General features: G+C 35.9%; 2 protein-coding genes across 8 annotated transcripts; one reads left to right on the top strand and one right to left on the bottom strand.

Moving 5' to 3' along the window:
- Window positions 1-1,088: 1,088 nt before the first annotated feature.
- On the top strand, window positions 1,089-9,048 carry TIFA (TRAF interacting protein with forkhead associated domain). 3 transcript variants are annotated; one of them, XM_079154663.1, is made up of 3 exons: window positions 1,089-1,860; window positions 4,832-4,915; window positions 7,891-9,048. In XM_079154663.1, exon 3 carries the CDS (start codon window positions 7,912-7,914, stop codon window positions 8,464-8,466), a length of 555 nt encoding a protein of 184 aa, XP_079010789.1. In that variant the 5' UTR covers window positions 1,089-1,860; window positions 4,832-4,915; window positions 7,891-7,911; the 3' UTR covers window positions 8,467-9,048. The 3 variants fall into 3 exon arrangements, with proteins under 3 accessions (XP_079010789.1, XP_079010790.1, XP_079010788.1); XM_079154662.1 differs by having other exon boundaries at window positions 1,097-1,860; window positions 4,832-5,030; XM_079154664.1 differs by lacking the exon at window positions 4,832-4,915.
- A 5,449-nt stretch (window positions 9,049-14,497) lies between these two features.
- Window positions 14,498-50,530, bottom strand: AP1AR (adaptor related protein complex 1 associated regulatory protein; the record flags this gene model as incomplete). Of its 5 annotated transcripts, none has more annotated exons than XM_079154659.1 (10): window positions 14,498-16,972; window positions 19,650-19,778; window positions 20,818-20,891; window positions 21,658-21,716; window positions 23,768-23,866; window positions 25,017-25,113; window positions 27,907-27,932; window positions 30,753-30,779; window positions 31,940-32,012; window positions 50,391-50,530. In XM_079154659.1, 10 exons carry the CDS (start codon window positions 50,528-50,530, stop codon window positions 16,707-16,709), a joined length of 990 nt encoding a protein of 329 aa, XP_079010785.1. In that variant the 3' UTR covers window positions 14,498-16,706. The 5 variants fall into 5 exon arrangements, with proteins under 5 accessions (XP_079010785.1, XP_079010782.1, XP_079010786.1 ...); XM_079154656.1 differs by having other exon boundaries at window positions 31,940-31,988; window positions 50,374-50,528; XM_079154660.1 differs by lacking the exon at window positions 23,768-23,866.
- Window positions 50,531-108,889: the final 58,359 nt, after the last annotated feature.

A 108,889-nucleotide genomic window follows, 5' to 3' on the forward strand; every position in this document is an offset into this window, starting at 1 on the left:
TTGAAAGGAGATAAGCATCACAGCGAACTCTGTCATGTCCCCTCCAGTCTTTAAAGAACACAAAGAACAGAAATCTCTCCAATGCACACTTTAACAATTTCTCAATTCCCATAAGCCATTTTCAGGCTTATGATTCATTATTTTTGACCAGTTGCCAGGGGGAAATGACTGTTACTGAAATTAGATTATAACACAGAAATAATAACTTATTTAAAGTCTCATTTTGAGACATTTTGTAAATCAAATAAGTCAGTCATCTCAAGAGAAACAACAATCTCTAGCATCTTGTATTTTAGCAATTGTTGTACTTTCTGTATTAGCGCTATGAATAACACCTACTTATTTGGTTCTTTGAAGTTTATAAAGCATTATCACCTCTTCTTTGATTTACTTTTCAAGATTATAAGGCAGAAAGTCCAATTCTGATAACATTGTTTTATTGTGTTTATTGGTATAATCAAGTTGCACGTCTTATCTACCACCTGCTCCAATGTTCTTCAACGGACAGAAGATACACTGACTGTCTCTAAGAAGAAATAATAAATGTAGATGATTAACAAAATTTCAGTCCGTACAGGAATCTGCCTCACTGTAGATGCACCCTCCCTTGACCATAATTATGCTCCTGACTGTCCCTATCCCAGTCAGAGGAGTTCAAAACTTCACTCCTCCCACACAGCCTCTCTCAATCAGACAGGGAAGCATCAAGCAATTGTTCATGTCATTCTATTGCCAGTGAAAATGACCCACAAATAAGCAGAGAATCTGTGAAGGACTCCAAGGGATTGCTTCTCATTTCACCACGTACCAGCATTTCCCTGAGGAATCCCGGCCCCTGGGTATTGAGGGAAAAATCCCTTCATGTGGGTGTGGCGGGAGAGGAAGGGCCTGGTTGCGGGGGTGGAAGGCAAAGGCACGCAGGAGCAGGTTGGAATCTTGCCTTTTTTTTTTTTAATGTTTTTTATTAGTACATTATGGCTATACATTAATAGTGGGGTTCATTGTGACGTAATCATACATGCATGGAATATATTTTGCTCCATTTTGGTCTCAGTGTTTCCTCTTTCCCTCCCTCTCCCTCCTCCTATTCCCCTTCCTCTACAGATCTTCCCTCTATTAATTAATTAATTAATTTTTATGGTGGTAAGGATCGAACCCAGGGCTTAGTTCTCTCACTGAACTAAATTTTAACTGGGGCTTTATAGATATGCATATAGGTGGAATTCACTGTGGTATATTCGTATACATAGCATAATTTTGTGAATTTCATCCGGCGGTTCCTCACTCGGTTGTGAGGGAGACCTACTCTCCCCTGAGGATTGTGATCGTGCATTCCTAGCTTGTGATCTTGAGTCACAAGATGGGTTCCATGCCCAGCCTGCTGCGACCCCAGGGCAACCCTCCTTTGTGGGGAGAAGTCGCCCTTAACGTTGAAGTGGTCTAGTTCCCTCCTTTTCAAAATCCAGCTCCCAAGTCACGTGCTGTCGGGAGTGGGCTGTGGGGAAGGTGTGGTCCTCTCTGCACCCTGTGCATCAAACCCGGTCACGAGAACCCCTGCGGTTACGGGGCCGGGCTTCTCCTGGGAACGTCAGTGGCGGCGGCGACTTGGGGAAGGAAGGGGCGGGCGAGGGCCGGGCGGAGTCTGGATCCCGCCTTCGCACAGGCTTTATAGGGACTCGCCGGCGGCAAGTTCGGCTGTCCGGAGTCCCTCGCACCCGCAGCCTGGCGCGCATCCTCGGCGTCTCACACCAGGCCCGGGGACAGCGGCCCCGAGCTCCCTCCCTCCGCCGCCTCCATTAGCTTGTTCTCAGTCCGGAAAGCGCAGCTGCTCGGGAAAGTCACGGACCCCTGAGTCCCAAGGTACCTGCTGGTCCGCAGTCCCGGGGTGAGGTGGGGACTCTGCTGTTTTGTTTATCCCTTAAAGAAGTCAGCTTTGTCCAGAAGTTTTCGGGGTGTCGCCGCTCCTGCCGGCCTGATGTGGAGGCGGACCTTCAGGACACAGCAAGGAAAACGGTAGCCCGAGCCCGGCCTTGTGAAACATGGGCACTTAGAAAATGAGGGGCCTCTGGAAAGTCTTGGAGATAGGGGTGTGCCTTCTTTGTACTTTCCTGTGTTTTGTAAGTCTTTTTTTTTTTTTCCCTAACCACAAAGCAAAATAGAGTGCCATTTATGCAGGGTGGCAGGGGCGCGGAGCAGCTTTGCGTGACGCCTTGCCTGCGCCCAGGTTCTCGTCGGCCTAGAGGGACCTTTGACCGGGACCCTAGTCTTCCCCTAGCGCCGAGTTTCCCTGCAGAAGGTTCTTCCAGACCTGTCTACCTGCTTCAGTTCAGTTCATTAGGAAAGTATATCCGTTGCTTTCTGGGACTTTCCTCCCGTTTTTGGAGCTGAGAGCAGAGTTTCCCAAATCCCCTGGAAGCCTGAGTTCACACAGACGTCCACAGCGGATGTCCGCAGCCACGGAGAAGTGGGGTTGCGCACGTTCGATGGGGCAGGCCAATCAGTTGGCGTGAGGGGAAGAAGGCACCGTCTCTGAGAACGCGGAGCTCTCTGGGGTTCTGCTCCCGCTGAGTTTGGTTTTTAGCCCTCCTTTTGGAAGATCTGTCAGCACAGCTCACGTGGATTTTGCTGACCAGCTCTGCTAACCCGTAGGGTCCTCGGTGATGGCTTCAAAGCGGCGCTACAGGGTTGACCGCTGAGAGGGTTAGGCCCCAGGAAAACTTTGTTTAGCTGTGCTTCCAACTTTCTCTTCCCCTCTTATTAGCTCAGAGTGGGGTGTTTGTCAGGGAGAAAGGACTTCAATAAAAATGAGAACTTCCTACTTGCAATCACATACTGTCTCCAGAATATGAGTGGGAAGCTGAGGCAGAGGGAGAAGAAGGCAAAAATGTTAGAGGGGTACCTTCTCTAACACATCATCCATAAGGACCTCCATTATTATAGTCAATGTTTTTTTTTTTTTTTTTTTTTTAAACAAACTCTTAAAACTTGAGAAACTTGTTGGCATGCATGACCACCCAGGGGTGCCAAACTTTCTGTTAAACTGCTTGGACACCTGGCTACTCTCTGTACATCTTTTTATTTATGACTTGTGAAGACCAAACACCCTTCTGCAATGCAAGGGTAGTATGTCACTTCACTGGTTTTGCAGGACCTAGGGTGTGTGTGGGAGGGGTCAGAACTGGGAGATGGCGATGGTATTTTGCACTTGACTCCTGTGCACATGTCCATTCTCCTTTATTTTCCTTTGAAAGGAGTCAAAAACCTTCTCCTGAATCTGAATATAACTCTCTCTTCCCATTCTAAGACCACCAGGTAAGTGCACACTTCGTGGTGTCCAGCTGGGGTCAGCGTCTTTTCTGACGCTCAAGTGTACAATCCACATGCCCTGTTTTATGCGTTCAGTGCCAAAGTTTCAGTATTTCCTTTTTGTTGCAGCTCTTTTATTAACACAGATAATACTGTTTGTCAGACATCATCAGTGTTCTTCAACTTTGTGATGTCAGGTTCCATAGTTTGCCATTTAATGATACTTTACTTATCTCCAACTCTCATTAATTCCATAAAAATCTAAAAGTGCATGATTTTTGTGAAGAAAAAATTTTGTTAATGTTTGAATAGAATTTTTTTTTTTTTGAACTGGGGTGGAACCCAGGGGCACTTAACCTCTGAACCACATCCCCAGCCCTTTTATCTATTGATAAAAGGGCCTCACTAAGTTGCTGAGGCCGACCTTGAACTATCTTCTTGCCTCAGCCTCGATGGCTGCTCCAATTTCAGGCTGGGATACTGGACATGGCTATGTTTGAATAGATCTTAATGCATTTAGTGTAAAATCCCAAAGTTAGAAAGTATACATTGAAAAGTAGGTCTCCTTCCTACCCTTTACCTGTTTCCCTTCACGGAGATACCCTCTCCACTGTTATCACTAAGCTCATTGTCCTTCTGTTCATTTGATAGCCTAATAGATTTCAAAAAACTTTTTTGAGCATCTGCACACCAGAGTACAAATCCACTAATCTAAAATGTATTATTTTGGTTATTTGTGATTTCTGTCTTTTCTGTTTTTCTTTTTGACTACTTTGAAATTCAGGCCACTTTGTAACAAATATATTAGTTTCTGAGTTCCTTGAGATCAGAGACTATGGTCACGGCAGCTTCAATCTGTTTAGATCAGAAATCAGAGCAACTGCGGTGCTCCTCAAATAGCCTGCCACAGTTGCTGGTGTGTACCAGGTCCTTGTTCATATTTTTTACACACAGGCTTAAGGATAACTGATATTGATAGTAACCTGGTGCTTCAGAGCATATTCCTCCAATGAGGCAGCACTGAACATATTTTCCTTACCCAAACTAAAGTCTTGGTTGGTGTCTTGTTGGCTATAGCACACACACTCCAGAGTCCTCCTTCTCAGTAGTTTAACTTTTTGTGAAGAAACTGGCAACCAGGGAGACAGAGCTTCTAGTGGTAAGTGGGGTGCATTAGGGTTCGAATCCTGCCTTCGACACTGCATTTGTGACCTGAGCTAGTATTTGAATACTTTGAGATTCAGGTCCCTCATCTGTGAAATGGTGGATCATAGGGTTCTTTTGCACATTAGGAAAGATGAAGTGGAAAGGATTTAGCACAGTGCCTTGGCACATGAAAGACGTATATGGTAAGTAAGAACCCTTGTTGTCAGTGCTTCCTGTCCTTTCTTACCTTTTTAGATAGGTGAATGCATTTGTCAGCTCAGGCTACTTTATGGTGCAGTAACAAATGACCCCAAAAATCTCAGGAAAGAAGGGTTGATTTTCTTGCTTACGTTATGTTATTTTTTGTATCTGTCTTTAGTCCTTCCCTCCAGGACCCAGGATGAGCAGCAACTTTTGGAAACTGCTGATGTGACAAGGGAAAGAGAGAAGATGCACCTATACGGTACCTTTTAAAGTTTCTGCTTGGAACCTGGCCTGGTGGTGCATACCTGTAATCCCAGTGACTTGGGAGGTTGAGGCGTGAGGACTAAAAGTTAAAGACCAGCTTCAGCAATTTGGTGAGGCCCTAAACAACTTAGCAAGATATTTCACAATAAAAAATAAAAAAGGCTGGGGATGTAGATCAGAGGTTTAGCACTCTTGGGTTCAATCCCCAGTACCCCCCCCCAAAAAAAAATTCTGCTTGAAAAGTTAAGTTTCCACTCATGTTTCCATTCATGTTGACATGGTTGTTAAGGTGAATAGTGAATCAACATTCTGAAAGAGTAGACCAGTCATCTGTCTAATGGATCAGAACTGGGAGGGGTAGGCCTGGGAGGAAGAGGTAGCAAATACCTGACAGTCTCTTTCGGAAGGAGTCACTATTGTGTACTCATAGGTTCAAACCCTATGAGAATTGATTCACACCAAGATGCTTATAGACCTTGATTTAGAGACCACAATGACAGTTTTTTCCCTTGGAGTGGGATAATATATTTACTCAGGGTACAAGGTATAAAACCATATATACAGCAGACTTCTCTTGGTGGTGGATTTGCTCAAAAGACAGAATTATAAGCTAATATCTTATATAGAAATTCAAAGCCAAAAATTGACTGTCCACAAAAAGTCTATTTATATCCAGAATACAGAATATTTAAATCCAATTCTCCTTTTGGAACTGTCCAAAGCCCAGGAATGAATTAGAATAATGGCAGCTTATCCCAGACAGAGCTGAAGACCAGTGACAGATTCGTGCTTTTCTGTGTTAAACTCTTTACTAAATATTAACAGCAAAATCTTAGTTTCAAAAGTATTTCTTTAATTTTGATTTTTAATATTGCAAGTGTTTATTGTGGAAAATTTTAAAACAAACAGGAAAACCTAGGAGGAAAGTGAAAATTACTCAGATATCACAATAGCACATTCTTTTCTTGTCAATTGCTAATTGCATCATCCCATGATTTATTATAATTATTCTCTTTTATGCTCTCTACTTTTTGAATAATGAGACTTTAGCGTCTTTAAATCACAGTGTAGGATGGATTAACCAATTCTATTCATCATGTGTTAATTCTTGCTGGCTTTGGTTTCATAGTTATTTTTATCACTCTTGGCCCAAGATTTTACAAGTTTTTCTCACTTTTCTGCTTAGAACTGGACATCTCTTTTCTCTTTGGGTAGTCCAATATGACATTACAATATTCAAAAAATATATTATGGATGAATATTTAAAATTAAAGATGCATTTCCAAGTAAAAAATAGAAACTTGCTTAGTTAGCTCTTTCATTTGTTGAATGATGAAATGAATTAAGACTTTGATTTTAGCAGCATAATGTTGCAAAACACAAGGAAAGATTGTATTTTAAAAGCAAATAGCAACAAACATAAAAAGGGAATTAAAGTATTGTTTGTTTGTTTTCTTTATTAGGCCTGTATAGTTTTGATACCAACATCTAATGTAGAGGGCAAACAAAAACTAATGAAACTAAAAATCAATCTCACTTAAGATTATTGGTCTTGAAACCCCAAATTAGTGTAAGCAGAGGTCCAGCAACATAAGCAAGAATCACTCAAGCACAACAGGGGACCTTCAACATCTCTCTACCCTTCATCTCAGCACAGATGAAAGGAATTCTATAGAGCTGTTAAGGAGTGAGCTATATTGAGATGTGTAGAGGTGGGAAAAAAAAAAAAAAAACAGCCATGAGCATTATTAAGGAAACAACGCAAGGTCCAGAACTAAATATACTGTGTTTCTATTTGTGAAAGATCTTAGGGAAAAACATGCACAGGTGGCACATGGGTGTGCAGTCTTATGCTGGTGTGTGTGTGCACACTTATGCTGGTGAGAAGCAACTTTTTTAAGGTTAAAAGCAACTTTAATAGACTCTAGGAGAGAAAGACAAAGGATTACACTAGCGGAAGAGACTTCCTTTGAAATTCTTTTTTTGTTGTTTGAATTTTCAAATCCTATGCGTGTAATTTTAAAACTAAACTAGTTTAGTGTCTTGTCTCCATGTGACTGTGTACATCCTGGCCAGTTTCTTTTTAAAATAACTTCATAAAAATTTTAGCAGTTAATTCTCTTCTCTGGTTATACTACTTGAAACACTCCAGTTATCAAAGGGGAAACATAGGGAAGTTTAGTTGGAGGGCACCCAGGGGCCAGGGGCTATAGGGATGTGGTTAACAGCAGTTGGGTTGTTGATTGTGGTTAGTGACCAAAAAGCATCCAGTTGCTAAAAACCATGCACAGAAATAAACAACTCCAGTTCCAGTGCACACCATGATATTCAGAACTACCTTGTGGAGATTTATTTTTTTTAAAGTGTGTAATGTTTAAATTTAAAATTAAAGAATATTATAACCATTTAAAGCATTTACTATTTTCAGACACTTAACTGTTGGAAATCTAAGTGAGGTTATGTGGAAAAATATTTCAATTCTTTGTTTATAACACATTTCTTATTTAACCAGATTCACAGTTTATAATAATATCATAATGCAGTTAATAAACTGTGGGTTTTATGGGTATATCCTCTGAGGGCATTCAAACCAGAGATTTTTTTTTATTTCCCAATTTTCTTTTTAAAGTACAACTATCACATTTTTCTCTGGGCTCAAGTTACTCTGTTTCAATGAAAAAAGATCTGGAGGTTTCTGTCACTATATTGTCAATAATCATGACCTCCCTATTGTCCAGTTTATATGTGTGGTCTTCTGGTCAAACTAAACATGAAAAATAAAGAGATAGCTAAAGGTAAGACACTGATTCAGATAGGGCTGGGTATAAGATTTCACGCTTCCATTAGATAATTGAAAGATCCCTTGTATTATCACCCATCAGACAATTTTCATCAGAATATTAGAATCAAAGTTCTTAGTGATGTGAACCAAGTTATATGTGAATTAACTTGGTGGTTTAACTGTTGCAGGCTGGTCTTCTGGTGCACATCATGTCCAATTTTGAAGATGCCGACACAGAAGAGACACTGACTTGTCTCCACATGACTGTGTATCATCCTGGCCAATTGCAAAGTGGAATATTTCAATCCACAATGTTTTACAATAGAAGGAAATTCACCTCCACTGAAATGATAAAATTTGGCCGGAATTCCAACATCTGTCATTATGTTTTTCAGGACAAACAGGCTTCACGAATTCAGTTTTCTCTACAGCCATTTAAACAGTTCAACAGCTCAGTTCTCTCGTTTGAAATTAAAAATATGAGTAGGAAGACCAGTCTGATTGTGGACAACCAGGTGCTATACTACCTAAATAAAATGGACCTGCCCTACAGGTGCATAGTCAAATTCGGTGAGTATCAGTTCCTGTTGGAGAAGGAAGATGGAGAGTCACTGGAATGGTTTGAGACTCAATTTCTTTTTTCTCCAAGACCGCTCTTACAAGAAAACTGGCCAGCACAGACACCCATACCTGAGAATGGCAGCTATTCATCCTGTTCTACCCAAAGCCCTCTTCCTACAGAAATTGATGAAAATGAATTGTGAACAGAGGATCTAAGAGGAGAAACATGAAGGATGAAGAACACATTTGTAGACATTCTACTTATTAAGAGTTTATTAGTGTAGTACATTATAGTCATTTGTTAGGCTGCCAAGTTTGGGATTTGGAATTATCATCGTGTTGTTAGTCATGGACTTAGTCACCTGTTGCACTTCTGAATCTATGAAGAATTAAGTGAACATTAGCGAAGGGTTAGTGTGTAAGAATATCCTTTGTGATGAAATTGTGTTCTCAAAATAAGGTCATTTATTTTTATTTTTATTCTTGATTTCGGTCCTGTGTTTTGCTTTTGTAAGGAACTATTTCTTGGTTTGGTCATATCATTTCACAGCAGTCATTAGTTTTCAAAGCCAAAGCTTAATAACTGGTGTCTAATAGCTTGTTAGTACTTGTAGAACCAGAGTACTGGAATGAGTTCTAGAGTTCTGTCTGTGTGTCATTGTGGTTTAGATATAAGGAGAAGCAACACCTTGATTTTTCTTTATGGAATTATAGACTGTTCCTAAGATGACAGTTCTCCTCAACCTCCTTGTTTGTATTCATCTAAAACTAATTTTTAAACATTTTTTAAAAATCGTTTGTGCTTAAAATTTTTTCTTACTGAATTTGAAGTTTGATTTTTATGTACTTTACATAACTTTTCAATTTCAATTTTTTTTTTTTTTGGTACCAGGGATTGAACCCAGGAGCACTTTATTACTCAGCAACATCCCCAGCCTTTTTTATCTTTTATTTTGAGACAGGTCTCACTAAGGTGCTTAGGGCGTCCCTAAGTTGCTGAGACTGGTTTTGACCTTGTGATCCTCCTGGCTCAGCCTACTGAGTTGCTGGGATTACAAGTGTGTACCACCATGCCAAGCTTAACTTCAATTTGTAGCAGCATTCATAAATATAATAAAGTCAAAAGTTAATTCCTTAATAATTTCTGTGAAATTTTCTAAAAAAGGGAAATAATTGTTCTTAGGATGTTCTAGTAAACATATGTCAATATTTATAATAAATGCTTAAACATTTCTAAAATTTTAGCTTCAAATAAAGTTGTCTTTACTTAAAACATTCACATTTCACTCATTTTAGCTGAGTTAAAGTGAGTGTTAGTGAATGTTGCATAAATAAGAACCCTTCAGTTATGTCAGATTCTAGCATTAAGAAGTGAGATTTCCAGATAAATTTCATGTTGTAAGAGGCCCAATGTTTGAATAAAATAAGTAACCACATTCCAGTGTTTAATAATATTTTAGACTTTATGGCCTCTTCCCAGGTGATTGTTAGCCCGAGTACACTCCTCTTGTTTCAGATCATCAGTTACTTCTGGCCATAGAAGGTGATGTCCAGCACTTTAGCCCCTCCTCAGTCCTGGGACTGTGGCTGTAGAAGAGAACTACTTTTCCCCACTTAAAGTGGCCCAAATAACTTTTAATTCTGTGTCCAGTTTTTCTGCTTATTCCCTGTGGTAGGCACAGTTATGGCTTGGCCAAAGGCATCCAGATGTCCATGTGCTAACCTCTGGAGCTGTGAATGTGTTATGTAGCAAATGGGAATTAAGGCTGCAAATGGAATTAAGTTTGCTCATCAGTTGATCTTAAAACTGAGAGATCATCTTAGATTATTCTGGACCCAATAATTACAGGGTCTTTTCAAATAGGAGAGGCAGAGCAAGATGTCAGAGTGATGAAGTGTGAGGACTTGATCTGCTGGTGCCGGCTTTGAAGATCCTTGAGTCAGGAATGCAGGCAATCTCTAGAAGCTAGAAAACATGCACTCGATATCTAGAAGCTGAAAAAGGCAGAGAAACCTCTAGAAAGAAATGAAATCCTGTGGACACCTTGATTTTAGTCCAGTGAGATTTGTGTTTCTTACCTACAGAACTTGAAGATGATAAATTTGTTGTGAGCCATTAAACTGCAATAATTTGATTCAGCAGCAGATACTCTGACCTGAGGTTATTCATCTACTATCTATTCTAGTCACTGTCAATAAGTTGCCTTTACTCTATTATCTTTTTCTGGGATTGTAACTTCCTGTCTAATGTGTATTCACAAACTAGGTCACCCAGATTGTTAGAATTGCTCATAGTACCAGTAGTCTTATGGTAAAGACTGCCTCTGAGTGAAGTGTATACACTAATGTGTAGGTTATGTAACATTTTGGTCATTTTGAAGACCTTTCCACTTGTTTCTTGTCTTCGAAGCTGATGGCTAAATTGCTGAATTACAGAGTTTTAATATTAAGAAATTTCTGTATCATTGTTACTGAACCCAAAAATTGTGTTAGGAGATACATCCAGAAAAATCTCATGCTCATATAAAATAGTTAATGATTTTTCCCATTTATCCTGCTAAAGTTTTGTTCGATTTGAGAAATGCAAACTTCAATTTTTTTTCTATTTTTTTCTTAACAGAGTGACAAAAGAGAGAGGGTTGTTAAATATTGAACACCATTGTTCTCCGAATAGAAACATTCCATAGCCCAATTCTTATAGGTAGTAATGGAGTAATAGGTTAGTATTAAAATTGTTTTGGTTACAAAGCATAAAATCTCTGCCAGAGCTACCCCAGCACAGAGGGGTTGTTAGAGGCAAGCTGAAGAACCTCACGGAACACATGGAAGGAATGCAGCAGACTTCAGGCAAGATTCAAATGCCTGCAGCTCTGCCCCACAGTGAATATGGGCTCCATTCTCCAAATACATGGTGGCACAAGACCACACATAACTCCAAGATTTACATGTTATTGATCACTCAAAGAGAAACTGATCACCTATTCCAATTCCAGGGAAGGGTCAACTTGCCACCCTTTCATTAACCAACTCTTCTCAGTCACATATAATAGCTACTCTGGTCAGTGATCATGTGGACAGAAAAAGCGTTTTCTTAAAAAAAAAAAATGGCCACAGTGGGCTGGATGGGGACAAACAAAATATTGGTATTCTGCAGCTAAGCTGTAAAAATTTCCACACATACCTGAAGGACTCCCTTGTCCCTAGGAATTGAATTTTCTTGTGTCAAGTTGAGAGGTGTGTTAACTGGTGCCAGTGTTACAATCACTTTTTTGAATCTGCATCTTCACAACATGGTTGTGCTTTCCACTGGTGAAATCTCATGCCATGTGATTCTATAACCATTTTCTAGAAAATTCTGTGTCTACTATATGATGTAATGACTGACTTGTAGAAGCCTAACTTTTGGGCTCTTCCATGCACGGTGGTATTCATTTCAATGAAGGTAAGATGGGCTGTGCAGTCACTTAAGCTGTACTTTAAATTACATATATCTTGTAGAAAAAATTAGCCATACTCCTACTACCAGGAGATAACTGTTAACATTTTGTGTGTGTGTAAGTGGTGGTTGCTTTCATGTTACTTTAGGGCCCTCTTTACTTTTTCGGTTAACACTTGTTTATTTATTCCTTATATTGTTTTCTGTTAAAATAACAATGTGGTTACTATTTTATTGTGTGGACCATGATTGAAATTATCAGAGAACTTAGATTTCAGGTGGTGCCTAAGGATGAGAGCTATGTGAAGTGTGACTGGAATTTATTTGGCTTCTAGTTGGTTTGAGTTTTCTCAAAACAATAACTCATTATTCAACAATTCATTCTACATGAAAATATTTTGCCTTGCATGTCTTAAGTGAGGAATTTAGGGCCTGGAGCTCTGGTGAAGAAAATTAGAGAACAGTGATTTCAGTTGGTTCTGGCCTCACTACTTTGTTACTGATGGAAGGCTGCAAGGGACTAGAGATGAATCAGTCTGGTACTGTTGACTGGCATTGTTGCTCAAAAGCCAAAGTCATTTTAAAACAAAACTTTGTCACAAGAGGTGCAACAATGGAATGTCACATTAGGTCAGAGTGTCTTTTTATGACAATATCACTTTGGGTATCTTTAAGCAATTTTTCAATATTCAGCTAAGCCAACAAAAACCAAACTTCCCAGACCCCTCCAAAATAATACTGACCTATCTCTACAGAATGAAGTGACAGTATTAAGTGTGGACTCTGAATCATACTGCTTCAGTTCATCTATTTCTCATGTAACCTGACACTAGCTCAGGATCCTTTTCTGAAAAACAAGAATTAAAATAGTGCTTCCCTCACAGTGTCTCTCTTTAGATCAGTTCAATACCCTTATCTATTGGTCCCCTTATCGGTGTTCCACAAAGCATGTCTTTATGACTAGCACTGGGCACAGTTAGGTCCTTACATTTAACAGTCATATTTAAAATAGTTCTGAACCACAGAGGACATTACTAAATCTTTAATCATTTAAATAATTTGTAATAATCAAAATATTCATATTAATCATTTTTCTAATTTAATTTTCTTTTCACCTTTAATATTATCTAAAAATATAAGAATCAGATGCAGGAAATCCATTTCTTAGAGAATTCTTTTGTGATCTCACCAATGAGATAATTAACTGGAGGCATCAAGAAAATGAAGATAGGATAACATTATAAATATATTATTTTATTAAGATGGCTGTGTTAAAAATTTATGATGAGGACATCTTTATATAGAGCAAAATGATAATTTGGGCCTCTACTAACAATATATCTAATTATTGAAAAAAAAGCAGGCGTAATTCTAAGTCATATCATTTTAGAAGTAGCTAAACTATTTCTAGTATCTTAAATAAAAACCCTTCATATTACTCCACAACCCCCTCCAACTATCTCATTTCTCTGCTGAGGGCAAAACTTTTTGAATGATATCTACACTGACTGTTTTATTATTTATCCCCTACCTCCTCAATTTCTATCCCTTCATTTGTGTAACAAACATGCATCAGTCTTCATGTTCCCAAACCCAACCCTAACTCACCCATTCTCTTCTCAAAGCATTTGATGTTGGTGACTCCCATCTCCTCCTGACATGACACCACACCTGCATTCCTCCTGAATCTGCTTTAGGCTGTTTCTCCATCCCTTTGAAGGTCACATTAGAGAAATCGGCCTTCTCTGCTTTTGTGGTTCCCTGGGATGAACTCAGCTAGTGCACTGACTTAAAATACCACTCATCTACTAATGACTCCCCAACTTCACCTAGACCTCCTTCCTGGAGCCATAGACATGCACCCTAGCATCCTTATTCAAATGGCTCACCACAGCTCAAATGGAACTTTCAAACAGAATTCTCCATGTCCCCCACTTTGCCAAACCTGTTCCTTCCATTACATTTATTAAGTCAAGCCAGAGCCAAAAAGATAATGTGAGGCACAGTTGTAGCTGCTAGGTTGGCTGTCACACATCCGTAGATTTTGGCCTTTAGGGGACACTGAGCTCAAATCAATTTAGATAGTTTATTACTTGCACAGATAGCAAAAGCAACAGCAGTACAGTCAGCTCCTGGCATCCCTTGTCCTTACAAATGTCCCTACGATGACACTGATCCAAGGGAACCAGATAACAGACTACGTAAATGTAGCTGAGGTTAATTGTTGGGGAGCACTGTAAACTATGGCCAAGCAGTTTCATAGCCTGTTTCTGTACATGAATGGAGATGAGGTGGAGTCTCATTCCTCATTGGAACCGTGGAGTTGGATGAGGAATTAACTCATGAAAGCCTTCTTCAAGAAAGGGAGGTTGGTGACAAATGGACCTTTGACAACTCCTCTAAGACTACCTATCTTGGCATGTTCCTGGCAGAATCAGAGTTTTTTTTGCCTCTGTGGTCTATGTGTAGTGAATATCCTTATATTCAATTCATCAGAAAACCCTATAGGTTCTACCTTTCAATCTGCTCTGAATTTCTGCATCCATTAAAAAATTCTAAACCACACCATGTCCCTTTGGGTGTTCTATACATACATTCCTGTCCTCTTATAATTCATTCTCTACATAGCCGCTAGTTATCTTTGGAAAATGCAAGTCTAATCACTATACATCCTAAGTTACATAGAACGCCAAGGGTCTTCTTTTATGCATCAAATAAAGTTCACTCTTAACTATGGACTAGCAGGCCTCACAAGATCTGGCCCCTAACTATCCTTCCAACATCAACTCATCCCACTCCTGCCCCTCATTCTTGATGCTTTCAGTTCCATGGTTTTTTATTCTTTCAACATACCAAATTCATTCCTACTGCAGAAACTTTGTATTTGCTGTTCCCTTTGATTGTAACATGCTTTACCAGGCCTCTTTGCTTCCAGCTCAACAATTAAGTCTCAACTTAAATGTCTCCTTGGAGGGGATTACCCTGATCTATTAAAAGTAGACACTTGGCCCTCAGTTACCTCTGTCTTCTTACACCTTGCATATTTCCTAACTGATCTGATTTTCTTGTTTATTTATTATTGTCTATCTGTCTTACCTGGATGATAAGAGCAGGGACCTTCTAAGTTTGTTTACTGTTATGTCTCTAACACTCTTCCAGACCCAGCATATTCTCCAGTGTTTGTTGAATAAATAAGTTATTCTAGGGTATTTTATGAACATAAAGTAAAAAATTAATATTCTTTTTCTTAGTAGTTAAAACACTTTTCAAGTTTAGTTCCATCTTCCTTTCCTAATTTACTCCTTTTTGTTTTCACATCAGATTTAATAATTTTAAGTTGAGTCATAATATTTGTATCTTTATGTATAGATAAAATAAAATCAGTAATAATCAAATAATTATCTTTAAATGTAAAAATGTGTTTATTCACAATCCTTGAGAAGTTACCATTCCTTCAGAAAAATTTTTATGAACAAAAAGCCAAGAAAAATTACAATAGTAGCTTATGCCGAACCAAAAATATACATCTGATGTATATAAACTTTAAAAAGCATTAACACAGGCAATATGAATGTAGAGTACCTTAAAATATTTCCAATGACATAGCTACAACTCATATTGACAGATATAAATAAAAGCATTTACTAATGTATTATATTTACATATTAAAGTATCATATTTATTTCTATGAGATTAAAAAGAACAAAAAACTTCAGATTCATTGCCTAGCAGTTCAAATATTGAAAGGGCCACATGATTTTTTTTTTAAGTACAGCAGGAACTTTAAGTTACTATTTATGTTTGGACCTTCCTATATTTTTGAGAACATGCACTGTCACTGTTGTAAGAAAAAGAAAAGAAAAACACAATAAGGAGAAAAAAAAAAAACCTGGTTTGCTTATTAAATCATACTCAATCCTCAGCAAAATCAAGGAAAGCAATTAGGGAATGTTTTATATCCCAGGCCTTTGATATTGATACATAAATTTCAATGAGAAGGGAAGTTAACTGTCTATTGCAAAATGCAGTTATATATATTTATACTGAAATACTTAGTTCCATCCCATTTAAGTTCCTCGTACTACAAGGCAAAGGAAAGTGTAATAAAATCAATGGAACCTTTCATACCAGAAAGGATTTTATTTACTTTGAAATACCCGTATTACCTTTTTATGTTTTCTTTTCTTAAGTCATTCACAGAACATGTTCTATGTAAAATCTAAGATCATTCATTGGACATACAGAATTTAAAAAAATAATGAAACCTAAAAACTTAATATATCAATTTAAAGCCAATATAGTTGCATGTAAAAGGAAGTGAAAAACCTAAATATATACATATTTCCTTAAATATAATTTTTATTACCAACTTAAATGTCCAAACTCTAAAGTTTATTTTTATCATATTATCTTTTGTTCAGATTGAATCAACATCATCATACTAGGTTATACAATAAACATAGAAAGAAACAGATACTTCAGCATTTTGTAGGGTCATCTATGCAAATTAATTGTGCTTAATACTAGTTAATAAAATCCAAAGAAGCCATAGAAGTAAATAATGCTGGAAAAGGAATACTATTCTAAATCTGACAATCCCTGCTCATGCTCCCTTCACATCTGCTGAGAATTAACAAAAAATACTTTTAATATTTTCACAGTTAGATAATGGAATGGGCTTGGTAAAGCATTTGAAGTAAAAGTAATGAACTTTTTAAAATATGTAAATCTATAAGAGTAAACAGGAATGCTATAGTTAAATTAAATGTAATTGATAACATGACAAAACCATTAAATTGGTCTTGAAAAGCAGAAGGCAGATGATAAAATTGCACTTAATTCTGAAGCAATTCAGATCTATCATTTCTACTCCTTTCTAACAAAATAATCATTTACAACGTGGTTTCTAACCTCCCCCTTATGAAAAAGGCTCAACGTAACCATTTATACATTCTAATTGGTTTTAACATTTGGTCATAACTAATACACAGTTTACACAATTTCACCCTATCGAATCTGTTGACCTGTATCAGACTGCTTCGTGCCAGAATCAGACAGTTCTAATACAGGATTTACAAATCCAGAATACTCGGAATTGCCATTATCATCCATTTCGGCACTGACAAAATCATTCTCCCATTCCAGTCCGTTGGAGTCATCAGAGGCTGACGTGGGGTTACTTCCAGTCTTCTTGCTGCTACACTTAAGTGCTGCCCGGAGAATGTCTTCCTCTGTTTTAGAACGCTCTCTCATTGGAAGCATTCTATTCATGCCTAGGATTTGAGCACAGTTTGAAAAAATCTCAGTTAACATAAAAAGCTATATTAAAAGATTCCCAGTTTTTTACTATTAGACTTGATTTGTGAATTAACTTTTAAGAGATAGTCCAATGGAGGCTTTCTCAAGGGACATTTTTGGGGTCTAATCCTGACATATGCCACAGATATTTAAAGATCCCCAGAGCTTTTCCTCCCCTCTTACTTCCCTCCTCTGCTCTACTGGTCTTCCACCAAAGGACAGTTTTGATGCAACATTGATCATTCGATGACATGAAATTTCTGAAGAGTCAAACAGAACAGACTGAGTTTTTTGATTTCTATTGTCTTTTTCTTTTCTTTTTTCTTTTGGTTCTGGGGATTGAATCCATTGGCACTCTATCACTGAGCTACATCCCCAGCTCTTTTAATTTTTTATTTTGAGATAGGGTCTCACTAAGTTGCTGAGGCTGACTCAGTCTCCAAGTTGCTGGGATTACAGGAGTACATCACTGTGCCTAGCTGCTATTAGTCTTATTTGGTAAATCAGTACATCTGCCAAGGTTCTTTCCTTCTTAGATGATAACTGCATTTCTCAGAGACTAAAAATCACTGCAGTGATAACAACAAAAATGCTTTTCCAGAACTACTAGGTTCCTTTTAATACTGCATACCCTTCAAAATATATTAATTGATTCAATTCTCGACAATTTTATGAAGTTAAGTTACAGGATTATCATTAACTCCACTTTAGAGTTGAGGAAACTGGAAAGGTAAATGATTTGCCCAAATCACACAATTATAAAGTGATATGGTAGGATTTTTTTTTTTTTTTTTCGGTCAGCACTGAGGATGGAACCCAGGACCTTCCATGCTAAGCAAGTACTCTACTGCTGAGCTACATCCCTAGCCCTGAAATAAAAATTTTAATTCACTCAGTCTGGCTCCAAAGTCTGTGCTCTTCATATTATTCTTATTTTCTACCACAGAAGAGTAGCAATGTTTCTAGAGGAAATTGTTCTAGATCTAATTCTGAACAGAAATAAATTGGTAAAATAAAAAGTGTCAAAAATCTTGGAGAAAAAAATGTCATTTTGTTTACAGTAGAAAGGTACAGAAGATAGAAGAGAAATTTGAATTTGTAAGTACAGAATCAATATTGGTAACAACTAAAATCAGGATTAGTAAAGAGATTTTAAAGAGAATACCGAGACACGGGCTGGGGTTTTGGCTCAGAGGTAGAATGCTTGCCTAGCATGTGTGAGGCACTGGGTTTGATTCTCAGCATCACATATAAATAAAAGAATAAAATAAAGGTCTAGCAACAGCTAAAAATTTTTTTTTAAAAGAGAGAATACCTAGATACAATTTCATTTCAGAAAACAAAATTATAAGAAATTATAAGAATCAGATTCCATGGTAATAAAAAGAATATTTAAATTTGAATCACTCCTGAAAACACACACTCAATCCAGTAAAACCAGTTATTTTTATAGATAAGAGCTCATATCAAAGTATGCACTGGATACTAATTTAATTTTGTGGATTTATAGCTGGTAGTTTGTTTCGGGGGAGGTTTAAGTCTAAAGGAAGCTGGATCATACATCTACAAAAAAGTAGGTTTCTAGTAGACTCTTTCCTATACCTGGTATTAACAATTCTCTTAATAACTTGAATAGTAACCTAGAAAGTCGATTACCTATGAATATTATTAGCATAGTATGGATGACAGGACCACAAATCAGCATCACTAGAGGAGAGCTAAGGTCTATTCCATTTCAAAACAAGGAATTATTTAATACTTATTATTTTTCTTGAAGTTCTATGATTGAGTCTTCTTTCTTGGATTGCCTATTTCTGAACATGAAAATGAAAAATTAGGCCTTGTTTAATGAAATAGCTTTAAAAAAAGAAAACAAAAGTAGTTTATCTACTGTTTTGAATGTTTGACTGTGATGAACCCTGTACTATGTGTTTTATATATTCAATCCTCACAATATTCCTTTATTTGTTCAAATAATTGTTTCTTCTTCTTCTTTCTTCTTCGTGCTGAGGATTGAATCTAGTCTCATAAATCCTAGTCAACCTCTCAACCACTGATCACATTTCAAACCTGTTCAAAATTTATAGACTGCCTACTATGTGCCAAACATTTTTATACTCCCAAATAAATTTAACAGTGAAAAATTATCTTTCCTTTTAACAATGGACAAACTGTAGTTTAGAGAGCTTAAGTAATCTACCTAAGTACTACAACTATGAAGACACAGCAGGTAAAATTCAAACTCATATCTGAGTAATGACTTTTGTTCCATACCAAAAGGAATGCAGGAAAAATTAAATTGCTAATTTATAATGAACCCAGAAAGTTCAATAACATTTTACTTTAGACTTCCCACAAGGGGGCAGTAATCCTTTACATTGAGTAATTTCATGGGGTAGATTAGGAAAACCTTCAAGAAATTAACATTTATATTCTGAATCTCAAGAAACATTAAAAATTAAAAACTTTCTAAACCACTTATCAACAAATGATAATTGCTAATATAGCAATAGTAAGGAAATTTTTACATTGATTTTTTCAAGGCTTTGTAGTTATTCAGTTTATTAAAGTAAAACGCCAAGGTGGAAGACCTGTATAAATCAATATAGAACAAATTAAATGTTTAAGGTAAAATTGTGAACTATAAAATACCTTCTTCATCTTCCCACTCTAGATCTAAGGATGTGCTGTCATCATTTCCACTAGTTGATTTAGTTTTGGTCATTAAATCACAACTGCTTTCTGTATTTGGTGTCAATACCGTGGCATCTGATGAGAGTCCTAGAATACATATATACATATATATATATATATATATATAAAATACAATTAAATGTTGCCACCTGTGCTCTTTTCCCACAATAGTTATTTTCTTTTGCAACAAATGTCTTTCTCTAAATAGTACTATTCCATCAAACTCAAAACAGACATTATTGAAAACATTACAATGGTAAGTTTCTGCTAGGAATATTTTTTTTTTTTTTTTTTTTTTTTGCCATTTAAGCACTGCAAACATGCAAATCTATATTAATCATAAACTTTAAATAGGATAAACAAACTGTATGTAATGTTTCTAATAGTCAGTTACAAAGTTGGACAAATGAAACAAAACAAAATGCTAAAACACATGAAAGGCAGCCTATACTTTCCAAAGGAACCACTCCTAAGTTCCTCAAGCTTCCTGGGAGTAGAAGCATAGGAGCTGACTTTAGAACTTTTTTCTTTTTTTGGTATAGGGGACTGAATCCAGGGATGATTTGTCACCGAGTTACAGCCTCAGTTCTTTTTATTTTGAGACAGGGTCTCAATAAGTTGCTTAGGGTCTCACTATGTTGCTGAGGTTGGCCTCAAACTTGCAATCCTCCTGCCTCAGCCTCTCAAGTTGCTGGGATTACAGGTATGCACCACCATGACTAGATGACTTCTGAAGAAACACCAGTTTTAACTTTGAAACTTGAAGAAACATTTTAATCTTACAAATCAATTTGTAATATGTATAATAAGTACACTTTTCTATTATTTCTTCCTACTTTTCCTTTGTTTACTGGGAAAGAGTAGGGGTAGGATCAAAATAGAAATGGAAAAAGCAGTGCTTGACTCCTTGTGAGGTTTACACAAAAGTCGTCTGAGATTTTCCTTTGCTCCAACTCCTTTTTAAAAAGGAAATATAATATTGTATAATTAATAACTATTTAACTGATTTATCTGGAAAATTCAAATTGAAGGGTAGGAAGTTCTACAGAAAAAGAGCCAGGATTTCCAATTATCTGTTTAATGTGCATAAAGTGAAAATGAACAAAGAATATGTGAAAAGACTTACTGCTGCTTCGATAAACTTCATATTGTGACTTTACATTTCTCATACAAGATTCAAAGTCATCTTCTGGTCCTGAACTGTAATAAAATTGATTTTTTTTTTTTTTTTTTTAATAATGCATAGAAGGTACATAGCAGAAGCAACAGAAGAAATGGTTAAATTGATGGCATTTTGGTTTGAGGTCCTATTTTAAAAATGCATAATTTCCATACAATCAGTATAATCTAATGAAAATGCATCTTAATTTTCTTAATGCTAGCATGAAACTGAAAACCTAAGATTCAGATTAATTCTGAAGTCACATCTCCAAAGCTTGGTTATAAGTCCAGCTTTACAAATGATAACAAGGCATGATTGAGGGTCCTTAAATGAGTCGGACTACTTGTGAAAAGGTTAACTTTCTGAGAAAAGAGAGAGGCTAAGGAAAGCACAAAAAAGTAATGTTATAAACAACTCACCCAAAGGCATTCAGCTATTGTTATTGCTTTCAACATGAAAGATGTGATTACTCTTAAAAATGCATAGAAGTCAATTTAAATAAATGGTACTTTCTGACTTAAATAAAACAAATTCTCTCAGTATTCTTCCAAGACAGAGTCTTACAGAAACAATAATACTTTTCTTTCTTTCTTTCTTTCTTTTTTGGTGCTGGGGATTAAACCCAGGGCCTTATGCATGTTACGCATATGTTCTAGCTCTGAGCTACATTCTGAGCCTGGAGAAGTAAAAATTTTTAGGGATCAAATAAATGTGAACACATTTATATACATCTTGGGGTAAACAATGCTCTCTTTGGAATTACCATTATCTACCACAAAGGGAAAAAGAAATGCCAATATTTACCTTTGATAGTCTCCATTGCTGGAAGGATGATATCGCTGCACAACTCTCAGCTTTTCTTGCTTTGGAAACATAATATAATACAAAATCACTCTGTTGGAAAATTATATTTTTTAAAACCATGCATGCAATGCAGAAAAATATTTTTTTTTCTAATTTTTAAAAACAAAAAAGTGATTCTCTTTAAGTCTTTTTCCTTCAATTCACCACTACTCACTTCTACATCCTCTTACTTGCAGGTGGAATTTTTCTGAATTTACCAGTGTGTAATCTCTAAGTGCTTAGAATATTCATGGTGTTGTAAAAAGATAGTTTTTTAAATGGATATGTACTAGTGTCTGTCCTTAATACACCTAAGTACTTCCTATTAACTGGAAAGATGAGGGGCAGGAAAGGAATAGTTTAATCAGTACCTGGAGTTCAATTCTGTCTGAAATAAGTAATAATCCAACAAAGCATTTATAAGGCTTGGCTAAGTTGACTCAAATATTAAAGGTGACTGATTATTTAGGGCTCAGACAGGATTTAGAAGACCTGTCAGAGCGTGGCTCTGATAGTTATTTGCAGTATGTCCCTGGCCTGGCCTTTACCTTCTGCTTCTTCATTTGTGTATTACAGATGGCATGTTACTGTCCTAGCAAACATAGGGTTATTATGAAAATGAAGTGGTGCGTGTCTGTGCATGTTTGTGTGTCAGTGTATGATGCACAGATCTATAGCAAATATTTAGGGAAGGAAAAACTCAGAGCTCAGAAAATCACCCAAATGGATGCTGCATATGGACTGCTTTTAGTCTCTAAAAGGCAAGCAGTAGAGGCTTAATTATTGTAAAGTAAATACCTACATTAACCCAAAGAACACTTATATTTTGCAGAAGGTAAAATTGTTAAACTTTTCCATTATTTAGGATCCACTGAAAAAAGCCCCAAAAAACAAAAAAGACACTTGCTCATATAATTAATCTGCTACAACCCTCTTCTCCCCCAGAAGAGTGGTGGGGGAAGTGGGGAGAAGGAGAAGGAGAGAGAGAAGGAGGGGAGGGGAGAGGAGCGGGAGAGAGGGAGAGAGGGAAAAGGAAAGAAAAAGAGAGACAGAGACAGAGACAGAGAGAGAGAGAGAGAGAGAGAGAGAGAGAGAGAGAGAGAGAGAGTCCACAAATGACATAAAAATATAATAGACATGACTTTCCAGTTCCTCTAAGTTTTAGTATGTGATGTGATCATGGTAGTGCTTCAATTAACACTACAGTAGTGAATACATACAGGCAAAATATGGAGGAAGATACTAAATAATCTGCTGACTAAGCACTGGTATGCTTGAACTCTGGCTCTGCCATGTATTAGCTATAGGATCTCAAGAAAGTTACTTAACCTCTGTCCCTTGGGTTCCTAATGGGGATAACAACACAACTTGTTCTTTAACACTGCTGTGAGGATTAAACACAAATAAACTACTTAGAACAGTTCCTGACATTTAGCCAGGGCTTCATAAATATCTGTATAGCTGTGAGGCATTATGATAATGCCTCATTGCCACATGGCATTTTAAGATATGGTACATTTGCTGCCTTCCTTATAATATGTCAATGATTTTTCAAGACCTAAACTCAATCTTTCAAAAACACAAGAGTATATATAAGGAGTAAACAATACTCTTTGGGGGAAAAATTGGTATGATTTTAAGAAGTTTAAAAAATTCTAGGAGTTCAAGAATTAAAAACAAAACAACAACAACAACAACAAACAACAAAACCCTCACAAAAACACACTGAAATGCTTTGAAAATTCTATTGCAAGACTAGTTTTCCCTCTGAAAGTGTATTTATTTTTCTAAAAGAATTCTGAATTTTAGAGCACTAAAATTCATCTTTAGGATAAACAGGAATTAGCTTCTGCTAATCTAAAGCTAAACAATATTCAGTATCAAGCCTGTTATTTCCAGCTTTTAAAGATTGAACAATTTGCCTTTATAATTCTTAAGAATATGCATAAGTACATCTGTTGTTAAACAAGAAGCCCTTGATTCTAGGGGAAAAAAAAGTCCCAATTAGGATTTGTCAGAGAAAATAAGGAGAAAAGCAACCCTAATATTCGCTGGGGTCTTTTCCCCTCACCTCCAAGAGCTTTCGCTGCTTTGCTGCCCTGGCAGATTCACGCTGTGCAGCGTATAAAGCTTCTTCTTCTAGTCTTAACTTCTCTTCTTGTAAGGCTAACTGTACATGAACAAAACAATAAGGATTAACAAAAATCAGAACCTGTCTGACTGCTCTAAAAATAAAATGTTTCCATTTATAAAATAAAAAATAAATCATTAAAAATAAGTGATATATAAAACATATCAAAATTGATATTTTTGAGATTGCTCATTTAAATTTCTCCTTTTATAAAATAACCCAGATGATATGAAAGACATCATGGAATTCTTTAGCAACTGAATTATGAAGCAGTAGCATCTAATTTATAAAAGTACCAATCTGTCCTTTTCTAGAATATGCAGTGATCTTCATTTTAACAATCATTCCAACACCTATCCCCCTGACTAGTTTAATGGTTCTGACCCTCCGAAGTCAAAGATCTTTAAAACTAAGACTAATCATATCACTATCTATCAAAGTGAATTAAGCTTTCACAAAATCTGTTTTTTCATCTAATCAACATCAATGCACTTGTCTTCTTAATTTTATTACTATTAATCTTACTTTCAAATTTTGGTTCTTGCCTTTCATAATAACAAATGCTTCTTTAATGATAGCTAATGCATGTCAAATCTAAGTTAAAAATCAGATTTTTACACTTAAAAAAAACTAGCATTAGTATCTCCTGGGTTGATTAAGTGAATGAGTTTGAAATCACTAATTGGTACAAAACAGTTAAGAACACTTAATAAATATATAAAGGAGTATGACTAATTCCATTTAGTTTACGGATAGCAAAACTATAATTACAGTCCACTTCAATAAATATATTAAGTAAACATTTATAGTTGTTAGAAGTACTTGGTTGACTGAAAACAAATAAACCCAAGACAAACAAAAACTTAAACACTACTTATTATGAAACAGAATAATTATTTTAAAAGTTTAAAAGGTGGATATTTTTGCTAACATTCTTATTTGTGAACTAATAGATTAGTTAAAAGAACGTACTGTCTTCATTTTTTGGTTCATATAAGCTGAAAAATTGAACCAAACTAAAAAAATTATAACAGTCTGAAATAATGTTTTACTTTTATATAATTTTTATCTGTATATATCTAAATATACGTGCAGTGACTATATGTTATAAATTATTTAATGACAACTATCACCTATAAACAACAAGAGGTTTTATGATAACATACATTTAAGCAAATAAAGATTTTACCTCTTTTTGGATTTTCTTATCAAGATCTTTCTGTTTCTCAGCAATAGAATCATAATGCCGCTCTCGTAGGTCAACAATTTCCTCCTCCGTAAGAGGCCTACAGAAAAAGAGTGTAGGAGGGTGGCAGGGAAAGTGAAAACAAACAAACAAACAAAAAACACAAAAAATCCAAAAGCACACAAAACAATCCCTGTGAAATTCTGACTACTACTCTCAAAAAGTTATGAAGGCAATTTGGTACTATGATTTCAATTGTTAAGAGTAAAAAGTGTACATTCTAACATATTATCTTTTGGTATATAAACTGAGTATGATGATGAAGTATCTGAGTTTGGTTTTGCTGAACCTTTTAAGAAATGTGTGCTTACCTTACACAGGGCCCACTCTAGTCATCTGTCCTGTGGGTATATACCCTGGAGGGTACCCCAAAATGTTCATCATAAAATATAAACATCAGTACATGAATTCTAATCCCAGCCCTCACACATTCTGAACTCTTAATTACCCTATTTATCCTGCTCAATCACTCAGGCCTTCCCAGGCCTTCAATCCTTTCCTTCCCTTCCAGTCTCTCTATTCAGGAAATCTCCTGGCCTCACTTCATTTACAACAAATAGGGGCCTAAGCTGAACTACTTTCCCGCCAAAATACTTCCCTTCTTACACTTCTGTCATTATACCACATTCACTCGGCTTACTCACGTTCCTGTCCTGGATCACTTCCATGACTAGTCCTTTCTGCAGTGTGATGCTACAGAAAATGTAACATCATTGGCCCTCAGTCCAAATTTACTTGTATTTACTCATACAAGGTCAACTCCCTCTCACATCCTAGGCTAACTACTTGAAAATCTTTGTATACTCTGTAAGTTTCTTTTCTTTTAAAAGATAAAGTTCTCTCCACTTCCATCCCTCCCCTTACTTCAGTGTGCCCTTTTTGTTCTTCCTTCCATCCTCTAAAAAGCTAGTGTTCCTTAACATGCTCAAGGTCGACCATCACTTACACTCCTGACTGGTGCCACTTCTCTTCCTGCATTCCAGAGAATTCCATGGGACCTTGGTCCATTAATTAGTACCTCCCTATCTTTAACCTATCCCTTCTGTTTTTATTTCTTCTCCATATGAAGAAAGGGAGAACAGAAAGGGAGATAAAAATCCTTTGTCCTGTATCTACCTCTAGTTACTGCTTCCTTTTTCTTTCCTCCAAAATTCCTTAAATTAAACATGTGTTATAGATCGCATATCCAGCATTTACTAAGTGCCAGAATCTCCTCTAAATATTACACATATTAATTAATTATACATATTAACTAATATTACACATTAACTAATTTTAATCCTTTCAACAATCATATAAGGTATATAGAAAAATTATATATGAGGGAAATGCGATGAAGACAGATTAAGAGCATGTCTAAGAAAGTAATACCATATGGAACAAAGCCAGAATTTAAACCCAGGGGTCTACCTATCAACTTGCTCTCAATTACTATACTTCTCTGGCCTTCTTTTCCTTACCTCCATTTACTCACCAACTAACCATGGTCTACCTCTGTTCCCATCATTCCAATAACTCTAGCAAAGCTAATCTTTGGTTTCTATGTTGCTGAATACAATAGACAAATTGAAGTCCTTGTTTTATTACTGATGTTTCAGGTGACAGTGTTGACCTCCTCCCTTGGCTTCCCTTGCTCTCCTCATTCTTTCTGATGACTACTTGGTTATCAGCAGACTACTCTGTCTTTTCAATCCTCAGACCTCTTCCCTCTAGGCTCTGTAGATTGTACTCTCTCTCTCCCTCAATCCTGAACTTAGGTAAGTGAACTAGATAACTATCATGGCTAACTAGCCATGTATATAAGGCAGCATCTCCCACTTCCGTTAGTGTTCACCTCATAAAATTTTGACAATTGTGGACACTCATGTGGCCTCTACCCAAAGCAAGATTCAGAACATTTCCATCACCCCACATAGTTTCCTTGTGGCCCTTTCCAATCAATTCTCTCAATCTGTATTCAATTTCTCCAGTCAGACACATTCTCTTCTGCCTAGATAGTAACAACTAACCACTCCTTCAGGGATCAATGCAGGTATCATCACCTTAATGAAGTCATCTTGGACACACTTCTCCATATACATTTTGGGCAAGGGCCTCTCTCTAGGGTTTCCTAGTGTGTTCTGTAACTGCTGTTTCCTGGCTTTTCCTATCTCAAGCTGAAATGTCATTTACAAGATCCATTTTCTGGAGTAAAATAGTCTTTTTTCTCATGTAGGGACCATGTGTGGTGTTTAAATCCCAGTATCTAACATAGTGCCTGGCATATGAGGACTGCTTAGTTAAATATTTGCTAAACTAAAAAAGGTAAAGAACATATATTAAAACATGAAATAGCATATGAAAATATTCTCTTGATATTAAGAATAATCTTGACTTGAAGCCAGATGCTTCTTTCTCAAATAGTGCATGCAAATTTAACAGCATATTAAAAGGCTACTTCAGTATAGTACTGAACTTCGGGTTACTGTTGAAAGATGTCAAATCTTTCGAGTAGAACAAGTTTAGAATGTCAGAAGAAGAAAGGGGGATGAAATTGAAAAACTTAGAAATTTATCAATAGTAAATTTTTTTTTTAAAGCCTAAAAAATACATAATGTAGGTTCAATAGGAAAGCATCTGGATTGACAAATGTTAAACCTTAATGTTCAAAATAATCTACTGAGAAATATATTATTTGCCTCAAACTCTTGAAAAGAAAAAAACTAAAGTTCTGAAATGTAAATTGTTCAATGTCTCAAAGCCAGTAAATAATAAAGCCTCAATTCTCAGAAAGCATCTTGTAGTTTACATAGAAGTTCTTATTGTTTTTTTTTTTTTTTTTTAAAAGGCTTACCTATGACTGCTTCCTGGGCTCTCTCCCTGTATAAAAATTAATTAGACAATTAAAGAAATTTCAATAGCTGAATTCTATTTAAGGTAAGCATTTAATTTTCATTTAATTAATATTTTCTACTTATACTTTTCATCACAAATTTCATTTATTTCATTTTTTAAAGCGAAATAAACAAATTTCATTTATTTAAAGTGTTTGAAACAAAGTCTTTAAATGTTACTATTTTTCAAAGGCAAAATTAAATTTTTTATTTAGTTTAATTATATTACAGCCATTTGCTTATTAATTTTTTTTCAACAAACATTTCTAAGATACCAAGTGAACTTCTGCAGTCAGGATATACTAAACAACATGTTCTCTATGTCCTCACCATTTACAGCTGATCCTCATTATTTCAATTCCAAATCTGAAAATTAACCTACTTGCTAAAATGTATTTGTAACTCCAAAATCAATGCTCTATACTTTCTCGGCCATTCAGATATATGTGCAGAGCAGCAAATTTGTGTATTTGTGTGTGTGTGTGTGTGTGTGTGTGTGTGTGTTTAACAATGTGTATTCCTAGCAGAGGTAGAAGAGGACTTTGCACAGTATTCTTGTTGCAACTCTCAGGCTATGTAAAGTAAAGGCTATGTAAAGTACCTTACAGAGAGAAAAAAAAAAAAGTTTGTTAGATAAGGTTCACTTAGGCATAAGTTTTTGCTAGTGGCAGTGAGTTCAAAGTTAATGAGTCAACAGTATATGCTTAATATGATGCTTTAAGAGAAACACATATAACACCGTTATACATTGGTTGATGAAAATGTTGCATGTGACCAGAGTCTCGGAGGACCTACCCATTATTCCTCTAGGAATGATGCTTCAGTATGCACTAATGGAGCATTCATGGACTTTAAGGAACAATGACAATAGATAACAAGCGCTGACTTTTTGTTTTACTTTCCAAGGTTATAAAATCACCTATAGCTTTTTTTTCCAAAGCAAACCATGATTATTTTTAAGACTAAGTTGAGCTTATGAATATATCTTATACTTTTTTTTTTTTTTAGTACTGGGAATTGAACACAGGACAGCTTAACCACTGCGCCACATCCCCAACACTTTTTATTTTTTGTTTTGAGAAAGGGTCTCACTAAGTTGCTTAGGGTTTTGCTAAGTTGCTCAGACTAGCTTTGAACTTGGATCCTCTTGCCTTAGTTTCTCAAGTCACTGAGATTACAAAGCATGCACCACCATGCCTGGCTTATCTTACACTTTTAAACTAGTCATATTTGACAACTGAAACATATGACTAAGTAAAGAGTAGAAATAAAAATTCTAAATAGTTCAAATAAACTTAGAAAATACCAAAACAGGATGATTTTCAACCAAATAGAAAATGTGAAATGAGAGGAAAATTACAATTAGTTTAATGAAGCTGAAAATTAGCACAAAAATTAAAGTTCTTCTAACTATACTTATATATAAGAAATATACAAATTTTGTTGATTCTGAAGTGTACTTTTCATATTTTAACATTTCTGTACTTAACATGCATTGTTACTATTATATTAAACATTTGTGTTTCAAATAAGTAACTTAATAACCATTTGAAAGAAAAATATTTTATTGTTAATACTGTTTAGTTAAAGCAAACAAACGACAACAACAAAAAACCCTTAACCAACCAAATAAAAAGTACCTTAGGAGAACACATGAAACCATAAGTCCTTTTGAAAAGCAATATAATGCTGAGATGAACTACTGTGAAGGCGGAAAGAACTCTTATTTATTAGAAGCTTTAAAAATGTTATATTGTGTTTGCATAAACTTTTTAAAAGGGAAAGACATGGAGGTGAAAGTGACCTTTGAGAAGGTAAGGAAACTAGGTTCTATGAAACTTCAGATGTTATTTTATTGGCAAAACAAATGGAGGACAAATCTGTCCTACCAGATGATAAATATGTATGATTTTAAGAAAGATTTCTATCCAAATTAACTGGGGAAATTCTAAGTTAAACAGGCTTAAATAATTTTGTTTAACAACAGTTTTCAGAATCATTAATATGCCAATTTGTATCTTGAGACTAGTATTTTATACACACTCGAGGAAATGCTGGGCTAAAGATTAATTTAAAAACATAAAGAAAAGGTACAATTCATTTCATTTTCCTTTTCTTTAGAAAGTAAAAAGGACAAAAAGTCAGAGCTTGCTGTGCTCTTGTAGTTTAACCAAATTTAGAGATGTGGGAAGTAGGTTCCAGGGAGGTTAAATAATTTGTAGAAACTCACACAATTAGTTTAGTAAAGCTGGTAATCAGCACACAACTATCTATACCTGGATAAGAAATATATGTCACATTTTGCTGATTATACAGTATACTTTTTCTTCATATTTTAACATTTCTGTACTTATGATACATTTTAAATTGAGTGTAGATAAAACAAAATGCAGAAGATCAATACAAAGAGTAACTGAAAAGGGGTAATGGTTAAAACCAGAAATTGTAGAGTGTTTTGTAGAAATTATAAAATTTTTTCCTCAGAAATTCATGAAAACTATTTTTTAAGAAAGGGTCCATTCTAGATTGCATAAGTGAAGTGGTTAAAATTTTTGCTTTCTGAAGTTCCTTGAGTTCTATAAAATCTTTAAAACCTGTGTATGTGTAGTATTATATGTATCGTTATATAATAGAAAATGCTGAATTCTTTGCTGTCATAAATTAGTGAAAGAAGGAAATGATATAAAAGGGTCAAAAAGTAAAAATAAAAATTCTAAAATAAAATTGAAAAAATAATTATTAGAACTAAAGAGATGATTCATGAGACAAACAAATATGCATTTTATACTATTATGGAAATACTTACTTCATCACTTTCTACTAGATTCTCAAACTGAAAGAACAAGAAAGTAAGTATTAAGAGGGATATTTGCCCAAGGTGCATATCTTACAAGAAATTGTCACTTTTCTCACCTTAAAAATAATATACTTTAATAAGATACTTCAGTCAATTGCCTTTTTTATACATCAGCTCATTTAATATATTAAAAAGTCCTACAAAATGGCCAAGCAAGCATATATTATTTTTATTTATGATTTCATATGAAATAAGAATTATAGCAATATTAAACATAAAGCAGAAACTATACTATATACTATATCTCCACCTGAATTGAATATTTCATAAAGATATTTTATTTTTATTTATTTATTATTATTTTTTGAGGTGGGGTTTTATCTTGTTGCACAGGTTGGCCTTGAACTCATGATCCTCCCCTCTCAGGCGTTCCACCACATTCAGTTTTATGAAGGTATTTTAAATATATACTACCAGAATTTTTCACTCTACTTCAGAACAAATTATTCAATGTCATATAAAGAAAAATTACTCAAAAACCAGGTTTCAGTTTACATGTTTCCTTATTTAACACAGAAGAAAGTAAAGAACAGTTTTCAAGTTTTGGAGCAAGATAGTTTTGGAACGGATTTTGTTCTCTGCAACTTCTAGGTAGTACACTACAGTCCAGTTTTTCCATCTGTCTAAGCCTCTGATTTCTCATCCATAAAACAGGATAACTATCACTTGTTTACAAAAGAGCTGCAGTAAGAATTCTGTGCAGTGGCATTCCTCAACCATATGGTACAGTGATTGGTACGTAGTAGGTGATTGAGGAGCTTCTACTGATATCTTTTATGTGCAAAGAAAAAAATACTCAGTGTTTCTGCTGTGGAGTTGCTTAAAATCAATTCGCTACTTTGATCCTGCCTCATCTCTCTGATACGGTGGGCTAACAGCCATTAATACTGACAGGACAGCACCCTCTCTCTGAAATGTGTAGGGTGAAATGAAAACAAGCTATTAGGAGAATAAACTTCTCCCTATTCACTCTTCTCCCTAGTTGCTCAGTTCTTTCCCTCTTCACTAGAATTGACACTATTGCAACCTAAACAGTCTGTACTAAATTTGGGCCTACATTATTTCCCCTCAGTTGAAAGTTTCTTTTGCTCTTCTGAAGGTATTTTTAATCCAATCAAATTTATGATTCTACTTACCTCTATAGTTAAGTGCTCACCTCTTGAGCATGTTCTAAAATACTTGGATCTGGGAAGGAAAACAGAAAAACAACTTTAAAAATCAAAACTGACCCTAACACTGAATTAATATGATGGCATAAAAATATTTCCTCTAGAGCAACTTTAAATTCTCTAATATATAGTATCTTATATTTATAAAAGAAACAACCAAATTTACCTAACAATATAGTCTAAACTTTATTGAGTTTAAGTGTTTAGTCAACAGATATTTCTTTTTCCTGGTATTAATACTTACTAAACCTATTGTAATGAATTAGTTTACATCATTATTACAGAGAACAGATTACAATTACATTTAAAAAAAGTATTTTTACTGTCTCGAGAAAAATATCTTGTTAAAAATACTGTTAATCAGAATATCAAATAATCTAATAAATAAATGGCAAATGAGCTCAACAGGTATTTCTCAAAAGAGGAAATATATATAGCCATCAATTATATGAAAAAAATTCAACATCCTTAGCAATCAGAGAAATGAAAACTTACATTCTCTTCTGTTTCTATTATAGAAACTTACATATGGTCCAATAAACCTCTTTATTAGTATATTTGCTCCAACAATTTGTCTACACTGTAACTACTATAGTATCAAAGTTGGTTGAGAACAGTCATTCAAATTCTTTTATTACTGGAAGTGTTAGGAAATTAAGACTTTTACTCATAATATGGTTCCTTTTTTTAAAATATTTTTTTCAGTTGTCAATGGACCTTTATTTTATTCATTCATCTGTATGCAGTGCTGAAGATCGAACCCAGGGCCTCACACATGCCAGGCAAGCGCCACAACCCCACTTAAGCCACAACCCCAGCCCATATGGTTCCTTTTACAGCTACCAAAACTGAAGGAGAGAGATGCCCCCTATGGGGATCCACTATACACACAGGGTTGATGATGTGTCAGAAAATTTTGACAGAAAGCACTCCTTCGAGAAATGGGGAGAGCCTGGGTGTGAGGACCACTCTGAATGCTTTGTATTATGTATACATGGATCCATATCCACATAATAGTATTCCTAATTTGTCAGGATTTTTTGGACAGAAAGCTCCCCTTAAAGAAATGTGGAGAAGGATGAGGATGAGGACTGGTCTGAATGCTTTGTATTATGTGTACATGTGGGGGGATAGCAGGTTCATATTATTACGACTAAAGAGTAAAAGTAGGCAGTCTGTAGGCCTGTAATCCCAACAGCTGTAGAGGCTGAGGCAGGAGGTTTGCGAGTTCAAAGCCAGACTCAGCAACAGTGAGGTGCTAAGCAACTCAGTGAGACCCTGTCTCTAAATAAAATACAAAATAGGGCTGGGGATGTAGCTTAGAGGTCGAGTGCCCCTGAGTTCAATCCCTGGCATGCATGCCGCCCACAAAAAAAAAAAAAAGGATAAAAGTAACAATGAAATTATAGTTTCTTATCTTTTTTCTTTTTCTGGCTACAATCTTTATCTGCTGATAGATGAAAACAGTTCTTTTTTGCTCAAAGATCACTGGTAAAAAGTAGAAGATTCTGTACCATTGATCTCCTGGAACATATCAACTACAAACACAGTATCCTTAATTCTCTTACCATTTGTGCTTCCACTCCCCTCTGTTTCATTCTCAAACAAAATCATAAATGAGTTGAAACTCGCAGTAGCCCTGTACGCTGGCACTAGGATTTCTGCTTCTCGTGTGCAATACTAGGTAGCCCAAGCAATATAAACCATCAGTATGAAATAAAGTCGAAAAAAGTTTATGAAGAACACTATCAAAGCCAAGGGAAGTACTTACTCAACTACATTTAGATGGCAGTATGCTATTCTGTTCAAATTTTAGATAGATAAAAGTTAATTTTAGTAGAAACCAAAGGTGGTGTTAAGTACTCAGATGCTTAACCACTGAACCATATTCCCAGTTATTTTTATTTTTTAGTAAGTTGCTGAGGCTGGCCTTAGACATTGTAACGTCTCCTTTATCCATCCCCTGTAGCCACAACCAACACCAGTGAGGACAGTCATGTTACTACATGACTCTGACTCTCTGAATATCTGACCTAGCCAGCTCCCAGTTGTCCCCCAGACCTCATTTGATTGTCTCAGGGTTTATTCAGAAACTGAGCAGAGATAGAGACAATGTGCTCCTAAAAGATCACAAGAGCTGCTGGGGATTATGATCCCTGTCAATCTGCAACATGAAGAATGAAACCAACTGAAAGAGTGCTCTGATAGCACTAAAGTCATCTCTAAGGAGCTGGTGCATACCTGCCCTGCTAGCAGTTTATTACCTGAGAAACAATATTTCTATAATAAACTCCTTTGCTTAAAACAGTTTGATCTGTCCCTACAAAATCCTGACTAATGAATAAACAAACGTGAGTCTAAGAGATATAATGACAAATAAACCAGAAAAAGCAATGTTAAAATGGAAGATAAGCAGAAAAGCAGAGTACATTTGTAAAAAAAAAAAAAAAAACTCAAACTTTCCTTTTAAAGTATTAGATTGAGACCTCATTCACCAAGAGGGATCTATTGACTCCTATTACCATAAATGCTAAGATTATATTGATAGGTTCAAGTATATATTCAATTTGACAACCTGGGCAACATTTTAATGGAGAAACTTTATCTGGGATTTATCGGAAAATAAGTAGGTCAATATTATAATACTGATATGTATATATTTTGTTTCTTTATGAATTATGGATGTCTGTTTTTATTTATTCAAACATTGCTAGCACCTGAATAGAACCCCCAAACGTGCAGTATTAAAATTTACCACTGATAATTGGCCAAATTTCAGCCATATAAAAACCATAGGTTTTTACATATTCTTCTATATTTTCTAATTTTTTACATGATACATATTTTAAGTGATTAGAAAGTCAACTGTTTGAAAGTACCCTTTCGGATTAAGACTAAAATATTACTGGATCCTTAAAAGCCCCCAAAATTTGAAATATAACTTTTTTAGTGTTTCCTGTGATTAATATTCCTGACCTTTTATATTCTTTACCTCACAGTTTTGTTCTAAAGGGAGGAGCAGGTTCTTGGTAATTCTTCACAACTTGCTCCTAGGTAAAGATAAAACTATGCAAAAGGTAAGAACAATAGGTGAGAAAAGGAGAGACAGAATCATTAACTTTTTTGTTTTGTTTTGTACAGGGGATTGAACCCAGGTGCTTAACCTCTGAGCAATATTCCCAGTTCTTTTTATTTTTTAATAAGTTACTGAGGCTGTCCTCAAAGTTGAGGTCCCCCTGCCTCAGCCTCCTGAATCACAGGGATTACAGATATTCACCACTGTGCTCAGCAGGCTTAAATTTATACTTTTATAATAATCAGTACCTACTAAGTGTTGGGCATTCTTCCAAGTGCTGGCAATGTAACTGTGAATAAACAGATACAGATCTTGAGAACACTCTTGGGAATGAACAATAATAAATGCATGGATAATGAATGCATCAGGTGGTGGGACTAGCCCTGAAATAAAAACTCAAGAGTAAGGGAGGTGATATATAAACCAGAAATCGCAGTAAGTTAAAATGGAAGATAAACAGAAAAGCAAAAAAGGTTTGGGAAAAAATAAGGCTCAGTCTGGGGGAGGGAGGTTATATTAGACAGGGTGCCCAGAGAAGGACTTTCTGCTAATATTGGATCAGAGCCCACTAAGGTGGCAACTCTGGATACTGAGGCAGGATCTCAAGTTCAAGGCCAGCCTCAGCAATTTAGTAAGGCCCTAAGCAACTTAGTGAGACCCTGTCTCAAAATAAAAAATAAAAAGGGCTGGGGATGTAGCTCAGTAAAATGTCCCTCAGTTCAGTCCCCAGTATTTAAATAAGTAAATGAAGTAGACCTGGAAGGAGGGACCCAAGGAAATGAGGAAACCAGCCAGGATATTTGGAGGAAACGAATTCTAAACAAATGCAAAGGCACTGAGGCAAAACTGTCCTTGGCACATTCTAAGAAAACAAAGGGGTCAGAATGGCTGGAATGAAAAGGGAGATGAGGTATGAGAAATAAACAGCAAGGATCACACTGCAAACAAGCCTTTGAAGGTGTTTTGGTTTTTATTCTCAATCACATGAAAAGAGATGTATGACTTTGGCATTTATCAGGAATTATTCCAAAAAGCACAAAAGTAGAGAAGAGTATCACAAACCTCTTTGAATCCTTCACCCAGCTTATAAAGTTACCATTTTCCATTTTCTCTTTCACTTACACCCAACTCTCTAGTTTTCTTTCATTTTGGTAGAGTACCTTACAGGAAATTCAGGCAAGTTATCTTATCCTGCCTCAATTTGCATGTCTAATTACTAAAAACCTTAAAAAAATCTAATCACATTTTCACATGTAACAAAATTATTTCCCTGGTATCATCTAAAATCCATTTCAGCTCATATTTCAATTTCTCTGATTATCTTTTTGTACGTTATTTGTTTGAAGCAGAGTTAAACAAGGGACATACACTGCTTGTTAGACGTCTTACCTCTTTTAGTCTTTAACAGCCCTCCACCCTGTACTACTCCCTGCATTTCTTCAAGCAGTTGAAAAATTTCTCATTTTCTGGTTTTGGCTGATATTTTACCTCTTGGTGGTGTTTAATGTTTTTCTCTATCCCCAATATTTCTTGCAAATTGGTCATTTGATTTAAAAGTCTGATTATATTGAGTTCAATTTTTACAGGCAAGAATCTTTCATATGCAGTACTTACTACTGAGTCAGACTGGGAACTTTATTCCACTTCTATTGATACTAAGATTGATGTATAGGTTCGGGTAGTGCCAGCATCCATCATAAAGTTCCATGTCAACTTTGTACAAAATGGTTTTATAGCATCCACTGATTATCACTGCTCAGCCCTGTTGTATCATTAGAGGGAACAAAAATCTTGATTTTGTAATTCTATTATTCTTTGATAATTTATTAGCTCTATTAAGAATTCCACTGGAGGATTCTGAACAGACGATTTGACATATTTTAAGAGGCCAATTAGAAAGCCGTTAGTAGTACAGCAGAGAAATGATGGTGGGTTGGATTACAGTAATAATAGTGCAGTAATAAGTAGTTTTGAAGATAAGGCTGATAGAATCTGCTAATGTATTAGGATAGAAGTGTTTGTAAAAAGGAGAAAACAAGGATGTCTCCTAAGTGTTTGGACTGAATAATTAGAAGAATGAAGCTATCATTTAGAGAGATGAAAGCTAGAAAAGGAGATAATTTTGGATATCTTGAGTCTGACATTGTTACGAAGTTAAAGCTCAAATCTATAAATTAACATAAACATCAGCTCAAAAACTCCTTAAGAATACTTTCAATTCCAGATCAATAAAAGTACTTCTCTTTTCCTCACTGCTTCAAACCGAGGAAATCAGGCTGGGGGGTGAATCTCAGTGGTAGAACACTTGCACAGCATGTGGAAGGTACTGAGTTCAACCCTAGCAATATGCCAATAAATAAATAACTTCAAACCCAGGAAATTCATCTTTTTTTTCTTTCCCTATCCCAAGAAATGTTGACTATAGATAGAGATGGTAATGTCAGCACTTTTTCCCCTTCATACACATACTTCATGTTATCACCAATAAATACATAATGGTTACTATTTTTATAGATTTTACTTCTAATCACTATTGAAAAGTAGAACGATAGTCTATTCCTGGGGGGGGGGGGGGGGGCAGAAGAAGAGCTATTTCTCAGTATATTGGAAACATAAGAAACCAAAATTAAAACTAAACAATACTTAATGGATCAGTAACCTTGGCATGCTAAGTTAGCTTAAGAAAAAGGTTTAAGAGTCCTAAGTTTTAAGACTTACAGAAGTTAATCTTTCTTAAAATTTTTATTAGGAAGAGGAAATAGAAGAACGGCTTAAATAGGACTGCAAACTGGCTATGGGGTGTGTGGGGGCGGGTAGTCACAGGACTTTTCTTAGTTCTCCCAGGTCTTCAATGAAAGCTGAGTTTTGGAAAAATAGGAAACAAAATGAGTAAAGTACAATATCTATTGCAAAAGCTTCACTCTTGATTATTGTTAGTTTAGAGAAATAACAAGAATATTTTGCTTTCTTCAACTTAAAGGAAAAAAATCAGTATTTTAATTGACCTGATGTGTCCAGGTACATACGATGCTATAAAAATCAAATTAACAAGCTATTAATATAATGGAGAGCAAAGACAGAATTACATTACTGAGTACCTACAATGGGCCAGAAACTAAAGTGGTTTACATACATTTCTTTTCCAAAATACGTGTGGAGTATTGTTATCCCATTAGATAGATCTACACTGTCCATTATGATAACCCCCAAGCCATGTAAGGCTTAAAGCACTTACAATGTGGCTAGTTTGAATTTTGAAGGCTATAAAGTTTCAAAAACACACTGGATTTTGAAGACTTAGCAAAAAAAATGTAAAATATCTAACTCCAACAGCTAAGCTCTTTTCAATATATTCCATAGTCAAACAGATAAATAACTTTTATATCTTCTTCAATTCATCCTCCTTCCATGTTTAATTGCCCACACTTTAGCAGCTGAAAACATTGCTGTACATGTTCCAATAAAAAGTGTTCAGTTTGGAATCTAAAAGTATGCTCATTTTATATGTAACATTGGTTACAACACATGCTTTTAGTACACTATTATAAGAAAAAATCATTTTGTATTATCCACAAAACATTTATGATTTCTATTAATCATAAAATTACTATAATTTATAAGGAGTTTTCCACAAAATATTAGCAGTAACTAACTTTGGTAACATTTCAAAAGAAAATGTGGTCTAATATTTTCAATCACAACTCTTTAGGATCTAAAAATAAAGGAGAATAGCCATCCTACTTTTTTAGAACTATTGTTAGCATATAAGTGGGTCATACTGTACAAAGCTCCCAAAATTTACTTTAAAAATTTATCAGCACAGAGCAATTTAAGATTTTTCTATTATGTAAACACTGCTTAAAAATAAAAATGGGAAGCTAAAAACCACCATTTTCTGCATTCATATTTGTAACATTTAACTAAAGTTACTGAATCTCTAATTTCATTTATTATGATAACACAACAATGCCTTTAGCAAACTCCCAAATTCAGTACAACAGACATTCTTGGAGGTGTGAATGTTTTAAGTATTGCAGGAAATAACATAAGAAAACGACAATAGTAAATCTAGGGATGCATCCACCCCCCACTCTTGGGTAAAAATCAATAGTAAGTTATTATTACTGATAACTTTGGCAGGAAAAAAGGGGAAAAAAAGAGTATAAGTCCCTGAACTAGATATAATATATGAAAATATCTCAACTAATAGATTTTTTTAGTCTTAACAACTATCATTCAATAAAGAGTCATTCTCATACTTAGGTAAGAAAGAATCACCTTGTTAAAAATGAGTATTATTGAGCTTCACCCTCAGGTTGACACAGAGTCTGGGGGCAATATTCTATTTTGCTTACCTATATGTTTATATTTGTGCCAATACTATAGGGTTTTAATTATTAGCACTTGTTGTCTGATAGGACAATTTCACCTTCTTCAAAATCTTGTAATCAGTTTGTTGAGTTCCAGGAAAATCCTGTTAAGGACTTCATTGGAATTTCATTGAACTTCTAGTCAATAAAGAATACCTTAAGCACAGGGAGTCTTTCTAACTATGAACACTGTATTCCCCCCATTTATTTAATAGGATTTTAAAAATTGTTCTAGTCTATTATTGATTTATTCCTAGTTTGCTTGTTATCATAGAAGATAATTTTAAAATATGCATTATTTATTTGTTGCCAGTATATAGGAACGCAATAAAGTTTTAATGCAAATATGAACTAGCATTTCACATTGCTATGTTGGAAAAAAAAATCCCTGACAATATCAAATGTTAGGGGAATGACAGAAATTCTGTTGGTAAAAATATAAACTGGTATAATTTGAAAAAGTTTGGCATTTTCTAGTATATCTGAAGATGTGTATAAGCTATGATTTTGCAATTCCACTTGTAGTTACATATACCTAAGAAGTCTAGTACAAATGTATCAGCCACTTTTTTTGTTTGTGTGGTGCTGGGGATTGAACCCAAGGTCTTATGCATGCAAGGCAAGCACTCTACCAACTGAGCTATATCCCCAGCCCTACAAATGTATCAGAATGTTAACTAAAAAAATAAAATAAAATAAAAAACAACCCTGGAAATAACAAAAATGTCCATCAATAGAAGAATAGATAAATTAATTATGGCCTATTCATAATTATGTTATGAAACACTACACAGGAAGAGAAATAAGTGAATGAACCAGAATTACACACATGAAAATGAGAATTATAAATTAACATTTCCAGTTAAGAATCACTATCCTTGATCAAAGACAAATCAATGTTTATTGTATTTGAAGTAAATTATAGAGAAACAGGAATACAATTCTTTTCTTCAATCTAGAAGAATAAACCAGCCTTAGAAGTTAGCTGCTCCTGCAAGTGCCAAGAACCACAAGAGTCCTAGAGAAATGAGTAGGCATAAATGCATAGTGAATGTATGAATAATGTATGCAGCCAAATTTGAGGCTAGGTAAGTAATGATGAAAGATTGGTTAGGGTGGTGTGAGATAAGTGGATGGATTTAAAAAATGAGAAGATAAACATCATGAGGTTTTTGCAGATGGGATGAAAATCAAGAGATGATGGGAAGTGGTGGCAAAATTCCAATAGAAATATAATATGAAAGCAGGAGTCTAGGGTAGAGGTACAAGAGAAAAATAAATGTGGTAAATCCAAGACATACCACTTCCAGAAGTAAAAGAATAGGGTATATAAAGTGATGTGAGATGCTAGAGAGTCCTCCGGAAATAGAGCAGTATCACACAGAGTTGAGTTGTGAGGAAAATAGTTAATGTCATATCACATGCCTTGGTAGGGGGAAGTGAGAAATGATGTGGGCAACAACCGACCAGTCTATTCAAGAGCATATATATTTAGTTGTATCAATTAAGGTGAAAGCTGAGCAATTGAAACAAAAAGGCTTCCAAAAATGATTTAAGAAAAATAAAAGTGCATTTTCCTGCTTTATTAACAAACAGGAACTCTCCAAAATCATCCATTCATTTATACATAATCCTTATGTCCTCAAGAGCTGTCTCTAAATGAAGTGAAACAGGTTTCTCTATATCCATTTTGGTACTACTGAGATGTGAAAATGGACTCAAAACATGTCAAGGATTTTAGAGAGGCTGAAAAGAGGTCATGGTTGGTTCCTGGGACCTATACTCTAATAAGTGGTGGCACATAAAAGAATTTGAAGAGTTTGAAAGCAATATAGTACAGAAGTGGAGATTCTTATAAACATATTTACTTGTCAGTGTTATCAAGGTGTCAAGATAATCTTTTATTAAGATTAAAATCTGTCTTGTTGAAAACAGACTGAAAGTGTAGTTTTTTTATGCTTCTCAAGTTATTTTCCATAGCAGGCAAACTAAAAATTTCTCAAACATTTTACATTGCTATTGCTCTTTCTCTTCATATTCTTCTATATTGCATCTGGGAAAATACAGGAATAAAGTCTTTCCCTATATCTTCTATTTGACAGTATAAATAAATGATGAAGAATCAGGGCAAATGGTTCCAAAGTTTATTAAAAATTAAAAGCTTCCCATGACTCTTCCCCACCCTCCCTACCCCGAACAAAAGACTGGAAAGGTTATAAATCAGTTGCCTGGCAAAAACTATTAGAAAGATGATGATGGACATATTGTTTTCAATTATTATTAAATATTTCAGTGGAGGTTTAAGCATTCAAATTTTAAAAGGATAAAATCAATGGAGTTTTCCAGGTAGGGACAGCACCAACATAGGTGGTATTACGGTTAATTTTGTTAACCCGACTAGGCTACCAGATGCCCAAGTATCTAGTTAAAAATTATTTCTGTGTGCACTTGCAAGGGTGTTCTGGAACAGATTAGCATTTGAATTGGTGGACCCAGTAAAGCAGAAAGTCCTCTCTAATTTGGGTAGGCATTATCCAACCTGCTGAGGGTCTGAATAGAACAAAAAGGGTGGGGAAAGGCTGAATTCTATTTCCTGCACTGCTTGAGCTGAGACCTTCCTTGGTTTTCTCCTGCCCATGGACTGGGACTTAGACCCAGAGGCTTTCCAGAGTCTTTAGCCTGCAAAGGGAAGACAATGGGACTTAGCCTCCACAACAGCATGAATCAATTCCTCATAATAAATCTCATTTTATATCCATGTAAAGGTACAGCTATTGGCAGATATACAGGTATCTTTCTACTGGTTCTGGTTCTCTGGAAAACCCTAACATGAGTGGTAAGAGAAAAGTAACAATATTTACTGTTTAATAAGCTCCTCCTAATGAAGACAAACTTAGGAAGAACAGATATTCAGAAAATTAATTTTATGTCTTGGATGAGAGTAAACAAATCTCTCTGAACATATTAAAGACAGAAAATGAGCTTAAAAATTAGTCACTGCCTTTTAAGAGCCTGATTTATGGGAAACTATTAACTAGAAAGGACCTTAAAGGTCTTTTATTTCTCACTCACCATCTGCAATCTGTGTGTAGCACCTGAAATTATTCATCACCTTCTTCTTTTGGAAACTTGTTATTTATGCATCTATGATACTGAATTTTTTAAAAAAATTTTTTTTAGTTGTAGATGGATACAATACCTTTATTTATTTATTTATCTACCTTTATTTATTTTTATGTGGTGCTGAGGATTGAACCCAGTGCCTCACACATGCGAGGCAAGTGCGCTACCACTGAGCTACAACTCCAGCCCCTATGATACTGAATGTTTAAATCTTATTTCTGTTTTTCTCTGGGTTACTGAATGACAGGTATAACTATGAATTCAAAATATATAAACATGAATAAAAATTGATCCAAGTGCCCAAGATGTTTACAGTCACACAGATACATTGACAACTACTGTGCTTTGAGAGGGAAATGTTTAGATGAAGGATATCAAAAAATCACCCTGAAGAAGAGTTTAGATAGGTCCCCAAGAAAGGGAAAGAGGGGTTTGTGGAGAAAGGACTAAAAGGGGTAATGAAAAGAACATCACTTTTCGAGGAACTGAATTCATTAATTCAGTCAACAAATGTTTATTGAAAATGGACCACCAATATGGACCTACCACTTAAGTAGGAGGTGAGTGTTTAAAGGTAAGCAAAGCACAGCATGAACTCCTTCCTTTACACTGAGAGCAGAAGACAGACATTAACCAAATAATCTTATCATTTGAGGGATAATTATAATCCAAGGAAGTACTCAGAAGAAAACATTCTATGATGATGTGAATTCTTATCACCTAAGGGGCTGGAGATGGAAAGAATTCTGTGGGAAATTATTCTTAAACTGGCATATAAAAGAAGAGTGAGTAAAAGTTACTTAAACGAAAAGAGAAAAAAATGGATTCAAGGCAGAGTGTAACATAGAAAACAACAACAACCAAAAGTAGGCAAGGAATAGATAATGTAGAGTCTTAGAAGTTACATTAAAGATTGTAAAGATTTCAGTCTTTAGACTTTAGATAGCCTTAAAAATAATTTTCTGCTGTGTTTGTCATAGATTTGCATTTAAGATCACATGGGTGCTGGAGTGGCTCAGGGGTAGGGTGCTTGCCTAGCACGTGTGAGGTACTGGGTTGCAACCTCAGTACCATATAAAAAATACATAATAAAATAAAGGTATTGTGTCCATCTACAACTAAAAATATTTTTAAAATAAAAGATTACATGGATTCCAGGATGCAGGATAAATTGAAAAAAGTCAGGAATAGATGTGGATAGACCCACTCAGTAGTTTATTCCCTCAGTTAATAAATATTTATTGAGGACCTATTATATGGCAAGCACTGCTGGAGTACTGCAGATATGGGAATAAACAAAGTCCCTGACCTCATGCAATTTATACTCTATTATAGGGAGCAATGGGCAATAAGCAAATAAGTACTCAGTCTACATAGTCATGGAGTGATAAATGCTATGAAGGAAAATAAAGTAGTGCCAGATAATGCTGAAGGAGGAAGAGTGCTATTTTAACACAGGATTCTGGAAATCTAGGCAACATAAGATGACAGCTTGGATTAAGGTGGCAGCAGAAAGAGAAGTGGGTGGATTAAAAAGCTATTTAGGAAGTATAGAAAAACATCTGGTCCTGAAGATAGAATGCAAGTGTGGGACGATGCAAAGTAGCATCAAGACAACTCCTAGGTTAGCAGCTATGTGCGTGCTATTCCCTGAGGAGTACAGACAGTGAGAAGAATCTAACACTTTTTGAGGGACTTCCAATATATAATGACTGAGAAGAAAATGGACATATATAGGGGACACAGATTTAAGGAAAGAGGTAGCAAGAAAGGGGAACATTAGCTACCTTGAAGATTACGTGAAAAGGAAATGGAAACATGAAGACAAGACTAGACAAATCTTATGTTGTTAAGTGGAAGAATTAGTGGATAAGAAAACAGCTGGCAGGAGACTTGGGATCTAACTAAAGTCTTATGGTTCTTTCTCTTTGGTTTTTAGAGTAGAGAAACACAAGCTCAAAAGGTACCACCAAGAAGGCAGAACTACAATAGAGAAGACAGCAAGGTCTTCCCTGAGGCAGAAAGGATGGAAAGATGTAGGCAACATTCAGAAGGAATTATCTGTAGGACTTGATAACCCAAGTGTGAATGAAAGGGAGGAGTTTAATATGATTGTCAGGTTCACAGAATATTTTACCACTCAGGAGGGGAAACAAAGTCATAGTTAGGGTTTAAAAAGAGGAAACGGTTATGAGAAGGAAATAAAGATCAGTTTGGCTTTATAAAATGAACTTTATAAAAAGTTATATTTGATATCCAAGTGGAAATATGCAGTAGGCAATCAGATATTTCAGAGCTCAGCATGAAAATGATTGAGCTCATTAGTATATGCGTAGTAGGTAAAGTCATATGTTTTCACACCATTACCCAAAAGGCACATTAGGGAGAAAAACACATTAAGGAAGAATATAGTAAGGTTCAGAACAGAGCTGTAGGGAGTCTTTAAGCTATAACACTGAATGTGCAAGATATTCATATCCATTTAAATCCACTACTTCTTTCTTTCCCAACTTCTGAAATTTCAAGAAATTTCTTATATTTTCATATTTTTCAAAGCTAACAAACATGCAAAAAACCGACATGAATCTCTTACAAATAACATTATCAATTACTGTACTTTAGTGACATACATTATGATAAAATATTTTTAAAATTTTCATTGTGATTCTATATGGTCTCTTAAAGAGTCAACATAGTATTGCTGAATGTGTACTGAAGCATGAGTACATGGTGTTTTTGCCAAAGTTAGGGAGTTATCTTGAGACCCATAAAAGAAAATGAAGAACAGAAGAAATCACTATCTTATAGATCCTATAAGTTCATAAATAATACTATTCATTCAACAAACATTTGATATTGAGAATGGAAAGAGATAAAGATACAAATGCAGTATTTGAATTTGAGGACTCTCAGTCAATATCATGCTACATACTAGGAGTTGGCAAACTATGGCACATGACCAAGTTTACTATTTCTGTCAATAAGGTTTTATTGGAATATTGTTACTACGCATTTCTTGACACATTGCCTACAGCTGCTCTTGCACCAAAATAGCAAAGCTGAAAAGTTACAACAGAGACTGTACAGTCTGCCAAGCCTAAAATACATACTATCTGACCATTTACGGAAAAAGTTTGTCAACCCCTGATGTGGAACCTGAAGAAAATATTATTTCCTCAGGGAGAAAATGTCATCTTGGTGGGATGGAGCAAATTTTATAGGAAAAGTAATAGTAAAAAATAAGTAAAAGCTCACCCAAACCAGGAAACAAGGAAGAAATATCACACATAAAGGCACAGGGTGAGAAAACACTGTATTTTAAGAGAACAGGAATAATCACAGTTCATCTGGTACAGAGGAGACTGCAAGATGCGGCAAGTGAGAGAATGGCAATGAATAAGGCCAGCAAAACAGGGTAAGGTTAAGTAACCTTCTCAGAAGTTTAAACTCGATACTACTCAATTCAAGGGTAATAATTAATCAAAAAAGTTAAAGTACTAAGATTCCTGAATGAGCTATATTTTTTGGAATTAGAATAGCTTCAATGTTATTCTTTTAATTTTTTTCCTCACTCTCACTGATTTGTATTGACATGATTTTTTAAAATGAGAGGATGAAGAGTAAGATTATAGATACCAAAACGCACAACTCCCATCATCCTGAGTATACCAACAAAAATTATGTTGCATATTTGAATGCTAGGCAATTCATCATGCTGTCACGGGAGGAAAAAAATTGAGAAATTTACCTGTAGGAAACAGGAAGTTGCAGGCAGTCATAAACAAGGGAATGGCATGATCCAATTATGGGTTTTAGAAAATCTAACTCCAGTGATAGAAGAGCAAGATGGGCAGAGAGACACTATAGGGGAAGCAGTCTGGAAGCTACTAACTAGTCAATAGGAAAGGCAATATTCAAGGCACAAGTGCAGAGGATGGAAACAGGTTTTGAGGTATAAGAGGAGATCGAACAGAGTATCTGCAGGAGTATCTCTTCAGGAGGCAACTGAAAATAGGTGCATGTAGAAGGTAAGATTTGGAAGTGGTAGTTGTTCAAAATTGTAGAAATGGATGAAATTTCTTCTGGGAATGTTAGCACTTGGGTTAAGGGAATTAATAAAAGGAAAAAAGACAGGAAAACTCCATATTATTAATAGGTAGATAGAGTAAGAATAACTAGGAAAGTATCAGAGGGAAAAAAAAGATAAAAGTGATGCTACAGAGGTCAAGAGTACAATTTCAAGAAAACAGCTCATTACACAGAATAAAATAAGGTTGAGATATATTCAGGGATCTTCCAGTGACAAAGTACAAGATAGTGCATGGAGAGATAGCAACCAAATGATTATAGAATAAGAGTCATGAGATGTTTCTTAGAAAGGATAAGGGATCTGAATTCAGAGGGAACTGGGCTACAATTCTAGCTCTGTTATCTTGGAGAAGTTAAACTTTCTAAGCTTCAGTTTTTAACCTGTAGTACTTGTATAGGTTGAAATCATTAACCCAAAAATCCCAAATCAGAAACTTTCTGAGCTCTGACATGATGTCATAAGTGGGAAATTCCACACCTGACTTTATGTGATAGGTAGCAGTCAAAATGCAGATGCACTAAAAATATCATATAAAACTACATTCGGGTTGGGCACGGTGGAGTGCGCCTGCAATTCCAGCAGCTCGCAAGGTTGAGGCAGGAAGATTTCGAGTTCAAAGCCAGTTTCAGCAAAAGAAAAGTGCTAAGCAACTCAGTGAGACCCTGTCTCTAAATAAAATACAAAATAGTGCTGGGGATATGGCTCAGAGGTTGAGTGTCCTTGAGTTCAATCCCCGGTACCAAAAAAAAAAAAAAAAAAAAGATTGAAGTTTAAAAACAAAAATCACCTTCAGGCTATCTGTACAAGGTATAAATGAAATATAAATGAGTTTTGTATTTCCCATTGGGTCCCATCCCTAAATATCTCATTCTAAAATCCTAAAAAATTCAAAATCTGAAGCTCTTCTTGTTTCAAGCATTTTGGCTATGGGATACTCAATATATGATAATACTTATTTCTTCATAGGAGTGTGGTGAGGAATAAATGAGGGAATGTAAAGTACTTAGAACACAGCCTGGCACATACAAAGTAACTGACTAAAATACTATTAACATTATTTTAGTTGGGAAAGGAAAACCATGAAATCATGGAAACTATTTCCTAAGGCAACTCTGCTGCTTGGAGCCAAAAAGGCCAACAACTGTTAAATATTGAGGAGGATAAAAAACATCATCATACACTTACGTTAAACTACAGAACATAAGAACTGGAATTATAAAGCAACATAAAGATGGAATTAAAACACAATACAACAAAACATAACTGGGTCCTCTGTCTGACAAAAAATAATACTAAGAAAGGGACACAATAAAAGTCTCCATGAAAGATTTTTAGTAATGCCCAAAGAAATAGAAGAACTGACCAGCAGGTGGAGCCCTCTAGAACGTGTTGGTAGGCTAAATTTCAGTAAAGGATAACTCATTATATTTTATTTCTTAAATATATTTTTAAGAACCCTGTTTTATCACCAAATAACCTTATTAACAGTAAGATTTCCAATGTATACCTCAACACTGATACTAATATTTTGACTAACAGACTACTATCATTCACTGATAAACTAATATTTTGACTAATGACTCTAGAATATAAAATACTAGAATTCTGTAGTATTTTTGGTTAAATCTGGTTTTGAGATTGGATAACAGTGATCTGATTTTGAGTACTCCTGGGAAATCTGCAAGGGTAAGAAACCAGGCTTTGGATCATAAAGCACTCCTGTGAAGTCCAGCTTAAATCAGCCTACAAAAACCTATCAAGCCCTATTTTTCTACCTGTGGTCACTATCATCACATATAAAACCAAGTCAAGTTTTTGTTAACTATGACTAAAGGAAAATCAAAACTTACTAGATAGTTAAAAATAGCAACAAAACAGAGAGACAAAGTTTGACCTTATTGTGTAAATAATTATATGTATCTAAATGCTTACAAAAAGCTGCTAAAAAAATGTTAAGATTAATATTAAATGTACATAATCAAAGGATTCAAGTAAGGGAACTGTCAAAACCTATGTTTATAGATTAAAAGAAACAGGATCAATATTGATTGTATGATTTCAGATGACAGCACCCACAACCCAGATAAAAACCCATGTTTTAATGACATCTATGGACGTTTAACACACTGACTCACTGATTTCTTCCAGTTACTTCTCCATGCTACCAAGCTCATGTGCTCAGGGAGCAGAAGCTACACTTTTAATGTTATAAGGAAAACATAATTAGTTTGTAAAAAAACTGTGATAAAACAAAATTCCACAGAATCTATATTATGTAGTCCAAAGGCAAACGTAAGTAATTTTTGCCTACCCATTTAGAATTAAGACCCGCTCTTCTTTTTAAAGGTTAGAATTTAACCTCCTCAACACAAAGACAAATAATAAAAAAGGCACATATCCTGCTATTGGGTGCATGTAGTCCTGAGGGAAGTTTATTTAAACAATTTAACTCTATGGGTGCACACACGCACAAAAGTTAGAAGTAAATTTGATTCTGGATGACAAGACAGCTATCATGCCCCCCTGTAACAGTGATAGCACATAAGTCAGGGAAACCAGAAGATCAAATCAGGCAGAAAAATCTGTAAATCCTCATACTTCCATTCCAGGACAGTCACAGTAAATCCTTAACTACTTTGCATCAGAGAGATGACACAATGCCTGATTAATAAGTGAATCATATTTTATTTTATGAGACCTTCATTACCCAGTGATTCAAATTATAAATCATTTAGCTTCTGTCTGTTTATGCCGAACACCTTATTACTTAATACTATTGCCTAAGTGGGGCAGATGTGGAAAACTCAGCAATGTTTAAGAAAGTGCAAACTAGTTTATTCCCTACACAAATTGGCTTGGTTCAGATTTTCCAATTGTAGGTTGGGATTCCTGGAAGATAGTTATTAACAACAAAGTCAACTTTAAAGGGATTTGCCCCGATTTTTTCAATACTCTATTAAATAAAACACAAAAATGGAATGACTATAAAAAATTTTTACTATATGGTGTGGATAGAAAAACCTTAGCATATCCCAGTTTTACTCAAGGAGTGAGGTTCCAAAATACTTTGATTTACCTAGTGTGTGTGGGTAGCAGTCACTGCATGGCATTCCTCTCCAAATTTCAAAATAAAATAATGTGAAAAAAGTGACATACTGCCTCACTTGTCATCAGTACCCAAAATATGAATGCCCAATGGAAACTCAGTTATTTAGCAACTCCTCCTATCAAAAAGTTCATCAGTGCCTGGAACCTTATTTTATTTCAACATCTACTTAAAATCATCTGAGGCATCAACTTTGGAGCCAAATTCTCACCTGCTTTGTCAGGACTAAGGAGGAGATCAAATACAGAGATACCAACTTTGGCATTAAACCCAAACTCAACGTAGGGTGTGTCCAGGTGGCTGTAGAGCTGGTCCTACTGCCCATCAGCGTAAGAGTGCACCAGCTCCCTCGAGATGATGCCTCCGGTGACTGCTTCCCCGCGTGACAAGGGGCCTAGCGGGAGTCTTGCTTGGGGCGGTAGGAACGACACGCCGCCCCCTACTCAACCTCTTTCCCGAGGAGGCCCAGAGACCGCCCCAGACCCAGGGCCTCCACGACCATCACCCCTCTTGACTTCTGTTAGGCTATAAGGGTAGCAAGGCTCTTGGACCCAACAGTTGGGGCACAGTGAGAGGGTTCCCTGCCAGAGGCTGGAGAGGAGTCACCGGGCTGGGCCAGTCCCCTAGCGGGCTTACCCTCCGCCGCCTCCTACACGCTGCAGCCGCCCCGCTTCCTTGCGGAGCAGCCCGAAGCACTGCGTCCAGCAGCAGTTCCCCATCGCATGCCTCCCAGGCGCCGCTGCTGCTCCTCCTCCTCCGGCTCAAAGCCCAAACCCAGGCCCGGCAGCCGCATCCGCGCGGCACGAGCCGAAGGAGGGTTCGGGAACCTAGGGCGGGCTGGCCGGAGCGCGGCAGCGTGAGGGGCTGGGGCAACCGCAGGGACGAGGCGCTCGGAACAAAGGCAGCGGTTAGTCCAGAGACCTCCAGGCCGTGAACGCGCGGGAGAAGAGCGCGGGGCTGCGGGGTTTCGACTCTCTGGCCGGCCGCATGGCCTTGTCGCCTCGGCCGCCGGCCCAGAACGAATGACCGCCTCCCGCCGCCGCAGTAGGCCAGTCCCTGGGAGTCTTTCGCCCAGGCCCCGCCTTCCCGCGAGCCCAGGCCCGAGCCCGGCGGCCGGGGCAGACACACCCCCGGCCTCTCCTGGGCCCCGATTGGGCCACTTCTTCGGAAGCCCCGCCTCCTCCGGCGACCGGTCCTTGCGTCATTTCCGCCAACTACCGGTTCGGCAGCCTCAGCCTCCGACCTGGCTGGATTGCAGGGTGTGGGTGTTGTATTTTTTGGACCTTGATCAAACTAGAAAGTTTCCTTCTTTGCTTGAAGTTTCTGGGCTCATGGCCCCGAGCGCTCCAAGCGTCGTACGGTCAAGGCTCAGCCTTCGAACTTTGTACTAAAGCCGTGTGAGCGGCTTACCTAGAGCCTCAGGCCAGAAGGCAACGAATGTGAAAGGCATTGCTCTGCAGCATATGCTTAGTTTTTTGTTAATATTCAACCATCGTTGGGAATAGAAGCGAATTGAAATTACGTTGAATTAAGAATTTTTTTGATCTCTCAGTATCACAATTTCCATACAATGTACTAGGGAAATCTTATTAATGGTACACTACTGTCCACGTTTTGTTTTGTTTGAAATCATTGAAATCTTCAGGTTATTTTAGGTGGGGAAGTTGGGATCCAGAGAAAATCTGCAAGAGAGCTTTTCAGGGGCACCAGCCTTGTCAATTATCTGTTCAGAATTGTTGCGGGAGGGAGGGCAGAAAAAGCATCCTGACCTGTGGCATCCCTCTTAAAATAGGTGGTTTTATTTTATTTTATTTTGTTTGTTTGTTATTGGTACTGGGGTTTTAACCCAGGGGTGCTCTATCACTGGGCTACATCCCCAGCCTTTTTGATTTAAGACAGAATCTTGCTAATTGCGCAGGCTGGCCTCGAACTGGTGATCCTCCTGCCTCAGCTTCTCCAGGTGTTGAGATTACAGGCGTGAGCCATAGCTCTGTGCTTCAGATGCTATTTTAAAATCAGGTTTTTGTCAGCAGTTTGCCTTAAAATCAGACACAGGACGTGGCTTAGTAAATACGTAGTCCAGTGGGCAAGATGCTTTATTGACTAACCAGATACGTCAATTAATTAATATTTTAATTAATTCTAATGAAATTGTTATATTTTAGAAAATTGTTATTAATGATAAAATGTTATTTGAGCTATTCACTTTCTTCTTTCTTGAAATCTAGACCACCTTGGATTTCAGTATTAGCACCACTTAACTAATTTTATTTAGGACTTACTTGTTTTTTGTAATCAAGTACATGGGATAATATTGGCCCGGTGGTTTGCTTCACTCCTTGAATGTTGGTGAAATGACTGAATGACTTCCTAAATAGTGACTATTCTCTTTGCCTTTTCTGGTCTCTGGAATCAAGCAAATATATTAATGAAATAGTCTTTAAAGTTTATAAATGTTTAAGGAAACGGGTACATCTATGAAATATTACTCGTTAATAAAAAGGAACACATTATTGATGAACATATCTTGAATGAATCTGCAGGAAATTATGCAGAATGAAAATGCCATCTGAAAGCCTGTATTTGGCTATGTCAATATCCTGGCTGTGACACTGCTGTATATTTTTTTAAAGATATTACCTTTGAGGGAAACTAGATTAAGGTGATATCTATTATCTCTTAAAACTGCATGTAACACCACAGTTATTGCAAAATAATAAGTTCAGTAAGCTGGGTGTGGTAGCAGAGCAGGCTAAGGAGAGGATTGCAAGTTCCAGGCTAGCCTTGTCAACTTACTGAAACCTTGTCTAGCATGTACAAGGTCCTGGGTTCAAGGCTCAATAATACACACACATCACATTCAATTAAAAATTCACAACTGTAGACTTAATAGAGCATTCTTCCTATAGGCATTATTATGAAACTTTATTAAAAAGTTAATAAAAAGTTTTTTAAAAAGTGAATCTGCTTTCTCAGTTGAGGATATAATATTCAATATCAATACAAATGACTAAAACCTTTTCAATGGATTCCACTAAGCATAGCAATGTAAATTCAAACAATGAGAAGTCATTATCAAGTTCAAAAATTTTACAAATGAAATGTTAAGTCTTTGCAAGAGTACAGTGAAACTCTGAAAAATCATTTGGAAGTATTTTACAAAAGTCAAACTAAATGCTTAATGATAGAAGGATGGCTAAATTTTCTGGTATGTTCTTTTTATGTAGTCTCATAAATGTTTTTTGAAGAACTGGTAATATGGAAAAAGCTTTCTGACTAATATGTGAGAAAAGTTAGGATAGGAAATCATATGTTACAAGTCATGTTTAAAACAAAGCACATGCTTCTTTCTTACATATATTCCTAAGGAAACAAAGTCTTGATAAACAAGAATGCAAATCAAAACTACACTAAGATTTCATCTCACTCCAGACAGAATAGCAATTTTCAAGAACAGGAATAATAACAAATTCTGGTGAGGATATGGGTAAAAAGAAACCCTTTTATGTTGTTTGTGGGTCTGCAAATTAGTATGACCACTCTGGAAGGCAGTGTGGAGATTCCTCAAAAAACTAGGAATAGAACCACCATGTAATTTAGCTATCCCACTCCCTGGTATTTATCCAAAGCAATACAACCACCTCAATGTTTATAGCAGCACAATTCACAACAGCCAAATTATGGAATCAACCCAAATGCCTGTCAATAGATAAATGGATTAAGAAAATGTGGCATACACACACACACACACACACACACACACACACACACACACACACACAATGGAGTTCTACTCAGCCTTAAAGAAAAATGAAATAATTTTCCCATAATTGCATGGAAATGGAGAATACACTGGCCCATAAATGCATGGAAATGGAGAACATCATGGTAAGTGAAATAAGTCAGTCTCAGAAAATCAGAGTTTGAACATTTTCTTTCATATGTGGAAGCTAGAGCAAAATAAGGGGAAAGAAAGTGGTCGGAGAAGGAATCAGATATCTTAAAGATAGAAGGAAGATCAGTGGAGTAAAAGAATGAATGATGGAGGAAGGAAGAGAACAGGGAAGATAAATGGAATGAATTTAACAAAATTATGTTATATTCATATGTAAAGTTACCAAAGGGAATTTCACCTTTATGTGTATATAGAAGAAAGGAAATTTAGTAGAGAAGAGAGAATAAGAGAGAAGAAAGGAAGAAAAGGAGGAATGGGGATTGAAATAAAATTTCTTACATATATGATTTTGTCACAATGAACCCAAATGTATAATTATAATGCTTTAATAAAAATGAGTTATTTCAAGATTGTGAATTTGGGGAGATTTTTTCTAATTTTGTTTTCTCAGTTTAATGATCAATTACTATTTAATAAACTTTTAATGTGGTTCATCAGAAGAAAAGATTAGTGGATAACCAGTTAAAGTTTGATAACAAATGCAGATGTTTAGAAACTGATGAGATCTTACTTCAATGTGGGTGGATAATAAATTGTGGAGAACTACTTAACATTTCAGTTTTAGAAACGTATTAGATGAATTACCAAACTAATATAAGGAGTTATTGGAATTTATCGTCATGCACTTTTTGACGAAATTTGATATCAAGAATCTTATCTTCATTGTAATGTAGCTTTGAAAATTTGTAAACATTCAGTTAAGTGATGGTCTGCTATTGGTTAAGCAAAGTTGTCAGGAAGAAACCCCACAGTTGGAACAGATGTTTGGGAAGTAGGTGAATTTTGTTTTACAAATGAGAAAGAGTCTCTAGAGGAATGAAATAAGTTGCCCAAGTCATACAATAGATTAAAATTATAACATTAGGAATATCCAGTTCCGCCAATAAGGCTCATATTCCTATAGTACTATTCTCCTAACCCTTAAATTTGGGCAGAGGTATAAAACCAGTAAAGATCATAGTCAAGAGTATTTCAAATTTTATGTTTTTAATTCATCACAACTTGAGAATTCATTTATATCATAACTGGTCAAGGAGAATATTCAGTTTACCAATAAGAGACTATCTTAGCAGTAAGAGATTCTCTGCAGTGATTGCCCCATAAAGTCAGTTTTCTAGAGAGACTGTGTACCCCAGCTTCCTGGTTTCATGACTTCTCTTCTGCAACTCCTTCAAAAATCCCTTTTCTAGTATTTTAGTATTATGATGTCAAGGGAAAGGGTTTTTTGTCCCTTATAGACCCTCAGGAGTCAATCAGGATGCACCTCCACTGTCTTCTGGATTATGTGGTTCCAAATTTGATTCTCTTATTTGCTCAGAACTCTTTTTATTAACTATTAACCACATCTTCAGTTTGAGATCATCTGTTACTATCAGGTCAGTCTGATTTGATAGGTAGTCCCTGTAAGGGGAAGAATTCTGTGCTCTCTCTTCCCACACTAGTAGACTGGAGACACAAACTCATCCTTTTTATTCACTCCATAGTTCAGATTACCAAAATTTACAGAGTGCTAGAATGAACACTGTAAAATAGAATAAGATAATAAAACTTACCTTTGTTTTTAGGATAAATGATTAAGCATATAATGTACTATATATACTTTTACCGTAATTACAATACCACAAATATAAATGTTAGTTATTATTATCCCCACTGAAGGGATTTTCAACAGCAAGTTATACTTTCCTTTATAGCTACATCCCTGGCATCCTGTGGGGGAAAAATGCTAGATTTAAAAAAATTCTGCTGCTCAGGCTTGCCCCCAGGTATACTCCATACCACCACTTGAAGTCAAGCTCTAAGACATGCAGCCTAGAAAGAGGAAAAATTTCCTCAAATCTCAGGTCTTGTTTGTCCCATGATCTTCTTCTTTGCAGAATGGCTGAATGTCAGAATATTCACTGAAAAAAGAGGACACCTTGCCTTTTACCAATTATCAGTGTCTTGTCCTACTCAATGGAACAATCTTTATCTTAACCCAACAATGTGGTATCATTATCCTAAAGACTTGTTTATTTAATCTTAAATAATACCATGTGAAAGACCAATAATCCAGCCCTGGTTTAAAATGACCCAGCATTAGGTAATTCTTTTGTACGTATTTACTTATATTATGAAGTGGAATTTGAGTGCACTAAACTAGTTTCAGCTCCTTAGCAATTAACAATGGCTTGAATAAGAGAGAATTTTATAAATCTAAGTAACAATTTCAGGCACATCACAAATTAAATAAACTGTGTTTACAATAAAACCCCAAACATTACTCACAAAGTGGTCTGAAAGAACCAACTCTGCCTATAATGCAAATAGCTTTTTCATTATCAGTGTTTTGACTTCCTAAAATTATTCCTCTCAAATCCCTTTGTTTTTCATGATGATCTTTTACTTTACATTTGCATAACCTAATAGCTAAATAGACCAAATGGGTGATTTTTTTTTCAAGAAAATAGAAACAAAGCAATGTGCTTAAAGGTACAAAGGGGAAATTACCTAGCTCCTCACTCAATCACCATTCTTCTGGCTTTTGAGTGTGTGATGAGTTTCATTAGCTGGTCAATATTTCTCAATAGAAAAAACGATTTTCTTCCTTCTTTGATCACCCAACAATGACATTTCACAAAGAGAGAGATTAATAGGAACAGTTACACGATTGCTATGGTGTCCCCACTGCGCAGAGCATGTTCCAAATCTCTCATGCCAATTCAAAACCCACTAAATTCAAACAGGGAAAACCTACTTACAGATGAGGTAGGTCAATGGTGAATAATACAAGAAGGAAACTCTTAAGGTCAAACAGATATGGCTACTATAGGGAGCAGGTACCACCCCTGAAATGAGGAAAAGTGAACAATGAAGGAATTTAGAAATTTAGAGGAAGGTTCTTCTTTTCTGAGAAGACACATGGATACCATAAAAACACACTGGCTGCCACTGTGGTAGTGGAGAAGATGTCCTCTTTGAACTCACCTGAGTGAGTTAGGGAGCACTTGCCACTAAAGCAGGAGGGTTTTAGTCACTTCTTCCAAGCCTGTAATTTCTCTGCAGAACCCTTTATTGGCAGATTCTAACATTGTACCAGCCAGCTGAAGGAAGAGAATTCGCTGAGTCCAGTTCTAACATCAAAAATCAGAGCAAAGAAGGGTGGTAATAACTATCACAGGGTTTTAACATCCTCCTGGGGACAAAACCATGGACCCATACAAGGATAGGAGTTGAGGAAGAACTCCGTGTAAAGCTGGAACGCTGGATGATTTCACTCACCTTTGAAGAAGTGATTGGTGGGGTAGGAGTAGAAGAAAGCCCCACACTACACTGGTAGAAAAAAAGGAAGTTTGTAAACAATGATGTGATCTGGGTTAGAAAAAAAAAAACCCTATTTTCTTTCTAGTTATTGAGATAGAAATTGTATCATTTTCAGAGTCTTGCAACTTAAAGCCAAAAAATTGGTTTTGGGGCAGTGACATCATTGAGATTTCTTGGAAAGCAAAACAAATTCATTCTGAGTCGGGTACATACCTTTCACTCAGGTTGTACAGGATTCTCATGGGTATCAAACCACGCTGATAATTAAACTGCAATTACATGTTACAAACAAAATGCCATGATTATTGGAAGACATTAAGAAATAGCAGCAAGAAAAAAAAAACCTTATGAATTTTATAGAATAAATATAGTAAAGCAATCAGATGGACACTATAGTATGTTTATGATAGTGTCATTAAAAAGAAAGTGAGAAAATACAAAAGAAATAGTAATTAAAATATAACTAACAAATTAAAAATAAGAGCATTGAAATTAAATTAGAAATTTCTGCTTCCAGTTAATATGTAGAGGGACATGAAAGACACATGGTAATAATAAGAAAATCCCCAACACAATTAAGGTCATATTTTCTATGAGGTCAACAAGGAGTGATGAACAAAAGTAAACCCAGATGAACTAATTTTCAAAGAGAAATGAGGTATTCATAATTGAATAGAAAGTCCCAGCGGCTTTCTTCTGAGTATTAGGTGCCTGGTCTAAATATGGGCAGATGGAGAGTTTGCCTGTCAAAAAGGAGGACCAACATTGAGACAGCAGTGTGGATTCATGGGTTTCACTGGAATCTGGAAGAAGCCTGTAGTAAAGATTTTCAAAATGGCCTCACCAATATATCCCATCCTATATTCACTTCCCCACACTGTGACACTGACATTCTTCCTAATGAGTGGTAAGGTCCAAGATCATTCCCTTTTAACTGGTCAAGTTTGTGACGATGGCAGCAATAATGATATGGTAAATCTGAGACTAAGTCAAAAAAGGTGCTAAAACTTCCACCTGGTCCTCTTGGACCATGATTTTGCAAACCTGATTGCATGCCATGGTGAGGAGAGGACTTACTGAGGTGTTCTGAGTCATACCTAATCAACAGTCAACATCAGCCAGGAGGTGTGGGAGCTGCCTCTAGATGATTCCTGCTCCTTGTCATTGAGTCACCTTCAATCTAATCCACATAATCCTTGACCATAATGAAGTGTTCACTTTTATCTCAAATCTTAGTTTTGTTTTAATTTGAATGTTTTCATTTCAAATATTAAACTGCTAAATTTGGGGTAATGTGTGATAAAGCATTAAGTAACTAGAATAAACCCCAGATTTGAAAAGAAGTTCTTTTTTCCAAACACCAGTCACTCACCAGTATGGCCAAAAAAGCAATAGTGAAGGGCAGGTTGGAAAAAAGATAAAATACATATTCCAGCATATCCTCAAAGTGCTTGGATTCTTGAATCTGACAAAGTTGAACCTAAAAATGAGTCAAAGATATCTGAAATTATAACACAACTGTCTCTCAGTTGAAATAAAAAAGAAATAAAAGATATTTAATTTATTGAGGCTAATTACATGTGAATTCAAATAAAAAAAAAAGTATGGCTTGACTCCATGACTCCATTCAACATGAGTGAAAGAAAAATCTGAAAAGTTACCCTCACCATCATAGAGAAAAGAGCATGTATTCTTTGGAGATAACACTGCTTTATAGAAAATATCTATACATTAACTTTTAAATGGGCATGAAAATAAACATAAGTATGAGGCCCATAATCAAGAGAAAATATAGTCAATTAAAGTAGACTTAGAGATGTAGACAGAGGTATTTGACTCAGTAGGCAACTTAACAGAACTACTATAAATGTGTGAAAGAAAAAACAAGAAAACATGAATCTAATAGGTAAAGATATATGATATTTCAGTAAAGAAACATAAAAAATTTAGAAGTAAAAATTTTCTTGTAAAATGCAAGCAATAAAGAAATTTGTCAGATGGACTTAATAGCAGCTTGCAGAATGCAAACAAAAGGATTAGTGAACTTGAAAATAATTCAATATAAATTAACTAACCCAGAGATAAGAAGATTGGGAAAAATATTACTATTTAAGTAGCCTATGAGAGTATATCAAGTAGTACAATATACTTGTGCTTGAGTCCCAGAAGGGGAAGAAAGAAAGAACTGGATAGGAAAAAAGTATTTGAAAATAGAGGCAAAAGAATTATTTACATTTGGTATAAAACTTCACACTATAGGTCCCCCCCCAAAAAAACTAAACAAACCCTAATAGGATAAATATAAAGAAGCTGCATCACATCATATTAGAGTCAAATTGTTGAAAACAAAAGATAAAGAGGAATCTATAAAAAATACAAAAAACTGCATCTAGCAAAACCCCCAAAGATCCATTATGGGAGAACAATGATAAGAATGCTATTTGTGAGGTAGTGGTGAGCCTTTGCCTAGCATGCGTGAAGACTTAGGTTTGATCCTTAGCCATGCTAAATAAATAAATACTATCTGACTGATCCTCAGAAAGAGTGGAAACCACAATGCAATAATATCTCTAAAGAATATAACCTTTAAAGGAAAAAAGAGAAACCCTGTCAACTAGAATCTAGGGAACATGGCTTTCAAAAATCAAGGCAAAATAAGGACATTGATAAACACAAGCTGAAAGAATTCAATGCGACAGATTTTTACTATGAAAAAAAATGCTACAGGACACTCTTCAGGCTGCAGGAAAACAATACCAGATGGACACCCAGATTTATAAGAAAGAATGAAGAGCACTAGAAATGTGTATAAATACAAAATACTTTTTTCTCTAAAAATTTAAAAAGAAAATTGACCTTATAATGCAAAAATAACAAAAAATGTATTGTAGGAGTTGCAGAAATAAAACATATGGTGATAACAGCATAAAAGAAGGAGGAGGTTAAATAAAAATATACAATTGTGAGATTTTTCTATTAGTAGGGAAGTGGTTTAATGTAATTTCAAGATATTATATGATAAATTAGGAATACATCTTACTCCCTAGAGCAGGATTTCTTACTCTTAGCAAATTCACATTTTGGGCTAGATAATTCTTGGTCTTGTGTATGTGAGTGGGCGGGGGGGGGGGGGGTTTGTCTATCATGCTCATTACAGGATTTTCAGTAGCATTCTGATCTCTTGTCACTAGATTACAGTTGCACCTGCCTTTTCTAGTTGACAACCAAAAATTTCTCCAGATATTGCCAAATGTTCTGTGGCGTTCAATATTGCCCCTGTTGAGGACTACTGCCCTCGAGCAATCACTAAAAGACACAAAGGAAATACATACTTTCACACACAGACACACACAGACACACACACACACACACACACACACACACATTACAGTTATACAGCCAATAGAATATGTAAAAAGAAATATTAAAAGCAAGGAAGTAGATAAATAATAAATTAACCTAAAGGAAAGAAATAAACAAAAAACAATAAAAAGGCCTTATGGGACAAATAAAAGACAAATTACAAGATGACAGACTTTTAAACCAACCATATAATTACCTTAAATGTAAATGGACTAAACACAATAATTAAAAGATAAGGATTTTTTTTTCAGACTGGATAAAAAAAGCAGGACCCAACTACATTGTTCATAAGAGAGTCACATTCCATATAAAGATATAGGTAGAGTCAAAGGCCTGAAAATAATATAACCATACAAACATGAATCATACATAATCACAGAGCTGATATGATTTGCTAACATCAGATCAATTAGATATCAAATCCAAGGAACATTACCAGTGAAAAATGCTATTTTTTTCTTTTTAATTTTTATTTGTTCTTTGTAGTTACATATGACAGTAAAGTCTCTTTTGATATATTTATACAAACATGGAGTATATCTTATTCTAATTAGGATCCCAGTTTTGTGGATGTACACAATGTTGAGATTCGCTGTGGTGTGTTCATAATATGTACTTGTGTCAGATTCATTCCACTGTCTTTCTGTTCCTATCCCCTCTCCCTTCCCTTTATTTCCCTTTGTCTAATCTACTGAACTTCTATTCTTCCCCTCCCCACTCCTTGTTGTGTGTTAGCATCCACATATCAGAAAGAACATTCAACTTTGCTTTTTTGGGGATTGGATTATTTCACTCAGCATGATAGATTCTAGAAAAATGGTCATGTTTTAAGGTAAATGATAATGTTTCAGTGGTTTTTGTTTCTTATGATAAGAAGGTACAATACTCAAGAAGACATAACAATCCTAAATTTTTACCTAATAATTGACTTTGAGTATGCAATTGTCCTCCTAAAGAGACTGTGAAGGAGAACCAAGGGGGTCTGGCTGACAGCTCCAGCTGAGCGCACGCTGGCAGCCAGGACAAACTGTCACCCCATGTAAGTGAGGTCACATGGGCTTTCAGTATCCAGAATTTTAACTAATACAATATGAAGCAGAAGAAGCAGTTGTTAGTTGTCAGAATAGTGAGGAATAATATATGCTTTTTAAGCCACTATTTTTTTTAGTATATAACAATAGGAAATGAACGTAATATCTAAGTGTGAAAAAGAACAACTATCAACAAAAGCATGTTACTTAGTGATACAAAAGTCATAACTAAAGGAACCAGTAAAAATAATTAAATTGGTTGACATATATATATATATATATATATATACATATATACATACACACACACACACACACACACACACATGTACTGCCTTGATACAAGTAAAAAAATATTTTTTTTTGGTACGGGAGTTTATCTAAGGGGCACTTAACCACGGAGAAACACCCCCAGCCCTTTTAATATATTGCTTAAAGACAGGGTCTCATTAAATTGCTTTGGGTCTCGCTAAGTTGCTGAGACTGGCTTTGAACTCAGGATCCTCCTGCTTCAAGTACAAAAAATTAAAAGATAAAAAGAACTTATGAACTAAAAAGAATTCATAAAGAAGTTAGCCAGGACTTAGTATATAAAGATGAAAATATGAAAGAGTGGTTAATAGACTGGAATATAGAATGGGAAGGTGTAATAGTAATTCCAGAAGGAAAAGCAAGAAAGAATGTGATTGAACATATTCATAATGATAACATCTGACGTCTCATAGATACTTGATGAGATATGGATTCTCAGAGGAAAATAAATAAAAAGAAATCCATGTGAAAAAACATCATATGAAAATTATTAAAACATCCAATTCAGATTAAAGATCTCAAAAAGAACCAGAGAGAACAAATATACTTTTAGAAATAAGGGACTCTCGACAGACATCTCAAGAGCAACAGTAAAACCTAGAAGACTGTGAAGTAATGTATTCAAAGTACTGAAAAAAATAAATCAACTCCCAACTAAAATATTGTTCAACAGGGAAAGCAAGAAAAATGTGTCTTTTACTCTGCCATTTAGGTACAACTAGGTCATTTACTACAGTTAGACCTTAAAATACTTTCACATTGGTTGGTAGATATTTGGGGCCCTAAGCTCTCTGGGTGTCCCCATCTTATGGTGTCACCATTTTGCCATTCCCTTAGGACCTTCCCTTCCATCTCTCTAAAATTCAGCAGCTAAAAGGGTAATATTTGGCATGTAGAGAGTGTCCAGGATCTAGACCCAGCTCTATGAATGGCGTCTCTTTTGCTTGATTGGTCTTTGCCCATCTGCCAAATCCTGGGCACTGCCACCAGCTGTCCTGGGGAACATCCAAAAGACTGACCTATTTCTTGCCAGAGTTTGTCACCTGGTTGGGGTGGATGTTAGGGCATCATCATCAGGAGTTTGTGCAGGTGCCTGCTCACCCACAGGCCTGTAAGCCAGTTTGCTGTGAACCCAGTGTGCCACCTCCAGTCACTGTCTTATTAGCCACATGGTTTTCTGACTAGTAGCAGTGCTTGAATCCTGTTAGACAAATGCTCAGGACCAGTCTGGCCCCTGACTTAATGCTATGGCCACTTACTGTAGTCTGATACTCCTTTGGATACATTTTTGAATGACATCTTGTGGGAACTGTTATATTCTTAGGACTTTGACTTGAGAGGGCCATGGAGAAACAGAAATTAGTTAGCAGATAGTCATGGAGACCATATTTGGCCCTGGTCAGAGGCTACAAGTTTTTCCAGCACAGAAGACATTAGATGTCAGGAGGATGTGGAGGATGAGTGGTTTAGGGCCAGAGGATGCCTTTTTATTACCCCTATTGATTTCTCAGTTTTTAAAAATAGAATGACTATGTTGCAATCTATCTTATTCCCTCCATCACAGGCATACAATTTCATTTTGCTATTAAAAATAAAAGTTATATTATATAGTGCTTTCTCTGTTCCAAGCATCATTGTAAATGTATATTAACTTAGTTTTGTAACAGAATTATCAACTCACTCTTATATTACAAGCAGTGATATTAAAATATGATAAAGAAGATCTTCATTTATTTGTGTATTTATTCTAGTACTGGGGATTGAAAACAAAACCTTGCACAGTGCAAGCAATCTACCACTGAATTACATCCCCAACCCTTTTTATTTTATTTTAAGACAGGGTCTTGCTAAGTTTCCCAGGATGGCCTTGAACTTGTGACCCATCTACCTCAGCCTCCTGGGTAGGTGAAATGACAGATGTGTTTGCCACTGCACCCAGCATAAAGAGAATTTTTAAACTTGAGTTGAAGAGTTGGAATTTGAACCCTGGAAGCCAGTCATAATCATTACAATACTATGGTCTTTTTCTTCTGTGTTGTGGGATTAGTTTCAACCTAATTAAATGTGGTTATTTAAATATGGTTATTGAAAATTTAAACATGATATTTTAGTAAGGGAAACTAGAGATAGTTACTATGTGAACATCTCAGACAGTAATATGGGGATTAGTAAAAAACACAAAATGTCAGCCGATATTTTAACAAGTAAAATTATTAATTTTAGGAGAAATTCTGTATGTTTTGAGACCACAAACCACCTAAATACTATTAATTGATTAGTGAATTCATGGAAATAGTTTCACACACTTACTGTTTTAGTCAACTTTTTCACTGTTGTGACTGAAAGGCCAGACCAGAACAACTGTAGAGGAGGAAAGGTTTATTTAGGGGCTCCGGGTTTCAGAGGTCTCAGTCCATAAGTGTCTGGCTCCATTCCTTGGGGTTCAAGGTGAAGTAAGACATCATGGAGGAAGAGTGTGGCAGAGGGAACCAGCTCACATGATGATCAAGAAGTAGAGAGACAGAGAGAGATTCCACTTTACAGATACAAAATATATACCCCATTACAATGCCCCCAATGAACCGCTTCCTCCAGCCATACCCCACCAGCCCTCAGTTACCACTCAGTTAATCCCATTAGGAATTAATTCACTGATTAGATGAAGGCTATAATCCAATCACTTCTCCAAACTTTCTTGCATTTTCTCACAGGTGAGTTTTTGGAGGACATTACATCTAAACTATAACACTTCCATATATCAAATCATGGTAAAAAAGGGCATCATTTAGCTAGGGTCACCTATGTTAAGCCAAAGATTGCAACAACAGTTACAAAATTTGGCAAGTGATTTGAAAGTTACTAGAATTTTTGATGAATCATATACATTATAATGTATAAATTAATGTATAAATTAATATTTGATATAATTAACATTATTACTGCTTTCTAGTAATTTATATTACAGAAACAAATTAGTACATAGATTATTAGAAAATAGTTTTATATTGCTGTATAATACAGTTTAGCTTACTTAGAAGACAACATGAAATACATTTTTAATCTTCAAATCTGTGTATTGATTTCTGTATTAGTGTAGGTCACTATCAATTGTAAAATGTTCTTCATAGCACCTTCGAAGTTCTTGAGAAAAAGAAATTGTAAAAACTTGATCTGTATTACGATTCACCTTTGGTTTTGATTTAGTTAATCTGGTCTTGGGATCCAGTGTTGGTATTTTTAAAAAGTACCCTAGGTGATACTAACGTGCTCAGGCTTGAAAATCACTGTTTCACAGCAGAGGTTGGCAAAGTTCCACAACTTCCTATTTCTGTAAATAAAGTTTTATTGGAATGTCGTTATTCTCATTTGTTTGTGTTATCTATGTCTACTTCAGTGCTGCAAGAGTTTAAGATATTTTCTGTCTGGACTTGAAAGACCAAGTTTGCCAGTTCTTTCTGTATAGCAATGACAATGCATGAACTAGTATTATATTCACATTTTCAGATCTCCAATAAGATTTTGATGAAAAAATTATGCTGCAGAACTATAAAATTCCAAAACATGCAACACATCCATACAGGAAATGATTTCTGTAGCAAATGTTCACACACACACACACACACACACACATACTGAACTGACAAACACAACATTCAGGATAGTAGTTATGATTAGGGAAAAGCAAGGAAAATAAGATGGGGAAGAAGTAGAGAGAAAGGTGAGTTTAAACAGAAAGGGATAATAGTAATTAGAGCTGAAGGACAGTTACCTACAGGCTTGCTATGTCATTCTCTAAGCTGCTTTGATTGCATAGTTGAAAAATTAAGTATCATTGGCACTGTAAAAATTCTACCTTTAGTTCATTATAACAAAATACTTTCAAGTACATTAACCTTTTGGATTCTCACAATAATTCAGTGAAACAGGATTTTGTGTTCCACATTTGCTCACAACTGAATCCCTAGCTACCAATTCAGTGCTTGGCAAGTATATGATCAATAAATATTTGCAGAATGAACAAACTAATGAATAGTGAATGCATTTGTTACTTGCAGGAGCCCAGCCAGATAAAGTGGCTTATTCAAAATGAAACTATTCACTTATGCAAGAGCTAGCATGTGAATGTAGGTTACTGATAAGTAGTCTAGTGTCATTTATAATATTTCAAGTTAACCTCTTCTCTCCTCCTTCCCTATGGTCTGTTATTCATTTAACTAAAGTCTTTGATGGAAATCATTAACAAGGAGAAAGGAATTAACTATTGTCTAGCATTTTTTGTAATTATCAGAAATAATCTTGAAAATACCAAATTAATGCCTTTCTATTTTTTATTGTTGTTGTTTGGTATATTTGAGAATGGACATATTGTTTAATTGTTTCCTATGAGACAGACAAGTTTTATGTATCAAAAATCTGGGAAGAAGGGCTAGGCTTACTGGCTAAATAGGATGGCTGACTAGAAGGTGGAATGATTTGGTAATCTATCCCAATACTAACATTTCTAGCATAATTACCTAATGTAGTTATGCTTATCTGGTCACTGATTGAATAGATGCTAGTGAGCCTCTTTTTCATGTCACTGTTCTAGCACTCTTTTTCTTCCAATGTCTTGACCTTGATGATTATGGATAAGGTGATAACACCCTCACTCTTCCCATCAATACAACCCACCATGAACAAAAAGACACTGCATAGCCCTTCAGGATCCTAAAGTAGTTTCACATGATACATTTAATTTTTATTTCTCAAGGAGCTAAGTTAGATTTGTGGATGAGAAAGCTGAAGTGAAGAGAGGTGCCATCCCAGTACCGACATATGGCAATGTTTAGATTTAGGACCAAATCTTATTCCAAATTATATATTATGTAATAGCTCTGGGGGCTAACATCAAAGTGGACATGAGAAATTGAAGAGCAAGTCTGAACTAGTGCTAGCGTTCTTCCTGATTGAGTTGATTTGGGTTTCCACCTTTGGAGTGGTTATTTTTAGTTCACTATGTCAAGTGAGCTCCAAAATTATGTTGGGGCCAAGGCTGGATTTCCAGATGAAGCACAATGTCTGTCACGTAGCAGCACTGCACACACTTGCAGTTGAATGACAGTGGACTTTTTTCCAATCATGGACCTGTGGTACATTAGGTCTTTGCTGCTAGGCCTGGCTCCAAACCAAATGGCTCAGTGATTTATGGGAACTTCTGCCCACTTTTGCATTTTATCTACGTTTCTTTGCATATAAGACCTCATTTTTGTAGGATACATACAAATGCAACATAAATTTTTTTTTACTCTTTCTTTCTTTCTTTTTTGGAATCTTCACTTGAACTCAGGAGCACTCAACCACTGAGACACATTCCCAGTCCTATTTTGTATTTTATTTAGAAACAGGGTCTCACTGAGTTGCTTAGGACCTCGCTAAATTGGTGAGGTTAGCTTTGAACTCATGATCCTGTCTCAGCCTCATGAGCTGCTGGGATTACAGATGTGTGCCACCTAGCCCTGCTCCTTTTTCTGAAGACATAATAGGAAAGCTATTCAAAAACAGGATATGACATGAACACATGCATTCACGGAGCTACAAAACAATAAATATTACAATATTAATATTCTAAATGAAATAATGGATAAAAATATATATTCAACTGGAAAGTCAGAGTCTGTTTAGGTTTTTATCAATAAGGAAGAATGCTGGGCCTTTCCATGCTTCTTTTTTTGTTTTTGTTTTTGTTTTTTTCAGAGCATGGGAACCATGTTGAGTACCTGACAGCTAACAGAACAAAAGATGGAGCATTTTTTCCTAAAGTCAAATTATTGGTTGACTTCTTGTTTGGAGGTTCTAGCAGGGGAGCGCAGCTACTCGTATACCCTTGACCGAAGAACGGTCCTCCTCTATGGGGAAGGTCGTCCTCTTCGACCGAGCGCGCAGCTTCGGGAGGGACGCACATGGAGCGGTGAGGGAGGAAGGGGACACCCGCCTAGCCAGCCAGATCAGCCGAATCAACCCTGGCGATCAATGGGGTGACAGATGTCGCAGCCAGATCGCCCTCACATCCAGATCGCCCTCACATCCTATTGGTTGACTTCTGTTTTTTATTTCTTAGAATTTCTAATTGGTATGAATAGTATTTCTTGTAACTGAATTAAAAAAAAATTTAGGATTACCCAACCAATTACCTTATTTCATAGATAAGGAAATGAACACCAGAAGAAGTTGAAATGTAGAGATAGGACTAAATACAAAAGTCCAGATTCATAATGTTAACCTTGACTTCCCTGAATAGTTTAGTTGCTAATGTTTATGGAAATCTGTTTCAAAGTGTTGAATCAGTCTAGTTCTTTTGAAGTTCCTAAAACAAGCATTCATTTTAATACTTTTGGATATCTATAGTATTTTAAGTTGGACTTCATGCTTCCAGTTTTTATTCCATCTTGTTTGTTTCCCTTTTTCCTGTGAATTTATTTACTACTTGGGAAGTGCCCTAAATTATCTTAAAATGTAAAAAATATATTATCTTTATAAAATAATATTATCTTATATCAGAAAAACGTACTCTAGGAGGAAGAGTTAAGCTCAGGGAATTCATTGGAGCATCTGTGGGGCATGTTCTCCGGATCAACACCTCTAGAGGGAAGGAGTTGAGCTACTCGGCAGGCCAGGACTTTAATGGTCCTACAGCTACCACTGGATGCAGGCAGGTCCTGGGGAAGGGGTGTGAGACTTTGTGTGAGGTTACTCTCTTTGGTTAAAGACCGTTCCTGGAGTGAGTCTCTAATCTAGGAATTGTCAGCTGCCCATATTCTGAGAAGTCAGGAGATTTGAGTGCCCTAAGCATGACGTGGGATCATGTGGCACCCCTCAGGGTCCACTATGAATGTATATAATGTCTAAGTAAGACATACAGAATAAAACAAACACTCATTGTAGTGGAAGGAATAATGCCCCCACCCCAAGATGTACATGTCCCAATTCCTGGAACCCCGTGGCTTTCTTACCTTACATAGCAAAAGGGATGGCATACATGTGATTCAATAAGATCTTGAGATGGGGAGATTATTATGGATTATGGGGTGAGAATAAGAGAAAGAAATGTGATTATGGAAGCAGAGGTTGGACTGCTGGGTCCCTAAGCCAAGAAGCATGGCAGCCTCTAGACATTGGGAGAGGCCAGGAATGGATTCTCCCCAGGAACCTCCAGAAGGTTCTGCTAACATTTTGATTTTTGCTCCAAAAGGCCCATTTCAGTTGTCTCATCTTCAGAACTGCAAGTTAATATATTAATGCTGGTTTAAGATGCTAAACTTGTGTTAATTTGTTATAGTAATGCCCTCTTTGATCACATTTCCTCTCCTTCCCACCAAGAGGAACTAGAATTCTAAATATTGGTTTTGTCATTTCCTCATTTTTCATTATAGTTTGATTCTTTCTCCTTCCCCCCTCCTCCTTTTTTCCTTCTTTCTTTCTGTGGTAACTGGGGAATTGAACCTGGGGGTGGTCTACCACTGAGCTACATCCTCTTTTTAGAGCTAGTCTTACTACATCACCCTGCTAGCCTTAAATTTGCCATTCTCCTACCTCAGGTTCCAGAGTTGATGGGATTATAGGTATATTGTTGAATTCTATATGGCTTTGTAATCTTCTGAAACTGCTTTGCGGCTTAACATTGTTTTATTTGGTTGTGCCTGGGGATTGAACCAAGGGCCTTGTGCATGTTAGGCAAGTACTTTACCAACTGAGCTATGTCCTCATCACTGCTTGATGTTGTGTTTTTAAGAGTCATGAATGTGATTGTGTAAAGTTGTGACTTGCTCATTTTTGCTGCTGTTGGTATTCTAGTTTTGTGAGTATTCGGCAATCTGTTTGTCTTCCTGTGGACATTATTCTGCCTTGTAACTGAGGTAATCTGGCAAAATTTCAGCAGATTTTCTTCTGAAAGAATGAGGAAAAGGTATGAGGAAAACTTCAAAGAGATGAGTGTAGTATCACAACATTTCCTTTTCTATCCACTTCACCTTTTCTAGAAAATAAATGTCTTTCTCATTTTTAAGAGCTGCATGGCAGGAATTGTGATGGTAATGTATGTTTTATGTTGTATAATACTTTTGTACGATGTGTTGCTGATGCTAGATAATTGAATATCAATAGCAACACATTTTATGTGCTACCCCTATGGAGAGTTCAGGATCTTTTGGTGGCAAATAACAGAAACTCAACTCACAGCCGCTTCAGCAGGAAACATGTTTTTTTGTTTTATTTATTTATTTTTTTTGTCTTGGACTTACCCATATGGAAATTTCCATGAAAAGGGAACTGGGGCTCTCAGGTACAGCTTAGGTTTCCTGTCTCTCTGCCTGACCTCACACTCAGAAAGAGAAGACTATGGTGGAAATGTGATTATTGTTGGCTCCAAATCTACTTCATCTTACAAATCATTTTTCTGGAAAAAGAGAATATCTTACTTCTTCCTAGTGCCCATGTACAGAATGTGTGATGGTCAAGAGACATTTTTTATTATTTATTTATTTATTTATTTATTTATTTATTTTTGAATTGTGACAGTCCTACCTGTTTCACATGACCTGAAAATTTTCATAAGGAATATGAAAATTCCTTATGAGGAATATGCTGTGAAAATTCCTATGATAAAATTTATTTTACTTTCAATTCAGTGCTTCTCTAACTGACAAGATCTGCCTCTGTATGAGTGTGTGTGTGTGCTCGTGCGCGTGTGTGAGTGCATGCATGTGTGTGTGTTGGATTTATGTAAGCACGACCTTTCAGAGTATATCCATCCCCTTCAATATTGGCCAGTCTCTAATTATAACAGAATTTAGGAAAATATTTTTTAGTTGTACCATAAGATATTCTATTTCCAGTTTGCCTTACTTTCTAGACTTTATCATCCCATTGACTATGCAAGCTGATTTTAATTACAACTTCCATGTAACAGATTAATGTTATTGTAACATGGACTCACCTAGCCCTACTAGCTACTAATTTTCTTATAATCAAAAATAATGTAGTTGCTTCAAATAAAATTTTGCATCATTGTTTGCCTGAATATACTTATGATGCCCTATGCTTAGCAGTTCATAAAATACTTGACCCCTACTGATAGAAATCCTCTTGACAAGTAGCTTTTTTTGGTAAGATATATATATATATATATATATATATATATGTGTGTGTGTGTGTGTGTGTGTGTGTGTGTGTGTGTGTATTATTTTTGGTAAGACATTATATACACACAGATATTATATATTTTACCAAAGATACACAAACACACATAGTGTGAATATATACATGTGTATGTATGTAGATATGTGTATATTCTGTGTGTATATATAATGTTACACACACACATACACACACATTTTTGCATTCCTCTCTTCTTTCCCTTAGCACTTGTAATATTCCCAAATAAGTAACTGCTTTCATAGATTTTATTTCCATATCCAAGTAAAGGAATAGCTCTAATTTATTTTATTTAAATTATAAAAATTATGTTGTGAGATTGATTTTATCATTTCTTCACAGTCTCACTTCAAGTTAGGATTAGTAGCAAGGCTATGATTTAGTACTTGTCAAGTTTCTTCTTGAACACATTTTATTTCCAATTGTAGGTTCTCATATGTATTAGGACTTCCCCAAGTTAGTTTTATTTTCTTCTTTTTATTTTATTTAGAAGCAAATTAAGCAGGTTTATTTTAAGCCATGAAAATATTTGCTCAAGAAAAGTGGATAAAATGAGAAGAAAAAACAATAGTATTATATGTATAAATAACCAACTAGGAAGTTTCAAAGGTAGAGACAATTAAACCCCATATGGGACATTACTAAAATTTTATGAAGAGGTAGTATAGGTAAGAAGACTACATTGCTCAACACAGGTTGGATACTATTTAACTACCTAGGGAGAGAGAGTGAAGCAAGTCACTGAGGGCCAAAGGAATATCATGCAACATGTAAGGAAGCTCAGGGAAAAACTTTAATATGGGCAAGTCATTCATTTACTTAGTGTTAACTGTGTAGGTTATGTAGGTGATGGGTGAATGAGTTGTCCCTGAGCTCAAGGAGCTTATCATGGGCTGGCGCTGTTGCTCAGTAGTAGAGTGCTTGCCTACTGGGTTCGATCCTTAGTGCCATGTAAAAGATAAATAAATAAAATAAAAGTATTGTGTTCATCTACATCTAAAAAAAACAAAACAAAAAAAGCAGCAGCAGCTTATGCATGGGAGGCTGGAGAATGGTTCTCAGATACTCTTGGGCAACTTAGGGTTTTTCTTCTTTTTATTGCCCATAGTTTTCAGAATAGTTAGCATGCACTGGACATGCAATGTCTGAGACAGGGATGAACTACCTGAAATAGCCCAGCCTTTTTCTATCCCTCTAAGAGCAGTCTGCCTACAATACTTTATCCCAGGGATTCACCTAGTATAAAACCCAGAGTGAAGTGCTTTCAGTATTCCTTTGCCGCAGTACAGCATGGGGCATGTGAAGATGAAATTCTGTCCACCCTGAGTAACTTTCCTGATCCTTCTGGGACTGGCTTGTTATTAATCTTAGGATTCTGTAGTTTCTTGCTGCTTATCTGCAAGTAATAAAACTATTTCATATGAATTGCTGTGCATGCATGTTCTATCTCACTGGACTGTGGTGAGTAACAGAGTGTGGTTCAAGATGCAGCAGGCTAAAATGTTTGGACTCTTATTCTGGTGGTTGTCAGAGTTGATGGTCTTTGCTATTTTTCCATGTAATGGTGCCCTCCTTGGGACTGGTTATTAGTGAACCTGTTTCACAGAGGCTGTTGAGGAAGTTATACTCCAGACCTGTACGTATAGCTGCCTGTTGAAAAGGCCAAATTTAAGAATTATTGGGATTGAGGAAGGCTTAGAGAAACAAACCAAAGGAATGAACAATCTATTCAATGAAATAATATCAGAAAATTTCCCAAATCTGAAGAATGAAATGGAAAACCAGATACAAGAGGCTTATAGGACTCCAAATATACAAAATTACAACAGACCCCCACCAAGGCACATTATTATGAAAATACCTAACATACAAAATAAAGACAGAATTTTAAAGGCCGCGCGAGAAAAGAATCAAATTACATTCAGGGGAAAACCAATAAGAATATCAGCAGATTTTTCAATCCACACCCTAAAAGCTAGAAGGGCCTGGAATAACATTTACCAAGCCTTGAAAGAAAACGGATGCCAACCAAGAATCTTATACCCAGCAAAACTTACTTTCAGATTTGATGATGAAATAAGATCTTTCCATGATAAACAAAAGCTAAAGGAAATTACAAAAAGAAAGCCGGCATTACAGAACATTCTCAGCAAAATATTCCATGAGGAAGAGATAAAAAACAACGATGCAAATCAGCAATGGGAGGAACTAGCCTAAGGGAATAGCCAAATAAAGGAGAAACCAAATCATGTCAAAAAACAAAAATGGGTCAAATGACTGGAAATACAAATCATATCACAATAATAACCCTGAATGTTAATGGCCTGAACTCATCAATCAAAAGACATAGACTGGCAGATGGATTAAAAAGAAAAATCCAACAATATGCTGCCTGCAAGAGACTCATCTCATAGAAAGGGATACCCATAGACTAAAGGTGAAAGGATAGGAAAAAGCATACAATGCACATGGACACAGCAAAAAAAACTGGGGTATCCATCCTCATTTCAGATAATGCAGACTCCAAGCCAAAATTAGTCAGAAGGGATAAAGAAGGACATTACATACTGCTTAAGGGAAGCATAAATCAGCAAGACATAACAATCATAAATATCTATGCCCCGAACATTGGCTTATCCATGTACATCAAACAAATCCTTCTTAATTCCAGAAATCAAATAGACCACAAAACAATAATACTAGGCGATTTTAACAGACCTCTCTCACCCCTGGATAGATCTTCCAAACAAAAATTGAATAAAGAAACCATAGATCTCAACAACACAATCAACAATTTAGACTTAACCAACATATATAGAATATACCATCCAACAAAGAATGAATATACTTTCTTCTCAGCAGCACATGGATCCTTCTCTAAAATAGACCATATTTTATGCCACATAGCTACTGTTAGCAAATACAAGAAGGTTGAGATACTACCTTGTACTCTATCAGATCGTAATGGATTGAAATTAGAAATAAATGACAGAATAAAAAACAGAAACTTCTCCAATACCTGGAGATTAAATAATACACTATTATATGATGAATGGATAACAGAAGACATCAGGAGGGAAATAAAAAAATTCTTAGAAGTAAAGGAGAACAAAGACACATCATATCAAAATCTTTGGGACACTATGAAAGCAGTACTTAGAGGAAGGTTTATTTCATGGGGTGTATTCAACAAAAGAAGTAGAAATCAAAAAATAAATGAGTTAACACTACACCTCAAAGCACTAGAAAAAGAAGAGCAGACCAACACCAAAAGTGTTAGAAGACAGGAAATAGTTAAAATCAGAGCTGAAATCAATGAAATTGAAATGAAAGAAACAATCGAAAAAATTAACAAAATAGTTGGTTCTTTGAAAAAATAAACAAAATTGATAAACCCTTAGCCACACTAACAAAGAGAAAGAGGGAGAAAACTCAAATTACTAAAATTCGGAATGAACAAGGAAATATCACAACAGACACGAGTGAAATACAAAACATAATTAGAAGCTATTTTGAAAATCTATATTCCAACAAAACAGAAAACCTTGAAGACATCAACAAGTTTCTAGAGACATATGAATTACCTAAACGGAACCAGGAGGATATATATAACTTAATCAATTTCAAGCAATGAAATAGAAGAGGTCAAAAAGCCTATCAACAAAGAAAAGTCCGGGACCAGATGGGTTCTCAGCCGAGTTCTACAAAACCTTTAAAGAAGAGCTCATTCCAATACTTCTCAAAGTATTCCATGAAATAGAAGAGGAGGGAACCCTCCCAAACTCATTCTATGAAGCCAATATCACCCTGATACCTAAACCAGACAGAGACACATTGAGGAAAGAAAATTTCAATATCCTGAATGAACATCGACGCAAAAATTCTCAACAAAATTTTAGCAAATCACATACAAATATATATTAAAATGATAGTGCACCAAGATCAAGTGGGTTTCATCCCAGGGATGCAAGGTTGGTTCAACTTCTGGAAATCAATAAATGTCATTCACCATATCAACAGACTTAAAGTTAAGAATCACATGATTATTTCGATAGATGCAGAAAAAGCATTTGATAAAATACAGCATCACTTCATGCTCAAAGCACTAGAAAAAATTGGGGTAGTGGGAACATTCCTTAACAGTGTAAAGGCCATCTACGCTAATCCCATGGCCAATCATTCTAAATGGTGAAAAACTGAAAGCATTCCCCCTAAAAACTGGAACAAGGCAGGGATGCCCTTTTTCACCACTTCTATTCAACATCATTCTTGAAACTCTAGCCAGAGCAATTAGACAAACCAAAGAAATTAAAGGGATACAAATTGGAAAAGAAGAACTCAAACTATCCCTGTTTGCTGATGACATGATTATATATTTAGAGGAACTGGAAAATTCCACCAGAAAACTTTTAGAACTCATAAGTGAATTCAGTAAAGTAGCAGGTTACAAGATCAATGCTCATAAATCCAATTCATTTTTATACATAAGTGATGAATCTTCAGAAAGAGGAATTAGGAAAACTACCCCATTCACAATACCCTTGAAAAAAATAAAATACTTGGGAATCAATCTCACAAAAGAGGTGAAAGACCTCTACAATGAGAACTACAGAACACTAAAGAAAGAAATTAAAGAAAACCTTAGAAGATGGAAAGATCTCCCATGTTCATGGATAGGAAGAATTAATATTGTCAAAATGGCCATACTACCAAAAGTGCTATATAGATTCAATGCAATTCCAATTAAAATCCCAATGATGTACCTTACAGAAATAGAGCAAGCAATTATGAAATTCATCTGGAAGAATAAGAAACCCAGAATAGCTAAAGCAATCCTCAGTAGAAAGAGGGAAGCAGGGGGTTTCGCAATCCAGATCTTCAACTATACTACAAAGCAATAGTAACAAAAACGGCATGGTATTGGTACCAAAATAGAAAGGTAGATCAATGGTACAGAATAGAGGACATGGACACAAACCCAAATAAATACAATTTTCTCATACTAGACAAAGGTGCCAAAAATATGCAATGGAGAAAAGATAGCCTCTTCAACAAATGGTGCTGGGAAAGCTGGAAATTCATATGCAACAGAATGAAATTTAACCCCTATCTCTCACCCTGCACAAAACTCAACTCAAAATGGATCAAGGACCTCAGAATCAGAACAGAGACCCTGCATCTTATAGAAGAAAAAGTAGGTCTGAATCTTCAACATGTTGGCTTAGGATCAGACTTCCTTAACAGGACTCCCATAGCACAAGAAATAAAAGCAAGATTCAACAACTGGGATAGATTCAAACTAAAAAGCTTTCTCTTAGCAAAGGAAACTATCAGTAATGTGACGAGAGAGCCTACAGAGTGGGAGAATATCTTTGCCACTCATACTTCAAATAGAGCGCTAATTTCCAGAATATATAAGGAACAAAAAAACTCTATACCAAGAATACAAATAATCCAATCAAAAAATGGGTTAAGGAAATGAACAGACACTTCACAGAAGAAGATCAAGCAATCAACAGATATATGAAAAAATGTTCAACATCTCTAGTAATAACACAAATGCAAATCAAAATTACCCTAAGATTTCATTTCACCCCAATTAGAATGGTGATTATCAAGAACACAAGCAACAATAGGTGTTGGAGAGGATGTGGGGAAAAAGGTACACTCATACATTGCGGTGGTGTTGCAAATGAGTGCAGCCACTCTGGAAAGCAGTATGGAGATTCGTGAGAAAGCTTGGAATGGAACCACCATTTGACCCAGCTATCCCACTCCTTGGCCTATACCCAAAGGACTTAAAATCAGCATACTGTAGAGATACAGCCACATCAATATTCATATCTGCTCATTTCACCATAGCCAGATTGTGGAACCAACCTAGATGTCCTTCAATTGATGAATGGATAAAGAAACTGTGGTATATATATATACAATGGAATATTACTCCGCCATAAAGAATGATAAAATTATGGCACTTGCAGGCAAATGGATGAAATTGGAGAATATCATGTTAAATGAGATAAGCCAATCTCAAAAAGCCAAAGGACGAATGATCTCACTGATAAGCGGATGATGACATATAATGGGGGGTGGGAGGGGTTAGCGTTAGGGTTAGGGTTAGGTTTAGGGTTAGGGTTAAGGAGGGGGGCAAGAATGGAGGAAGGAAGGACTGTAAGAGAGGGAAAAGAGGGGTGGGAGGAGTGGGGGGTAAGGAAAAAAAATATCAGAATGAATCAAACAACATTACCCTATGTAAATTTATAATTACACAAATGGTATGCTTTGACTCCATGTACAAACAGAGAAACAACATGTATTCCATTTTTTCACAATTAAAATAAGGTAAAAAAAATGCATTGAGATTTCAAAAGGGATTACATAAAATTTAAATATTGATTTGGGTGGTATGAACATTTTAACAATATTGTCTTTCATGAACATGGAATGCCTTTCAATTTGTTTATATCTTCTTTAATTTCTTTCACCAATATTTTGTCATTTTCAGTGTATAATTCTTTTAATTCCTTAGTTAAGTTCACTCTTATTTTATTACTTTTGATGCTGTGTAATGGGGATTCTTTTTCCCTAGTGGTAATTTTTCTTCAGAAAATACAGGTGATGCCCTGGTATCCCAAATCTTAACCCATCTTTGATGTCAGCTTCAGGCAAGGTGAGCATTTCTTTGCTAGTGCGTATTCTCTTTATGACATTCTTCAAGGAGGAGTCACTTGTTTCATAATTTTCTATAAAAGGACCTTTTCTGATGTTGCTGGAACCTATTTGCTCACACACAGCATGACCTAAAAGTGTGGGATTATTGCCTCTAGGGGAAACCCTCAATTAAAGGGGTAAGATAGCAGATAAATATTTCTCCCTCCTGACATTCAGGCAGATAGTTCTGAGAGTAATCATTCCATAAACTTTTCAGAAGGTCCTGGTGCAAACATTTCCACAAAGAAGACTTAGTACTACACTTTTTTTCTTGTTTTTTTTTTTTTTTTTTTGTGGGGAGGAGATGGTGGTTCTGGGCATTGCATTCAAGATCCAGGGCCTCACTCATACTAAGCTTTTTAATCTTCTTCATCACACCTTGCACCCTCTTATCAATCCTGCTTTATAGTATCAACTCCAAAATAAATTTACACAATTAATCTCAGGTTATGCTTTCAGGGAAATGTAAACTAATACAGATAGCTAAAACCAGTTTCTGTTTTTTGCAACCAAATACACTGATACACTTCACACCTGTTTTCCAGTGATTCATTTCTTGATAAATGATACCACTTCTTACTGCCTATGAGAACTTAGGCAAGAAATGAAACTATTCTGGGCTTCAATTTTGCAACATATAAAATGGGGATAATAAAAGAAAAAAATGAGGTACTATTATGAAGGTTAAATGGGTTAATGCATGTAAAACATATAAAATAGCTTTAATGCCACATAGCGTTATTGTGTAAGTGTTGGCTTTTAATATTATTAGTCAATTGCTGGTTCTCAGATTAGGTGCCACTTTTTCAGGAAAGGCTTCCCTAACTTCCCCAAGTCAAATATTTTGATTCTAGACTTCCCCTCCTTTTTTTTTTCATAGTACTAGTCACATTGTTTTAGGTTTATTTATGCAACTTTCCTCCCTAAACTTAGATATCGACTATACAGGTGTTCATTTTATTCTTTAAAAGAATGGTTCACTATCAAAATTTTTGCACATTTTATTGGTATATAATTGATATAAGCTGTTCAGGTTTGAAGCAACTTTACAAGATTTGACATATGTACACATCTGCAAAAATATTAGCACTGAAGCCTATCAGAGTTTATGTAACTTTATTTCCTATAGATCTCAAAGCCACTGGAAATATTTTTCTTGTTGGAGTATTGCTTTCAGTAGAATTTTTGGGAAGTTCTGTGCATGGTAAATATTGTGATGGCTTATATGTCAGTGTGTTTTTATTTCAGCCACATACTTAGATAATAGTTTAGTTTTATGTGAAATTCTAGATTTAAAGTTCTTCCAATTATTTGAAAGGATTACTTCATGTTATTCTTTCCTGCCAGTTTTATTCTTATATCTTATATTATTTAACTAATGCATTTTTTCAAATTATAGAATCAATGAAGACAGAGGTCATGTTATTTTTGCTCATGATCATTTCAGAGTATCTAGCATGGTGCCTAGTAATGTTCATTAAATGTTGGTCGAATGAGGTTTAAAAAAAGGCAAGACTAGAAACATAAGTGAGATAATGTTTTGGATGGTCTTGACTGTTGGTGGGAAGAATTTGTACTCAATTTGGTAAGCAATAGAGTTATGGAAAAGTTTTAAAATAATATAGAGATATAATTAGAATAGTATTTTAGGAATCTACTCTGATAGCAGTATCAGGATGACAGCAGTGTTAGAGAACAGCTGTGCTGGAGATATTGGAATAGGGAAACCAATTACAGGGCCACAGCAACAAGGTAGGCTAGAGAATGAAGGTCTAAACTCAGATGCTAGGGGTGGGGACTGAAAGTGAAGACATATGTGAAGCAGGATAGAACTTGACAAGGGTACTGAGTCAGTCTACAATGAATTCTAAATTTCAGGTCTGGATGACTGGAAGATGATGTGCCATGAACAGAAATAGTGGATTTCAGACAAGCAGGCAGATGGTCTGGATGAGGCATATGTTCTGAGTTAGGTTTTAAATGGCTTTAGTTTAGGGTGCTTTGGGGATATTCATAATAGGATAACTAGAGAAAAACTGAAAATGTGGCTGTAGAGCTCAGGACACAGGTCAATACTAGAGATATTGTCTCAAATAGACTAGTTAACTGTGGCCATGGCCATCTAGCCCACTGCCCACTTGTGGTTGGCTCACAAGTGAAGACTGATTTTTGTATTTTGAATGATGGAGAGAAAAAGAATGTTTCCTGATCCATTAAAATTAAATGAAATTTAAATTTCAGTGTTCACAAATAATTTTATTAGAGCAAAGCAGTGACCATTCCTTCCATATTGGCTGCTTTTATACTGTAACAGAAAAATCAAGAAGTTGCATTAAAGACATGTGCAAGGTCTACAAAGCCTAGAATATTTCCTATCAGCCCTTTATAGAATGTACATCATAGCTGAGTTGTCAACTGTTGTCATTCTTTGGTAAGGCAATTTTGCCAGAAGGGAAGACAAAAAGTGTTATAGCTACATTAAAATAACAAAGCAACAGATTTTTTCCTTCTTGTCCAAGTTCAAGTATTTAGATAAGACAATGATATGAATTGCTTAAAATGTTTAAAAAATTTTTAATTAAAAGAACTATTCAAGGATTTCAGGCAAAATCAAATATATTTACCTTATGAATGGAGAATAAAATTCTAGGCCTATAATACAAATTAGAATAGATCATTAGGTCATACAAGCAAAATCGTACACAAAGCAAGCTGACATAGATGCAGAGAGTGAGAAATTAGATGCTGCATTCAGCCATAGGGAGGAGCTGTGTCATAACTCAGACACATCTGGTTACAGGCCCAGGTCTCATCTTCTGATTCAACTGTTATCCAGAAGTTGACTTTTGAACAGAACTCTTCCCAATAAGAAAAGTCGCTTGTTTTATCAAAAAGTTGCTTAGTATATATGAAGAGTAAGTAAGTTAGGTTGTGGATAGTTGTCATTAAACTAGTACAACTTTGGGCTAGGGATGTAGCTCAGGGGTGATGTGCATGTGGTCTTGGGCTCCATGCCTAGTATAGCAAAACAAACAGAAACAAATTAAAAAAAAAAAAAAAAACCCAAATTCAACTAGAAAGCTTGCTAAGAATAAAGAAAATAAATATTGACAAACGTTGCTCACTGGTTCTCTTGTTTCATATCCCATATTGATCATTATTGTTTAGTTATATAGCATTTCACTATTGTAGATAGTAATAAGAATTTTTCTGAAAGTTCTTATTTATTCTTTTTGATAAAATTAAGGCGTAGCTATGCTCTTTTAAATTGAGTTAGGAGAACACGCCAATATTATCAGTAACATTTAAAGAATTAACTCAGAAATTATTTACTCCCCATCCTAGTTCATTTTTCTTAGGTATTGTATTATCCTATTTTTAGCTTTCAGAGGGTAATATTATACATATATCAACATATGTATAAATATATATTGTTGCATATTTGTACACACACACAATACAACAATATAATTTGTCCAATGTCATAAGTATTATATTTTGTGATGATTCTTTAACTACTTTTGCTCAAAGGTGATAGTTTGTTTTCCTAGCATGGTCAGTGACAAAGATAAGGAATGTCACATAAAAATACACAATTTTATATGGTATGAGGTGTATAGATTTTTTTTCAGTGTTCTGAGTATATTACTTTTTGTGGTAATTTTCTAGCATGTATTTTCTGGTGTGACAAAATATGAGAACTGGATTGGCATAAATGGTATTCTTTGCTTTTCAAACATATTGAGTTTGAGGGACAAATGAAAAACAACATGACAACATGAAAAAGTCCAGGAAGTTATTGGAGGCATAAAACTAGACCTGTGGATAAGGTGAGGCCTAAACACCCTAGAAGTGAGAGTGAGGGCAGAGCAGAAAATTAGGCTAATAAGAGAACTTGTGGAAACACAAAAGAAGTTGTGTGGTGTAAAGGGAATTGTATTAGTCAACTTTTTGTTACTAGAATGAAATAAATTGAACCAGATAATATATAAACAGAAATGGTTTATTAATTTACATTTTTGTAGGTTCAAGGGCACGGTGCTAGCATTGGCAACATTCTTGGCTGTGTAATATCATGGTGAATAGCAATGGTGGGAGTGAGTATAGGAGCAGGCAAGAGACAACATTTCAAACTAGGAGCACAGGGGACTAGGAGCACAGAACTACCTTCTGGAGGACAGATCCTCAATGACCCAAAGACCTCCCACTAGGACCCACCTCCAAAAGATTCCCCAGAACTTCCTAATAGTCCCATCCTGGGGACCAAAACTTTAATCAGAATGGACCTCAGGAGAACACTTAGACCATACCCAAAACATAGCAAGAATTTACATAAAATATCTGTCATCAGGCTTGGCACACATTGTACACCTTAAATATGGAAAATGCTAAGAATGAATCAGAAATTGAAAAACACTGGAATTATACAAACAAAAGGTCAATGAAAGAGACTTTAAAAAGCAAGAGAATCTTTTATTAAGGACAGGGAATATATATAACATTCCTTCATCATTTGAATTCTTTTTTTTTTTTTTAAATAGGATTGAAATCTACAGAAGTATCTACAATAGCTGGCAATGAAAAAGATAATAATAAAATGGTGGTAATAAATGTTCATTTGATAAGAAAATTAACTTCTATACACCGAGGGAAGCTAACAACATTTGCAAACAAGAAGACTGCTCAATGGTAGAGGTCACAGGATTGAAGTGCAATAATCACAGCTTGTCAGTTGATTCTTAGGACATGTCATTCACCATTGTTTCCAATATATTTTGCTTTCAGAGGTGAAATTCTTTATTTTGTAAATTCAGTTTGTCATAGACTATTCCATTTGAGAATCAACATTAATTTAAAGTAATCTCTGGAATATGAAGCCTAATACCTAAAGTGTTCTGATCTTGAGGGAATTGTTATAAACATTTTTATTCTGAAAATTGCTACACATATGCAAATTTAGAAAAGAATGTAATAAATTTCTATCTGTCCCTCACTCAGATTTATCAATTATCCATACTTGGCTCATCTTATTTCATTCATCTTCTAAGACACTCCACACCACAAAAAAATGTTGCTCCCTTTCTAACAAGACAAATCCAGATAATCTAAAGAAATCATAACTCTTATTGAGGCATTAGAGAACTGAAAATGCAAAGCAATGAAGTAAATTCTAAAGGACAGCAAGTCCCTTCAAAGAGAAATGGCACCTACAATCTGTTCCATGTTTGACAGAGCACAGAAGGGGTTACAGCTCTAAGAAGAGGAAGAAGAAAATAGCTAAAATTTTAACAAGTTCTTAAAGGCTGAATATGGATTAGTATGATAGTTTGGAATCCTTGGGAGTGCTAGACACAGGGCAGTACTCACTTGTTTGTCAATGATTTTCTATTGAGCTCCACTGAATGTTCACAAGAAAGATTGGGTTCAGACCAGGCGTTCTGAGAGTATACCCCTTGGTGGCATACAAAGAAAATCTGTCCACTTTCTCGACTTTTTTTACATGCAAAGAATCTGTAAACCTCTGGAGGAGTCAGAAAAGTATTCTGCCCCCAGTCAGAGATCTACTGCCTCAGTGGAAAGATTCAAAGCAAAATTTGTCTGCTGCTGGAAGAGAGGAGGAAGTCCTCTTATCCTCGGCCCAGGCAAAGATACAATGCTACTGCATGATGGGTAAAAGCAAAAACCATCTGCCTGAGAGAGGAATGGAAATTCCCCATGCTTCTTGCATTGAGTAATTAGAAGAGCAATGCTGCTAGAGGGAGTAGAAAACTCTCTTGCCCAAGACTTCCAAGATTTTGATTCCTGAAATGTGGTGGGGCAGAAACAGCTGAGAAAACCTATCCCTAAGGCCTGCCTAAGGCTGAAAATGGAAGAGGAAAAAAGAGAACCCTCTCCATCCCACCCTAATCTACCCAGTAACAAGCAATGCCAGTCTACTGCTAGGAATGGAAAACAAATAGCAAAGTGGTGGATTTAAGTCCAATCCTAAAATAACTATGTTAAATATAAATGAATTAGATATCCCATTTTGAAGACAACCATTGACAAACTGGATGCAAAAACAAGATACAAGTATGTGAAACCCACTTCAAATTTGAATATATAGACCTGTTAAGAGAAAAATGGTAACATAAAGAGAAACCATGCATTAGTTAATTAAAAGTAAGCTTTTACTGACAATACACACAGCAGAGAAAGTAGACTTTAGTATAAGAACTACTGCCATGGATAAATGAGAGAGATATAGAAGGGCTTAGGCAGCCAGGGCAAGATGGCCAGGAAGGAGGTCAGGGGCAGAACCAGAACAAAGGAGCATGAAGAGGGTCAACTTCCTGCTTGACTAAAGTGCTTGTGGACACAAGCAGGGGCCCCAATCAGAGAGACACTTCCTTACTCCTAAGCAGGGGATCCAAAAGAAAAACAAAAACAGATGATTGGACAGAGGAACACCAAACAATAATAGTGAGGAGCATGTGGACAGGGGAGGACATAAGGAAAAGAGGAATTTCCAGAGACCACAAAGAGAATCGGTCAAAACTCCCACACCGGATTTCCAGCAATGGGACCCCTTCTCTTCAGAGAAGTCTATCTCTATATCTATGTCGCCTTTGCAATAAACCTATTTCTTGCTTGCCATTCCTGTATCCTGTTCTTCAATTCCTTGCTGAATGGAGACAACAAACCCAGCACCCCTAGACCAACATACAGAGAAACATAATAAAAGGATCAATGAATAAAAGACATAACAATTCTAAAGGCATACACATTTCACAACAGCATTTGAAAATACTGAAGCAAAAACTGATAGAACTGAAAGGAGAAATAGACAAATACACAGATATAATTGGAATTTCAACATTCCTATTTAAGTAATTGATAAAAACAGTAGAACAAAAGTCAAAAAGAATCATTACAGAACTCACAGACATTAGACGTAAGAAAACATTGTGAACATTGCCAATGTATTTGAGAACTTCAATAAAATCTGTCCCACAAATTTTCTTTACTCAAGATGAGATACTTGAGTAGCACTATAATTTAGTTAAAAAACTTTACCACAAAGAAAACTTGTTTCAGATGCTTTGCCAATGAATTGCACAGTCAATTTAACAGTCAAAAGGTGTATTTTAATGATTGGGTTATGTATCAAAGAGTCTCAGCAAAAGAAATAAAGGCATAAAATAACTATCAAGAAGGATTCAGACCATAAAATTGAGAGGAGGAAGTGGGAGTGATAAAGAACATTGCTGAAAACAAATTTTAATGCTTTTGCTATTAATTCTCTCAGTACTAGAAGCCATTACTTCCCAGAGTGAGGACTTGGAGGTTCCAGAGCCTTCTACACTTTAAATGTGGCCAGAGTCCATCATAATGTACATGTTGGCAGAAGAGAACAGTGTGTTTATCGTGTTGACAGAACTGTCAAGTGTGTGAGTCAGCCCAGGGAAATACTACAAATATAATTTAATAAATTCTGCTCTAAAATCTCACAAATTGGCTCATCTAGAGAGTTATTTTTGAATCGATAGCAAATACCTTTTGGTAGTTTTAGATGGTTGAGCCCTATGGTGCCATTTAGCACTGCCATTGAAAATCTTTGGTTAACATCACATGGCACCCCATAAATACACACAATTTTTATATGTCAATTAAAAAGGAATTAAAAAAGAAAAATCTTGATTAAAAATAGTAGTAGGTAGTTGGGCACTGTGGTGCATACTTATAGTCTCAGCTACACTTGGAGGTTGAGGCAGGAGGATTGCTTGAGCACTGGGGTTGGAGATCAGCTACATAATAACAGTGAAACCTTATCTCGGAGAGAAGAAGAGGAAGAAGGAGGAGGAGGAGGAGAAAAAGAAGGGGAGGAAGAAGAGGAAGAAGAAGAAGCAGGAGGAGTAGGAGGAAAGAAGAAAAAGGAGGAGGAGGGGAAAAGAAAAAATAAATAGTAGGTAACATTTACCAGGTGCTGACCATGTACCAAGTACTGGGCTAAGTATATTTCACTCTTGTCCTAGCTATTTCTCACAACGAACCTATGAGGCAGGTAGTACTATGAACCTCATCTTATAGGAGAGGCAAAATGAAACTTAGCGAGGTTATGAAACTGAACTAGGCCTCAGAGTGATGGGAGTTATTTGTTCTTTGACCAGGAAGTCAGTATCTCCACAGCAAATGTTCTGTGCTGTTGTCAAGATTCATTCTCTGTGAATCTTTTTTTTTTTTTTAATTTATTTTTATTGTAAACAAATGGGATACATGTTGTTTCTGTTTGTACATGGAGTAACAGCATGCCATTTGCGTAATCATACATTTACATAGGATAATGATGTTTGATTCATTCTGTTATTTTTCCTCCCCCCCCACTCCTCCCACCCCTCTTTTCCCACTGCTATTGTGAATTGGGCAGCTATGAACATTGATGTGGCTGTATCTCTGAAGTATGCTGATTTTAAGTCCTTTGGGTATAGGCCAAGGAGTGGGATAGCTGGGTCAAATGGTGGTTCCATTCCAAGTTTTCTAAGGAATCTCCATACTGCTTCCCAGAGTGGCTGCACTAATTTGCAGCCCCACCAGCAATGTATGAGTGTACCGTTTTCCCCACATCCTCTCCAACACCTATTGTTGCTTGTATTCTTGATAATCAACATTCTAATTGGGGTGAGATGGAATCTTAGTGTAATTTTGGTTTGCATTTCTCTCATTACTAAATATGGTGAACATTTTTTCATATGTTTGTTGATTGCTTGTAGATCTTCTTCTGTGAAGTGTGTTCATATCCTTAGCCCATTTGTTGATTGAGTTATTTGTATTCTTGGTGTACAGTTTTTTGAGTTCTTTATATATTCTGGAAATTAGTGCTCTATCTGAATTATGAGTGGCAAAGATTTTTTCCCACTCTGTAGGCTCTCTCTTTGCATTGCTGGTAGTTTCCTTTGCTAAGAGAAAGCTTTTTAGTTTGAATCTATCCCAGTTATTGATTCTTGCTTTTATTTCTTGTGCTATGGGAGTCCTGTTAAGGAAGTCTGATCCTAAGCCCAACAAGTTGAAGATTTGGACCTACTTTTTCTTCTGTAAGATGCAGGGTCTCTGGTCTGATTTCAAGGTCCTTGATCCATTGTGAGTTGAGTTTTGTGCAGGGTGAGAGATAGGGGTTTAGTTTCATTCTGTTGCATATGGATTTCCAGTTTTCCCAGCACCATTTGTTGAAGAGGCTATCTTTTCTCCATTGCATATTTTTGGCACCTTTGTCTAGTATGAGAAAATTGTACTTATTTGGGTTTGTGTCCATGTCCTCTATTCTGTACCATTGATCTACCTGTCTATTTTGGTGCCAATACCATGCTGTTTTTGTTACTATTGCTCTGTAGTATAGTTGAAGATCTGATCTGGTATTGCGATACCCCCTGTTTCATTCTTCCTGCTAAGGATTGCTTTAGCTATTCTGGATTTCTTATTCTTCTAGATGAATTTCATAATTGCTTGCTCTATTTCTGTAAGGTACGTCATTGGGATTTTAATTGGAATTGCATTGAATCTGTATAGCACTTTTGGTAGTATGGCCATTTTGACAATATTAATTCTGCCTATCCAAGAACGTGGGAGATCTTTCCATCTTCTAAGGTCTTCCTCAATTTCTTTCTTCAATGTTTTGTAGTTTTCATTGTAGAGATCTTTTACCTCTTTGGTTAGATTGATTCCCAAGTATTTTATTTTTTTTGAGACTATTGCAAATGGAGTTATTTTCCTCATTTCCCTTTCAGCTGTTTCATCGCTTGCGTATAAAAATGCTTTAGATTTATGAGTGTTGATTTTATAGCCTGCTATTTTGCTGAATTCATTGATAAGGTCTAGAAGTTTTCTGGAGGAGGTTTTTGGATCCTCTAAATATAGAATCAAGTCATCAGCAAATAGTGACAGCTTAAGTTCCTCTTTTCCTATTCGTATCCCTTTAATTTTTTTTAGTCTGCCTAATTGCTCTGGCTAGAGTTTCGAGGACAATGTTGAATAGAAGTGGTGAAAGAGGACATCCCTGTCTTGTTCCCGTTTTTAAAGGGAATGGTTTCAGTTTTTCTCCATTAAGAATGATGTTGGCCATGGGCTTAGCATAAATAGCCTTTACAATGTTCAGGTATGTTCCTACTATCGCCATTTTTTCTAGTGTTTTGAGGATGAATGGGTGTTGTATTTTGTCAAATGCTTTTTCTGCGTCAATTGAAATAATCATATGATTCTTATCCTTAAGTCTATTGACATGATGATTACTTTTATTGATTTACGGATGTTAAACCATCCTTGCATTCCAGGGATGAACCCCACTTGATCGTGGTGTACGATTTTCTTAATATGTTTTTGGATACGGTTTGCCAATATTTTGTTAAGGATCTTTGCATCTATATTCATCAAGGATATTGGTCTAAAATTTTCTTTCCTTGATGTGTCTTTTCCTGGTTTGGGTATGAGGGTGATTTTAGCTTCATAGAATGAGTTCAGTAGGGTACCCTCCTTTTCTATTTCCTAGAATACTTTGAGAAGTATTGGAATGAGTTCTTCTTTGAAGGTCTTGTAGAACTTGGCTGAGAATCCGTCTGGTCCTGGGCTTTTCTTGGATGGTAGATTTTTAATGGCTTTTTCTATTTCATTGCTTGATATTGATCTGTTTAAATTGTGTATGTCCTCCTGGTTCAGTTTGGGAGGAGCATATGTCTCTAGAAATTTGTCAATGTCTTTGGTAGTTTCTATTTTGTTGGAATACAGATTTTCAAAGTAGCTTTTCATTATGTTCTGTATCTCAGTGGTGTCTGTCATGATATTTCCTTTTTCATCACAAATTTTAGTAATTGAGTTTTCTCCTCTTTGGTAGTGTGGCTAAGGGTTTGTCTATTTTGTTTACTTTCTCAAAGAACCAACTTTTTGTTTTGTCAATTTTTTGAATTGTTTCTTTTGTTTCAATTTCATTGATTTCAGCTCTGATTTTAATGATTTCCTGTCTTCTACTACTTTTGCTGTTATTCTGTTCTTCTTTTTCTAGGACTTTGAGCTGTAATGTTAGGTCATTTAGTTGTTGACTTTTCATTCTTTTCTGGAATGTGCTCCATGCAATGAATTTTCCTGTTAGTACCACTTTCATAGTGTCCCAGAGATTTTGATATGTTGTATCATTGTTCTCATTGACCTCCAATAATTTTTTATCTCCTCTCTGATGTTTTCTGTTATCCATGTTTCATCAATAGCATATTATTTAGTCTCCAGGTGTTGGAGTAATTTATGTTTTTTATTTTGTCATTGATTTCTATTCTCTGTCCATTATGATCTGATAGAACACAAGGCAGTATTCTCTATTTTTTTTTGCATTTCCTAAGAGCTGCTTTGTGGCATAACATATGGTCTATTTTCGAGAAGGTTCCATGTGCTGCTGAGAAGAAAGTGAATCCGCTCATTGATGGATGGAATATTCTATATATGTCTATTAAGTCTAGTTTATTGAGTTCTATGGTTTCTTTGGTTGGATTTTGTTTGGAAGATCTATCTAGTGGTGACAGCAGTGCATTAAAGTCACCCAGAATTATTGTGTTGTGGTCTATGTGATTCCTGAAATTGAGAAGGATTTGTTTGATATACAGGGATGCACCATTGTTTGGGGCATAAATATTTACTATCGTTATGTTTTCCTGATTTATGGTTCCCTTAAGCAGTATGAAATGTCCTTCTTTATCCCTTCTGACTAACTTTGGCTTGAAATCCACTTTATCTGATAGAAGGATGGAAACCCCCACTTTTTTACTGAGTCTATGTGCGTGGTAGGTTTTTTCCCATCCTTTCACCTTTAGTCTGTGGATGGCTTTTTCTGAGATGAGTCTCTCGCAGGCAGCATATTGTTGGGTCTTTCTTTTTAATCCATTCTGCTAGTCTATGTCTTTCGATTGATGAGTTTAGGCCATTAATGTTCAGGGTTATTATTGAGATATGATTTGTATTCCCTGTCATTTGGCTTTTTTTTGGTTTTTAAGTTGGCTTGGTTTCTCGTTTGAGTGGTTTTTCTCTAATGTAGTTCCTCCCTTTGCTGACCTCCATTGTTGTTTTTCATTTCCTCCTCATGGAATATTTTGTTGAGAACATTCCGTAGTGCAGGTTTTCTATTTGTAAATTCTTTTAACTTTTGTTTATCATGGAAGGATTTTATTTCATCTTCAAATCTGAAGGTTAGTTTTGCTGGGTGTAGGATTCTTGGTTGGCAACCATGTTCTTTCAGAGCTTGAAATATGTTGGTCCAGGCCCTTCTAGCTTTTAGAGTCTGAGTTGAGAAGTCAGCTGCTATCCATATTGGTCTCCCCCTATATGTAATCTGATGTTTTTCTCTCGTGGCCTTCAAAATCCTATCTTTATTTTGAATGTTAGGCATTTTCATTATAATGTGCCTTGGTGTGGACCTGTTGTGATTTTGTGCATTTGGTGTTCTGTAAGCCTCTTGTATTTGATTTTCCATTTCATTCTTTAGGTTTGGGAAATTTTCTGATATATATTCATTCCTTTGGTTTGTATCCCTGTGCCTTCCTCAATCCTAATAATTCTTAAATTTGGTCTTTTCACGGTGTCCCATAGTTCTTGGAGATTCTGTTCATGATTTCTTACCATCTTCTCTGTTTGGGCAACTTTATTTTCAAGATTAAATATTTTGGTCTTCATTGTCTGAGGTTCTGTCTTCCAAGTGGTCTAGTCTTTTGGTGATGCTTTCCATTGAGTTTTTTATTTGGTTTATTGTTTCCTTCATTTCAAGGATTTCTGGTTTTTTTTTTTTTTTTGAGAATCTCTATCTCTGTTGAAATGATCTTTTGCTTCCTGCAGGTACTCTTTTAGCTTATTGGTATTATCATTTGTTGCCTGCATTTGCTCTCTTATCTCATCCTTTGCTTCAGAAATCATCTTAATCATGTATAATCTGATGTCCTTTTCTGACATTTCTTCTAACATACTGTCATTGGATTCTATTACTACAGAATCTAGATTTGTTTGGATCATTTTCTTCCCTTGTTTTTTCATGTTGTTCATGTATCTTCCCCTCTAGCAGTGCAGATCTGGGGTATTGCAGATTTCCCCCTATAGGCTTATAGTGGCCCTATAGGTTTCCAAAACCCTTTCTTTAAGGGGAGATCAATATTAGCAGTGCCCAATTCAGACACTATGCAATCCTAGACCAAATAGCCCCTATGGGGACAATAACAAAATTGTCATAATAAACAGAATGAGTTCAAATATTATCTTCAGTAAAACAAACAGATTTGCAATAAGGTCTGCAGTTTCAAATGGAGGACAAAGAGGATGCAGAGGGATGTAGAATGTGGCTGTTAATGGGGTAAGAAAAGAATATACAGAAGTTCTAGACAATAGAAAGGGTGAGAGTGTAATCAAAAGAAATTGGATGTTAGCATGAAAAAAAGGGAGAAAGAGACTCTGAGGGAACAGGTAAACAAAAGGAAAAGAGAGCAAAAATAATAAAGAAATAAAAACTTAAACTTTTTCAATAAGGAGAAAAAAGAAAATCTACAGTATAACAGTCATATAGTAATGAAATCTCCCAGAGTTCAGTGGCCTGATGCATGAGAGGTACCTGACAATGAGCTTCAAGCCTTCAGCAGGCATCTCAGGATGGGTTTTGCCCCACCCAAAGATCGGAGCTACAGCTTCCAGGATTATCCAAAATAGACGCTCTGGCTTTGAAATGTGTTGGCAAAGGGGAGCTGCAGCTCAGGGTGTGGCTGTGGTCAGCAGGAGGTCCTGGAGGTGGGATGCAGTTGGTCAGGCAGGGGTCCTGGAGTTCAGGTGTGTTTGGTGTGGTTGTGGGATTCTGGAGGCCGGTTGCAATCATTCGGTCTGGGGTCCCGCTGATTGGGCGCAGTCAGTTGGTCTGGGGGTCCTGGCAGCAGGGAGCAGTCAGTCAATGTGAGGGCCCCAGAGGCAGGGAGTGATCAGTCGGACTGAGGGATCCTGGAGATGGGGCTCAGTCAGTCTGGCCAGGGGTCCTATGGGGCCTGGCTGTTGTCTCAAAATGGCAGCAGCCACGTGTAATCAAACCTGCAGGTACTGTAACAGTGAACTTCCAGGCAACAGCAGGCAGCTGGTGCTCCACTGGCGGTTGGCGATCAGTTTGCTGACTGTTGTCGGACGATCGGGAGGTGAACCTCATGCGTTGGGTGATGGATAGGTGTAAGGCAGGTGATGGACAGGCAAGAGGCAGGCAAATGGTGGATGATAGGCGCCTGACAGTGAGCAATCTGCACTCAAAAAAAGGCGTCGATATGCTGGCAGATTGCAGGTGATCACAGCAGACAAATGGGGTAAACAGCAGGGGATCGATAAGCAACAAAAACTGCCTTACCAAGAAACAGATATCCTCTACTTGAAACTGGAGTTATTGAGCGACAAGGAATGCAGCCTCCCTCTAGTTCGCCATCTTGGATCTTCTGAATTGCACCCAATATTTAAGAAAGAAATGTAACAATTCTACTCAAGTTCTTTTGGAAAATAGAAGAGGAATCAGCATTGCTCTGATTTCAAGATTTGACAGACATTTTAAGAAAAGAAAATCTAAGACAAATGTAACATAAAAACATAGATGCAAATATTTTCAGCAAAATATTTTCTAAATGAATCCAATATATAAAAAGGATAATACATTATGTCAAGTTGGTACATGTTAATAATCGATTGGTATAATGTACCAAATTAGTAGATTAAAAAAGGAAAAAATCATGATGCTATCAATAAACAAAGAAAACAACATACAAGAAATTTGACATACATGCATTTTAAAAATGTTTAGTGATTGAGGAGTAAAAGGGAACATTCTCAACCTGATAAAGGGAACTTATAAAATACCTACAGTTATCATACTTAGTGATGGGAGAGAGATTACTTTCCTGTTAAGATTAAGAAACAGCCAAAGATGTCTGTTCTCAGCACTTCTATTAAACTAGAAATCCTAGATGGTGACATAAAGCAAGAAAAATTAAAAAGAAAACAAGTATATAGATTTGGTATGTATAATTCTTGTCTTTATATAAAAATGACATGATCATTTACACAGAAAATCCCAGTAAATCCACAAAAATTCTACTAAGTAAATGTAGCAAAATTTCAGGATATAAGGTCAATATACTAAAATTAATCATATTTCTGTAAGCTAAGAACAAGTAACTAAAAATTGAACTATAATACTATTTACAAAAGCAACTAAAACCATAACATATTTGAAATAAATCTAAATGTACTTCACTATTTTCATCTTCTATTTCTAATCCCATTTCTTCTCTGCAACAGACACTAGAATTAAAGCATGTAATGAACGTACTTCCAATACACTGTCCTGATACTTATTTGAAGATACATATGTCTTTGAAAAAATCCACAGTAATCTTTGTGTATGTTGATTTTTTTTTATATAATTAGCATAATTCTTGGTCCCATCCATTCAATTCTAGCCTTTTATCATCTGGTCAATAAGACCAGAAAACAATAACATTTATGAAAACAATAAAATAAATCAAAACAAGGCACAACCCTAAAAAGTTCAAAAAGTTAACTTAGAATTGTTATGTTGTTATGTTGGAAGAAATATATTCATATATATATATATATATGTTATTTTTTTCTGTGGTAACCCTGGAAAGTATTTGTTTTATTTTTTATTTTTGGAATTAAAGTTACTTTGAAAATTTTTTACTTTAGTACCATATTGAGAAGTGTCTAAATTATAACTTTGGCATTTTTCTTTTCTTCCCCTAGGCGAGAATCCTCTGGATTGCCTGTGCCAGAAGGTGCAGAAATAGGAACAGTACCCTTATAAAGTACCTTTAGCAGGAGCTGCCACCTGCAGGTAAAAAGGGAAAATAACAAATTCACTAGGTCTCTCCCCCCCATCAAAAAAAAGAATTCCTTATCACTACTTGTTTTTATTTATGTAAAATAATGTTGTTCCCTGTTTCTGCCAACTTTATGAGTCTTTTCTGCCATGAGTCTTTTCTGTTTTTCCTGTGTTCTAAGCTTGCTTAATTCCCAAGTCTTTGACTTATTATTTTGAACAACACCTTCCTCTTCACTTCCCACATTCAGTCTTTCAGAACACCAAAGACACAGGTGACAAGTTGTTCAAAAAATAAAGAATAGATCTAGGAATTTAATTATGGGATATGTGGTATATAAATAGCCCTAGATCTTGTCAGAGGTACAATTTAATCTTAGATTTCAGCTTCCAGAGGTTAGGCATATGTTTACTTGATTTTCTTCTTTCTTTCTTGAATTACTTTTAAAACCTTAGTTAGCTTTCACAACTGTGACTTAGAGGGAATTCATCACAAGATCATGAACTTCTTTTACCATTAATCCTTAAAATTTCTTTGTGCTGGAGGTTGTTTTTCTTTTGGTCTACATTTTGATCAGAGCTATCTAGATTTCAGAACGAGGCTCCACTAACTGGATTTAAATATTCTCATCTCAGTTGCTATTATTTATTCTTGATTGGGACAATCTTAATTTCTAATAAGGATAACAATATTTGTTTAGGACATAAGAGAGTTCTACTTTTAAACACTTAACTACAGTGTAGCAGTAATAATTAGTAACCTTCTGCTATATGCCAGGCTGCATGAAACATTAATCTCCAGTTTTAGAGGTTTAACAGAATAAACTTATTCTCACTCACAACACAGTCCTCCAATGACCGGCACCCTCATTTTTCTTGTAGCTCCACCAACTGGAATATGCGTTGTTCAAGGTTGCCAATGGAGGGGAAAGGGGCGATGGAAAGACAACCCAGCTCCTGTTTCAGCATGGGTGAAACACTCCACTTACATTTTATTTGCCAAAACTTCCTAACGGGATCCAACTTGACTGCAGGAAGGCCATGAAATATACAAAAGCACATCAATATCTGATGAGAACTAATAGTCTCTGTCCTATTGCTTTAATTGTTAATCCTTAGTTTTTTCTTTTAGAGAGAAAAAAGATGCATGAAGTAGAGAACACACTCCCAGACAAGAGAATTTAAAATTATCATGGAGTTTCTAAGTGAAAGATGGAACTAAATTAATACATACCTGAGATTGATATTTTAAGTACTGACTGTCCTCATGGTGACCAACTGTTTTTGTTTTCGAAGGGTTTGTGGAGATTTTTTTAAATATGTCCACACATTTGTTGTCATTCTTCTTTTCTACAGGGAAAGACATTCCTCTAATCCCTCCCCCTTTTTGAGTGTGGGCAGCACTTAAACACTCAACGTCTAACGAATAGGGCGTGGTGGAGGGATGATGTGAGGGATGATTTGAGGCTTTCAAGACCTGACCGAAGAACGCATCCTCCCGGCTTCCTCCTTCTTTTCTCTTGGATCACTGGCTCCGGGGGAAGCCAGGTTGGGAGGAATCATCAAACAGCTCTGTGCGGTGTGGGGAACTGAGGACTCCTCCTGAAGGACCCGAATCAAAGGATGGCCACCTTGGAGCCATGGTAGGAGGGTTCCTCCAGTGTCAGTCAAGCCTGGAAACCGCAGGAGGGTTCCTGAGCCTAAGTCATCCAGCCACACTGATTTTTAACACCAAATCCACAGAAACTGTGAGATAACAAATGCTTTTCTTTTAAGTCACTGTGACTTGGAGTAATTTTTTAGGCAGCAGCAGATAACTGATTCAGGGTTATAAGATAAAGCTTACTTTACTGGCAAAAAAATTCCCTATTGAAATGCTAAAGAAAAACTTTTTTGTGGGGCTGGTACTGAGGTTGACCCCAGGGAAGTTTTTATTTTTTATTTTGATATGGGGTCTTATTCAGTTGCCCAGGTTGGCCTCCAACTTGCAATCCTCCTGCCTTAGGCCTTCTGAGTTGTTGGGATTATAGTTATGTGCCATTGTGTCCTCTTAAAGAAAAACATTTAAAATACTACTTTAAATAAAACTATGTGTACTCCCTGTGTCTGGAGAAGGAAGAGGGAAACAAGGGTTGAGAACTATTATTCAATAGTTTTTCTTACACTCTCACCATATTAACAAATAATCAAAAAATTCAGAAGAAAAACTCAGAGAATTTAGATGTTTATTGGCCTCTGTCAGTAACACTTATAAATAATTTATTAATTATTATTTAATTAATTAATAACTAGTTATTTTAATAATTAATTATTTAATAACTATATGCTCAACATTAAAAAGATTTTTTGTTTTAAAATTAGTCATAATAATGTTTGGTATAAATAGTAACTAAAATACAGATTGCATAATCTGTTTAACATACCAGAGATGAGTTGGATATTAGAAGTCAGCCTTTGGCCATATTCATATAAGCAGCTAATCACTTATTATAAAGAATGTAATTGGATATTCAAGGCCATATTGTCAGTTTTCACTGTGTGGTAATTCAAGCTTGGTGATAAAAATTCTAAAAATAACCAGACTTCATTATGCTATTATAATGAAAGTCTGTGAAAAAAAGCAAAATTGTTTTTATTTGTGTGCCATGTTCCCTTTCTTTTGGTGATAGAATAAGCATAAGAATTAGCATATTCCTAAGAGATTTTAAATGTGGTCTAGATGGCATTAATCTTCATATGCTATTTAATGGATAGTAATAACATTAGGGTCTCCCATGATTCTTATGCCCATGGGTCCATACATGAGAACAGGTTGATGCCCTGACTTTAGAAATGCCCCTCTCAATGAATTCTTTAAAAAAAATCATTGATATATAATTCACATAACATAAAATCACTCCTTTTTTTCCTTCAAACATTTTTATTAACACACACTGATTGTACATAATACTGGGATTTTGTGAGATATTTCTATATATGTATATAACATTCACTGCTCAAAGGCACCCCCTCCTTTCCAACTTGCACTATTCCCCCTTCCCAGTCTCTACAAATCACTGTTCTACTTTCATCTTGACTTTTTAAAACTTCCACATCTGAGAAAGTCACCCCTTTAAAGTGTACAATTCAGTAGTTTTTAGCAAATGTAGAAGATTGTGAAACTATCACTATTGTCTAATTTTGTAATATGAGTCATCACCTCCAAAAGAAACCCAGTGCCCATTTGCAGTGACTTTTCATTCTTTCCTTGTCTCAGTTCCTGACAGCCACTAATCAACCCTCTGAATTTGGACACTTCAGGACACTTCATGTAAATGAAATCATTGGATATGTGAATTTTTGTGTGTGGCTTTTTTCATGTAACAATGTTTTCAATGTTTGTCTATGTTGTAGCACATATGAGTGCTTCATTCCTTTGTAAGGATGAAGAACATCCCTTTGTTTAGCCATTCATTAGCTGATGGCTATTTGGGTTGTTTCTAGTTTTGGGCTATCATGAATGACATTGTTAATATCCTTGTGCAACTTTTTTTTCCCTTTTTTTAGTTGTCAATGAATCTTTTATTTTATTTATTTATATGTGGTGCTGAGAATCAAACCCAGGGCCTCACACATGCCAGGCAAGTGCTCTACCATTGAGCCACAGCCCCACTGAGTTGCCCCTTGTGCAACTTTTTGTATGGCTGTGTTTTCATTTCTTTTTGTGTATTTAAGTAGAAGTACAACTGCTGGGTCACTTGGAAATTCTATGTTTAACTTTTTGAGGAATGACCAAAGGTTTTTCATAGCAGTTGCATGATTTCACATTCCCATCAGCAATGTATCAAGATTCTAATTTTGCCACACATCAGCACCTGTTATTGTCTATTACTGATTATAGCCACCTACTGGGTGTGAACTAGTATCTTGTGATTTTCATTTCATCTTTTAATGACTAATGATGGTGAGTGTCATTTAAGGTACTTATTGACCATTTACATGTTTTCTACAATAAAAGATTTAAAACTGTCTCCTGTCATCTATTAATTCAAACAGCTATAGTTACAAATATGAATGTTTTAAAGATATTTGGCATATGAACTTATAATTTATCTATTATTCTTATATATAAGTTGCATAACTAAGTCAAGTTCTGTAGGTCCAGCTTTGAGTACATAATGTGTAGAAATTAGTCATGTGGAAGCATGTTAAGAGTGTGTTTTATCTAATTTTGTACTTCCTAGACACCAAATATCCAGGGATTGGAGTCACTTATACAAATATCTGTAACAATACTCATGTGGCCTCCTTAAGATGTGTAATTAAAAAGAAAACAAAAGATGTTAGTTGGCAATGCATTGTTTAATGAGAACTATATTTAGTTTTCCATATTGTTAACTTAAGTAAAATCGTATATAATAAGTAATAATATACAATGGGAATACTGGTATTATTAATTTAATTTAATTTAATTTTACTTTTTTAATTCATTGGTTTCTATTTTTTCCATATTGTTAGAGAAATTTAAAAATAAGTATTTTGTGATCATAAGATTAACATGCATTTATTATAGAAATTTTAAAACTATAAAAATACAAAAGAGAAAAACAAGAGTCTTGAGTCTTTCAGAGATAACCACTACTAACATGTTGGTATGAGTCTTTTCAGATTTCATATCTATGCATTTTAAAATAATTTACTTTTTTTTTAGCTAGTTCACACACAGAACAAAATTAAAAGATTTGAAAGCACATACAGACTCTTTCCCTTGTATTCCAGTTTTCCTATCAGAAGCAACCTCTGTTATCAGTATCTGCTACTCTTTTAGCAACACACACACACGCACACACAGGCGTGCATGTGCGCATGAGACTGTGTGTTTAAAATCCCTCTTCTTTAAGTTATTGGTGAAAACTACAAATTGTGGATTTAAGACAATGCTTTATTTTCTTTTCCAACATGATTTCCTTTTCTTTGTGTGTCGTTTCACTTCTATTGATCCTACTCTTTGCCTAATATCAATCTCTTGGTATGTTTCCAAATTCACTGTAAGTATGGAGTTTTTATAGATGGTATTCCTGAGAAAGTTTTCTTCTGTAATATGCTCTATGAAATTCCCCTAGTAGTTACACAAAAGAAAGTTGTACCTTTCATGGTTCCCTTGCGCTTGGCTCTTCTATTTTGGATCTCTGACAGGAGTGGAGACATAGTGAAATTCTATTTCTTTTGGTAGAAAGAGTAATTTTTTTATTAAGCCTTAGCTAATAATGGATTTCTCTGTCAGGCAGAACCATGGGCCTCATTATTCTGACTGTGAAATACTATTAACACTTCTGAGGGCATAAGATTTTAATATTTCACTCTCAATATCTTACATTCTCAAAATACTGAAAATAAGTTTGACTTTCTGGAATTTGTTGCTACTTTACTGTGAAAACTTTCTAAGGAAGAGTTAGTGAAATCAGTAAGAATTTTCTTTCTTTTTTTCTCTCTCTCAACAGTTGACAATTTCATCTTTTCAAAAAGGACTTTTCCCACAAAACTAATTTTCTCAATGTCAGTGCCTGTACATAATTTCTCTAATATCTGATCATCTGTCGTAGTATCATGTAAAGTGATATTTCTTGAGTAAATTACTGAATACTCTCTGGATTAAAAGAAAAAAAACTAGAGCATTTAAATAAGCAGTGCAATTTTTAAAATATTCATATTCATAGTGTTTTATTAACAAAATAGTGTTAATTAAAATGCATAATCATGTTTAATGTGTGCTTATTTTTATCATTATATTAAAGAATTTCAGAAATTTAAATGAGTTCCAAAAGCATATCATTGAGTTGTAAACATTTTTCTTCAGCGATTTAATTCAGTTGTAATGTGATAGCACCAGAGAAGCCTGAGTCCCAGAACATGGATAGGAGCACTGAGACCTGGGTGGTAATATTGTGTCCAGAGTGATGAAGCTGGGTTCACTAGGGCAAGTGATTTTAGTAATCTGAGCTATGGTTTTTAAAATGACATAGCTGGACTCACCTGACTCTAAAATCCCACTCGACTTGTTAAGACCAAGATTTTAGGTCAGAAAGACTGATAGAATGAGAAAGAAAACTCTGTGGAGGAGAAACACAATGACTAATTCTAAAGTAAAGCAAAAGTCTAAATTAAAGAAGGGAACAGGCAGACAAGGACCAAAGACAAATTCTAGCTCACCATATCCCCTAACCCACCTTTGCTGGCTCTATTGCATGCGGCACAATCATAGTGCCCCAGTGAGTTTCTGCCTAACAGTGACTCTGAAGGGGAAGGAACTGTGGCTCTTCATTTTCCTCCCTGCGACTCAACGGGGCAGGTTGGTCAGGGTTCAGGACTGGGCTTGAACTCCTGAGCTGTAAAGAGCTAGAAAACATCACATCTGGTCAAGTCCAGGTAATATGGACATAAGTAAAAAAGTCAAGGAGTTAGAAAATAATAACCATCATAAATAAGTATTTATATTAATCCAGGCTCATTATCTTTAATCCTCAGAACCCTTCAACAAGGCATTATAATTAAGGAAATCAAAAAGCTGGACTTTAGGAGTTAGGGACACTGAAACTGAAACTGAGGACTGTTTTGTTCTAGAGTCTATGCTCTACCCTGATTAATGCAGCTCTCTGAACACGAGTAGTTGTGAGCTCACACAGAAACCAGATGCAGAAGTTTTACACCCTGAATCTCTAGTCCAAGTGAGGAGAGCAAAGAGAGTGCAGAAAGAACATCTAAAACATGATTTTTAATAGTAGGGGGAGAAGGACAGTGTTTCCAAGGAGGTCAAGTAACGACTCTTAGCCAGGGGACCCTTCAAGTTTAATCAGTTTCCAAAGCTTCTGTCTTTTACAGCCTAAAGTTCTGTGCTGCTCTCCCTGTGCTATGGGAGTGGTGGTAACCAGGTTCTAGACAGTGGCTTGGTTATTACTTTCTAGGAAACAGAGAGGGACATGAAGGCACTTAGATGAGAAGTAAATGTTCTTCGTGGGAAGCAACCATTTTCTTGGGGCTCATTTTCGGCTGCTAAATCCTCCTATGTCTTCTGCAGGAGGCTGTATGACCATTATCTCCCCAAGTGAATGTGGAAACTTAATGCTTGAGGTGCTCTACTTCCTGCCTTAAACTCTGGGTGGTGCCATCTTTATAGATGGTTCATTGCCATAATGAGGTGGAAGCAGTGGAGATGGCCGTGTAAGCAATAGGGTGGAGGTGACCTTAATGGTTTCCACAGAATTTCCTTCATGTGTCTCCAGAAAAGTGTAGAGAAGTGATCAAGAAAAAAAATTATCTGATCAGTGGCCTGTGGACTGTCAGGAAGACTGTCAGGAAGAGGGGAAGGAGGGAAATGGTAGAGTGGTGTTCTTCACCATCTTGTAGGCTCTGGGGAGGCACAGAAGCCTTGGAATACATTTTATTTTCCTTGGAAAAGAAATAGAAAATAATCACAGGTAGATAAAATGCCCACTAAAATTAACACTTACTTAATAAATATTTTTATACCACTTGATACTCAACGTTTATTTACTTAACATAATTTACTATATTCACAATGGGACTTATAACTTACTTTTATCTCTTGCTGGTACTATTAAAATTTTCATGCTTACAACTGATTTCTTCAGTTAGATTATAAACTCTGTAATAGGAAGAACCGGTCTTATGTCTTGTATTTCTTGCAGAACTTAATGCCTGCATTGTTTTGTAGGTAGCAGGTATTTCATATTGTGTGGATTGAATGATTCAATAGAAAAAAATCAGACTTTTACAACCTTGCCAAAAACCAAAACTTGAAACCCAAACAAAAAATAGCAGTATAGGAAATGAATAGCAAGTCAAGTCACAAACTACTTCTCAAGAGGTTCTTCCTTATGCAAATATCTGGATTAAAAAAGTCTTGTATTTCTTGCAGAACTTAATGCCTGCACTGTTTTGTAGGTAGCAGGTATTTCATATTGTGTGGATTGAATGATTCAATAGAAAAAAATCAGACTTTTACAACCTTGCCAAAAACCAAAACTTGAAACCCAAACAAAAAATAACAGTATAGGAAATGAATAGCAAGTCAAGTCACAAACTGCTTCTCAAGAGGTTCTTCCTTATGCAAATATCTGGATTAAAAAAATCAGTGAGACATTTTGCTTTGATTATTGTCAAATACTGAAAAAAAGCAATAAAAAATTTTAAATCTGAATTTAAACTTAAAAAAAAATCCCCTTTCATATTGTTTAAATAAATTTCATGCAAAAGGAAATGAAGAAAGCAGTGATGGGGCTGGGTGGACAGTTACCCTTAGACTTGAGCAAATTCCTTGAGGGAAGGGCCAAATTCTTTAGTTTCAGTCACTGCATCCAGTTCCCAGGCTACCCAGGATGTGGCAAAGCCCAGCTGAGCAGGATTGCAAGGCACTTTGACTTATAGAACAACTATTTTCATTTGCTACAATAAAAACTGCATGAGTGGTCAGGGCCTGATCACAGATGGGGAAAGAAAGCACTAAAATGAAAAATAAACAAATAAAAAATAATTTCTTTAAATTAAGATTTTAGGCTTTGCTGTTTATTTAGATTAAAATAGGCATTCTTGCCAATTTGAGGTTAGGAAAAAACAGGATTGCTCAGCAGGTTTCCCAAAGGGCTTTGAATGGCACTCATCTTGACCTTGGTTTGGGACTGTTCCTTTCCTTCTTGGCTTCCTGTTAATGGTGGTAGTGGAAGAGCATCAGAGGCAAAAAACTTTCTGAAAAAATGTTTTCAGGCATTCCAGAATTTAAACTTTAATAAGTGATTGCTGATATGCAAACAACTGAGCAAATAACTGTATAAAAAATAGGCTCAGAGGAATCCACAGTGATAAGAAGTTCTCCCTTCGAACAGTTTTCAGGGTTACAACTGAACTTTCCGTGACATCAAGCTTACTTTCCTAACAACAAGTAACAACACAGGCTTGGGAGCCCTTCAGGCCCCTGTAGACCAGGTGCAGTCTGAAGAAAAACAGCTCAACATCTGGGTCTTGTTATCTTTTGTCATCCGGGCATCACTAAGTTTCCCCATCTGTGATCAGGCCTGACCACTCATGCAATTTTTATGGTAGCAAATGAAAATAGTTTGGAAATTTCCATCGGAAAGGTCATCCCCTTATGAAAAACTTTAAGGAGCATTTTATTTACTAATAGAAGCTCAGTCTATTCACGTTGTTCTTATATATTTTTCAGGTCTTTTATATTTAATTAATAGAAAAATTCTCTTAAAAAACTCTCTTATGCCAGGCAAGTAACAAGTTGAAAGTAGAGAAATTTAATGCATGAATGCATAAATTAGCATATATTAAAAACAATGACCTTTTATTGTTATAGTGTGTATGTGTTGCACTCTAGAAAATAAATTAAGCAAAAATGATGAATAAAAATATATGTCAAGTTACCACTGTTAACAACTTACTAAATCTCCTGGAAAATGTATCTAAAAATTAAAAATATGTAAATATTATAAAAATTCAGAACACATATACATAAATATTCAACCAAAGTCCAGTTATGTTTTAAACATCATTCAATAATATTTTCCCTCTCAGAATTAGATTAAATTGGTATTTACAAATAGGGGAAGCAAGGCACAGTGCAATTTCTAGAGGGCAGGGGTCAAGAATAGACTGCAAATGCTATTTCTTTTCCTCCATTTTGTCCTCTGTTCCATGTGCACATATCTTTCACAATCACAGCTGGATAGGTAGGATAACTGAACTTCAAAAAATGATAGAACATATTGTAAATATTCAGGAAGAAGTGTTTTTAAATTCTAGCAAACCATAAGATCTCTTAATGCTTAATGAGGAGAAAACAGGTGCTGCTCTCAGAAGCAGTTATCAAACTTTGTGAAGCCTTATACTCCAGAGAGTACTGGGCACCTGCTATTTTCCCCTGAGAAGGGCTTCTTAGTGATATGCTGATATATGAGGAGATCCTGTGGTTGGGCATGAATACAAATGGAGGTTGCCAGGCTGCAGGACACATCCCTATATGCTTCCTCTCTAGGGTCCTCTAAGGCCACTGGGATATCTTGACATCCACTTGGGAGGCTGTCCTGGAAAGACTTAGAAGTTTCCAACCTAGGAGCTCTCATATAGGTAGACTGGTTCTGAGACTAAGACTATTTGGGGATTGGTGTGGAAAAGAAAGCATTCCAGTCTGTTCTGTTGTGAGTATACCAGAAGACTCAGCCATTGTGAGGCTCTTGAGGACTTCTGAGCCAGTAGACTCTGTTGTGCTTACACCTTGCCAACTTCCAGTGTTTGGAGGTACCATGGAAGGTTCCCTGGGATCTCTAGATGAGCCAATGACCCCATTCCCAGCAGGTGTGGAAATACATGTCAAACCCAAAGACACTAGAAAAATATGTCAAACTCAGAGACTTTCTTAGGCATGAGCTAATTGTTTTGTATTAGGATATTTAGATTCTTATTCTTTCCCCCTCCCCTGGAAATATTATTAAACATTAATCAAATGCTCACATGAAAGTTATAGATCAATATTTTTTGAAGAGTGTGAATTAATGTGAATTTTATATGCTGCTATAAAATAATGTTTAAAAAGAAGAAGGAGGTCATTAGAAGCTCATGTTGTCTGATAACAAAATTACATTTATAGAAAAGGGGATAGATAATATGGTTACTGATGTGACTACAGGTTCAAGTGAAATTTGTTAAAACAATATTTTAGAAAAACAAAGTTTTAATTTTATAATAGTTTTAGATTTGTAGAAAAGTTGCAAGGATTATACAGAAGATTTCTGTACATCCAGCATCCAGTTTCTCCTGTTAACTTCTTATGTTTACATTCATACTTATGATATATGTTAAAAATGATGAATAGATATTGATACATAATTATTAACTACTCTATTCTTTATTCAGAGTGCCTTAGTTTTCTGTGTCAGGATCCTGTCTAGGCTTGGGCTTATGGTTTCTCAAGGGGCACATGTAAAGTGGCATTCTCCTCCCACTCTGTCAAGGGCACATACCATCACCCTGACCTACCCACTGAGGCTATGAAGCTTGATAACCTGACTTCTTCATTGTCAGCCTTCTTCACTGCCAAGTTGCTTCCCCTACTCCCTTTCATACTGTAATTTTTTGAAAAATAAAAGCCCATCCTCAGAGGGTGGGAGTTTTGTTCCATCTTCTTGATGGGGGGTACTGTCTCTGTAAATTATTTGGAATTCTTCTATACAGGCAATTTGTCTATTTCCCCCCATTAATTTATTTATGCAATCATTTATTTCCATCAGGATAAACTCATGAATACTTATTTCATATTCTGTGTTTAATACTACTTCATATGTTCTGCTGCTTTGATTGTTTCAGCTTTTGGTTCTTCTTTTTCTTCTTTTTTCTTTCATTTTTTTGGTACCAGGGCTGGAACCCAGGGACACTAAACCACTCCAGTCCTTTTTCTGTACTTTGTTTTGAAACAGGGTCTTGCTGAATTGCTTAGGGCCTAAGTAAGTTGCTGAGGTTGGCTTTGAACTCTCAATCTCCCTGCTTCAGCCTCTGGAATCCCTGGGATTATAGGTGTGCACCTGGTTTTGGGAGCTTTTTCAATTGGCTCTTATACCTGCTCCCCACCCCCATCATCATGTATTTGTGAGTGCGTCTGTGTGTGTATGTGTGTGTGTGATTTTAACACTTCTTCATTTCCTTGTACTACAAGATGTTTCAGTCATCTTGTATATTCCCTGCCAAAAACTAGAATCAGTCATTTCTCCAGGGAGCCTTGCATCCTTTATTGGAGAGTGGCCTTAGAAACAAAGATCTGGGGGCTGGTATGCTGGTTGCTACTGGGATGTTGTTGCTTCTAGAACCTCTCAATTTGGAAAGGCATGAATGTATACCAACTTCCAGTACACATATATATATCAGTAATTATTTCTATATTGATTCATCTGTGTCTATATTAAGCTAAAGATGAGTTCATACTAATGTCCCTTGCTCTGCATTTAAATAAAAAAATTGGTAACAGATGGTGTCTCACAGCAAATTCTATTTCAGTTTGCTCTGATTATATGTCCAAATCTACTAGAAAAAAAAATCAGTGTCTTAAGTCCGTTCTCTAGGCCTCCTCTGAGGATTGGATGGTATTGACATCACAGATCTGGAAACAGCCCTGCCTGGAACAGAAAAACAGTAATTATCAGGAGAAAGAGAAAGTTTGGCAGGAGTTGCAATCATCTTACTCTTTGACTAGATGGCAAAGGAGATATGTAATAGGAAGTGCAGATGTTCTCTGAGAATTCACTAGTTCCATTTTCCTGCTATGAGCATTTCTGGCAGTCTTTAACAAAGAGACATGAATCATCTGGTAAAGAGAGCAGTTTCAGTAGCACTTTGTCTTACTCAGTTTGGCAGAGATGATGGTGCACCACCCTGTATCAGGAAATGGTGCTAGAAAAGCATCTGTAACCTAAAACAAGTATTAGAGTGCAGGTCTTTTTGTTTCTAACTCTTTCTGCCATTGCAGAAATAATGTCTTTGTTAGCTTAGTGCTTTTGCAATCCAGACTGGTGGAAGAAAGCCTACATCATGGACTTGGGTACCAATGATATGATTGAAGAAAGAAAAAGTCAGTTTGTTTCTATTGCAGAGAGAGGTGATTGTAAAGATCAGGTAGCCAGGCATGGAGTTTTCAAGAAATTACTCTTTCAACTCAAATGAGGGAGAAATGCCTAAGGAGAACTCTATTTAGCCAAGATCAGCTCTATTTGAGCATCTTATGAAAACTGAAGGATATGGAAAATGTTCCCAGGAAACATTTTGGGGTGGGAAATGACAGCCACCCCACACTGTCTGACCTGGAAGAAGAGGAAGGAGGAAGGCAATCATTAATTCTCAGTAAATCCTTTCCCAGTAACAATGGGCCCCAGGGAAAAATTGAACTTTCATCCCTTCCCAACCACAATGGGTCCTGAAGGGAGGAGGCGGATTATGAAACACTGGGCCCTGGACTTTTACCCTTACCCGCTGCCCGGGAGTCCTAGAAGGAGAAAAAGCAAATAGTGAAGCTGTGGGAGACAATGAATCCCGAAGAAAGACAATAAGCAATGAACACCGAGTTCTGGGCTTTTCCCAGTGACAATGAGTTTCTGGCTTTTTACAGGTTTTTCCTGATTGCCCAAACCAACCAACATGTTCTGCTTTAGTCTTCAATAATTAAACCACCCTCATTGTAAACTATGAAACTCAGTGTCCTTCTGTAACCGGGGGCCATCTTTCTACCCAGAAAGTACCTCCATTGCCTGATTGATTGATTTTGTTGCAGAATAAAGGAAGCTTGCTGATCTGTTTGAGGTCTGTTTGATTTTTGCTTCTATAACAGTGCCGAAACTGTGTTGGTTCTTTTTGCTTACAAAAATACCTGCAAACATAACCTGACAGTTAAGGAAAATGTGGAAGAACCAGTTTGGAAATGCAATGAGATGGCACTAAAGATATGCCATAGCTTTTCATAAAATTCATATCCATAAACATCATAAAAATTCATATCCATAAACATCTGATTTGAGAAACTTCTATTTTTATGGCATGGAGAATTACTTGAAAGGAAAGGAGATAGGAAAGGGGAGTCCAGAATGGAAAAAACTTAATTGAAGTTTTGCTGCAACACAGAAAGGCTAACATCAAAATCTGTATTTGGCAGTGTTTTCACAGACTACAAAGATAAGACCTTGTGAAAATATTAACAATACTCTTCTTAATAGTACATATTAATCACCATTCTTGGCTTATACTCTATCTTCTTATATACAGAATGTATCATTTGTGTTGGCATGGGTTGGATTTTTAAGGTGAGAATACTGGTGTAGGCTATGTATTTTGAGTAGAGATTATACTGGATACAATTATTTGTAAATTGGCCAAACATTTTTAAGTGTTATTGAAAATATGGACCAGTGGATTAATTAAAAATTTTACTTTGAAACAAAGCAAGACACTGTGATTGTATAAACATATCATAATAATCTTGGCATATGCAATGGAGTAAATATACTATTTTCAGAATTGATTTCATTTGGTAAATGTCTAAACCCACAGCAGAATTTTATGTGCTTTGTTGAATGTGGTTTTGCACTTAAGTTTACTAAGAAAAGAGCAACAGAAAATGCATGGTATTGTGGCAAGCGTTTGAAGAAAACGAAGCATCTTGTTGAAGAAGGTGTGTTTGCACAGAGCACATACCATTTTTGTCCATCAACTCTTTGGGTTCTTTATTCCTTGTTTTTATGATCATTTTAATTCATGAAGCACTAACAGTTGAAGTTAATATGAGAATTCACAAAGATTTCAATCACGAAAGAATTGGAAACAGGATATCACTATAGAATTCCCTCATATTTCTCTATCTTTTGACAGCAACAAAACTAAACTTTTAACGACGCAGCATATGAGCTCTCCATGGATAGTGAAAGTCATTACCTTTCTTCGTTTGAATGTTTATATTTAATAATAATGACTAGCATTTATGGAAAGTTTGCTGTATGCAAGGCACTGTGATGACATATGTGATAATTTATTCAGTTATAATAATTACCCCATTTAACAGATGAGGGATTTAAGTTTAAAGAGGTATAGGTATGATACCTACAAATTCTACTGTTAGTAAATAGCAGAACCAAGTCTTAAAATTCAAGCCTGACATAAAAAGAATTTTTTATCTAAATGTTTGTTTGGACATTGCTGTACTATGTTTAAGCAAGGGGAAAATCATGCCTAAACATTGCTGTAGTTTTAGCACAAAACTGGCTTGGAGCCATTGTCTTGCTTGATCTTGCCACTCTAAGGATTCCAAGGAAAAAAATAGTAGCTAAAATTACTCTTAGGGGTCTCCCAAACGTTATGGATTAAGATTGGAGGAAGCTCTTTTAAGTAATGCCTACTGCATTACTAAATTTGGCTGTTGAGATCCTTTGTGCTAAAAATAAATAGGAAAGCCATGATTAGGGCCAAATTTCCAAGTCATAAATCAGTTGCAATGGCATGTTAGGGTGGAGGTGGGGGACACAGGATATGGTTTCTTTATAAATGAGTTCTTCTCTGTCATTGAAAAATCTCATTGCAAACATGCTTCAAAAGTTTGAGAATTAAAACTGTATTGGGAACTTGGCAAAGGAGTCAGAAAGCACAAATCAGTGTTGGAAACACCTCATCTAGGCTTGAACCTGTTTCCCTAGATATGCTCTGATGGGTATTCCTGGTGTCTTGTGAGGTGCCATTTGAAGGACTTATTACCTTAAGTGTATAAAATCTCATGGATTTCCTACTTTAAGTAGTGGTCTTTTCTGTCAGTCATTTTTTTCACCTATTCCAAATACTATCAGGTCTTTGTTGGACCTTAGACATACTATTGAATCATCTAGAGTTTATCATAATTGAAGA

This window comes from Sciurus vulgaris (genome assembly GCF_902686455.1).
Source record: "Sciurus vulgaris genome assembly, chromosome: 9".
Lineage (NCBI taxonomy): Eukaryota > Metazoa > Chordata > Mammalia > Rodentia > Sciuridae > Sciurus > Sciurus vulgaris.

Coding starts and splice junctions, on each gene's coding strand:
- TIFA (XM_079154663.1), top strand. CDS start 7,912: ATGTCCAATTTTGAAGATGCCGACACAGAAGAGACACTGACTTGTCTC.